The sequence below is a fragment of the Melopsittacus undulatus genome, chromosome 4 (assembly GCF_012275295.1).
Source record: "Melopsittacus undulatus isolate bMelUnd1 chromosome 4, bMelUnd1.mat.Z, whole genome shotgun sequence".
NCBI lineage: Eukaryota > Metazoa > Chordata > Aves > Psittaciformes > Psittaculidae > Melopsittacus > Melopsittacus undulatus.
The window spans coordinates 46,097,884-46,242,062 of NC_047530.1; the positions used below are offsets into that span (position 1 = coordinate 46,097,884).

Here is a 144,179-nt window from a genome sequence, read left to right on the forward strand (position 1 = left end):
CCTGAGTTAGGCTGCAAACAAAAATTTGTTTAAATATCTTAATCATCGCTGCTGCATTATTCCCTGAGGAGAAGCTGCCGCATTCCAGTGCAGCTGGAATTCAAGTGGCGAGCCGATGGAGGGGTTATTGCAGGTCACAACAGTGAGACACTGAAAAAACAAAGAAAAATCCATGAAACCTCCTGGGCTCAACTTTCATTTTACCCTGACATTGCAGATGCTTCAGCAAATATAATATCTCTGTTATTCTGTACCTCATAACAGTAACCATGTTTTACTGTATATATTTATCTATTTCCTACACTTTTGCTTAAAACTGATAATTAAAAGAAGGGTTTGAACTTTTATTTCACCTGCAACACCAAGCAAGAAATAAAATCTTCTCACAGATTCTGTTATTTTATATAATGGAGTAGAAAAGAAGCACAGATATATATTAGACCACTAGTTTTTGACAATCTCTGAGACCTTCTGTGCCTTTGGAATAGTGTTTCATGAGCACTAGGTCCCTGCAGTTTGCAGTGAAGGATGCTCGGCACTTTCCAAGACCTGAAGTGAAGCAACAAGAGTTCCTGTTGGAATATACTGTATGAGTCAATAATGATTCAAACTTACTGCTTATCCCTGAAATGCCAGATGTGAATAAAGGGTTGTATTCATGGCTTCAGGAATGTTATAAGGCTTAGGCAGTGAACGGTGCTAGAAAAATCTTTCTCATAACAGTGAGATATATATATAAAAAATACACCAGGAAAGTAAGAATTAATTAGTATTTCTCTTCATATATGTTGTAGATATTTTACATATAATCTTGAAATAGAACTTAAGTTTTCTTCCAAAACTACCCAAGCACTTGAACACTGTTTTTGAGAAGGACTCTGTAAAACACAAATTCCATATGAAAGGTATTGGACTGTGGAAAGTTCACAGTGGAGCCAGTGGACAGTCCTGCAGGAGTATCACACAGGCACAGAAAATAGTCTCGAAAAAAGTTGTCGGTACTGCTTTGATTATATTTATGGTAAAGAGATTATGACACAGGCTTAAAATGTTTAAGGAAGAAATACATCTAGGTGAGATTTGCAAAGCTCCATGAAATGCGCTTACAGCAATCCTGTGCAGAGCAACAGGACTATGCAGAATGCCCAGTATCCAGGGGTGTGTTATTGATGTTTAGAACAAGTTAAAATATCAGAAAATAGAACAACATATAGCAGTTGCTTGTTACAAATGTAATGTTTCATTTAAGTTTCTTAATTCAAAGAAAATAGGTTAGATTCTGATCTCTGTTACATCCACACAATTACAACTTCCTACAAGAGTGTACATCCACTCAGACTGGCAACTTCGAGAGATTAAAATCTCAAAATGTTAATTAATTTAAACACCCAGATTAATTTAAGTAAACCCAATGCTGTAACTCAGCCATTGTATCATTAATGTTCTATCCGTACATCTTTTCTCATTGAATGTTAAATGGCTAGTATAATATCAGAGAAATAATTTGTCTTTTTAGTTTGTGTCAGATGAGAGCTTGTCAATGGGAAAAATCTATTCAGTTATCTTTGCTAGAATACCTCTTCCACCTCAAAAAACACCAACCAACCAACTTAAAAGAGATCCATTTTTTTTATGTCTTCTTACTCTGACACTACAGTGCATGAAATAAAAAACTAGCCATCAGCTCAGTAAATAAGCAGAAAAATCAGGAGAAACAGTGGCTAAAGAGTACACAAGCAAAAACTTGTATTGCATTTGTATTATTACCTCAAACACAAACCAGCTGTATTACCTTCCCTCCAGCCAGCCATTACTATAAGTTTTCACAATTCAATTACTGCCAGAGTAATCTTCTGAACTCGTTCATGTTTATCCACACCAAACCTTCATAAGGGACTGTGATCTGTCATAGCTCAGTTTTATTTCCTAGAGATTAAGTCTGTTTGCTACATGGTTACACTCTGCAGGATGAAGAATAGGACACAGCTGAGCAAAGGGGTGTTGATGTTGTGGTCCAGCAGAGGACTTGTGCAACCCTTTACCCTGAATCAAGCCAACAACTCAGCAGAAAGCCCCAAGGCAGAAAACTGGGTATATATCCAGGTTCTTCACTGAGTCAGGACTCAGCAGTCAGATAGGTTCTGAGCTCCAGCAAACTACACTAAGATAACAGGCCAGGCTTTGCCTAACTTCATGAAAAAAGTAGATTGTGTGTAAAGGAAGAAAAATGAAATTTCTATATACATTTCACATCCTATCTAACAAAATCCCATCTATAGAAACTGAACTTTGCATGCCTTTGTTCATGAAAAATGTAAAATAAGACATGCATGCTAAACAAATGTGTATGCACATTTATTTGATAGAACACTTTTGAGAAACTTAATGAAATGCAAGAATTTATTTTGAAATGAAACTGCAACAATATATAATAATGATGCAGCAATTATATCTTAAGAATAAGCTCACTGAACAGTTTTCCAAGATGATAATTCATTCATTTCAAGTTGTCTGAAATGATACTGTATCAGGATAATATCACTGATGGAGGCTTAACCACACTCAAAAAAAGTCATGTGAAGAAGTGTACAGTCACTCTTCCCTCAGCTTTCCATCTTCATATCGTCTGTAAAAAAAGAAAAGTACATATTGAACTACTGCAAGCACAATATTATTTGCAAGAGGAAAAAGCAACAACAATTTGTGATACAACTTCTACTTAAAACTTAATATAGCCCCCTCCCCCCCCCCCCCAAAAAAAAAACAAAACAACAAACAAAAAAGAGCTGGAAACTATTGCAATTGGTTCATTCAACTGAGAAATAATAGCCTTTTCATATCTGTATGTGGGTAAGTCTGGCTTCTGTTTATCTAAGTAAACATCACCTATATTGACATGCATATCACCCTGATGTGGATAACTGCTTCTTTCAAGAAACAGGAATTACTTATCTCTGAAGTAATACGAGTTTCTTTCAGATATAGATCCACAGGTATATACATTAATTATATGAATAATTATGCTTGAGTTAAAATATATAATGTATTACAATAAACCTATATGACAGACTACAGTACCATAATGAGTGCAAAACCAAAATTCTGCTAAATAATTTTCACACACAGTTTTGCCTGCTTACACAGCATTACACAGAGTTTAAACCATGCATAGCAGGCCAGAAAATCAAACTATTTACAGATCATGCATACATGTTTAAATGCCCTTTAGAATTAAGGCCATAACAAAACTCAGCTGTGTAAATGTCTCATAACAAAGCTCAACTAAGTAAATGTCTCTTAAAAATTAAAATAAACCTTACACTTCTTACAACTTCATGGGCAGATATATTTGCCTTAAACAGGACTCCACTGGGACCTAACATAATTAGCACATCTAATCATGTCTAAACTAACCACCAGTTTACCTAGAGAATATACAAGGCAGCTTTACAAATTTGATAAATTAATCCCATGGAAAGGTGTTAGCTTTTCTGGTTTATGCTATACATTTTGTTGTAAGCACTACACTGACAAAAATTGTAAGAATGGGCTGCTGTCTATTTAAATGCTGATTTTAACGTATGCTTCAGTATTAGAGCAATATTAATGGATTACAATAAATATGAATATAATTAATTTAAATTTAAACTTAAACTTAGCAATAACTTCAAAATATTTAGCACTAATGTAACAAACACAAGCCTCTGAAGTGGGTTTTATTTTGCACTTGTTTCTAAAGATTACCTGTTCATACCATTTTTGAAAAATCAGATACTGACACAGACTCAAAGACTGATGAGATGATGGTATCTGAAATTATACCCTTAGTTTTGGTTTTAGGCTTTTAGTAAAAATGAAAAGATTTAGAGACTTGAAAATTCAGAACACTTATAGCCTCACCCCTAAAAAAGTATTTTTGGTAAGCAAAACAACCATAAACCTAAGATGCTTATTAACCATACAGATCTGAGGTGTGTACGGTTGAACATTATTCAGCATCTACTGAGAATAGCTAATTGAAATACCCCATTGCATTGCTGTGACACAACATATGATTATGACTCAAAGATATTTAAATTATTGCATGATTCTCATTAACACAATTACTTTAAAGACTTTTACCATGAGATGTTGTCATGGTTTCCCACATGGAAATTTACTTAATAATTGAAATCTCCTTTCTCCCTTGTACAATAAAATTCCCCATAGCTATAAACAGTTACGTAATCCCTTCACTACATAGTGGCTACAGTGCATGGTGTTTTGCTTGATTTAATACATCCCATCTTAAAATGTATTAATAAACAGCAATGGTAGCTAGGTCTGAGTCACACTTGACTCTGACTGTGACCTGACTACATCTGCTCAGACTAAACTCATAAACTACTTTAACTCATGTGAAACCAGCAAGTTAAACTTGAGTTTTGTCAGGGCAAGAATTTTATTAAATATTCTGTTATTTTTTGTGCATTACTTTTGGCACAGCCTTATGTTTTATAAAAGTACATCCTTGCCCCACCATAATAATCAGTGTGTATTGGTGCATACCTTTGGTGAGAACCTGCTTGGGTTTTTCCATCATAATCAAAAGCCTATTCTAAAGGGTTGTTAAGAGTCTCACCTCCTTTGGTTTGCAGTGGTATGCAGGGAATGTCAGCCTCTGTGGATGGCTCATTGTTCGTGCTGATGCAATATAATGGTTCATCCAAGAAAGAAGGTTTCTTCAACCTTTTTGTGTTGAATGCTCTTGACATAAAGTAACCTTTAGTAATGCTCTTATCTTCCATCTTCTGTAAACCTTCTAGGTCAGCAGGTTCCTCTGTTTGGGCCAGTGAATCCTTTGATAAGTGTCTATCAACCAATGCTTTGCTGATATAGCAGCCAGGGATTTCACTCTCTGCATTAACACATAAGCTTTTGTCTTCCAGTCCAGTCTTTTCCTGAGCTGTTAACATCTCTACAATATGGTCTTCAACTAACATTTTGGAAAGAGTAGATGTGGAGTGAAGAGTGGAGTTTTGACTTGTGTAACAAGGGGGACTTAATCCAAAAGAAAGAGATTCCTGAGACTTTGGCATGGTAACGTTGCTTATTGTTCTCTGACTCTGTATACATTCTTCCAGAAGGGTCTTAAGCTGCTCTTCAGAGAGGCCCATTTGTTCTTCAGTCTGAAAAAAAAAAGGGAGCAAGAATTTCTTCTTTCAAAATATAATTAATGAAAAGCAGTGCCATAAAACAGTTTGAAAGATACAAAAGCATTACCAGAACTCTTAAACTGACATAAATATTTTTCATTTCAAACTTAATTTAAATATGTATTTATATAATTATATCATTTATGTAACAACTTCAGTAGGTTCTAGATAGACTAGGTGCTGAATCTTAGGAAAGAAGTTTGATGTCCACAAGACACTGAGAAGGCCTTTGATTTTGCTTAGTCTTCCAGTAGATATCATTTGTTTTAATTACCAAACCAAGTACTTTTTCATATAACTTGGTTTCTAATGTATACAGACACACACACGCTTTAAGATTTTAGATACTGAAACCAAACCAGCACATAGCTAAAAGACTTTCAGCTGTTTGGCAATACAGCTGGGGTCAAAAATGGTTTTGGACAGCACCGGACTATAAGGATTGTCACACAGTGACTGAAGTATGCCCCACCGCCCACTGTAAAAATGCAACAAACCATTGAGCCTTGCTCAGCCGTTGACAGAAAGCCCATCAGTTGTTCAGGACTTACATGTATGTCCTAAGGCATGTGACAGAAGAAAGCCCCATCTTCTGTCCACTAGTTTTACTGCTTTCAAGAAGTTGTAACTGGATAGCTCACAGATGTGTATCTTCCAGTCAATTTCTCATTCAGACAGTGGCACACTCCCATCATTTTTATCACGCAGGTTTACCTCACTGGCCATTTTTTTTAATTTGATATTAAAGATAATGACTAATATTAGCTGGTAGTGGTGAAGAATAGCAAAGGATGCCTTGTCTGGAGAGGTTTACAATGGGCATTACTTCTAGCCTGTACAGTCCTTAATACTCCTTGATAATAGAGAAGCACAATACTCCCTGACAATTTAAAGACTGCAATAAAAAGTACAAGACATATTTTAGGTATTCATAATACATTTGCCTATGAAATATGAGATAAAATATAACTATGTGTATTACAAATGTTACAGATGTATTAAATGGGAAAAGATGCTTTCTACAATCAAAACCTCAGTTTTACCAAACATCCAAGAGACAAAATATCAGCTGACAAGCTGATGAACTCTAAGGCTGCAGTGATTTATGTCAAACAATGATTTATTCACTGTGTAATGACTGTTACACAGACGTGACTTTACATTGTGCTAGAGAATGGAGTTACTATCATCTCAGAAAAAAGATCACTATCAGATCTATTTTTTTTTACCCTTGATCCAACTACATGAGTGATATGACACTGTTTCATGTATATGACATGATGAGATTGCAGCCAATGTAGCATAGCATGTATGATTTATACCTAAAAACTGATTATTCATATCCATGAATAGGGCAGTTCTCAGTGAGGAAAAAAATAGTATTTCTTTGTAAACTTGCTGTGGCTATGAAAAATTACAAGGTGACACTACAAAGTGAACAAGAAAGACTTTTTAGGTTACTTTCAGCCACTATTCTGTACTTACATGCTCAAACATTAAGAATAGCTAATAACTGTTACTATAAACTGATTACAGTTCAGGCACTAGCTGATGTTCTTAAACTCTGTTTTATAGATTTATTGAACCTGCAAGTCCTTTTCTGCACACACTTTTCCTTCCCAAAGACATTCTGAATTCACTTCCTACACATATAAAAGAAGACAACTGCATTAAAGAAAATGAGATGTTAAGGCTTTTAAACAAACAAACAAGCCGAAACAAACCAAAACTATAATCAACAGACTATCATTATATGTAGAGAGCTGTATTTAGATGAAAATTAAATGTGCTAATTATACTGAGATTCAGCTAATATTGGTATCAAGTAATGTACTTTTGGTAAAATAACTGAAATCAAACCAAAACCTTAAGCACTTATCTAAATAACAAAGAAAATAATATGACGTCTTCTAATTTTTCTTTTGTTTTTAAATTTCAATCCTAGTGAGGGGAATACTGATCAAAAATAAGTCAGAGAGGAAAAAACAATTAGTAGCAAAACACATGACAAAGCAAAAATGAAACATGGAATTTTTCAAATTTTCACTCTCAATCCAATTTACGAGACCCTGCCGAGTTTATTACATTTCTTGAAGAAGTATTTTAACTTGCAGGACAATATCTGTCTATAGTCACTCATAGAATGAACTAACTATAAGAAACAAGATACATTCGCTCAGGCAGAGCACCACAGTAACCTAGGTTAGACCACTACTGAAAGCACAGCTGCATCTAGAGCATATCCACAGAGCAGAGTATCATGCTACATAAACATAACTAAATTTGTATCACAGAAGATTTTCACATCTGGAAACCCACATGGATTCACACATGGTTTGAAGTATGTGGTTGTATAATGACATATTTCAAAGCTCTTGGCCAAGATCATTTAGAGCTAAGTTTATGTTAATGACAGGGCAATTCACTCACAGCAGAAAATAATTTTGCATCTGGAGTAAATGAACAAGTACAAAATGAAAACAATGAGAAGATCATCTTTGTCCTGCTTTTCTTTTGTCATTTTATTGTCCCCATCCCCAATTATCTGCAGTCTACTTTATCTTGTCCAAATTCAATTTTTTCTTTTTTTCCTGTCAGGAAAATCATATGGCTCATATTGACAATTAGTCCATATATTTCTTTGATTACTACCAGAGTGCTAAGTAGGGAGATTTAGAGCCTAAGGCATATGGAGAGGGAAAAGAGTATAATATCTATAGAGTGAAAAGTTTCGGTAACTTGTGGGCTTGTTTTCCTTCAGACTTGCAGGCTTGCAGGCAAAGCAGACAGTGTAAAACATTACTTACTTTTCTTCTTTCATTACCTCTGCCTCCTTTGGTTTGTTTTGTAAGACAGGATTGCAAGGATGCAAAGATATAGAAATAGAAATTATTTAACATAGCTCTCAAAACTTACATTTTAAAATACTAAATGATCACTGTTCACAATTTTTTTGTGCCACAGTCATTTTAGGGTTAAGGAAAAATATACAGTAGAGAAGATGATAGCTCTTAAATAGCCATCAGTCATCCACTCAGCAGCAAGAAATCTACATTGAAATGAAAGAAGAAAGACAGCTGTTGAAATCAGAATACTGAATTTAGGGAAACATGTAATACCCTAAGGAGAGACACCTCACACCTAAATGAGCCTTTGAACTCATGGGATTGTATAATGCAGCAACTGTATGAGGAGTTTGCAAAGTACACTTTTGCACACACCAAAATAAATCCTTTTACAGCTAACTGTACTAGTTGAGTCACGAGACTTGGAATCAGTAATACAGTCTTAGGGAGACACTAGATTCTACCTCTCCCAAGCTATCACTGCCCTTACTGTAAATAATTTACAACTCCTATACAGAAAAAAACCCTTCAAGACTGTTCTTTAAAAATACAAGGACATAAAATTAATGTAAATCAAAATGAAAAAACAGCTCACTAGACAAGGGAAAATGAGCTATCAGGTCTTGTTCCCATTAGAAATTGGAAAACCTTTTAATTGCTCTGGCTAATTTTTAATAGGACACTGAGTCCTATTCATTTTCTAGGCTTTTTACCGTTAATGATCCAAAAAACTAATTCCTATCCAGGAGTTTAGGAGCCTGCTAATGACCTTTACTGTTTATGTGTGGCTACTTTTCCACACACTTGTGGCCCTTCTCTGACTGAAGATTTCTTGTTCCTTGCTGAATTCCTCAGTGACATGGGTCTATAGAGAAAACCTTACTGCATGTGGTAGGAATGCAAACTTGTAGTACACTGCAGACAGACCTGCTGTGACTACAGGCTTGCAAGTTCAAAGCTTTAGCCTTCTTTTCCACATCTACACAGTAACAGAAATAGACTTAACACTGAAAGGCCTTATCAGATTTTAGCATGGGGAGAAAGCTAATATGTCAGGATTATTTCTAATTATAGTAAATAATCATAAAATGACACACAGAAAATGAATAAGCACTAGAAAGCCAAACTGAGGACTCATGTAGCTGGCATGTCTATAAACACCTAGATTTTGTTCCTTAATCTGAAAGTATTACAATCAACACTTCTCAAGATACTTTATTTGCTTGAAACAATTTACGTTGATACTCAAATTTACTTAATTTTTTACTGATGTGTAGGACTACAACAGTCAATTCTAAAGTAAATTATCTCTTCCTGGTTAAAAGACTCTATTTTAAGCATATGCTAATTTACTGAGACAACATGAGATTTTTTACATATCATCACAGGGAGATTTCATAAGTTTTTTTTTTTTCATGACTTATTAATAGTTTCTCAAACAGCTTTATTCTGCTTTGAAAAGGCAATCCTTGCCTTGTATTTCCACACTACTCAACATGCACTATCAGTTCCAAGGTCTCACCTTTATGCATCACACCAAAGCAACATGAACTTCTCTATGAGCAGTACTCATCAGTGTTATTATGGAATATTATTAATACGCTGCATACAAAAACAGTCACATCATGTTGTTGTGGAAGAGCTTTTTACAATTTCCATAAGTGCTAGCAGCCCAAAGCTCTTTTGTACCACAGAAGTCAGGACTTCTGTTATGGCGCCCATAACATTTAAATTGTGGCAATATACCCTTAGGATACTGTTGTGATACAGTAGACAGCTAAGCACCACACAGCTGCTTGCTCACTGCCTACCACCCCTGCCCCAGTGGGACAGGGGAAGCGAACAGGAAGACTAAAAGCAGTAAAACTTGTGTAGCTAGACCAAAATTGTTTAATAAGCAAAGGAGAAGGGAAAGAAAATAGAACAAATGATGCAAAGGCAACCACTCACCATCTCCCCTAAGTAGACCAATGCCCAGCCAATTCCTCAGCAAAAGATGGGAACTTTATAGAACCCCTTCTTTTCCCTTTTTATTGCTGTGCACAGTGCTATATGACATGGAATATCTCTTTCGTTAGTTTGGGTCACCTGCCTCATTGTGCCCCCTCCCAGCCTATTCCTCACCCCTGATCTGTTCACTGGGAGGGCAGAGTGAAAAACAGAGAAGGCCCTGACACTGCAAATGCTGTTTAGCAACAGCTAAAACATGGGTGTGTTATCAGTGTTGCTCTGGTCACAAATACAAAACCATACCAGCTGCTAGGAAGAAAATTAATTCCATCCCAGCCAGACCCAGTACAGAGAACCACACATCCACTTTTACAAGGAAATTTTTTAGTGTCCAGCACATCATGTTATGGATTTCAGTGCTTGCTTGTTTGTTTTAAAAACACCATGTTACGAGAAAGGGCTTAACAAATCTAGAAGAAAAAAGTTAATCTTTCCGCTGTAAGGTTATTTCAGCATGTAATGAGAGGAAATGTAACTAGACTAAATCAAAAACATGCTTACCACTCAAAGAGCATGTTTCTGGATAGGGCAATAACATGTATCAATTTGATGGTGTTAAAAATTTAGACTGGAAGCTGAATAATGGATTCCAAAATTAAGAACTCCTTGTGCTATAATCAAGATTCACCATTTGATGGTCCTGTGCTTATACCTAGCTTGGGTATGTTTGGGGACTTCAGTACTGTTTCAGGAAAGATAGATCTTTAACAAGAATGGGATTCTTGAACGGTAGGAGAAAATCTCCTGCCATTGCTCTTTTCCTCCTTCTATTCTACTTTTCTATTTCTTTCCCTCTGTTGGTGACATTTTCCCTTTTCTCATTTGTTTCCTCTGTTTCTGCCTCTGTAAGGGCAGAATAAAAAGGTCTGGTAGGCAATTTTCTCTAGCTGCTGCTGCTAGAGCCAGAAAGCAGAAACGACAGAAAAAGAGAGATTTGTGGGTGTCTGGCAGAATCACAGCATCAAAGACATTATCAGCCTCATGGAATCATAAAAACTCCATTGAAAAAAAGAAAATGTAAAAACTGTATACGATTTCAGAAGATAAAATGCACTTCATTAATAAATTGGAAATAAAAACCCTAAAGTTTTATTTCCCCTTACTCTGAGAAAGAGAAATTTTAGACAGAAATCAAAAGGGGACATGAGTTTACAAAATTTTGCTGTTATTTAGAGGAGCAAAGTAGGTAAAAACTGTGAAGAAGAGACACGGTAATTGCAGTAGCCCATTTCTTTTTTAAGATCGCCTATAGTTTATACAAAAAAAAAAATAATATGACAAGTTTTTGCAGGCAAAATTCATTCAAACACACATATTTTAGTCATTGCAAGCAGGCATAATACTTAATTGCGTGTGGCTTGAACGTGCAAATAAAAAAAATCTGCTTCGTCAGATATGCCACACTGAAGACTTCAGAAAGAGAAAGCAACTGCTTGCCTGAGGTGACAGAAGTAGAGGGGAAAAAAACAAAACCACCACCACCAACAAAATAAAAAATAAAAAAGGAGGAAGCTAAAATATCTTTTGCAATCATTTTCTTCTCATTTGATACAATAGACACTGAGACACTAAGCTGCACTACTCACAGTTGCAAAGACTGCATGGCACTACACTAGGATATAATGAAGAGATTCAGTGACTGTAAATGTGAATTTTTTCTTGGAAGCATATTGAAATAATTTAATAAATTTTAAAGATCCAAACCCCTTTAATTTCTGAATTGCTACAAGTTGTACTTTTTACCCTCCATTTTCTGAAGTCAACTTCAATTTTAGCTTCATTTCATGGTAGCAGCAGGGCACAAATTTCTATTAAGCAGGAATCAACAAAGGGCATATTTAATGGAAAATAATCATATCCTAGTAGTCACTAAACAACAAATCAACCATTCTTTAGAAAAATAATTAACAAGTTTAAGAATTTTAAAAGCTGCATAAATCATGATGTAAACCCCTCTTTATTTAAATACTGAACTGTGATAAAAATCTCTGATTTAAATAACTTTGAATGTAAAAATCCATCTATCCCAAGGTTGTCAACAGATGTTTTGCAAGAATTCAGCTCTCCTGACTTCAGATTAGTTCAATATTTAGCTCATTTAGTGCATTTGTAGCAAGGAAAAAAAAAAAAAAAGCATTTTTCTATATATGAGTCACTACAATTTTTTGTCATTTCTAAAATTTTTCTCAACAAATAGATAGCTCCCTAGTTTTACAGCACTTGATTTCATACACTTTCAAGTATTCTGAGGTTAGAAAGCAAGCTGTTTTCAATTGAACACACTGAATGTGTGAGAAAACATAAGACACAAATTCCTGAGCTGGTATTTACAATCCATCATTCTGAATAAGACTTTCATTTTCAAGCCTCTATTGAAGAAGCAGAACTTCTGCAATCTAGGCTATTTAGCATTCAGAAACATTTTCCTAAACATCCCTTTTTGTGTTTTTAACTGTTTGATATCAAGCACTTAACAGATTTAATCCCATTGGAATCTCTTCCTTGAATATTATTAAGTTGTGGCTTTAATTTTCAGCAAAGCCAGTAGAGTAGACAAAAATGCCTTGATGTGGTTGCAGCTGCTTTCTGTTACAAAAACCCACTTATTTTATCCTTTTTTTTGTCATGTTGGCTTATATTTTTCCAAGAAATAGATACAGTGTACCATGAGGATACATTAAGGGTACATAAGTATCTTCTCACAGCAATTTTAAAACTCTAACTACCTTGAGATTTTAAGAATACTTGCAGGTCTATAATCCATTCAGGGAACAAAAAACGTAAATAGCAATAAAAGTAAGGACATAGACATTTGTTTCTTCATAATGTAAGAAACTTGAAGTGCTAAAACACCAATAAAACTGACAAAATGCCTCCATCAAATAAGAAGGAAAACAGACAAGCTGCAGACACATGATCTACATGACCTATGTAGTTTAGTCTCACTGAAATCAAGGACTGGCCCAAGGAGCAGTAAGACACAAAGACTCAAATGCAACTATGAATGAAGGCTTAAAAAAAGAACAAAATAATAGTTTTATGAATTCTAGGAGTTTAGACCATATTCCTGATATTTTTAGGGATATCTTTTAAAGTGATCCTTCTTGATTGGCCCTGTGCATCAATAGCAACAGGCAGCTCTAACACTGACTTCTACATACCATATATATGTATATGGTAAAACTGACCTGTGATAAATATTTTGGAAACAGAAATATTCTCTCCCAATAGTAGAAGTACCATATGAAATAAGTCCTGCTATATGTAGAATAACAAAATGCAGAAACCCACAGTGTTCTCTAGTGCGGTAACATATGTAGTGTAAAATCTCAGTTATCCAAGGAAAAAAGCATACAGTTTCTTTTAGACATGTGATTTTCTTGGAGTTTTTGATTCTGCATTAAATACAGATTATAGTATTCCTTCATTGTTTCACATTCATGACACCTAAATCAAGAGCTTCAGCTAAGTGCTAATAATGCTGACTGTAGTTCACAAGGTCCTCACAAAGGACCTTGTGGCAAAGACACCAGCACCTCCAACTGTAATTCAACCCAGCTAATATCTAAACACAGAAAATTTAGAATTTTGCTTATAAATTACTGTTTTAAAACTGAAGCCTTTATGGCAATACAATTTGCATTCTAAGCAAAAGAGGATAAATAGGAAGAAGCAGAGAACAATATAACAGAAATTTGGTAAATCACACAGGATTAGAAAAAGGTGTATGACACTAGTTTTCAGAAACTTATTTCCAAGAAATATGTTGAAGTACAGAATTGTAAAGACACCTAGTTTCAAATAACAAGTGTATCACACTGGCTTAACTTTCTTTGTCTTGTTATTGTAGTTTATCCCACAAACTCAATAAAAGGGCATGTACAGTATTGCCCTGTATTGGCAAATGGAAGCACTCAGACATGGAGACCCATGACATCTCTCCAAAAATATGTGGTCTAGTAATCCAAAACTGCAATTTTTTTCTTGTTTTGATCTTTCAATTGTTACAGTTTTAAATAAAGGCTTGGGTTTGTCTCCTTCTTAATAGGAGCAAAGATTCTAGTGGAATTGTGGCACTAAAAAAATCTAGAGCTTTAACAGTACCAAAATTTACACAACTTACAGGAAAAAGAAAGAGACATTGGCAATAATTTTAATTATGTGAATTGCAAATAAGGAGTCCTAACTCACAATGGCAGGACTAATAAGTCTCTTGAAGGAAAAACTCAAGGTCCCATTTATGCTCATGAAATATTTCTGACCCCTTTGATTCATGTCATGAATAATTACGCTTAACTAAGGAACATCCCATCTAAAATCTATGAAATTGTCAAGATTAAGAAAATCTATGAAATTGTCTAGATTGTTAAGAGAAAAATTACCATACATGAGTATAGATAAATGCTTAAGGGTCCCCTACCCTTTTTGCCACATCTCCGTTTCTGCTAATGAGAAGTCAGACACAGAACTGATACAGAATTTTTCTTTTTCAGTTTGGTGGGCTTGTTGCCACAGGGCAAGTGCAAAGTTTTTATAGGGAACATCAAGTTGCAGCTGTGCTTGTCAATGTGGCACCTTTTTACGGAGTGCTAAAAAAAACATTTTTAAAACAGAGAATAATTTTTTCTTTTCTAAAGAATGAAAGGGTATTTTGAAATCAAATACCTGCCTATGGCTCTTCTATTTCCATTCAAAAGGAAACCCAACAGCCTTTAGGAAAAACGTGATGAACAACATGCTCCAAAGAAAACATTTTATTTAGAGTTTAAAGCCTGCCTGCACCCTTTCTTGATTGGGGGGGGGTGGGGGGGGTCGTGGGATCCTTTCAGTAACTACAAGAATAGGAATTAAACCTTGAAACATTCCAATCTACATTACCAGAAAGTTTAAATTTACCACATAACAATAAAAAACCCAAAGACTGAGATAAAACAAGTGCTATCCTATTTTACTTGATGATTTGACAGTGTTGGAGTTTTTTTAAATAGAAATGCAAAACAACAGTAATTTTTTTTTGTCTAACTACAAAGATACCTTCAGAAAGAGTAACTGTTAAAGTAAACCTTAGTTTTGATCACTTATTAAAATCCTTATGGTTTTTCCTCAGGCTTCTTTTACACATACAGTAAATATGCAACATCAATTACCATATTCCTGCTGGCATGGTAATTTTTTATATTATTATAAAAGAAAATCCATGTATTTTATGTCATTGGAAAACTAGAAACTGTATAGACATTGTAAGACCAGGTAGAAGAGCCAATCTCTTTGTTTTTTCTTTCCTGGCATGATGAGGAAAAGCTTCACAGTACTTTCTGCCACTAAGTTTATAATAGTTTTTAGCTCTCTAGGCCTCAGAAATGAAAATCCCTTTTAGCACCTTGTGTTGTTCTTTTTCTGGTCACAGACTCTCATGTCCCAGTCAAAATAATCCTAAAAACTTAGTGTTCTAATTGTTGCAGTTCTTTATTGTTATTATCCTGGTCCATGTGTTCAGAAACACAGGTATCTGCATACAGATAAAAAGTGAGAAAGCTTTTACTCACTTTACAAAGACAGTAGGTTGATTTGACTAGGAAGCTGCAAGCCTATAGGTACATGACACAGTGTTACAGTACATAGATTTCCTTTCCTCCCACTTACTCATTTCCTGGTAAATCCAGGCCTGTTAAATAAGAGATGGCTACATGTTTGTAACTAGAAGCAAAGATGGTATTCAACAGGTCACACTGGGTAAGCTCCTGTACTTACTCCTCACAATCAAAGAGAATGCCACAAGCCAAGAGACAGATATGCAGGAAACCAGGTAGCTCAAATAGCCCAAATACTAAGCATAAGCATACAAGCTTTCCAGCACCAGGGACAAAAAAGAATTATGCTCATGTAGAAATCTACAGGCTTTATAGTAAAGACTCAAAATTTTAAAAAATTATGCCTTGATGATATCAGAATATTTCAGTGCTTGAATTTTTCACCTGTCTTCTGCAGAACATGCTCATCTATAAAATGTATTTTGGAATAATGTCTGTGTGAACACCAATTATAAGAAATTTTGCTTTTAGGGAAATTAATACAATTCTAGAAGCAACAAATGAATTACCAAAATGTAAAAGGTACAGTTGCATATACCTCACAGGAAACTTCATGTTTCGCAATTTGAAACATATAATTGATACAGGAATAGCCAAAATATATTCTTAAGTAAAGTTTGGGACAATCACATTTATACTCAATGATGTACACCACTGCACAAAAAATGAAAAAGTCTAATATTCTTCCTAGTAAAAGACATGAAAGTACCAAAAGACTAATTTTTTTCAAAAGAAAGTTATGTGAATTTATCATGCATTTGGAGTACAGGTGACTACCAGAGCTGGAGTCTGTCTTTTGCCAAGAAAGTCAAAGTTCACATGTCACTCATAAGATCTGAAAGATTAATTTACAAAAAGTCTGTGTGATCACATTACAAGGTCAATAGCTTAAACACAAAGCACTGCGCACCCCAGTTGCTTAGAACTTTCTCTACTGCACATTGGAATGTTTTTTGCCCGGTTGGTTTGGTATAATAAAAAGCACCCAAAGTTCACAGCTGTGTTTCTGACGAATTAATGATGACATTGTTGGTTTTAGAAGACACTAAACTACTCTCAGTTATGTGGAATCACAGCTACTGAATCAGTAGGCAATGACACAGTCAAGTGTTTTGTGTGTTTCTTCCAGGCAGTTAGCAGAAAGCTGCTTACTCATTAGACTAATTCAGACAGAGAGTTCCTGTTGAAATACATTGAGAAAAGATCACATTTTTTTAAATGAAAAGTAGAAGCTATGGGGGGGGGGGGTTGATAAATGTTTAAAAGTCATACATTCTTTAACCAAGGACATTCACTGCTTAGGTTAACATGCTCTCTCATTAAGCTTATTACTATTTCGAATTTTTACAGGAGTTTGAGGACAGATTGGCAGAGTACTCAAATTACTTAAATGTAAGGATCTGATGAAACATAGTTCATTAAGCTAAGACAAGTATAAAAGATGTTCATAGAAAGATACACACCCCTGAAAAGAAACTTTAGCAGCAGTTTCTAGCATTATTGTACTAAGATGCAGTAAGAGCATACTAGAAGAGATGGAAGCTCCAAGTATGTGACTTTTTTAATTTCTAATGGCAATAACAAAAACACACATAAATATCTAAACTGTTGTTGACAGAGACAAAAATCTATATAAATACCAAGACTGGATACAGCTGTAACCTGGAAGGATGATGCTATGTATTAGTACAGCCTCTGCATTGTGATTACATGTGTGTTTTCCAGCCTGGCTGGCACAATTTGAGAGCTATATCTAACTGCTAAAATTAAGTAGTTTTAATTAAGAAAGATGCACCATGGTTCTAAGCCACAAGATGATGTTTAATCCTATTCAGAGACATCAGAAATCCATTCCTTCTGGAATTTTATGACTGAACTGTGGATCCCTCTGGTCTGCCTGGCAGGAAAGACAAGAAGCTTGTTCTTGTCTTGTGGAATCTGTTCATACATGTATCCCCTTAGAGTACTAAGCTCCAGGAATTCTTTTAATGCACCTGATGCAGTCTATGTTTTACTTTATGCATTACTGGAACTGTATTCCTTATATGGGTCATTTGTTTGTAATTTTATGTGAGACAGTTTCATATTGGCTGGTGGGAACAATAGGTTTTAAGTCTCCATATTAAAAAGCCAGATAGAATAACAAGGGGAAGGACATGACACAGTTATTTTTGTATTTTATCCTCAAGTCACTCTTGTGAAAGGAGATTAAGGCACTTCAGGCTCTCTATTCAGAGCTGGATGTGCTAAGCACTAGGTCATAACATCTTGCACCTTTTCAGACATGGTCTCTTTGGCTTGTCTTTCCTCACAGAATAGAGCCCTGTTTCAATGACAGCCACAGATAGTACTGCACTGAATCTATTCTACAGCTTATTGAGGATATATGGTTTTCTTTTAGAAGATAACAGATGTAGTTTGAAGCAGCAGGCTTACAAAGAACTAAATTTAGTTCTACTATTGCTAGACAAATGTTTGAACCATCAGCTATATGGAGTAATTAGAAGAGCTTCTCCTTGTTTGAAACAAAGATGTTTTAAATGTGCCTAGCTTTATGAAGTTCCTCTAGGTTTTAGATCTTAAGAAGACAAAGGCACCTGACTAGACCCCACACAAAATACCTAAGCTCCAGAAAGGGTAGGAGTCCAGACACGTTTGGGTTTTGGTTTGTTTTGGGGGTTTTTCCACTTATAAATTAGCCTTAGGCTGTTCACAGCTCAGTAAACCAGCTGCTCCAAGTATTATTCTAAACCCACATAAGCCTCAGCCAGAACTGCATAGAAAGCCCAGGAATTAGCACACATTCACTCCATACATCTTTAACTGACTTGCCCAAGGTGGGAGGGCAAAGAGTTGGCTGAGCCACTGTACCCACCTTTCTCTCCTGATGTTCTTAGGATCTACTTGGTAGAAATTCACGTCTTGTTTAAAAAATAAACAAACAAAAAGGCTCACTAATACAAAGGAAACAGTGATTTAAGTCTCCCTTGAGCACTTGATTTATATCTAGATTTATATCTTGATTTATGTGGAGTGGGATGAGGGTCTGCAAGTATGTATGCATCTATCCACCACACACCCTAATGAATTAATCATTTACTGGCTACAGAAATAGCAAGGTGGGCACAGGAAGAGGCTGCAAATGAAAACAACAAAGAATAATAAAGTATTAAGAATAAGTTAGTAAGTGAAATGGATGCATATAATGCAAATTCCTATTCTGCAGTGTTAGGTATTCAATTGTATAATTAAAAAAAAAATCACAGTATTTGAATGTAGTACATGCAGAGAAAATCTGGATCACTGTATCTCCCAAAACCACAAAACACACCCATATGTTCATAAAATAAACCATATGAAAAAGAAAAAAAAATCCATCTTTTTTAAAACATCCAGGAATAATAGCAAGACAAAGGATTCTAGTAAGTTCTATCATGAGGAAATTAAGATTCGTTTTTTCATGACACAGGAAAAAAGTTCATGCTGAAAACTTTAAAAGGTTACTCTGGGAGGAAAAAAAAAAGAAAAAACAGGAGTGGTGGATATTTGTTAATACAAGAAATATAATGAGATAAGAAATAAAAGGACAGATTCACTTTTCCAAATGAAGCCTCTGTACTTCCCATGAGCAGTACATGGTTGAGAGCTGTAGCAGGAGGGAATCTTCTCGCTTTTGGACAGCCCAAGGGCCAAGTACTCTAACTGCCTATGCTAAAAGGGGGACACTGTAACAAAGAGGTGAGAATATGTCTTGCCCTACTCCGGGAATTTACATCTACAGTATAAACCCATGCCTGTCTGAAGCTAGAGCACTGTATGAAAGGTGTCAATAGATCTTGTGACAAGAACAGTTTGAGAGTCAGAGAACTAATGAACCATCTTATTCAATCTCTTCTCCTAACACAAAAGTGAAGCTGATCCTAAATTTGAAAAACATCTGTGCATATACTGAAGTTGCTGCAAATTAAACATGAGGCATTTAACCTGCTAAATTTCAATTGCTGCTAAAAGTTCTATATATAGTTTTTATCATGTATGCAGTAAAGACCAAAGATAATGTATGCATAAATGGGTAAATTATTTACCATCCAGTTTCTATTCCTGCCTTTCCTGTTCAGCCATTTATTGTACTTCAGTTTATTTATCTGAAAAAAAATACAATTTTAGTGACAATTTAAAAAATTGTCCTAAATTATGTTGTTATTATGTCCTCTAAAATGCTGCTATTAAAAAAGTAACAATCGTTCAAAAAGCTTGACTGAAGAGATGTGAGTCTTCTTTCTTGCTATCACATAATAACATGGACAAGCTATGCAAAATTACACATGCCCAGAATAAGAATTCAGACCCAGAAATCACAAAATGTTATGTTTGTATATATACAAGTGATTACAAAATTGAGATTACAGGAAAAAAATAATAGTTTGACAAAAGTAAGCACAAAAGTCAAACAAGAGAAAATTTCATTCTGCATTTCTTCCGAAAACAGAAATTAGAATCAGTAGGACAATACAAGTGATTAAATTTTACATTATTTGAACATTGAAGCAAATATTTTATGAAAGCCATATAATGTTAAGGTCAGCAAAAAATAACAGAAAGAGGAAAACATACTGATGAGCAACAGCTAAAAATAAGAGGTCACATACATCATAAAAATGAAAGAATGTTTAATTCAACTTCCTTATTTATTACTGCTTTCATAAAATATTTCCTATAATTTAGGACCATATACCTATACTATTATTTTATCTTCACTTACATCACACACAGAAAAATAACGTAAGTGAATGGACTACAGCCTATTCACCAGCACACATATTCTAAACTCTGCATATGCATTGACACAGACTGTAATCACATCTGATTTGTTAGTGCAGTTCAGTGAATCCTTTATTGCTATTTAATCCTGACTGCTATATATCCTGTGATTGCCAACTATCTACATAGTCCCTACTGCATGAATGTCTGTTATCATAAAAGTACAGAACTGTAGTTAAAATTACAGCATTACAAAAGACACTAAAACCATTCCTCAAGATGAGTGTCAAAGGTAGCTTTCTGAATGTAATTAGCTTGCATATTTCACAGTACTATCTGAAAAGAAAATTACATTTTGAACATATGAACAATTCATGTGATAGAAAATACCATGAGGTAATGCCATGGCATACTGATATGCTCTTTACACCTGCATATTTCAGTATTCCTGTTATATAACTACAAGGAGCTTGACTAGAGCTACAGACAATATCCAGATGTGAGATTGGCTATCGTAGTTTGATCCACTCATCACGTCTCTTAACACCTACATATAAAAGAAATTCTTGTAAAGCAGTATTAAATACCTACTTATATTTCTCTGCTGGAGAAGATTTTTTCCTTGTAAAACACAAACCCTTAGGGTTCATACATATACATATATACACACACACATATATATATCCTTTAGCACTTTCACCTAAGGTATTTAAAAAAAAAAAAAGAAAAGATAAACATATTTAGACAAAATTCCACTCTTACAATTTTCTGACATGCATCTTATCCCAGGCTTGCCATAAGTCAACAATTATTGTCATTAGACATTACCATGACATAACCGTAGGAACAAGATAAGAAGGATGCTGTTCATATGCATAGCAATCAAAAGCCTCATATTCATGCTTTTAAAACATTTTCTCCCTTTTAATAAACATTAATACTGGGCTTTTCTGGTTTTATTCAGCGTGAAAAAGCCAAATAATATATTATGCCAAATAAAATAATTCAAAAGTATAAAAACCAGAGAAATGCAAAAGTCATTTGTTTCAAAGAAGCTAATATAAGTAGGTATCAAATATTTAGTCAGATTTCTTCAATGATATGAACACATTTTATCAAATGTATTACAGAATCACAGAATCGTATCATAGCCGAGGTTGGAAAGGAGCTCTGGAGATTGTCTAGTCCAAACAGCCTTCTCATAGCAGAGTCAGCTACAGTAGGTTGCTCATGGCTGTGTCCAGACAGGTTCTGACTCTGAGGATGGAGATTCCACAGCCTCTTGGCAACATGTTCTAGTGTTCAATCGCTTCTTAGAGTGGCCCAGGCACAGCTACAGGTTGGGCAGAGATTCAGAGCAGCCCTGCAGAGAACGAACTGGGGGTGTTGGTTGATGAGCCAGCTTCAGTGTGTGCTTACAGCCCAGAAAGCCAACTGTATCCTGGGCTGCATCAAAAGGAGCCTGACCAGCAGGTCAAAGGAGGTGATCCTGCCCCTCTACTCTGCTCTCGTGAGACCTCACTTAGAGTATTGTGTGCAGTTCTGGTGTCCTCAACATAAAAAGGACATGGAAATGTTGGAACAAGTCCAGAGAAGGACCACGAGGATGATCAGGGGACTGGAGCACCTCCTGTATGAAGACAGGCCAAGAAAATTGGGGCTGTTCAGCCTGGAGAAGAGAAGGCTGCGTGGAGACCTCATAGCAGCCTTCCAGTATCTGAAGGGGGCCTATATGGATGCTGGGGAGGGACTCTTCATTAGGGACTGTATTTATAGGACAAGGGGTAATGGGTTAAAATTTAAATAGGGGAGGTTTAGACTGGATATAAGGAAGAAGTTCTTTACTGTAAGGGTGGTGAGGCACTGGAATGGGTTGCCCAGGGAGGTTGTGAATGCTTCATCCCTGGTGGTGTTCAAGGCCAGGCTGGACAGAGCCTTGGGTAACATGGTTTAGTGTGAGGTGTCCCTGCCCATGGCAGGGGGTTTGGAACCTGATGATCTTCAGGTCCTTTCCAACCCTAACTATTCTATGATCTCTTCTATTCTGCATGAAAAGATCTGAAAATAATGTTTCTGAAGCATGATTTGTGAGCTACTTTCCACCAATTGCATCCTGATTCTAGTTAAACTACAATAAACTTGAAATACTTACAAAGGAGTGTCTGAAAAAAATTCACACAATGCCAGGAATTTAACATTCTTAACCAACACAAGATTTTAGAGCTCTTTCTTAAAAAAAAAAAACACCCACAAACAATATGTGCCACCATCAGTAAGAACAAGGAAGACTTTCCAGCTCAAATTTCATCTTCTAACACCAAGTTAATGAATATCCCTTTAACAGTCTTGGTAAATCATCATAACAGTTTAACAACACATTGTTCATTTACATCCACTTCTGGGCTTGCTAAAGTTATTATTTGCTTGACTACTCTAGAAAAAACAAAAAACAACCCAAAAAAACCCCAACAAAATTACCAGCCAATTGTTGGCTTACAGAAGATAGCTACCAAAACAATGCTATAAAAATGCAGACAGACAAATTCTAAGTACATGAAAGAATGGATGAAATTAATCTGAGTTTTACACTGTAATTTGCTGTCGAGTCAAGCATTTACTAAAAACTTTTTCATACAAAATTGCTCTATGTCAAATATACCAAATGCATATGCAAGTCTAAAATTGTGTCTAGACTGACATTCAGCGGGGTGGCTGCTGTTTGTCAAGCCATACAAAAACTATCTTGAAAACAACTGTTAGTAGGAAAATCACAGCAAAAGAGAATTCAACCTGGGCCAGCTTTCACAGAATTTACTCAGGATCTCCTGAACAGCATTTGCATCCCACAGTGAATCCATTCTAATGACAACTCCATTATAAGTACTAGTATCACTGCTGCAGTCATACTTATGGAGTAGTCTAGAGTTAGATATAGCACAGAAGAATACAATACTCATATTCTTAATGAATAATCCATACAGAAATTGTTCACTTCTGCTTTACCTCCAGCCCTCTCAGAACAGTAAGCCCTCTCCACCAGTCTGATTGCTACCCTCAAATACGCTGGTTTTTTCCCCCTCCATATGGTTTTAAGGGCAACTGATTTACCAAGCACTTACTGGATTTGTGCTAAATATCATGTCTGTACCCACAGTGTACGGACAAGTGACTTAAGAGCCGCAACCTCCTCCAGTTCAGCATTTCTTTCTTCAACCACAAAGAACAAGCCCCAGATTGCAAGTTAGGAAAAACTTCAGAGATTTCTAGTATAAGAGTCTAGACATATGACATCTGTGCAATAAAACTAAATTGATGCTTGTTATATCACATCATGAAATTGAAGTGAATCATATAGCACAAAGATTACTTTAAGCCTCTTAGCCTTGGCTGGAAGCTCTTATTTTATTCACAAAACTATAAATTTATACTTGCAGTCGACCAACTTCTTCAAAGTCATTGTCCCTGCTGCTTTCCTCCCTATCTCCTTTTTTAAAAATAATGCAAAATGAGAGGTTTGACTCACTGATTCTGAGTTTCTCTGACAATGAGAAATTTACTAGATGTGTCTTAGTAGACCAATAATTCTACTTAATGAGTCAGGAAATACGGTTCTGTACCAGGGTGCGGAAATACTGTTATGTAGCAGGGTTAAATTTTTTTTCCTAAGTGATTCATTATACTACAATAAGGCATTCACATTATGAAACCAGGTCTTGGTTTAAGTTAATATTGCCAATCCAGAGATTCAAAGCATTTTTAACTTTTATTGAGGCTTTATGACTGCTCAAAGAATCAAATCTATACATAATGCATTCAAATGCAACAGAATTAGAAGTGGAATTAATGATAAAATACATGAAAGGAAACATTTACTTGGCAGTGGTATATAGACTGTTAAAATACCATGAAAACTAAATTGTATTACACAGTATATGTTGGTGATCTTTTAGTGAAATAATGCTTAATTCTCTTCTTTACTACCTGAGGCTGTCTTACATGTACTTCACAGATGACTGCTATTAGATTGCCTTTAGATAATACAATAGTTTGCATTCAGCATTTCACAGGTACAGACGTACTGACAATCTAAGGAAACTAGCCTTTCCATAATGCAGCATATCCACTCCAGATTTTACAAAAGCTAATTCCTCTGAGGACCGCAGTTCCTCTATTACTACTGTCTACCATGACGTGCATACATCTAGGCTTTCAGAAATATTTAATTATCCTCATGCCATTTCCAATGCAATTTTTGACTAATCTCTTTTCAAGCCTGTAGTAGATGGAGGTTACATAAAAATGCTAGCTATTTATTGTTTTCTTAATATCTAATCTGGATGTTTTCTTCCTCAAGTCAAGCACAATTGCTCTTTTGTCTTTTCAGTATGGAAAAAATTTCTTTCCTTCCACATTGCTGAAATACACACTTGAAGACTGTTAGCACATCCTCCCAAGAGTTCTCTCATTCATCTGTCTCACCCCAATTCTTCCCATACTGATTTCAATATTTTCTAGGTCTGTGATCTAGGAATCTAGCCATTGTTTGAGGCTCTCCTTTACACTCTTGCCAAACAGTCCACAGATCTTTTAACAAGGTTTGCATAGCAAATGTGGATTCCAAGACTTAACAAACCTGCATAGAGCAAAAATATATCTTAAAGTTTATGCACCGCAGTATGACTTTTAACATTTTTATAACATGATATTACTCATGCAGCTCATGATTTGTGGTAAACCTGAGAAACTTTCCACCTAAACAGTTGTTCTCCTTTGTATTTCTGCTGTTATTTCTAATCAGAGCACCTTGCTGAACTGCATCTTAACTTCTTGTAGACCCTTTCTATAGAATTCCCATTTTTGAAAGATATGGACATGACTGTCAACTTCATGCCCCCAGAAATTAATAAACATATTGCTCATTTCAATTTCCAGGTCATAAATGAAAATTCAGAATAAAACTGAGACAATGACAAGTCCCTCCAGAGCCACATTTCACTGACATTTTGACAGTGAACCACTAACATTTCTAGCCTGCTTGTGTAAATACATTTGAACCCAACTTCAATCTGTTGTTTCTATCTAAATGGCTTCTGTCTGCTACCCTGTCACAAGAAGTCTTTTCCCTTGATCCTATTCTTCTTGACAAATCTGTTTGCTGTTGCACCTTTGTCAGTTTTTCCTTATTTTTAAAAAATAAGCATTACTTTCACCATTCCCAGTATCTCAGTAATCACTCTTATGGGCATCTTTAATTGTGAGTGCTAGTATTTCTGAGGTTTCCTCATGCAAAAATTTAAGTTTGATGAAGTCCATCAAACAGAATTTTAAACCACCAAGATATGTACAGAACCTACACCCTATCATTTAGTTATGGATAGAGATGCTAGTCCACTGATACTAGACATAGCAAGGTAAGCACTTGTAGGCAATAATTCTTAAGTATTACAAACTTTTAAGTACAAATGCCTAAAAGAGAACGTTAGTGAATGGTGGAGTTTAGCCCTCCTTTTAGTACAAGGAATTTCTAACATACATGTTGCTTCCCTTGATATATCTTGCTTATTTAGCTCACATTAGCCTTAGTCTTTTTGAAATTATCTCTCTAAAATGATGTTTTTCCTCTATATTCACCCTTATTACCTTATTAAGGCAACACTATTAGCCCTTTTTATATGCCATCTTAATGTGTTCAAAATCAACAACTGAGTCCCAATCCTCCCTTTGCAATTGGATTACCTTCACTTGTGACCTTTCCATTTTCAAATGAATTTGAATGTTCGGGGGGGGGGGTGAGAGGGTGGTTGTTTTATAAAAAGCTTTCCTTTCAATCCTTATTCCCTTGAGATCTTTAGTTCTATTGGTTCTCAAAGTCTGCTTCTTGACATTCACTGTTTCTATTTTGTTTTCTTTGCTAAACATTGTGAGTACCAGCATTTCATTGTCACATCAATCAAGTTGCCTTTCACTTACCCATTCCTAGTTGGTTTCTCACTATTTAAAATTATGTCTATAGAAACTTTCCAGCAAGTTGTTTTCTTTATCCTTATTTAAAAAAAAAAGGAGCCAAAAAGCACTTCTATATTATTATTAAAAAAATAATAAGAAGAAAACAAGCCCACACCAAAACTCACCAGTGAATGCTTGTTAAACTTTAACATCTATTATACCTTTCTCAACGAATAGCTGGGTAATTAAAAATTTATTCATACCACCAAATTCTAGATTGTTTTGCTGGGTGCTAACAAAACAGTGCATCCATTTATTAATTTTTTGTGGTGGTCTGCTCATTTTATTTTAGCTTCAGGCTTTACTAAATCATTCACTAACTAGGCTCTTCTAAATTTTCATTAGATGTGCTTTTTCCTTCTGATTCTTTGACCTGTTTTTGAAAAGGCCATACCCTATTATGGTATAATTCCACTCACATGAGTTTTCACTAAATTACATCAATTGTGTCTATATTAGGACTTCCAATTGCATGCTTTATTCAGCATAATTCTTGCAACAGTACATTTATTTAGCATCACGTACCCATGTATTGTTCCTGCACCCCTCTACTCCAATTCTCAAGACACATATCCACTCTGGTTTCTACACCAATCCTCAGGTTGCTATTTCCGTTTATCTCCAGACTTCCATCACTCTTTCTGCTCCTTATTATTTTATGTATAGCATGTGAAACCTCATCCTATGGTCAAAAATTAAAAACACTCTTAGCAATAATGAACTATAGAATATGCACAGAGCAAGGAGCATCTGATGGCTCTCAAAAGCCTTTCAGCAATACCTCACATTAAGAATACCAGAAAGAAGCAGTTCATTTAATCATGGCAGTCAGGTGAAGTTCACGATGACTGGAAAAAGGGAACTATAACCCCCATTTTCAAGAAGGGGAAAATGGATGATCCAGGGAACTACAGACCAGTCAGTCTCACCTCTGTGCCCGGCAAAATCTGGGAGCAGATTCTCTTGGAAGGCATGCTAGGGCACATGAAAAACAACAAGGTGCTTGGTGACAGCCAGCATGGCTTTACTAAGGGGAAATCCTGCCTGACCAATTTGGTGGCCTTCTATGATGGGGCTATGGAACTGATGGACAGGGGTGGAGCAGTTGATGTCATCTACCTGGACTTGTGCAAAGTGTTTGACACTGTCCCACACAACATCCTTGTCTCTAAATTGGAGAGACATCAATTTGATAGGTGGAGCACTCAGTGGATAAAAAACTGGCTGGCTGGGCGCATGCAAAGAGTTGTGGTCAATGGCTCAATGTCCAGCTGGAGATCAGTAACGAGTGGTGTCCCTCAGGGATCGGTGTTGGGACCAGTCTTGTTTAACATCTTTGTCAGTGACATGGACAGTGGGATTGAGTACACCCTCAGCAAGTCTGTCAATGACACCAAGCTGTGTGGTTCAGTTGATATGCTGGAGGGAAGGAATGCCATCCAGAGGGACCCTGACACACTTGTGAGGTGGGCTGATGCCAACTTTATGAAGTTTAACCATGCCAAGTGCAAGGTCCTACACCTGGGTCGGAGCAATCCCAGGCACAGCTACAGGTCAGGCAAAGAAGAAATTCAGAGCAGCCCTGCGGAGAAGGACTTGGGGGTGTTGGTGGATGAGAAAATGAACATGAGCCAGCTTCAGTGTGCGCTCGCAGGCCAGAAAGCCAACTGTATCCTGGGCTGCATCAAAAGGAGCCTGACCAGCAGGTCAAAGGAGGTGATCCTGCCCCTCTACTCTGCTCTCGTGAGACCTCACTTAGAGTATTGTGTGCAGTTCTGGTGTCCTCAACATAAAAAGGACATGGAACTGTTGGAACAAGTCCAGAGGAGGACCACGAGGATGATCAGGGGACTGGAGCACCTCCTGTATGAAGACAGGCCAAGAAAATTGGGGCTGTTCAGCCTGGAGAAGAGAAGGCTGCGTGGAGATCTCATAGCAGCTTTTCAGTATCTAAAGGGGGCCTATAAGGATGCTGGGGAGGGACTCTTCATTAGGGACTGTAGTGATAGGACAAGGGGTAACAGGTTGAAACTCAAACAGCAGAGTTTTAGACTGGATATAAGGGAGAAATTCTTTACTGTAAGGGTGGTGAGGCACTGGAATGGGTTGCCCAGGGAAGTTGTGAATGCTTCATCCCTGGTGGTGTTCAAGTCCAGGCAAGACAGAGCCTTGGGTGACATGGTTTAGTGTGAGGTGTTCCTGCCCCTGGCAGGGGGTTTGGAACTTGATGATCTTAAATTCCTTTCCAACCCTAATTATTGTATGATTCTGTAATTTGCCAAAGAATTACTTTAGGCTGGTGAGTCTCCTAACTGCCTACAGGATGGAACCATGAACCACTATGGTAGTGCAGATCCAGCATTCTCACAGTGTTTACCAAGGTGTAACCCCCCTTTCTCAAATGCTGGGAGTTCATCTTCATTTCCTGCCTGGACAGTATACCTATTCTTACTCTCAACAGATGATTAATTAGAGATGGAATATCATCTGTCTCCTGATTACATCAGAAATTGCAGTGGCTAGCTTCTCCTGTTAATGCTGGTATTATATACTTTTCCAGTCAGCTGGAATCTTTGTTCTTTGAGCGTACTGAACCAGTGAATGTAGTCACAGAATCACAGAATCCCAAGGGTTGGAAGGGACCTCAAAAGATCATCTAGTCCAACCCCCCTGCAAGAGCAGGTTAACCTAGAGTACATCACACAGGAACTTGTCCAGGCGGGCCTTGAATATCTCCAATGTAGTCATGAATATATTGTAACCTGCTTAACCCTCCTTGCAACTCTCTCACCAATTAGTAGGAATACAGAAGAATAAGTCAGAGTTAATATTTTAACAAATGTACCACTTTGTCATGGCTTAAATTTTGTCTTTTTTTAAAACTTTTCTTCAAAACATCAGCCATACCTAGGCTTCTTCTGCTCCAACACTGACATTCACTTCACATGAATGAGAAAGATACCTAAATGGTCAGAAAGATTAACAGTTTTAGTGATACTAAATTATACTGGATTTTTTTTCCTAAAGGAAGTTAAAGAAGGATATCACAAACCTGAGGATACAATCAGAGGGAGCATTCAAATTCAAAGATTTAATATCATTTGACATAAATACCTCAGAGACGAAACCTTCCGTGTGATCTTGCATGTCATAAGCAGAATTAGCACCAGCTCAGAATGTGTACAAGAGAGATCTGATTAACTCCTAGTTCATGACTCAGCTGACTTACTGAATAAATAAAAGATCTTTGTGCTACAGAGACATATGTAGGTTCTATAATATGACCAGCCTTCTCCAGAATGAGTTTCAAAATTCGGGGGTGGGGGGGTTAGCAACTGTGCTAGAGAGATCCATTGGTACTTTAAGCATACAGCTTTCAGATTTATCATCTAGAAAACCAAATTCTAGTTTTCGTAATATTCTTTCTACTTAAATTCTTCCCATAGTTTCCACTGGAGGAGATATTTGCCCTCATTTCCTGCAACAAAGCTGTTGCTGTGCTCTATTAAAACAACTGTGCTGTAACCCTGCTAACATCTGTGAAGGGTTATGTTCAGTGGCTCGTTTGGTTTTTTGTTAAGCGTTGTAAGAGGCAGTAAAAGTGACTTAAAAGTGCCAAGCTTTATGCGTAAGCAAAACAGAGTCAGTAAGGCTTAAAAGTATTATAAATTGGAGGGAGGGGGCAAATCTTTATATATAAAACATGTTGATAAACATGTGAATGCAGCAATGTGAGGAAAGCCACTCCTGTCCAACTTGGCTCTCATGCTAGGCATGTTTTTTCCTTTATAAAGCCTTAGGCTGACAGTTATTAGCAAGGCAACTTGCAAGTTTGAATTTAAATAAGGCAATAGTTGATTATAATTGGAGAATACATAATACAGGATTTAAATACCTGTACAATATTTTATTTTTTGAAAAAGCACCTGCAATGCCTTGCAGCATTCCTCAACAACTACTTATGGACAGACAAAAAGACAAACATTCAAACATGATGCTTTTTTTTTTTTGCAAAACACAAAACAAAGTACCATGGTGGACTGACACCTTGTAAATCCATGTTACCATAATTTCCTATGTAGAAATTTACAATGCTAGGAATTATTTCTGGGAGAAAGGCAATTATCTCATGTGAACTTTCCCATCTTCCAGTGAACATGCTGAAATGCAGCAATGTATTTCATACATATAAAAGTTTGCCCTCAAACAGGAAGGAAATTTGCCAAAAACTGGAGAAGTAAAACATCTGTAAAGTGGACTAACATGGTAGAGACAATGTTCTCAGTGTTTAAAAATACAAAAACAAGACAGAAAATAAGAAAAATATTTTTAAACAGGGAAATATTAAGTAATCTTATGTAGAAAATGTAACAATTATTGTAAATTAACCTGATGTTGAAATTATTTTCATATCAAACCTCCAAATTAGTAGATAAAGAAACTAACTTTCATTTCAGAAATAAGTTGAAGAACATCCAATGTTTAGCTATTCAATGAATTTTAAGACTACCCATTAAATAATATTTAGATGATGTGAACACATGGAGAACTGAATACTCCAAAAGACAAATCCAAGACAATTATGGAGGTGGTTGTTCAATTCCTCAGTTGTTATTTAACATATACTCAGAGTCCTAATCTCTTACTTCTGATTTTAGCTTTGTTATATTAGAGGAGAACTCAGTTTGACTTCACCCAGCTAGGAGAGGTGGTCTGTTAGCCCCTAGTTACTGATCAGGATATCCAGAAGCATTTTTCTTCTTCACTCTTCTTAAAATTAAAATTATTACCAGGTTACTCAGGGTTTTATCCAGTTGGGTCCTGAAAATCTCCATGTATGGAGATGGAACAACCCCTCTGGGCACGCTGTTCCATTGCCTGACTGATCTCATTATTAAAACCCACCTTCTTTCATCCTGTCCAAATCTCTTGTTTCACATTACGCCCATGGTCTCTTGTCCTACCACCACGAAAAGAGTCTGGATTCTCATAGCTGTTGGAAGATTGCTATCAGTAGCTACCTCTCCACCAGGCTAAACAAGGACAGTTACCTCAGCCTTTCCTTACAAACCAAGTACTCTAAACCCTGAATTTCTCACTGTTGGAGCTTAGTGATGTCCTTCAGGAACTGAGGCATTCAGAACTGTATAGATAATCTAGATGTGGTCTAACACTAAGAAGCCCAGAACTAAGTAAAATCTAGATTTTCAAGAAAGTGTCCATTACCCCCTCCCACCTCCAATTAGAAGCTAAATCATATTTAATTTTCTAAAGTGGTAGAATTTTATGCACTAACCAGAGCTTTATATTCAGCTTAAACCAACTCTATTACAACAAAAGAACCTGAAGCTACACGCCTGCTCTGACTGGCTGAATTTCTGCCATTCATGCTTACTATACAACACAATAGTATTAATTGATGTCACAGTAGAGGAATTTTCCTCCCCTGGAGTCACATATTCTAGAGAGGCAAACACTCAGGACAAATACCAAATGTAGTACCCAGTTGCAGATTCACGCCATTAAAGACTGAAGAGAAGCAAGAAAAAATACAGCTATATTAATAATCACAGTAGTTGTCCAAATTAAAAAGAATATCTCTGTAGTTAATACTCACAATACTTCCTCACAATATGAAGTTAGAAGTGACAATGGACCAAGCCCTTCTCATTGAAGGGAACTTGGGCAGAAATAACAATGTGTGGTGCATTGAGAGCAATAATGCAAGAAACAACAGGGGTTGAAGGATTAAAAACATTGGATTTAAACAACAAAAGAATCAGACAAAGATATCAAAATAATAACTTCACATATTTTTTTTAATATTTCTTAAAGCATTATTCAGTGATCCACTGCGCACAATTTAATTCTTATTTCAGTATGAAGAAAAGAATCTCATCAGGGTAGGTATTGTGATGTGGAATTCAACAAAGCAGTGTTCACAGACATTGTCTATTCATCTCTGCCACCTGGTTTTGAATCCAGTCTCACTAATGGCAACTAAAAGCTTCTTGAATTTAAAAGCTTTACAGACTACAAGCCTCAGTGGAGCTTTAACCAACCAGGGATTTGTGCTGCATTTTAAAGACGCATGATAAATGGCATGCTTGGATTATCTGAAGTGAGGATTTTAAATTTCAAGAATTGTACGAAGAGTATTCTACTATTCTCAGATATCTAATAGCAAACAAATTATATAAAATACATTTGTAATAGACAATTGCTCTGATATGAATGCTTTTATACTTTGAAGAATTCACTAATTATAACTTCTATTTTTAAATATTTCTTTTATTTCAAGCCTTCAGTTAACTCTCTTCCCCTTTTACCACACCCACAAATATGTTGTCAGCTATAATTTCAAATAAATTTAAAGTTCTCCAATGTAAATGGCAATTAATAAACTTATCCAATTGAATGGCAGTAAGAAATTTTGGGAGCAGTATTTATAAAAATCATAGTATAAAACAAGTATTTTCATAAAATAGACTATGATCTTTCATTCCTGACTTACAAGTAACCTGGATGCTGATTTGAAGATCAAGTCTGAAAAAGAATTATATTTTTTTCTTTTTAAAAGGTTTGGAAAAGATATTCAGGCCTGCACATTTTTCTGGATACAGTTTATCAATCTGTTTCCCTACTAGGGAAAGAGTACTTCTAAGAATGTACTGAGAGATGGGATTTACCATTCTGATTCAAGCTAAATCTCTGCAACAAGAGGAAAAAAGGAGTGCAAAGGAGTTTCTATACTTTGCTCACGTATTCTTACACTCCCCTCTCTATCTTCTCTATAAAGACTAGTTTCTACAATGACTAAAAATCAGAAATTTCTTTCAGGAGACATGGAAGAGGAGCATCCGGGGATCAAGAAAGGAAGCTGCATAAAACAAAGGAGAAAACACAAAACATGAGACAGTGCTGTTGATGGAAATATATTGTAAGAAATGAAGGGATGAGTGTGTTGCAGCCATCGTAACAGTCTGGTAACAACTCAAAAGAGACTGTAACTATTGTGGGGGGACTTTCTCTGTTTCTCCCACAAAGGGATGTCAAAAGAATATGACATCAGAACAGGCAAAAAAAAGTTGATGTGGGAAATACTGAGAATTATAAAACAACTTAAATTTGAGAAAGAAAGAGAGAAAAAAAACAGTGAACCAAAAAAAAAAACCCAAACAAACCACAAATTATTTTCCACTTCATCAAAACAGTTGATTTCCCTCAGAATTGTATCAAGTGTCATGAATCAGAAGTCACAGCCTTGCTACTTTACCACCTGAAAACATCACCTGCAGGGAAAAAAAAAAAAAAGGACAAAACACAAGAGGCAACCCTGCATTAAAAAAAAAAAAAAAATCTTGCAAAAAACAAGCAGCAAAACCCCAGACATTCAGAAAACAGTAATATTGCTGAATGTTCCCTGTAACAGTATCGTCTACACCAAATGAATGCTTTGAGTCTCTTGTTACTGGTGTGATCTACCTAAGAAAAATCATATATGACAAATGGATAGAGAGCTGTTTGCATCCCCTTTCACTTTAGAAACATTACAATGCTTTTAACATGACAATGTTATATTTAATAATCAGAGTCAGCAGTATGACTTAAATGACTTCCAATCACAAACTTCTCATAGACATTTCATACCTAGAATGCACCTATTCAGTACTCCTCCTGGACTTAACTACATTAATTTATTGAGCATGATTTACTGACATGGTAATATACACACGATATAAAGACAGAAATAAAGTAGTAAACCAAACTTATTTCCCTGAAATAATCTAAAAAGAAAAATCCAAAAATCAAAGGAGAATAAATCAAAAGACAAAAAGGAGGCAAACTGGTAACCAATTAAGTACTCATGTTCTGTCCTGAGTATAGGGGTCTAGATGGCTGAGTCAGTCCTCATGGAATCATTGTTATCAATTACACAAAGAAACAGGTTTAGTAACCAAGTATTTTAACCCTCTATAATGAGATTTATAAAAATAAATTAGGCAACCAAATTTCAATTACTTCGGTGTGAGCTGTGTGGTTTAATTCTCAAAAAAATCTCTAGCCCCAGAAATCATATTTCTCTGATTTTAAACAGTGCATACATCTCATTGCTGCTTCTTTGGAGTCATGAAGTGCTTGACTTTAGACATGTAATTGGCACTAGTTAAACACTGTTCTCCCACACTTTTACTCCTGATGTTAGTGATAATTCCAGATATTTTTAAAAGAATTCCCAAAATTATAAACAATAATAGAAGACAGAGTTTTCATGAATTCAAGTGTTCTGAGAAATTTGATACAACACGCATTGCAGTCTATCAGGATCCTGTACTAGTACTTTGCACCCAGAGTTTGCAAGTAAAAAGACTGTAAATTTGAAAAGTTCTCTCAACATGAAAAAAATGTATTTGCTAACGCTGTTTCCTGGATAGATGTCATTAACAGATTAGCACTGCGATTTCTACAACCAGACAGCTGTAGAAAAAAAATGTGTGTATTTTGTGCTTATCCAAAACCTAAATGACTTCTGAAGATTCCCTTCTAGATTTAAAAAATATCTTAACAGACTATGTATTTATATGGTGTACTTCTGAGCAGTAATCAATATCTCAATTTGTCTGTCTTATTTTTTGTCTCTATTTGTCATTAATATTAAAAATAAAAACCCCAAACCAAGCAAGTGCTCAAAAGTTTTTTTGCATAGGACATCAAATTTTAAATCGGGAATCTGCCAACTTAAAAATTGTACTCAATTAAATATTTTTAATGTTAGTAATATTAAACCTGGTCACATTTCTGCACCTGCCAACCCAAGTATTTTATTTAAAATTAAGAGGTAAATGCATTATAAAAATAATAATGATTTGCTAAAATTTTCAAATCCAGGGGATGCAGTCATAGAATTCATATTAATTTTGTTTAAAATCCACTGACTTTGAAAACATGAGCAAGTATTAACCACAGGGTAATTGCTGTTTCCCTACAGCATATCTGCTTTACACTGAGTGATGGCTTTAAGTTCTTTTAATGCATTACATAATAAAGAAGGCTATAAACTAGGAAATAATGCCAAAAAATGCTATCAATGAGCAAGATATTGTGGACTTTTCCTGGTGAATATAAACTATCATCTCCTTAAAATAATTCATTAGAAGAGGTTATATAAGCACTGCTTATTTATATTACAGTTAGTGATGCACATGGACCTACGTTTTTGGCTTATTGCTGTTTTCATATATACCAGATAATTAAGTCTTGTATTTAAATTTCTTAATAGCATCATAAATCTACATCTTTCAACAAGTTTCATAGCATCTCCAGTTTCTGCTGTCATCATCAAAGACATACAGCAATTTGTTGCAATTTTATTTCCACTATGCACCTAAACTTGGTAAAGTCATAGGAAGTACATATGCATGTAACAGACATAAAAACAACAAGTATAAAAAGCATATAAACAAGTATATAAAAGCAACAAGTATAAAAAAATCAAGAATACTAATAATATGAGCAATTGAAAGATTTCAGTTTATTACTTTTATTTCTTCTTTTTAGAAGTAGCTCTCTCTAACAGAAGATTAAGCTACATATCTTGAAATTAATCTTCCATCCAGACATACTCCTTATAGCTATGCAGTTTAAGAAATAATATTAAATCTTAGCAGTAAATCACCTTCAATATTTTGCATGCCTTTGGTATTGAATTTTACATCTGTAGTTAGGGAGGGGAAAGAAAAAAAAAGACAACCGTCTTGCTATTACTCAGCAGGATACAGATTCCTTTTTGTAAGTGGAATTCCAGACATTCCATCTGTTTCCCATAAAGTAGAAAAGTAGAAAACAGTCGGTCTTAGAGTAGATCAGTAATAGCACATGTAGAAAGTGTAGGTAAAAAACACATCCAGCCAAACAGTACACCTACACTGAAAAAAGTTCTTATTCCTTTACACAAGATTCATGCAAATGAACCATTGATTCAGCAGTGATACAATTTACATATCAGAAGGCTGATATTTCTTGACCAGTAAAGAAATGAGACTTTTTAAAGTCAGATTTACAAAATGGCTGAATACGACAACTACCAAAACAGAAACAAAGGAATATCTGTCCCTGTTTTCACAGTCTTTTTCACTGTTTTCACTGGCAGTTTTCACAGCCAGCCATCTCAATGGGCTATAGCTACCTTACAATGTCTCATCTGATCATGCAAAGAACTCTTTTCACATGATTAGAGTTACACATCTGATTTCTCATGTATATAGAATGGACACTTTCCTTTTGTGAAAGCAAATCTCCGCATTACTACATTAAAAGCAGTAACTACATATGCAAACACTAATTTGCATAAGAAAATCAGTCTCCACACAGCATATGTGCACTATGCACAGTTTAGTGATATGATAATGTTTTGAAAGTTTAGCCCTAGTTTCTATTGCCTGACTAGGCATGGCAGTATTGTAAGTAAGCAGACATCTAAATACACAGGAATATGTAGAAAGTTCATCTTATGACAATCTACAAATCACACAAAACTCAATCTTCACACATAGGACCATTAAAATAGTTCTCTCCAGGTTTTAGTGTAACAGGAGCAATCTCATAATTAAGTTACTGTCATAAAGAAAATGCAAAAATCAAAGTATTCCACTTACAATATGCAACCAGAAAAATTGTACTTTTCTCCTAGAAGTACATATTTTTGCTATGTTAAGAAATATCTAAAATGGTCTAAACTTTTTATTGAATTGTTTTTTTCATTTTCTTCTAGGCATAGGCCACAATAATGAATTATGTTATTTTTCTGTCATTTTCATGATTTTTAGTAATGCAAATAACAGGCTTAATCCTAAAGACACACAGGAAAAATATTCAATCAGAGATATTTCTTTGAATTCATGCTACAAGCATGGACCTGCAACATCAGGCTTTATAATATCAACTGAAGTAGTGAAGACAGTGACAAACCCTTAAAATATGAAATAAATAAAGCTTTCTTAATGTACTTGAACAACCTTAAACACGTGCACATAATTATGACAAACAATACCATTCATTTTACAGCTTCACAGTAAATGCAAATGTAGCATGGAAACACCTATGAAACACAATCTACGCCACAGAATCATCAAATACACAAATACTGGACACATATTTTAAACAGAGTTATTATGTTTGTTCTGGAGAAGGCAAACAATTGACCACAAAAGTGAGAACAATGTCTAGAAATATTATTGTATCTTATTATATGTCTTTCATATACGATATGAAAGGGAACTCAATAACATTTCTCTGTAGTAAACCACTTTGAAATCAAATATGAACTCCTAACACTTAATCACCTTCACTGTTTAGTCTACTTGTCACACTAACAAAACCACACTTATAGCAAGGTCTTCCATTTTATTAGACTGTTGTGCAGATATATGTCAACAAAACATAGTCTTAATTACAGAATTCCAAAAGCTAGGGGTGAACTATTGACATTTCAGACACTCTGAGCCAAACTATCATCCTGCTTTCATAAGCCATAACATAAGAGTAACACCTCTGTGACTTGTGCACTTTGTTCTCCATTCCACAGAAGATAAGCCTAGGACATTTCCTTTTACTTTATTTTTTTTTATATAAATGGCCTTAATTCATCTGTCAGAATGAAAAGAGAATCATGATAACTCAAGAGGAAAATTATTTCTAACATCTCCTATATGATAATAGCTTAAATAATTTTGTGACCAAAACTTCCTTTTTTCAAGAAAAGCAGTAACCCAAGTATTAACTTTGAAAAAGGTACAAAACAGATTTTGTATTGAGCTAAATATACCTCATTCATTGTGCTCTGTACTGTAGCACTGTTTCAGCCTAAGTATTATATTTTTGCTAGCACTTTTTCCTTATTGCCTTGCACAATTGAAGTACTACCTATATTCAAACACTACGTATGCCTTTTGACTTGTCACAGTATTTTATTTTATTGATTACTTATTAAGAGAAGCTATTCAGAGTCAAAGAAGGGCAATGAAGCTGGTGAAGGGTGTGGAGCACAAGTCTTATGAGGAGCAGCTGACGGAACTGGGGTTGTTTAGCACTGAGAAAAGGAGGCGCAGGGGAGACCTTATCCCTCACTACAGCTACCTGAAAGGAGGCTGTAGCAAGGTGGGTGTCAGTCTCTTCTCCCAGATAGATAGCATGTGATAGAAAAGGTAACAGCCTCAAGTTGCATCAGGGGAGGTTCAGAATGGATATTAGGGAAAAAAAATTCTGTGAAAGTGTTGTCAGCCATTAGAACAGCCTGGCCAAGGAAGTGGTTGAGTCACCATCCCTAGCAGCTCACTAGGGAAGTCCCAAGATACAACACCTCTATTATTTATTTTCTATTATTTCTATTATCACTAGTTTTTTTATTCCAGAATTGATTGTGAAGACTACTGCACTCAAACATAAAATATATTCAAAAAGGAAGATGATAAATGTTTTCAAGAAAATTAATTTTGTTTGTAATTTTCTTTTTCAGAGAGATATTCTCCTTTTCCTCTGTCAGAATAACAAAAACATAACAAAGAATAAGGCTCTTAATTCTGCATCTTGAACATTTTGATAAAATCTGTTCCAAAATCATAAAGATTACAGCTCATTAAACAATCAGCTTGTTTTCCTGTAAAAATTATTATACATGTCTGTTTATATCTAAATAAAACTCTTGGTTTTCAGAAGAAGTAGTGACTCAGAATGACTAATTTACAAAGCTTTAAAAAAGCATAAGAAGGCAGCAGAGTATGAGGCCATCTCCCCCCCTGCCCCCAAGAGATATTCAAGAGGATCTTATTTTAAAATCTATGCCACAGGTAATATATTCCATCTGATCCATTCACGATTTAGACAGGCAATAAATGCTGAAGGAAATTACCACATAAATGACATTCCTTAAAACTAGATGGGTTGGAGAATGAAAGAGTTATTTTATCCAAGCAATAATACTTATCCTGTACTCAAAATATAGAATACCAGTGTTCTGCTCAAAATGAAAAGATAGCTCTCTACTTCTCAACTTTCTAGTTATTCAGAAGATAAATTGGTAAATATTAGTCTAACAGACTTTTTAATGTTACCAATGGCAGTCATAAGCATAGATTATGACTATTTTAATCTTATGAACTTTAAAGTGACTCAGATTTTAGCAGGTTCCTTAAGCATTGGAGTACAAACTGTGAAACTGCATGAGGTTGGGTTTTGTGGTTTTTATAACTTTGGGTTAACTTTGTGCCCAAGTACAAACAGATTCACAGAAGGCACATGAATGTACATGCAGGATTATGGATTGCTACATTAAGATAAATGAATTCTACTTTCTTGCATTGTGTACTTGTTTATATAACATAAAGATTTCACTATATTGATCATTCTTGTAATGATTCAAGCACTTATGCAACTTATCTGAAACAGATGTAGTGTTTTAGTAGAATATGAATTACCAGATTATTCAGGAAAAAAAAATCTTCATTACCTCTGGAAAAATGAATCTATGGTTTTATGAACGATCTTATGCAAGGAATCTCCTCCTCTAAACTTATCTGACACCTGCCTAACTCTCTGCATCTACAGTTAAAACCTTTAGAACACAGCAATATGCATAAGCCACTTTGCTTTCTATACATCATCACACTGTATATCAGCCTGGCAGCACAGTGATCTTTGGGCAGACTTCTCCTTCCTTAACAAAAAGAAACTCAAAAGGCTGAGAGAACATCAGCTTTCAAAAGCATGATCTCAGTACTAAAACAAACCTAGTTTGTTCTTGTTTTAATTATTGTTTAATTATTTGCAGACTGCATTTTTCTGTGCCAGTGTAATGCTAGTTCACTGAGTTGAAATATGCATGTTAACTACTTTAAAGCATTTTACACAAGGCGGCTATGCAAGAATTATTCAAAGAACATTCCTGCAATTTCAGACCAAATTAATATTTAAATTTGATTTTAACAATTTTTTCTCTTTTTTTTTCTTGCAATAACAAGTAACCCACAATTTAATATTTTGCAATAAAAGAAGAAACTACCTACAATTTTAAGCTGTGGCTGACACAGGCTGCTGCATAGATGAAGCAAACTCATTGCAGAGGGCATTCATTTTACAGTTATGTTAATGATTAACAAGCCTGAACTTGAAAAGCTGTCCTATAGACAATGCCTAGGTAGCTTAGCCAGAAAAATTGTTAAAATCACTAAATTAAATATTCAGCTTGCAATACAATAAAACCCACAGAACAAGCTTTTTCAATCTTGCATATTATTCTTATATTCTTTTGCTTGCTTCCACCCTCTATTAAAATTTCCATTGAAGACATTAGCAGTTTCATTGTCTTAAAGAGATCAAAGTCATTCCCATTTTCACTCTATAGTTTGTTTCCTTTTGTCTGCACCACATTTGGCCACATTTAGGAGTGTAGGCTTTAAAGCAACAATTTTTCTGTTTTAGCACAAAATGACTTAGTAAGGCCTAAAGACATATGGAGACAACACACAACTTGACTGTTTTCTGTACATACACATAAATAAATTTAATGTATTCCTGTATAAAATTCTGCTACCCCATACAAAAAGTGTATATCAACACAATTTAATTTAACCCTAAAGTTTATAGTTAGTGAATTCACACATCACCTTACAGCTTATAGTTTAAAATAAGTCATTACTAGGTAAACCACAGAAATATTTAAAATTGAGAAGAACAAATTTAGTTAGAACGTGTTTGCTGCACACTGTGTTTAGAAACAAAATGAGGGGAAATAATAATATCCGATTAAAACTGCACATTAAAATCTGTTGTCCTCACAGTGAAATCTGTTTTCAGTTACTTGAATGATCAGTGGAATTTATAAAAGTAAACAATATTACTGCATATTCAAAACTGACTAAACATAAGAAGAACAGCACAGAACCATAGGTGGTAGCATCCTAGATATACAACTAGCAGCTAGATTACTATTGCCCTCTTTAGTATAGTTAGTCCACTTGCACATTACGAAACACAAAGAGAAGCGCTGCAAATAACAATAAACAGAATACAAGCAGCCTGACAGTAGAGACAGGAAAAGAAACATCTAAGCTGTCCAGAGCACTTTCCAAATAATAAAGTCTATGGACTTACGGCAATAGCTACTACAACTGTCTTGGATAGCCACATGAAATAGCGTCACAGAGTCATGTGTAACAAGTATTTTGCTTGTATTTACAAGTATTTGTAGCAAAGGAATGACAAGTAAAATTGTGAATTAATATCATGTAGGAGTAAAGGATGGTGGTGGAATGCAGAATATTGTTTGCAAATACTCAAAACACATTTTTCCCCACACAATATATTATTTCCCATGGGGTTTTTTGTTGTAATTGTTTGAGTTTGGTTTTTTGTTGGGTTTGGGGTGGTTTTTTTCTCATCCATGGGATTACAGAGAGGTCAACTGTGAAAGTACAAGTAAGATTTAGCCTAATAATTTTCTACCTGGCAAAAATCCAGATAATAAGTCAGGCAGTGCAATATAATTAGTAGCTTAGAATTGTTTTGTTTCATGTATTTGCTTGTGAAGCAAGCTCAGTGTATCAGACTTTAACCATAACACATTTCTAATGTTTAACCAAGGTCTTCCCCTATTTACAGCACGAATTCATAGGTTTTATCCACCATTAGCTGTGCTCTCAGGTGATTTCTGCCAAGCACAGAAAATACTTCCATGAAGGTCTTACCACACCAGATATTCCAAGCACAGTTTCTAAACAAAGCATTTACTGAAAGGTTTGAGTATCACTACCAAGTAGTAACTTCAGCATTAAATTTTAAGACTACTCCGTCACAGCAGACCTCTACGACCACTCCTACTCCTCTGTATCCTCTGAATCCTTTAAAGATTCTGTGGGATTACAGCATGTTTTAATTGATTTAACCTCTAAGAAAATGCAAAGACAGAAGAGCTCTAATGAATATAACTATACAGTAAAAAATAATAACAATGCAGATACACATACAGAAAATAATTAAACAGTTTATCTAATTTCTAATTAGATAATTAATCTAATTATCCAATTTCTAATTAGATAATTTTAATTATCTAATACTCAAATAAGAGCTTACGTTTGTGTATCACTTGTGCTTCTGAAGGTCATGGAAGTGTTGCATGAAACTACCTAAATTGTCAGTTAGAAAAATAAGCCAACGGCTGAGCAATGTACATTAGAAAGAAAATAAAAACTAACAAACAAACAAACAATATACAACTGCTACAAAAAGAAATAACTGACACCAAAGAGGAGTTTAAGTAATAACAATAAAATTAGTTGAGCTGAAATTAGTCTCGCATTTATGTTTATTTCTACTACAGTTAAATACAATTCTGACATTTATAGATTATAAATCCTATCACTTCAATGCTGTTTGACTGTTTACATTGCCAGTTCCATGTCAAGAATGTTAAAGGAAATACAAATGCTCTACTTAAAGATAATCACAAAAACAGGGAAAATGGGTTTAATTCCAAAAAATATCTTGAAAATTTATATTTTAAACCTAATAACTATGAATAGTATCTTGAAACTTATCCCTAAGAGCTGAAAGGTATCCGGAATCAAGATCCCTAATGTTACTTTCCATCTTATTGAAAGATCGGAAGTTTTCTCAAACAGCAAACAGTTTTGCAAATTCACATTTTATCTACAGAGAAACTAGTCTAGTAAAGCAATTAACTGCAGCCTAGCAATGATGGCACAAGCCTCTGTTCTAGACCTTTCCATTATACTAAATTTTTAAAAATAATTTAAATCAAAATATTGCATTTACATCATCAGCTTTGTCACCAATACATCGAGACACTGGCCATGTCTCTTTGCATCCGCTACACCTTTCAATAACATATCCAGTTCTCCAAAATGCTTTTTATTTCTGTAATGCAATACCAGGAGGGGGTGGGGGTGGGAAGAAACAGAAATAAGGTAATACTCTTCTTCTGAGGCTATTTTCCAATAATTTTTTTTCTGATTCTGAGCATCAGTTGCTAACACCATGTTTATTTTCTTTGCCCACTCTTGCAGTTACTTATCACAAGGAGGAATATGTCTGCTTTGTCACTAAGGAATTTGCATTTGGGGTCTTGATTTTAAATTTTCCAAAGCTTTCAAAAATAGCAGAATTAACAGAATACAGAAAAAATGCAAAGCAAAAGAAAACAAATCCACTCATTTCAGCTTACTTTCCTAGACTTTCCATAATAGTTTAATCCCATAAAATACAAAGTAAAGCCTGTTAGATATAAAAGCAAAGTGCAAAGCTCCCAATTTAAGGACTAGTTACAACTCATTAAAGTAAGGACACATATAATTTGAAGCATTAGGATGTATGCTGAAATATAATTAGTGGCTATGAATCAAACCTGGATGGATTAAACTAATTCCTGGAATGCTATTATGGAGAGTACCTTGCGGAGAAAGAATGATCCTTCTGTTTGCACAGCAACTAAACAGCTTCAATTTACTTTAAAATTTGACTTGAATGGAGATAAAGGCCCAGCATTTCAAAATGTGGCCTTCTAAATATAATCAGCCTGAATTATGCCTGTTTCACACTGTGGTACTTGCAACCTGGTTACAGGCAGCAGGGATAAGGCTGCACTCTGCTTATTTCACTGCTTAATTTATATGGTAATTACCGCACCACAGCCAGAATGGAGAGCATCTGCCAAAACTGAAGGCCCCGGAATAATAAAACTGACATGTGCAGTGATATTGTTGAAGTGCTGACTAAGAAACTTCTTTTATCTCCTCTTGAAGCTATAAAATGGTATTCGTGTTATTACTAGCAGTGAATTTTAACAGCCTTGCATTGACAGCAATTATGTAACACACGCACAAAACAATAGAGTTTCACATCACTTAATAAATCCTTGAGCTCTCTTAGCTCCAGATCTCTCGCTGGCTGGATTTTATGGTCTGGTAGTTCTATCCGACCTTCAGAACACTGAAGTATACAAACCACAAAAGCACTAGAAAATTATTAGAAACAACTGGCTATTCTCCCTGTTAGATCTATTTAATGAAGAAGGCATGATGGATAATCACAGAGGTTAATTAAAAGATTTGCTCACTTACTTTACTCTGTAGCTAAATGCTGATGTGAACCCCAGGTATTAGAACAAGCAAGATGACAGATATTACTTTTGCTTCTAAGGGAAACTTGTGTTAAATAAAAATAAATAAATAAATAAAAAGCAGTTCCTATAGCATGTAAAAATAGAACAAATTTATTTTATCTGCTATTAATTTTTATGAAAATAAAACCATCCACATAAAGAATGTGAATTTGCGGCTTTTTTGTGTGTGTGTGCTGATATTATCAATTCACTTTCCAATACTGTGCATAATTTTTTTAACTTTTTCACAACATATTGCACCTGAAACTCCCACCTTCAGTACCAAAGCTTCCTAAACAAATTAGAAACATTCTGTTATAAGGGTTTAAAAACCAAATTGACAAATAAGGAAATATGGGTAACTGAAAATTAAAGAATACAAAGAAAAGTTAAAAGGTCATTTCTGTAACAGAACTTGTACTAAAAGATTAATTCACATGGCACAAATCCTCCAATCAAACCAAGCAACACTGTTTCACAGAGAATAAATGACACATTAAAATTGTTCATACAATAACTTCAAACACCGAGAATTCAGGTTTTTTACTATTTACAACTGGAAGGATGTTTGAATAATGCTTGTTTGCACAAATCCGTTATGCACCACTTGTTTCTCTTCACAATTTTTATCTATACTCCTGATCTAGTCACACATTACACTCTATGTGCATCATTCATAAAGAGTTTGATTAATATATGCATATTATGTCTAATCTTTCTCCACAAATTCATCCATATTCTCTATATTCTACATAAGACTTATTTTTGTAATTCCTTGAACTTATATAATTCCAGTTTATTTTTATTATATAAGCCCAAGTTAAAGATATGCCTTTGAAAAAATGCTATGAGTCCATTATCACACCATACTTGAAACTACTCTTACAAAAACAGGACACAATGCCTTCCTTTGTATAAATAACAAATAGGTCACTGTTCTTTTACTGTTTTATCACACTAATAGTTGTTAGCTGCTTACTGCTATCATCTTGAAGTCACTTTCCTCACAATTGCTTTCTAGCTTTGTCTCTAAAAATCTGAGTAAGAAAAACATTTGTCATTATGTACATGGGATTCTATTTCCCCAGTTATCTTAAATGAAAAGTTAGCACAAGATATTGCATGAATGACAATTTTAGCAGTAAACAACTCTACTTTTACCATCATACAGGTATGCTTGTTAAATATATGATAAATCAAAAGATTTTTAGTGTGCTATATTTATATGCAAATCTTCTTATCCTAATACAGGAATCTTTGGGTTTGGGTTATTCGTTTTTTTTGTTGTTTGTTGTTTTTTTTTTTAATGGGAAGAGCACTAACTGAAAAAGCCTGCACTGGCAAAAGCTTCTTCAAGAAGAAGATTCTATGGATTTGAGAAGGTGATATACATGACTTCAACAAGAAGGGTGAAGTCCTTTATGCTCCTCCTCACAAACCAAGAGCTTTAAGCTTCCATTACACTTAAGCCAATAGCAGAGGACAGGCACAAAATATTTGTTTCCCGTAGAGTAAAGACTCCCTGCGGTGAGACATGACTTTTCCTTGAGATGTCTTTGAAGGAAAGCTTTGATTTACAGAAAGAAAAGCAGCTAGGAAAAAAAAAGGTCTGCTACAACCACACGTTCATGTTTGTATAAGCAGTTATCCAGTTTCAGTCTTCTCTTCCATGAACATCTCAGAAAGTGAAACTATTCAGATTATTTATTTGAATATATTATTTATTTGAATAGCGACAAATACTGTTTAGTGTTTGATAGATATATATACACCACAGTATTATTACACCACCTTACAAGAAGGCATTAGAGAAGACAAATTCACTCATAAGACCATCAATAGCGAGGCAGAAAAATATATATGACCAAAATTAGGTACAGTGACAAGATCCTACCTGAAAGGGATTGGTGGGGGTCACATCCTGCTAGGATATTTAAGATGTTTTTGGCTTAGGAGCCTGATGTGGATGTCAAAGAGTTTGGTGCAGTTTACAAGACTACCACCACCCTGCACATCTGCTATGTGTTGTTTGTCCTTTGCTTTTAGAGATGCTGTTATTACCCATCCATCCTAGCCTAACAAGTTAAGGTGTCTCAAGAAGAGATTAAAGCTCTACTACACAATCTGTACATGCAGACATATACATATAAATTTACAAAAGATTTCTATGCTGACATGTATCACAGACTCTAAATTACACAGCTGTCAAGCCTAAAAAGGAAAGACACACTTGTATGTTACTTATCAAAAGATCGAGACATTAATACTCACCTTACAAAGGATATAATACACCTAAGAACTTGTTGCAGAAGGCTTCTTCCACAGCAGCCCTGCTGTTTTCCTTCTCCCATTCTGAATGAGGTATCTTAGGGCAAAGTAGAAAAACAGACTTCCACTACAACTCTTGCAGAGAAACCGGCTTTTTTCCTGACTACTTCTCTTTAGTGCATAGAGTGCAAGAAGGCCAACAAAAACAAAGCTTCTTTCCTACAGAGATTAAAGTGCTAACTGGCAGCAAGGAATACGGAGCTCCTAAGTTTGCCAACAGAGATGTGTAACAACAAATAAACACTTTTTCCTTGCTTTGAAAGGACATATATGTTTCTATGATGAAAATATTATGCTGTGGACACCTGTACTAACCAGAGAAATTGATAGTTATTTTAATACCACTGCAGCTATAAATCATAGTCATTGCATTGAAATGTGATGCTAGGTTGTGTACAAACACAGTGAGGGAAAGGAGATAAGAAAATACCAACAAACCTGTAAGCATATCCATACAAAAGCCACATACGTGGAGGTAGTCAAGTATCAAAACACCACTGAAAATCTATTGACCAATATGCTTGACATTCTTAAACTAGAAATATGATCCTCATCAATTCACTAAAAAGTGTTCTGAAAAGGCTTTTAGGCATGAGGGAAGCAGAGCAATATGCAATTTTTTGAAAATGCAACTGGATGATGAAGGGCAGTATCCTGCTTTGAAGGCACATATTTATCTCATCAATGAACTAAAGATGACAGCTTGAAAGCGAGTTAAGAAGGGATGAAAAAGGGCCTTGCAAGTGGATACATGTAACCTAGTTTAGACGTGACTGTGGGAGAGGTCAGGAGGCAAATAAACTGATCAGGTAGTAAAAAATTAACAATATTATATTTGTTGAGGTCCGAGATTTCACAGAATGTGGCAGAGGATATACTGAAGGAATAAAATAAGCATAGAAGCATATTCATTTTCATGAAATCTGTTTAATCTAAGTCAAAATATACTTCTTGTAAGGATCTTTTCAATGGTGTCAAATGTAATTTATGAAAAAAGCCAATTAAGAAAGTGCAGTTACACTTACATTCAAATCATTTTAGAGACACAAAATGGAAGGAAATTGACCAATGACTTGAAATACCACTATATGAATTTAGAGATAGGTGGGTAGTCAAAGATAGTTTATTATTTTAAGATAAACAATCATAATATATAGGAGAAAAAAAGATGAGAACACTCAACTCTACAGAAGAAAATGAGATCATATGCAAGATATTGGGAAAGAGAATGGGAACAACTACTACAGTGGTTAGACACACACGCACACAAATAAAAATAAGAAAAGACAAAAGGTTTTGTTTGTATCATCTGAGACAAGTACAAGAAGGGAGATGCTTCTCAATTTTCTCCTACACATTCTGGGGCAAACAACTAGCAGTCATCAACTTAACTGTAAATTCTACATTCTGGGAGAAGGAGGATAGGTACATTGAATTGTCAGAGAATTCATTATGTTTAAAACAGGTCTCACTGCAGGTATCACATTCTGGGAATGTCTTCTCATACCCAGCATCAATGCACAACTAGTGATGCAAGTTGGCAGTGTTTCTTACCATCATGTGGCTATAGTTCAATTTAACTGACTCCAGCATATGTGTAAATGTCATCTTAATAATTTTTATATAAACTAGAAGCATCATTAAAACTTTAACTGATTAATATTTTAATATAATTTAGCATTAAAAATTTAGCTGTTATATAAAATTTATATTGTCTTACTACAATTTTTAGTTTTCAAGTTATTTATTAAAAATACTTAAAACTGCTATTTCATTCTTGTCCACAGTTCTGTGAAAAACAATCAAGAGAAAATATATTTTAATCATATGAGACCAATATTTAAACTATTAATCTGCTATTTATCTTATTTCTCTCTTTATGTGTGTAGTAGCTTAAAAGATTCTACATAGCTTCTTAAATTAAGAAAATAAGGTTTTCACACTAATATGTTCTCCCAGGTAGAAATGCTATCACATTTCATTCTGAAACACCTTTGTACAATCACATAATGAGAACAAATTCTTGTAGAACTTGAATAAACAAGATCTGTTTGAAGCCTGGCAACAGTTTGGCAAGCGAATTTAGTAACTTGTCAATACCTTCTGAAGGAAAAACACAGCAAGTGGTACACCTCAACCTTATTTAGATGAGTTGTCCTTTTTCGTTCTATTTGGTGCAATTAAATATGGGTTACAAAATGTTTAATTAAACAAGATCTACTGTTATGGACATATAAACATATGCTTATTCAGAAACAGACCACGACATGATATTGTGTGAATTGAGATAAAGATGTTTGCTATTTATATGTTACTACACAGTATATCAGAAGAACCTAGAAAGTCTAACAGTGAACAAAATCAAAAAATATGGCTATGTTCCTGTGTTCAGAAGTATTAGCAATTAATTTCTGCAGACACTGTAATTTAAAACCATGTTAAACTACCAGTTCAAAAATTACCCTCTAAATATATGGTAGGACTTTATTTTGTCCTCCTCTTTAAAGGGAAAAAGAATTGTAGTAGAAGTCAGGAACAAATTATTCTCCTTTTCTGAAAGTTGCTCAATAGAGACTCAGGATCAGGTGCATTAAATTCAGTCAGTTTCAGGGAAAAAGCTGTTAGATTGTTGTTGTATAACAACAAATCCCCTCATTATTCTGATGTAGGGTAAACCATGAAATGGTTGCAAGACTTCCTGCAGCACTATAAAATAATGAATTTAATCCTGATTGGTTTTTCCCCAACAGACAGACATTATTCTGTTTCCAGAAGAACCATGCCTTTTGCTCCTGCAGGTAATCAAAGTTCTTGATAGCATCGATATATTTACTATTTTAGTTCTGCATCATCCACAGCAATAGGTCACCTTCCTGCAAAGTTCAGCTATTCAGACAACAGAATATGTGTATTTTTATATTATTTGATATTTAAAAAGATCTCAATAATTGACAATCACATACTGCATTTGGCAACTAGATTGTGAAAAAAAAATTCCTAGAGATGTATGGACATTGAAGATAAATGTAAGACTAGGCAAAATAGATTTAGCTTGTTTTTTAAAAGTACCTAGCACAAGTAAGCAGTCTTTTTTTTAAAGTAGATATCGGTATCTCAGTTGTGCTAAGAGACAACACTATTTATACATATGTATACACACAATTAAATGTGTACATATTCAATGTGTATTTTAAATATAATTTATATATATATATATATATACATTTAACCAAAACCCCAAAACAGGCACTTGTGACTAGGCAGGAAAAATCAGTTTCCATTGTAAGACTTTTGAAATAAACAAACATATCTAGCAAAGGTGAAACTATCTTCACAGCTTGCTTTGATGTGCTTTTGAACCTACTGTCTGCCACAAAGCAATGCAACACATCATCAAGTATGCAACTGGATTATCACAAATGGTCAACTAGTCGAAGCCACAATTGAAAAATAACTACATTTACTATACTTTCTATATAAAATTCTTTTCATTAATGCTCAGCAACACGCATTTGGCAGCTCGACATTTTTTTTTTGAAGCAGCAGTTAACAATGCAATTCACAAAACAAAGATAAGCTCAATGGTTTCCAGGAAACTGAAAGATGAAAGAATGTGCAGAGAGTTAGCCATGGCTTCAAATGAAGAACAAGTGAACTAAGGTCAAGCTAAAACCTAAAAGAAATTCAGCAAGGGCCCAGAAACCATGGTACAGACACATTTCAGTTGGATTGAAATTTCACAATGTGTTTCAACAATGCATACAATACATTCTTTGGTATATTAATTCACTGGGGACAATTTTTACCCCCCCTAAGCCCCCCTTTTGCCCTCCCCTTCCCCCCCCCCCCAAAAAAAAGGGGGCGGGGGGGGACTCAGATTCTAAAGCCCTTAGGCCCACTACTTCAAGCATAAATATTTAGCAACTTTCTGAGGTTTATATTAATTTTAAGGTATGTTAGAGTCTTATCTTCCAGCCTTGTTTTGTGTGCTTAGTCCCAGACTTAGCTGAAACCATGAAGCCTTACAGCATATATAAAGTGTAGTGACAGAATCCATAAATTTTACAATTTCAGAAGCCAGCACCTACTAAGTAGCCTGCTCCAGAAGTATGATGAATGTATTCCTCCTGCTTAAAGAGAAGGTCAGAGTAAATTACACATTTATACAGAGTAAATTATACATTATACAAATCCATTCCAAAAAAATCATTTTGTACTAGCTGGAGAAATACAAAATTCTATTGTTCAAAAAATAATTATTAATAATGTTACCTTTATACATGCTGCAAGTTACTCCCTAACACACAGAGCTAAATTCTGCTTAGTTACACTATCCATAATTGTCATCTAGGAAACAAAACCAAAAAGCAAAGGAGAAATTTAGATGCGACGTAAATTTTAAAAACCTTCATTTTAAACAGGCAATTTAAGTAACTAAGATAGAAAAATAACTGAACATGAAAAGCTGCAAAACTGGAATCTTGTCAAAAGCAAGAGGCAATCTCTCACAACTTTTATTTTATACCACAGAAATGACATTTTCACCACTAATAACAGCCCCTAGAAGCATGCCAGAGCTTTCCTCCTCTGACATCCAGTAAACAGTGCCACCTATTGAATAACAGACAGTATTTCCAGAAATCATTGCATTGTTCTGGAAACATGGAATATACATTATCCCGCTTCAACCCAAGCATTCAGTTTAAGTTTTTATCACAGTTTCCTGACAGAAAGCAGTTTGCTGCTAACACTGTTACAGAACTGATGGCCAAAATACTACTTTGTTATATAAACAAGACACCCAATCCACAGTTTTTTACACATCCCCACACCAAATAAGAACTTTATTCAAAAGGTAGGTCACATACATATATAAGGAAGGAGATACCACACTGTTTTGTCCGGATTTCTCTAGTAATAACTGTATTTTCCAGAAATAAGATTAGAGAGTATCAAGGACACAAAAAAAAAAAAAAAAAACAAAAAAACCTAGAACCAACCAACCAAAAAAAAAAAACAGTATTTTCTGAAGGCTGTTCCTTGTTCACACAAAAGTTGTGCACATTTTCTGTATATTTTACTCTACTGTTAGAAGGAAAAACCTACTATCATACAGAGTTGAACACTTTATTTACACTGGCAACCAAAGTACCTCACAGAGGACCTAATATACAAATATCTAACCCCCATATGCTGTGATCTCAGAGTCACACTACAGAGCAGCAGCTGCTAAGAAGACACAGTACATCCCCCTGAAGAAGATTTACCAGGTGCTGCATAGCACACAGCAATGCTGGACTGGCTATGAGTTACACACTGGTACAGACAACATACTATAAATTAACATTACAGTGTATTGATTTAGAGTTCTAAATATACACAATCTAGCCAAGGAAAAAATCTGTGTTATGTTGCAAGAGTAATGTAATACCAAACAATACTGCTATAATGCAACCGAGACTTGGAACTGACCCATTTATATACAAAATATTTGAATGAGTCAGCAGTACACTGCATTTCCCAGGCCTGCTACAGACTATCATACAGTTCCCAGACGCACTTCCTCAGATTGTGTTTGCCTCATCGACAAGGTCAGTAGTGACAAAAAGTGATATGAAGGTCAATGACTAGGAAAAGATTACAATATGCAGGCTTATTTTATTTGTTTACCCATTAACCCATTCAATACATTGAAGTCGCACAGAATTCCTATATTTATTTGCCTCCTATGTTTTAACTGTTTAGTATAATAGAGCAGTGTATTAAAATGAAGTTCTAATATTGTTTTGGTACTGCAAACAGATAGGAGCCAAGTATGCCTTATTGTAGTCACACACACACATGAACAGCCTCTAAAGCAAACACTGTCTCCTTGTCTTGGATTTTTGGTCTGGCATAACAAACTCATATTTATGATGACCACTAGATGGACCACTTAGCAGATAAAGAACTGACTGGATGGTCCCACTAAAACAGTTGTGGTCAATGGCTCAATATCCAGCTGGAGACCAGTAATGAGTGGTGTCCCTCAGGGATCAGTGTTGGGACCGGCCTTGTTTAACATCTTTGTCAGTGACACAGACAGTGGGATTGAGTGCGCCCTCAACAAGTTTGCTGATGACACCAAGCTGTGTGGTTCGGTTGACATGCTGGAGGGAAGGAATGCCATCCAGAGGGACCTTGACACACTTGTGATGTGGGCTGATGCCAACCTCATGAAGTTTAACCATGCCAAGTGCAAGGTCCTACACCTGGGTCGGAGCAATCCCAGGCACAGCTACAGGTTGGGCAGAGAAGAAATTCAGAGCAGCCCTGCAGAGAAGGACTTGGGGGTGTTGGTGGATGAGAAAATGAACATGAGCCATCTTCAGTGTGCGCTCGCAGCCCAGAAAGCCAACCATATCCCAGGCTGCATCAAAAGGAGCCTGACCAGCAGGTCAAAGGAAGTGATCCTGCCCCTCTACTCTGCTCTCGTGAAAAGAATACTTGGAGTATTGTGTGCAGTTCTGGTGCCCTCAACATAAAAAGGCCATGGAACTGTTGGAACAAGTCCAGAGGAGGACCACAAGGATGATCAGGGGACTGGAGCACCTTCTGTATGAAGACAGGCTGAGAAAGTTGGGGCTGTTCAGCCTGGAGAAGAGAAGGCTGCGTGGAGACCTCAGAGCAGCCTTCTGAAGGGGGCCTATAAGGATGCTGGGGAGGGACTCTTCATTAGGGACTGTAATGACAGGACAAGGGGTAACGGGTTAAAACTTAAACAGAGGAAGTTTAGATATAAGGAAGAAATTCTTTACTGATAGGGTGGTGAGGTACTGCAAGGGGTTGCCCAGGGAAGTTGTGAATGCTTCATCCCTGGTGGTGTTTAAGGCCACGATGGACAGAGCCTTGGGTGAGATGACTTAGTGTGAGGTATCCCTGCCCATGGCAGGGGGGTTGGAACTAGATGATCTTAAAGTCCTTTCCAACCTTAATATTCTATGATTCTATGATTATGGTTTTAAGACCACATGAAAAACACTAAAATCACCTACACACAAGAAACATATTTCTACAATGCACAGACATGAAAAAAAAAATACTATTTTTCCTTCAATGTAATGATAATAAAGAAATATTATCACCCAAGAAATGTAAAAATTCTTGATCCTTTTCCTTGTAGAATAGAGAAAAAAAAATCATCAAACTGGGAAGGGGGAGTGTCAGGAGGTCTAGAGACCAATCTCTTGTCTAATCAGGGTCTGCTATGAGACCAGATCAAATGTCTTATGGCTTTGTTCAGGCAGATAGGCAAAATTCAAAGGGACAGAGATTTCACAGTCTCTCCATGCAACTTGCTTCCCATTCTTAAATACCCTCAGAGGCATTTTCTTTTTCTTTAAATCCAGTTGGAATCTCCCCCTTTCAATTTATTAATATTGTCTCTTGTTCTCCCACCATGTAACTTACTAAAGATATTACAGCTCTTTCTTCTGCGTAATGCTATTTTTGCTATTGGAAAGCTAAAGTCTGTGTGAGCCATCTTTTCTCTACGTTAAATGAATCAAGACATCTCAGCCTCACAGTTCAAATGCTTTATTGCCAAATCATCGCAGTGGCCATCTGCTAAACTTGCTCAGGTGTGTTAAGACTTTTCTTTACTGGGGAGCCCAAAACTGGATGCAATAATATAAACACCGTCTAATGAGTACCAGGTAAAGGGGACTAATTACTTCCCTTCATCTACTGGCTATGCTTATGTTGATACAGCCAAGTACACTGTTAACCTTTGTCACTGCAGGCTATGCTGCTCATGTGTAGGGCTCATCTGTAGTCTAACGTCCACAATGATGCCAGGTCCTTTTCAGCAGGGGTGCTCTCTGGCCAGCCAGGCTCACCTTGTACTGTTAAAGGGAGTTATTCCTCTCTAATGCACAACTCTGCATTTGTGCTTGACAGATTTCATTCAGTTCTTCTTCAGTCAGCTCCCTCTTCCAGCCTAACACTTAGTGAGTGACAGCCCTGTCCTCCAGCTTTCAGAGCAGACCCAGTCATTTTATCAAAGGTGACCATCAGGTTATTCAAGCATGACTTATCCTTGGTAAATCCATGTTCACTATTCCCAAACACCACCTTCTTCATCTGTACACCTCTTTCATGTCAATTGCCCATACTGATGCCTCATGCTAATGTACAAAAATACTTGGGGTTTCCTAGCAAAAAGCCAATTTCATTGGGTTACCCACACCAGCTGTCATCTCACCTAGGTTTCTTGTACACAACTGTGTGAGTCTGCCTTCTCCACACAGCACATTTTATCAAGAAACAAAAGCTTTCTCATCTCAAAGCAGAAAACACTAAACGAAGATATTAAAATTTTAAAAATGTGCATTTATGTCCAGGTTTTAAACAATGCTGCCAGCTCAGTAATGCAGTAATGTTCTTCTGAGTCTCCAGCAGTTTAATTTAGACTTTAGAAAGAAGGATATTTTGGGTCAGGCAATCAGATCCAATTTTGGGCAGAGAAGTGATTCAGAGCAGCCCTGCGAAGAAGGACTTGGGGGTGTTGGTGGATGAGAAAATGAACATGAGCCAGCTTCAGTGTGTGCTTGCAGGCCAGAAAGCCAACCATATTCTGGGCTGCATCAAAAGGAGCATGACCAGCAGGTTGAAGGAGATGATCCTGCCCCTCTGCTCTGTTCTCGTGAGACCTCACTTGGAGTATTGTGTGTAGTTCTGGTGTCCTCAACATAAAAAGGACATGGATCTGTCAGAACAAGTCCAGAGGAGGGCCACGAGGATGATCAGGGAACTGGAGCACCTCCCGTATGAAGATAGGATGTGAAAGTTGGGGTTGTTCAGCCTGGAAAAGAGAAGGCTGCATGGAGACCTCATAGCAGCCTTCCAGTATCTGAAGGGGGCCTACAAGGGCGCCAGAGAGGAACTCTTCACCAGGAATTATAGCGATAGGAGAAGAGGTAATGGGTTTAAACATAAACAGGGGAAGTTCAGGTTAGATGTAAGGAAGTTCTTTACTGTAAGGGTGGTGAGGCACTGGAACAAGTTGCCCGAAGAAGTGGTAAATGCTCCATCCCTGTCAGTGTTTAAGGCCAGGTTGTACAGAGTCTTGGGTGGTATGGTCTAGTGCAAGGCATCCCTGCCCACGGCAGGGTAGCTGGAAGCAGATGACCTTAAGGTCATTTCCAACCCTAACTATTCTATGATACTATGATTTCTTTCCTGTGCTCTTAAGAGGATCTGCGAGAGATCCAACATAAAAATAAATACCAACATCGGCTTTCAAGCCAATCAAATGACAACTTTATCATCTTAGGACTCTGCTTCTGAATTCGTGTGGGTTTTTTATGTTTTATATATTTTCTCCCTAATTCTCTTCTGTATAGGCTGCTTTGTAGCTCTTTCAGTACAGAACAAACTGCATGCTCACAATGTATATGTAAAAAATAGTGAAAAGTTTTCTGAAGTCCTTGAGGTTCACCTGTCACAAGTTTTTAGTTAAATTTCCTTATCACAACATGAGAGCAATGTAATAAATTATACTCACTGAGAGAGAAAATAATAGAATATATCACTTGAGAGAGGTACATCAGTTTTGTTTTGTCAGTCCTGGCTCTATGACTTAGAAAGGAACATAATTTCTGCCTATTAGGTTAACAGCAGGATGCTCTTGGATTTGAAATTGCCTTTTCCTTACCCACTTTTACTGAAATACTAATAAGGATGAGATGTGATATACTTATTCTAAAATGGTAATGATTTTTACTACCATTTCACTTCCATGCTCCTATTTTAAAGGCTCTTGCATCTATGAAATTCATGTATAAAATTAAATGTAAGTTAGCAAAACTAAATCACACAATAACTTAGTGTATACAAGATTATTCTCAGATCAGCTCCTTCAAAGAACTCTGAATTACATAAGTCATTAAAAAAAAAAAACAACCAACCTTTTAGGATGTATTTATTTATAATTGTTTATGCTATCCCCTTCTGGGGAGAAGAGAGGAGAATCACTTTGAAAAACATTACGTTAATGAGAAACAGGCATTATGACTGAAAAATGTGTTTCCCAGATTGGCAAAAATTGAGACTTTGCTTCCTTGGGGATTCCTCCCCAGGGAAGGTTGCAGAATTCAATTGTATTTTAAGACACATGCAATTATAGACGCCAAAGTTTTCAAACTGAGGGGAAAAAATACAACAAAAATAGAAAACTTACACGATTTCTCTCTAGGGATTTCAGCTGAAGATCTATTTCTTTCAGACGATTTTGTTGATTGCGTTGTTCCTTGTTGTCTCGCAGAACCTTTTCACCTGGAACTGCTTCTAGACTTCTGTTTGCATAAACCAGAGACTCCTGACAAAAAGAAGAATTGGCAGAAATCAAACATATGACTTTATATTCCTTCAAATCTAGATAAGTTTTCTTTTCATTCCTATAAGGAAAACATGCAAATTTTTAGAATAATGTGTCAATTTCAAATTTCACAAATGCATAATGTTATTATGCACGTTTTTAAATGGAATAGCTAAACAGGCTGGACTTATTTAAATAAAAGTATTCTTCCCCTTCACATTTTAAGAGGAACTTCTTGATGCTTAAATTCAGCAACAATAAAAATGCACTGAGAATAAGGGAGACTGAATGAGGGGCTCAAAATTTGCTCCTATTAAACATACAGGGATCAGAATTAGGCCAGAAGGGAAAGGAAGAACTGAAAAGAAGTGCCTGTAGGTTTTGTTTACTAGATATCATGATAAATAAGAAATAATCCTCTCTCTGTGGGTTGGAGTTAGATGCACAACCATTATAAAAGATTTTGGTTACACATTGTCACATCCTTCAGTAGCTTTGGATAGGATCCCGAAGTTTCTCTCAGTCCTGAACACATTCATTATGTGTAATTTAGATTATTAAGAAAGACAAGTATTGGCAAAACAGAAAAGTTATGTTATAATTGAAAAAGCACTAGGGCATTGTCTTGCAAACAAAACATCCTATAGAAGAACCAAAGGAATCCAAATAATGGCAGAGTATTAAAAAAACAATCAAAAAACCACACCAAACTGTTAGTCAATTCAATCCAAAGGAACATGAACAACCATTTAATGAAAACATGCTCTTTCATTCTTATTTTTAGAAGCAGCTCAAGCAATCTTAATTGTCATGGGTTCAGCAGTAGCTCAGGCTCTGCCAGGGAGGAGGGAGAGATAGGGCGCCTGGTCTGGGCTAGTCAGGGAGGTATTCCATACCACAGCACGTCCTGCTCGGGGAGGGGACTGGAAGCTGGCCAGGAGGGAAGGAGTTAACACGCCGGGCTGAGCTCGGGGAGGCAACGGGAAGCTCTCTCTCGGGCTTCCGGCTGCTGGCCTCGTGGCGGTGGGTGGTATCGTATTCTCTCTTTTGCCATTTCTTCCCAGTCAGGCTAATTTCAGCCTCTAGTACAGTCAACTCTTGGGACCCTCCTGTCACTCCAGAAATATAGATGGGTTCCACCCCTTGACAGTTTGATGGCATCAGGGTACACTGTGCACCGGTGTCAACTAGAGCCTTATACTTCTGTACTATAAAAAAAAAAAATATTACACAGCAAGCAACAACGTATAATTAAGTTCATTGGCTGTTTTCCCCTAAAATCAAATCCCCTTGAGGTATGCATCGGACTTCCCCATCTTCCTGCATTACCCACCAAGTATATCCGGGTCCTTGAGCAAAAGCAATCCCACGAGTGGGTTTGCCTTGGCCTGAAACAGGAGTAACCCAGACTGTCTTCCCTAGCAAATTTCTCATGTGCACTACAGGCACCTTGTCCCCCTCTACAATATGTAAAAGTTCTGACTGGCCTGGGCCAGCCCTGTTAGCAGATCCTCTGGTGTTGACCAACCAGGTGGCCTTTGGTAAATGTGTATCCCAATGCTTGAAAGTTCCCCCACCCATTGCTCTTAGTGTAGTTTTTAACAGCCCATTGTACCGTTCAATTTTCCCAGAGGCTGGTGCATGGTAGGGGATGTGATATACCCACTCAATGTTAGAGGAGACAGACAGGGAGAGAGAATACGATACCACCCGGAAGCCCGAGAGAGAGCTTCCCGTTGCCTCCCCGAGCTCAGCCTGGTGTGTTAACTCCTTCCCTCCCGGCCAGCTTCCAGTCCCCTCCCCGAGCAGGACGTGCTGTGGTATGGAATACCTCCCTGACTAGCCCAGACCAGGCGCCCTATCTCTCCCTCCTCCCTGGCAGAGCATGAGCTACTGCTGAACCCATGACATTAATAAACACACACAAGGAAAAGAATTTCAAGGAGAAACAACCCTTGCAATTTTACATTCAACGGAAAATTTTCCAACTACAGTATATAAAACAGCAAGCACCTGTAAACAACTTTTTCTAAATGTCGTGGTTTAAACCAAGTCGACACACAGCTCTTTCACTCACTCCCCCCCTCGCTCCCCCAACTCCCAGAGAGTTAGGAAGGAGAATCCAAAGAATGTAGCCCTCACAGTTTGATATAAGCACAGTTTAATAGCTAAGGTATAACACAAATCACTACTGCTTATAACAAGTGACGAGAATACAACACCTCACCAGCCACCAACCCATAACTCACCCCACCCTGCCCAACCAAGCACCGACCAATACCTCCTCCATCCCCCAGAGCTCCAGCCCTTCTGGGTCTCTCCCAGTTACATCCTGGGCATGACGTGCTATGGTATGGAATACCTCTCTGGCTGGCCTGGGTCAGGTGTCCTGTCTCTCCTTCCTCCCGGCTTCCCCTCCTCCCTGGCAGAGCATGAGCTCAGAAAAAGGCCTTGAACAAACCAAACACCCGAGCAGTAACTCAAAACATACTTGCTATCAGCAACCGTTCCCAGCCTGAACGTCAAAACACAGCACTGCACCAGCTACCAAGAAGGAGAAAAAATGACTGCTACTGCTCAAACCAGGACACTAAACATCAAACCAATCCATGAGTTCTGACATTTAAACCAAACTAGTACTTGCCTGAAAATAGACTTATTTTAACACAGGACAAATCTTTGAATATATACAATCAGCAATAGTTGGCAGTACCACGATGCCAGTAAATTTTCCTGTAACAGAGATATAAACAACACCATCTGTTAATGACTAGAATCTCTCCAAACTGGGCTGTAGTGTGGGACACCTAAAGCCAAATTCTTGATATTGAGTGTCTAAAGCTAGGCTTCTAAATAGAGAGGAGGTTTTAATTAAATATGATGCCCAATGGCAAGAAATCTGCGTGACTGACATCTATACAGAACATAAAAACAAAAGACTTAAACTTGTTTATTAATACATGAAAAAAAGATATGATCTTTATATCTACAATATAGAGTTAGCAAGGCAGCTCAAAGTATAACTGAAGCTCATTCTAATATGAGGAACTGTTTTTATATGGCTTTGTTCTTCCAGCAACTTTAATACAAATGGAATTGTTCATAGAAAGGTGGAAAAGAAGATGATGGCATCATGTTTCTTTTTCTTTCTTTTTTTTTTAAGTTATAGTTATTTCTGCAATTACATTTCTAAATCCACTATTTTGATCTTTGCATATATAGATATATTACCATGTGAGCAGCTGGTGCTCAGCATGGATCAGAGCTGTAGTTTTGATTTGTTTTAAAAAACAATGTTATAAATACAGCTATAAGAATATGCTGCAACTCATGGTACTGAGAAGTCACTAAATGCTATACTACCCAGTATTTTCTTCTGTGGCCTGTATGCATGGACTACTGGTTGGGATTTTCATATGAACTCAGCCTTCAAAGAACAGCTCAAACTCCAAACAGCATCTCTGAAATGATGTTGCTGCAGTACCAGCTGGATTCAAACAGTGTCCGTGAGAGGAGTTAAAATGAGTTACTACTTTTCACATACGTTTTGAAGCAAAGCTGTATGCAGATCTCTTTCAAATATTTTCAGGCATACATATTTCATTTTGCAGAGAGCTCAGCTAGTGCCAGCACTTATGAGCAACACTTATAAACTTTAGGAAAACTGTGTATCCTGACTTAATTTCTTTCATTATAGTACCGTTTTTAACCTGGTTGCTTCTCTGGTAAGATATTATTGTTCTATCAAAGGAAATTCTCAACTGGGATAAACACAATGACTTTATTCTTCATAAACTTCTCCTGAATATTGATTGCTGCCATATCACCTAAAGAATTCCGCAACTGACATAGTTCTAACCAGATGATATGGTAAAAAAAAAAAAAAAAGAAATTATTTATTCCCTCTCCTCTCTCTGCTCAGAATGGTTTTACACACTTCAAATACATTCCCTTTTACTCCTTTTTTCCAAACTCTGTGTAAGTCAGTCTTTGCATAGAGGCCATTCTACACTTCTGAACATTCTCGTAACCAGTTTTCCTTTTTTTTTTTTGTGTACTCCTTATGACATCCAGGGATGACAACTGCACAATGGTCCAGCTATATGGTGCACTACAGATGCATACAGCAGCACACTGATATTTTCTGTTTCACTCTGTATTCCTTTCATAGTTGTTCCTAATTATCTACTTGATATCTGATCACTATAAACCATTAACTTGTTTCTTTCATGGAAGTAGTTTTTACAGTCTCACTTCTCTCAGGCATGAACAGTAACAGATCAGGACTCACAACATATGAGCAAAGTTGAAACTTTTCTCCACTTACTAATTTTTTAATAGTTTTCTCAAGATGTCAGAAATAAACATAGGAAGTATTATATCACAGAAAACATTTTATTCTGAGCATTTCAGATTCTTCAAAACATTTTATGTTTCAGTTATACAGCATATGTACATAGGGGGATTCAGTTTGAGATTAAAGATCTAAGTATCTTAAAGATAAAGTAGAAAATAAAACTGTTACACAAGGGAACACATAAGTACTTAGCCACAGCCAAAGCTGTAACAATCCTGGTGCAAAACAGAAATATCCAGTATCTGAAATGGCTACATTTATTTGTTGCACTCCCTTTTCTCCAAAATTCTGATGTCTATGCAATAGACATTACTAATTCTATAAATTTTATAAAAATCTATAAATTTATCATTCTAGAAAAAAAAAAAAAACCCAGCTAACGAAAGGTACTGGTGTCATACAATCTTCTTGAGCCACAAAAAAAGCCTGATCAGCCTATTAACCTGCTTCTAACCATGCCCTGAAATAGATAGCTATCAAAATCGTCTTTTTGGTGAAGTACTGGCATAGAGTATAGGCCATCAAAGAGTTCATTAGTTGAAACATTAGCTTCCACTATATTCATTCAAATATCGTCAGAAATTTTATTATTTTGAGTATTCATTTAGTTTTAGACTGTCAACTGTAGTCTACTGCTATAACTGAAAAATGAATATTTTTCTGATAAAAGAAATCAAATCAGGTACGAAAGACCTCATAAGGGTAATACACAACATTAATCATCTTTATAGACAATCAAACAGACAGGTATTACTGTTTTTCTAAACACCATCTCTTTTTTATTTTCAGGTATTTTTACAGCTTTTCAAGCTGGTAACTTGACTCATCACACATAATCTTACATTTCATATTCTTCATCCTACTATTTTTCTGTCTCTTCCAGGATTACTTTCAACTTCATATTTTTAGGAAGGAACAAATTAAGCAAGACAGAAGCATTTTTAAATATGTAATTAAGTTGGCACCAGAACAAAGAAATGCTTCAGAGAGAAATGCAGTTCTGATGAGAAACATTTCCATGTAAAAGAGAACATTAATCATGGAAAAGCACTCTAAATACATCTGGGCTCATTATACAAAAAGACAAATCTGTATGCTTCTCTGTAACAGCTCAGTGATGGTACTAGAGGATAATTAAAGCCAGTTGCTAAAGATTTCAGAGTCAGATTTCCTATACCCTGCCAAAGTACGTATCAGTAGCAGAGAGTAGCTCTCCCATTGAGCCAGTAGTGTTTGTGTTTTGAAAGTTGTATCTAACGCAATTCTTGGATTAAAAAAAAAAAAAGTACCACTTTATGACATGCAACTTCAAGCTAATTTTATTTTAATTATGTCTAAAGTTCTAAATTAAAATCCAAGCAAATTATTTACACACTAACAATTGTTCCAAATGCTCATCACTAATACATGATATCCTACTCAGATGAAATCCGTATCGTATGGAAATCAGAAAGAATTTCAGCACTGATTTTTTGAAGAAAGATTAATGTCACTGAAATCAGTCTCTGATTGGAACTGAAAGCCACGTTCCAAATTAGATTGGTGTCCTCCAACAGCTAGACTCATTCAAAATAAATTCTGTATGCTCTGGACTTTGGCGGGTTTTATTGGGTATTTTTGCTGTTTTTTGTTTTTTTTTTTAAAGCTTGGCACCTTAGTTTGAAAAACAAAGCTTAAAAAAAACCAAAAAATAAGCTCCTAAGAAACAAATATTGCAGAGCATTCTAATTTGCATTCATTCCATAGCATCTGTGCCAACATCTTTATCTAGCAATTAAGTTTACAGAACTTACCTCACTTATGGGAGAAGTAGTAGTACAATATAAACTGAAACCCTGAATAAAAGAAATCAACAGAAACTTACCTGAGACTTCAATAATACCAGATTAATGCTCTCGGTTTTGAATACCACAGATTCCCAATCTCACAAGGATTTTTGTCTCGCAGGATTTAGAGAATATGTGCGAGGATGAACAAATAGGGTAATTCCTGCCTATTTAATTTACTCTGTTACTAAATGTGTCCCAATTCTAACTGGTTTTACAGAGAATAACAGCCTTTCAGTGCTGATAGCTAGTTTACTTCCTCATTTAGTTGCTATGGCCAGCTGAAGAAGCAATTGAAAATTTTGTCGTTAAACACTTGAAATCAAACCCAACAAGGGGTAGACAACCAGAACTCTTACTGCTTTTGTATTGCATGTGACATTCACATTAACATATGACAAAGCAAATCTTCTTCTGGCAAAAGTGTCATTCAATTAAATTTCTTCAGATCTATTCTAGGTAGGTATCAGTTGCCTTTGATCAGGTTCCAAAGACATCCAGTACAAAGAAATGTGATATTTCTCTGTGACTCACCTATTATTTGAAATCAGAACTGATGTCTCAAGAATACCAAGATTTTTTAAAAGCAATTCATTAAAACTTCCCATTTATAACAGTATTAAGGAATATTGATAGTGATAAACACAACTGTCCTAAAAAGACCACAAGCAGCAACAAACCGTCATTTTCCATGCCTTTTGACAGGAAGTTCTCTGAACTCAAAGTAGTCACTAATTTTTCAGCTACTGCTGCTTCTTGATTTTTTAAAAAAGTAATTATTAATTTAATTTGAAACTGAAGGTGTGAGGAATAAACTCACATAAATAAATTCAGAACTTGTTATTGCTGTGTATGAAGAGTGATGTTTTACCTACCAAAACAAAAGTAACCATAACCAAGAACATAGGACTAACAGGACTAAAGGCAAGACTTGGCATGAAGCTTCCACAGCAAGCAGTCAAGTTCCTGAACGTTAAGACAATTATTTTCTTCTCCACTTACCATTAAAAAAAAAAAAAAAAGTTAGCAGCTGAAATTCTACATAAACATAAACAAATCCATTCATGTCACAGTGCCAGATGCAGTTTGCTCTGACCAAATCGGGCTTCAGGAAGAAATTAACACTTAGTTGCCCAAAGTATGGATCACAATGAAACTAAGGCAACCCTCTCTGATGAGAAGAGCAGCTCTGGACATGCAGAGAAATGGGAATGAAAGCACCTACAAGATTTTGTAGTCAACTAGGTAGGCACCTGACAACCAAGACACTTCTGGAACTGGATAGCTGCAGAGTCAGAAGGTTGTTTGCTTTTGGATTTTGTTTTGTTGCATTTTTTTAGATTAGTTTTGCATTTACACAATTAGTGTCCTTCTAAACCCAGTTTTAAATAACTAAAGCCTTTTACTCACTTCACCTTATATTTTTTCCTGTTTAATTCTTTCTCTGAATTTATAAAACCATCCTTAAATAGTCCTGTTATTTGGTAGCTTTTATTAAAATGACTCATGCACTTATCTGAACAAAACAAACAAACAAACAAAAAAAAAAGACAAATGGAATCCTGTGTTTTCCAGAACTACATTGTCTGGGAGCCTTTTATATCCTGCAAAACAAAGTTGAAGAGCAGCTGCTTTTCACTAATGAAGGGTAATTTATGCAATTAACTGTCTCTTTTCAGTTTAGTATTATTAAACAAGGTAATGCATTACTCTTCAGTAAACATACACATAAATTCCATTCAGATACTTCTGAGCTTTTACCTGAAAAGGAAGCAATGAACACTTGGGCAAACATTCCCAGAGTATTCATTATCATAGGCAGTCTAACGTAAAGCATAACAGTGAACACAAACAATCATTGGCAAGCTCAGGTCCATGAACCTGAAGTTACTGAGTCACAACGGCATTTGCATAAGTGATCACCAACTCTAAGGAGTCGTTATTTCACACATTAAATCCCAGTTCAGAATGATCAGCATCAAAATGTGACTCCTCTGGAACTGCTAGAGCAACAGAAAACACTGCTATAGGAAAAACAAAACCTGAAGCTCATAAAGAAGTCAATCCAAAAAAATTACATTAAAAAAGTGCCTTTATAAAAAAAATAAAATCATCAGGTATTTTATCCATTCAAAGAGATATATCACTTATACATTTGCAACTGAAAACACAGTTTCAACAACATACACTGTTTACAGAGCCTCTGATATACCTGTTCTGGTTATAAACTGTAAATTTTACAGAAGTAAATGAGATTTGTGCAAATTAGTGCAAAATAGGAATTATGGTATTTTATTATATGCTCCATTATAACAGGGGCAACATTACCAGGGCACAGGATGAATTGAAGTTTTCTATGTACAAAATTCAAACAATTATTTGCCAAGGCTAAGATCCCAAAGGTTGTTACTACTGCTGGTAAGGGAAAAACGCAAAGGCCGTTACAAACAAGGAAAGCACAATTTCAGTATATTTTCTAGTCTTTAATATTTTCAGCAATTGCTTCATCTTTCAGATCGTAAGTTAAGAAGCACATTTGGAACCCTGAGGTATGAAGAAACATAATTCTAATTCCCAAAGATTAATTATCATGGGTAACATGTCATCATGCTGACAAAATCACTGAAGCCCTCATACAGGTAAAACCATCTGAGTTACCAATTCCTGCATTTGAACTATTTTCTTGAAAGTGTGGACTCAGCAAATGTTAAAAACAAGAGAGTCTTTGAATTATATACCAACTAAAAATACTAACACATAATTTTTGGTATGATTTCTATAGATAAACATTTCACTTCATTCTTTCACACTTATTTTGAGAATAGAAGATACTAAAGAAAAATGCAAAAAATATAAATACAGACACATGCTGTATTGACACTTAGATCAGATCTCAACACACACTTCAAACAAGAAATCTGAATTTCTGTAATTTACCTGATAAATCTGGCTTGGAAGTTTTGAGTGAGAGATGGAAATAGCTGAAAAATCCCTATCAGATAATAGTGCTTGAAGCTTAATGTCTATCTCCTTTAGGTGATGAAGTTCCATGGGGTCAGGTATGTACCCTTCTCCTGGTGCTTGCCAGCCAGACACATCCTCCTATCAAAAGATAGAGAAAATATTTAATCATCAGTCCCGAAGACCTGAAAGGCAGGTACATATGAAGTGTATTTATTTTTCAAATCAACCATACTAAGAATAAAACATAAGTATTCATCCATTTTAGTATATAGCTGAAACCTGCCAAATATTCATGTACCTAGCACTCAAAAGCAGATACAGGCAGAACAATTAGAGGCATACATTTTTTCACTTTCAGATATAACCAAGCAGCAAATTAAAATGGACTTAAAAATTAAATATATTTAATATATATTATAATATATTAATATTAATATATTTAATTTTTAGAAAGCATATGCATTTACATGCATTGTTCAAATGTAATAGCAAAACAGACTTCTGCTGTTTAGGTTTACACAACCTTATTTACTTATTTCTGTGAAAGTCCAAAGCCTGTGCCCTCACTAAACAGCCACTCAAAAGCCCTGAAATAAAACTGCTTAAAACCACATGTTTTGCCTCCATGTCAAATGGCCACAAAGCAATCAGACAGCTCCCAGTTTCCCCATCTGTTCTTCTGAAGGTTATGTGACTCCCTTGATCAAGCTCTTGCACAGTCAAGAAAGGCATTTGGATAGTGAACCCCTTTTTCTGAAGGATGCACCTCACTTTATAGCTTCTTAGCCAAGTTAGCTGAACCTTTAAAATAGTCCCACATCATGCCATTCCTATCATAGCTCCCTTCCATGGATGCGAACTCTTCCCTTGTTGCAGTTTTTGTATTTGTTCAATATAGTAGTCTCAGCTTCCCTTTGAAGGAATAATTGCTTGACATGGTCTAACTTGCATATAGATCATGCTGTTCACTGCTGCACAGCAAGCATCACTGTTTGATGCCCACATGAAAATCAATTTAGGAGTGTTGTGCTTCTTTGCAAAATAGTGCACAGGACAATGATGAAGACAAAAGCGTCTGGCAGATGTGGTTCCAACAGTCCTAAGATAGAAAACACAAACATGCTGCTATAAGCCCACATTTTCCAATGCTAATATTGAAGTGGAGAAGCACAGCCCTCAAACTGCACTAGGACTGTCTTCAGCATCATGCTGAATTACTTTTGTTGCACCTTGCATCTCAGCACTCCTTGTCTGCACATTTATTCTGGAGACACCATATTACAGCTTAAATCCAAGGAACTGTACAGAGAGTTGACCATATAGCCAACTTGAGACATCAACTATTTTTTGCTTCTAAAAAAGACAAATCCAAGTCAAAATCAGGCTTGGAATGAAACTGCAGACATTGATACCATGGAAGAAACCACCTGGAGCCAAATCTCAAAATGAGGGTGTGATATCCAGTGCAAAACCTGCAATGCTATCACCATCCTAGCTCGCTAGGCCATGGCAGTTAAACCTCAGGTGTAAAGGGTGGGGCCAGTTCTGCACAAGTTGCACCTCACCTAAAAAATCCACTGTGCAGGCTGGAAGGGCTTGCACTCACTTGTCAGTATGGACAGGCGAGGGTCGAATAGGTAGGTGACAAGGTGCATGGGAAGCTGAAGATCCAACCTTGCATGCAGGCGGACCAGTTCATGGGTAGCTCAAGATTACTCAGGAGGTGACAGTCCTGGTCAGACATTCCCTGCTTGCTTAAGCACCCTTTTCAAAACAGATTTGCATACCCCGCTCGCCCTTGGTCATTGTGCTTGAAGTAAGCATGGTTAAAGCCCTTCCCAAAATCTTCACTCGGGAAGCCAAGCCATCAACCAATCACCAAAGAAGAAAACAGGCCATCCGCAGGAAAGCAAAGGAACTGCTCCAAGGTGAGTAGCTGCCACCTCTCTAGAGTGCCAGGATGTTATCACAAGAAACACGGGGAGAGACAAAAAGAAGAGGGTTCTTTTACTGTTTGTGATTTACATGGCTTTTTCCTCTTGATTGCAGTTAACAGCTGACTAACAAATACGTGTATGTGCTCCTGGTACAGACAATTGCATATTCTGAATAAGCTTGGCCCTCTTAACCTAAACAAATGAGCTCAGGTTCACAAACAGATGCAAGTTCCCCACAGCAACCTGGCACTCCAGTCTCATACTCAGGGAAGCAAGCCTACACAACCATCATTCAGTGGGAAGACATTAGCAGATTATATCTCTGTCCCAAGCACAAAGAAACACCAGGTAAGACCTTAGAAGGGCCAAGCAGGGTTGTGGGACAGTATTGCATGTTTCCTTTCGTTTTCCTAACAGAAGAGGGCTACCTTCCCCCAAGATTTCAAATTCTGTCTTGCAAAGGATTCATGTCCATCACTCCTTTACACCTTCCAGATTAGTCCTCTGGCTATTGATGCAGTAGTGTCCACAGAAAAGGAGGAAATACCAGCTTCGTTATGATACCACTGCTATGAGGTCATCTCTGGTTCATCCCCATAATCATAAAGTATATTAGTTACGAAAAGAAAAAGAGAAAACCCCAACACCTGTCACAAGTTACCTCCATGCCAAGTAGAATTTAAAAAAATAATTAAAAAGACAGTCATCTCTTCTGTGAAACAAAATCAGTTCTTCTAATGCCTTCTCATACAAGTATGACAACACAAATAGTAAGCCTGACTGGACATGACCTGACTCCAGAAGGGCGAAGCAGAAATATCTCTCTAGAAGCTTGCCACCTTTGTGGAAGCATCTGTTCAGGTGAGACAGTGACCATCATAGGTAGCCAATGTGGTACTACACTAATGTCATGTTAACCACCCCTAATCTAACATTGAAAGGCACAGTACAAACACATAGAAATGACTCTACAGGAGTCAGTCAAGCTGCACCTGGGCTCACTAGCTACAGCTCACCATTTGCATCCCATGCCATCATATCCCAGTGCTCCAAGTAACCAAATTACTCTAGTAGTCACTTTACTCCAGAGTTAAAAGGACTCACACATTCTCTTCTGTATTTGCAAGATAGCTTTGCTTGGAAAATAAGCTTCTGTCCTGCCAGTGTTTCCTGTGTATTAATTCAGAACAATACTTTTATAACGGCACAGTCAGTGCTTATTACTGTGGAACATCTGAAACAAATTATACCCCTGCAGCTTTGAAAATGAGATTAGCATGAATATGTACTTCTAAAGTATTTTAAATACTCATAAAACTTTTTTTTTTTAAAGTGAGAAATGCTGCTTGGGTATTTGACATATTTAGTAGTCCAAGTCAAATTAAGTTGATTTAACCTGATCCACATTACACTATACAGAGGAATTCATACAGCATAGCCAGATCTGCCTTGATTGATAACCTCCAAAACACTACTTGAGCCAGTGTGGTTGCACCAGTTTTTCAGAGGTTAGTATGAAATAAGATGAAAGTAGCCATCAGCTGGACAGTTACCTGGACCCACTTAAAGCAGTCTAGATTACTCATTACCTGATAATTTCCTCATGATCTGTGTTACAGAGCAGTCACAGGAAATGCCTCACCCGTAATAAAATTCAAATGTGAGACACAACAAATTCATATCCAGACTGGACACATTTAAGTAACTAAACCTTTCTTTTATTGTACTTTGGTTTTAGATTTAAGAGCTGTTTTCTTTGAAGAAATGATCTAGTACAGACTAGACTAACTCACAAATTACCTTTCCCATTCTTGTTCATTGGTCAAGAACATAGAGCAACACAAATCCTGTGATCTATTTAGTATTCGATATAAATAACAAAATCTCTATAGTTTTATGTCCTCACGCTGAAACACGTCCTTGATCAGGAAAGGACAGCCACAATGCTCTCCCTACGGTTTCTTCATGTTAGACTGGATGAAGTACTGTTACAGCTGAACAGTCTGTCACCCTTACACAGGATTCTAATGTCAATCCTGCTGCAAGCAGATCTAATAGAATGAATACCTTGAATCTTTTCCAAATGCAGACAAAAGATTAACTAAATTATGACCCAGTGAGCTTTAACTTCATTCTTCTAATATGCAACAAATTCAGAAGTACAATAAAAATCAACTCTCCTAACCAGTAGGTCAACATAAGGCCTTCTACTGTATTGTTCTGAGTGCTAAACTATGTCAGCTAAACCAAATACCTGTGCAACATCATTAACTGATGAGTATTTTACACACATAAGTCAATCTGCAACCTCAACATTCATGTCCAAAAATAAATGTTTCCTACGTAAAGTGAGGGAAAAAATGTCAGGCCAACAGGAAGACTGGCATAATTTTACATAAATTTTTAATCTCATGAGCATAAGCACTTAGCATGTCTGATAGTTTTAAATCTTTACATACCAGTGATCAGCAAAAGTTATGTTTCTGTGCTTCTTTCTACATTATCTTACTAACTGTGAATGAAGTTACTGTTAAAATACTGCACATTATATAATCTTAGACGTTTGACCACCAGGTTTTCCTGACTTATACAGACTCCTTAACTTTATTTGACCCACAAAGCTCTGAAAATGACAAAACACAGCATATATTTACTAATTCTCCTAGAGTAAAGGGAAAAGTTTTGGACTACAGAGTGAATGAGTTTCAACCTAGAAATCACACTGAATTTGGAAAATTACAGATTTGTTTAATGTTGTGAACCATGGGTAGGTTTGTTCTGAATTTCCATTCAGATGAAGAAAATCCTGAGCTCACATCCTTACCCCATGTCTGAAACAGTAATTTATGAAGGTGGATTTTAGACACATTTTAAAAAACAGTAATGTAGAGCATCACCTCTTTGATGTCTTCATCACCTTATTAAAAAAATAGCTTAAAATAAAATATAGGAAGAGACAATTTAAAAAAATAAATTGCATTTGCTTTTGTTTCTGTCTTTCACACCTAAGCTGTTATTTAACCTACTGAAAAATAATTTACTCCAGATCACTTTAGCTATATAAATTAAACTGAAACTAGGCTTTGGATATACTTTGTTCATTCTATACAGAGTTCACATCTTTCTTCTTAAGTACTGTGGTTCAGTGTATACTTATAAATGCTGTGGAAAAGCTCATAACATTACTATAGACTTAATGTTCATTTAAATGTAAAGCAAATTAGAAAGGTCACCCAATTTCTTTACACAACAAGCATTTTCCCCAATACTTCTTCTGGTTTATTTAAATGCAAGTTTCTTGAAGAGTTATATCAAGCTTACATAGTTAGAGGGTGTTCATTCTATGAAAACACATAACTTTAGCATATTTAATATTATATATTGTTGAAAGTACTGTAAGTTCCTAGTATGATTCATTTTTCTACCCAAATTTTATCTTCCCATCCTGACAGCCTTATGATCTCTTCTGTGAAATACAGAGCCCCAAACACTCCTTCACTGTGACATTCCCCTCAAAGTAGTATCAGATAAAGGGCATCTCCTAGTAACTAGAAGATCAAAAGACTAGTTGATGTCTTCACATCACTGGGAATCATTTTGAGGCACAGACTCGCCTAGAAGCAGTAAAAATCAAACACTTTTTTACCCTGAAGAGTTTTTCTGAAATAGTTGCTGACCCTTTCACCTGAAACTACAGCACTAGCCACTCAGATTGACAGGCCATAACTTCACATTTTATGCAGAGAAAATAGGTCATCTTTGTCACTAAGTGTCCTTCTGAGGCTCCTTCCACCCATATATAACTTTCAGGTTCTGTTGCTTTTCTGAGGCCAGGCATGTCCAAGTGTTAGTAAAATTAACAAAGATGCCAATGAAAATTCATTCTTGAAGACAAAAGAGCAATTGGATTTGTTCAGCTTTTGTCTCATATCTCAGTGATTTACTTCATGGTAGTACTAAAACCAAGTCAAACTTAGATTTACCATAAAAATAAGCCAAATAAGGCAGGACAGTACAAATTGCCATACCTCATGACCTTGCAATTCAATTCCATCTTCTATATCTTTCAGTAGCTCAATTAGCCTTTTTCTTTCTTCCTCGAGCATGAAATGGTTTCCTGAATCCTTTGCTAGCTGAAATATTAAAAACAAACACCCACCCCAAAAAAAATAACTTTAGAAGTTCACTAGCTCACACAGCACCAAAACAAAGTGTTTAAACTCTGTGAAATTAACATCCAAATCGTGCTTATTCCCATAATAAAAATTATCACTCTGACAGAAAACCTAGATGCCTACATAAAAACTGATAATCTTCTAGTAGTTTTTGATATAGCAATAGGGTGGATATTTTTTTACTAGATGAAAAATTATCACAGCTACTAGATCTTCATAGGAAGAAAAAAAAAAGCATGAAAATCAAGGCATCTATTTTCTGACAGAAAGAAGTCTTCTGTAAATAACAGTCCCATGCAGGCTATACATCAGCAACCTGCATATCTATTCCTTATCTATGCTTACGAACATCCTCCTTTAACTTAATAGCAAATGCACTTAACAAAAGTCTTAGGAAATATTTGCACTCAAAACTAGCTATGTCCAGACAGAAACAGAACAATTCAGTTCCCAATGCTCTTTAGCAAATACATAGAAGTAGTATTATCCCCACCAACGTGAGCATCCAAGATGAGAACTACCTTATAGAAATCTCTGCCATAAACAACACTTTTTAACAGCAAGATTTTTTCATTCATGCCTAATTAGCTTTTAATGTTCCTGACTCAAAATAAAAACAAACAAAAAAACCCTCCACAAGAATGAAAAACTGGTTCCAGAAGTATTTACATAATATTTTTAGTTAACATTTACCAAAATGTTAATGATTTTATGTGTTAATGCTTACCTCTATGTTCTTTTTAATGAAATCCTTATTATTTTTATTTTTGATATGCATTTTTTCTTGTTCATTAAGAAATTCATTTGTTTCTAATTCACTTGGATAATCTGAAGTTTGAGGAAGAAAAGTTGCTGTGTTATAATTCCTTTTCTGATTCAACGAGAGCTGTAATAACAGCAATCCTATTAAATCCTTAATAAACACAGTAGATAGACAAACTTTATATACTGTTTTCATTATTTATATAATATTGCTTACTTAAAACATAATTATTGTCAAAATCTAATCTTATTTTAAGCTTTTATTATATGAGATCACAGACTCATCATTCAATGTTGCCAAGGCTAAAATACTTTGGATTTCAAACCTCAAAAATGTTAAACATGGTGGCTTTAAAAGCCACAGCATTCTTTCAAACCCTATCATTGTTTTAGATTTATCATCCGTATGAAACCAGACAATAATTTTTTTGAAAACCACAGAAATATTTGGAGACATATCAAGTACATTTTTAAAAATAAAACAGCTGAAGAACAGATGATATAGTTGATATTATAATACAGCTTATAAAACAAATTTCGTTTAAAAATAAATGTGTTATGGACCTGTAAAGCTATTATGGCCACGATACTCAGACAACATCATATGTACGGTTCTTTCCAACAACAGGGTTCTATCTGTCACAAAAAAATTGAAATGCATTGTGTTTTTCAGAGATGTACCAGTTTTAAAACAGCAATTCCTTTACAGACAGCAAATATTTATCACATTAAATAACCAGTTTACGCAAATATAACCAACTTCGATGTCTCAAATACTGCTTCAAAAGTAGGCATGATACATTTTGCTTTTCTGGGAAGTAGAGATTTGAGAAAGGGGTGTGCTATTTGCCTACAAAAAACCCAAATTAAGATGTTTGATAACAGAAGATAGGCTATGGAAATCTACATGAAAGTAACTCTTGTTCAGAGTGAATAGATAGCAAGCAAACTCCCAAAGGTATGAAATAAATTCCATGCATCCTTTTTATACACTATGGACACAATGGGTTTCAGAAGCCACTGCTGTTCTGAACACTGGTAATGAAGCCTGTTATTGCTATTCAAGGACACTCCAGCACAATTCAGAAATTGTGAAGGTGGAAGCTAAGAGACAAGCTTAATTTTAAGGAAAGAATAAAGACACGTGGTAGGAAGACAGAGATATCAAAAGCACAGCCCTGCTTCTACCCAGTATGAAAAAAAACATTTAAGAACACAAACATTACATAATAGTAGACTAAGTGATAAAATTGTAAGAAAGCTACAGTCCATATTTAAAAACTGAAACATGCAATCACATTTGAAAAAGTGCAAAGATTCTGCTGCCATCAATGGTTCAACCTTCTGGAAGACATCCTTGTCATCTTAGCCAGTAACCAGGAAGATAGATTCCTTCTGTTTACACAGAATGGTAGATGACAAAGAAATAAACAATTGCAGCTGACAGAATGGCAGCTGAAGCTATTCTTCTTATGTCACAACACATGTGAGAAGTTACTCAACCACACAAATTTAAATTTTAAATAGTGAAAGAACAGAGGCAGAAAAGCACAATTCCATTTTGAAGTGTTGGACACACTACTCTGCTACCAGCATTTGAAAGCTATACAGTGCACTTAAACAAGTGATTCATAGAACTAGCACAGATGTCTGATTTTTGCCAGAAAGTACCTAATCCATAAAACCAATGCAGCCTCTATAATAATCAGTACAATAAAATATAAAATTAGCTTGTTTGAAGATTTAGGTTTGTCACAACATCTAGATAATTTCTCCTGGAAACAAACAAACAAACAAAACCACAGAACAGTTAAAACTGTATACAGCACCACTCTTAATTTGTAGATAGTTTCTTGAATATAAGCCTCTTAGTGAAAGATACTGTACCTTAGAATAACAGCAAAGAAAAGTTTTTAAAGAATTTCCATGAAGAACCAATGATACACTCTATAGTGAATCATAGAATCATACTGCAGAACAGTTAGGGGTGGAAAGGACCTTAAGATCATCTAGTTCCAATCCCCCTGCCATGGGCAGGGACACCTCACACTAAACCATGTCACCCAAGGCTCTGTACAACCTGGCCTTGAACACCACCAAGGATGAAGCATTCACAACTTCCCCAGGCAACCCATTCCAGTGCCTCACCACCTTTACAGTAAATAACTTTCTCCTTATATCCAATTTAAACTTCCCCTGTTCAAGTTTGAACCAGTTACCCCTTGTCTTATCACTACTGTGCCTAACGAAGAGTCCCTCCCCAGCATCCTTATAGGTCCCCTTCAGAAGGCTGCTCTGAGGTCTCCACGCAGCCTTCTCTTCTCCAGGCTGAACATCCCCAACTTTCTCAGCCTGTCTTCATACAGGAGGTGCTCCAATCCCCTGATCGTTCTCCTCGTGACCCTGAAGCTGGCTCATGTAAAGTTTCTCATCAACCAAAACCCCCAAGCTCTTCTCCGCAGGGCTGCTCTGAATCTCTGCTGTGCCTGGGATTGCTCCCACTCAGGTGTAGAACCTTGCACTTAGCATGGTTAAACTTCATAAAGTTGGCATCAGCCCACCTCACAAGCATGCCAAGGTCCCTCTGGGGACCTAATGGTGTCATCAGCAAACTTGCTCAGGGTGTACTCAATCGCATTGTCCATGTCACTGACAAAGATGTTAAACAAGACCGGTCCCAACACCGATCCCTGAGGGACACCACTCATTACTGGTCTCCAGCTGGACACTGAGCCATTGAACACAACTCTTTGCATGCGCCCAGCCAGCCAGCTCTTTATCCACTGCGTGGTCCATCTATCAAATTGATGTCTCTCCAGTATAGAGACAAGGATGTTGTGTGGGACAGTGTCGAATGCTTTGCGCAAGTCCAGGTAGATGACATCAACTGCTCTACCCTTGCCCATCAGTTCCATAGCCCCATCATAGAAGGCCACCAAATTGGTCAGGCAGGATTTCCCCTTAGTGAAGCCATGCTGGGTCTCACCAAGCACCTTGTTGTTTTTCATGTGCCCTAGCATGCCTTCCAGGAGAATCTGCTCCCAGATTTTGCCAGGCACAGAGGTGAGACTGACTGGTCTGTAGTTCCCTGGATCATCCATTTTCCCCTTCTTGAAAATGGGGGTTATATTTCCCTTTTTCCAGTCATCGGGAACTTCACCTGACTGCCATGATTTTTTAAATATGATGGCCAGTGGCTTTGCAACTTCATTTGCCAGCTCCTTCATGACCCATAGATGGATCTCATCAGGTCCCATGGACTTGTGCACATTCAGGTTCTTAAGATGGTCTTGAACCAGATCCTCTCCTACAGTGGGCCCAAGGTCTTCATTCTCACAGTCCTGCGTCTGCCTTCCAAGTCTTGGGTGGTGCGGTCAGAGCATTTGCCAGTGAAAATTAAGGCAAAGAAGTCATTCAGAACCTCAGCCTTCTCCAAATCCAGGGAAGCCAGCTCTCCTGACAGTTTCCAGAGAAGGCCAACATTGTCCCTCCTGTTTTTTATTTGCAATGTAATTGTAGAATCCCTTCTTGTTACCTTTCACATCCCTACCCAAGTTTAATTCTAACTGGGGCTTAGCTTTCCTAACCTGGTCCCTAGCTTCCCAGACAACATTCTTGTATTCTTCCTAGGCCACCTGTCCTTGCTTCCACCAGTTACATACCTCATCATCTTGCAATGAAAGAAAATATTTTATAAACCTGGATTTAAAAATTTTTCTTTGCATGTTGAGCAAAATGTTTTAGATAAAGTCCCAAACAAAATTATTCTATACTTTGGGAAAAAAAATTAAAAAAAAAAGAAAAAAAAAAAAGAACTGTCACCAGTCCACTTAGCAATCGTGTTTTTTCTGATTATATTGGCCTAGTCACAAAGGACAAGTCCTCATCACCCACCCACTGTATATGCTTTTTTGCCACATACAAACTATATAGTTAATGAATTTTACCCTGATTACGTTGGGGTTTATGGCTATCATAACCTTCTGGATTAATTTGTGTGTGAAATACCGAAGTACGTCTTTCTTCTTCCTTGGCACAGGAGGGACCTGCAAGGAATTTTTCCAGTAAAATTTAAATTGTATTTAAAGAAGATCTATTTTGATGTACAGTATAATAGAAGATCTCACATATGAAAGTTGATGAAATTTATTTGTGTAAATTACATAGCCACCATATTTCTCAAGAAATAAAGAAGGGGGGAAAAAAAATCTTAAGGTGTCTCTCATGAATAATTACACTGTTTCCTATGTCTGGTTTCGGGTTTTTTAAACTACTGGACAAAAAAGTACATCCTAGAAAATACAGCCCTAGGCCCTAAAGTTCAAAAGCCACAGCAGACACCATGTGGCAAGTCACCTAGAATTCAGAATAAGAATAAAGTAACCAGGTTTTCACAGCTGATGTGTGCCTGTGCATGAACTGTTAGACTTTAAAGTGGCTGTAGTCAAGGGTATAGTTTAGAAAAAAAAAAAAACCAAACTGTTCAAACATCCTAGCATGCAAGAGTTGTTTCACTTACTCAAAGAAAAAATTCAGTCGTGATATTGACACATATTAACTGGAAGTGTAAAATAGAGCATTAACTTGGAGTCCATACACTTAGCACTTACAGCAAAGGACTTGTATTGCAAAGAAACATACACTTCACATATGGAAAGAACAACCAACATCCTGTAATAACAGTTTAATGGACTCAACTGGAAGTATGATTTTGTTGCACAAAGCACAGGGAAATTAATTTAAGGCTATTTAATTAACTCCTGATTTAATTTTTTGCCATGAGTGTGTCAGAGTGGTTTTTGTGCCTGAGAGGCTGGGACACAAGTTATTAATGATTTTGTACCAGGAACTTGTGTTTGATTTCACAGCCACATTAAAAGCTATAATTAAACAGCTCCCCTGTATAATTTATTTCATAGGGCTCTTTATCAAATTCAGGCTCTGAAAGCCAAAATATATAAATTGCATTCCATTTCAGTATCAGCCAAAGCAGCTATCTGGGCATTCATTTAAATAAATATATAAATAAACAAGACCTGAAAAGTAAGGCACCAGCATGTCATAGGAAATTCAAGATAAAGATCAAGCTGGAGTATAAATATAAATCTGAATTATGCAGAGTTTTCTCAGTAGAGTACACTGGAACCCATACGATGCACATGATCTCTACAGCAAGGAGTTACCTTTGCAATAATAGGGGAATTGGAGCATGGAATTCATTAACTTAGTCTTGCTTGCCTACTGTTTTTTACTATATCCTGACATCTACTGGAGACTTTTTCAATATCTCTTATATCGAATTCTGTGTTCTTCCCCAGTAACCCAAACTTTGGCGTAAAAATAAAAGCAGGTTACGTTATAATGATAAGCTTTGCTGAAGTGCTTTACCCACAAATTGCTACCCTCACAACGCATATATTTACAACATTCAAGCTCAGATTTTTGCTCAGCAATAATCTTTTAGATCTCAAATACTTGTTCTCTCCCCAGAAAGAAAAAAAGACAGGATGCACTGCAATTCTGTTTCCTTTCAGCAAGAAACCTTTCCAACCAAGGTATATAGGTGCAGGACAGGATGTGAAATGTGTGTAGAACTGACACACCTCCAAGAACTGCAGCACCAAGACAGAGTATTCAAACAGCAATTTTTCCTAAATCCACTCTTGAGCAATTTTGATGTGGTATGTTCTTGACAAGTTGAGTCTGATTGTGTTCCCCCTGCCCAACCAAGTCATTGTGAACAGAATGCCTACAGTTTGTTCCAGTTTCTCCCTCAGTAAAAAGTCCAGCCACAGAAAGAAAAAGAACATTTTAAAATACCCAATTATTATTTCTTTTTTTTCAGGTCCCTGTGAGCAGGCACATCCTCTTTGCATTCTTGGAAAAAAAAATACAGATACTTCAGAACATGCTTCAACCACCTGCTTGAGAACTCCAACAGAAGCTGTGTCAGAACTGACTCAGTAGAAAAAAAAACATGCCTAAACAGTTTCTTAACTTTTCTTTCCATATTCTACCTACAGTTTTACATTATTGGTATTCACTGCAATTTTGAGCGTTATCAGTCTTTTTTTTTTGTTATATATCACATTCCACATTTCTGTTTCATTAACTTGTTGGGGGTCGAGCATGGGCGCTTGAACAGGCCTACAGCAAGCTGTGAGAAAGTGAACCTCTGACCCCAGGCTAAAAGAAGAAGCGTCAAGATCAGCAAAACAGGAACGCAATAACAAGATGCCAGAAGCATGATGTAACGCTAAGCTGAAGCGAAGGTGTGAAACCAATCAGGAGAGGCAAAGTGGAGCGTGTACCCCTCGTGGGCAAAGCAAAGCAGCCAATCAAGTAATGCGTGATCGCGTGTAAAACAGTATATTAAGAGCAGCCTTGTAATCAATAAACGGAGCATTTTGTGAACCTACATCGTATCGGTGTTTTCTCCCCTCCACCTGGCCGCGGCATTCTGGTGACCCCGACGTGATACCAGGAGAGAGAGAGACCGCGGACGAGAGAAGGTGGAGATCCCGGCTGCCCGAGAGAGGCAGGCTGTCCGAGAGAGGCAGGAAAAGAGCTCAAATTACGTGGCCACGGCTGACCGGTGAGTCAGGCAGACTGCGGTCTGGTTCGGGATGGGTTTCGCTGTATCAGCGATAGAAAAGGCTACGATAGAAGTGTAGCGAAGAAAACAGGGTACTCGATACCCCGACAGGAACTTGTGGACTTTTTATTTTGGTGCCGACGAAGGGGGTTGTTAGAAAATACGGGACAGTTATTCTCCAAAGATCAATGGCATAAGATAGGGGAAGAATTGTGGGAGTCGGTGAAGCTTTTAATCTCAAGACTTGGGAGAAAATTACTAAGGAAGAAGCCCCTGATTTATGGATGTTTTCAGTCCTTCCTAAGGTGAAGGGAGCAACCCTTAAAGAGACAGACCTAAAGTTAATGTTGAAATGGTCGAAGACACGTTACCCAGAGATTTATGAGTCTACCGGATTTGAGATATCCTTGTGGAATGGGGCAAGAGTTAAGCTGTGGAATGCAGCCACGAAAGGCAATGATGCTGTGAAAAGTTTGTCAGTCATTTGGAGAACTGTTTTAGAGACGTTAAAGTAAAAAAAAAAAAAAAAAAAAAAAAAAAAATGAGATCATGGAGACCAGCGTGCCCCCCCTCCCCCCCCCGCCCTCCCCCCCCAAAACCTCCGCTGGTTGCTGCCATGGCTGTGAAGACTGAAGATGGGGATGAAGATGATCCTTTCGACTTGAGCCCTATTGACCCCGAGAAGGAGCCTGTGCACGTTCATCAGTTTGCTGTTGCTGATCCTGAGATTCTGATGCCTGATAATGCCGATGCTGACCTGGATGGTGCTTTTGACCTGGAGCCTATTCATCTGGAAAAGAAGCCTGATTTATATCCCCCATATCCTCACGATAAATGGGTAGCTGTAAAGGGAGAAGTGAGATGGGTGGGGGATGTGGATGTATTGCATGGTTTCCCGTGGTGTGTGTGCTTCCCACCTGAGATGGGAAGGTCTCTTGTATGCTCTTATCAGGGGTAACGGGCAGAATGTGTCAGACCGTGGAGTTGGGACCCCGTGTACAACTCTTTTGGTGTGGTCTCTCTGTGATACTCATGTACTAGAAGTTGGTAAATATAAGTATGTCCATGTTTCTATCGACCCTTGGAAACCTTTAGAGATATTGCTGGCAAGTTCTTCCGATATAGGCTGGCCACCTGTGTCGGAACGAGTGTGCATTTTGGTCAGTAAAAAAGCCCAGGCCTCAGGCGATGTGAGGGAGGCAGAGCCTCTGCGGGGACGCTCGCTAAGGTTGAGCCTGCCACCTCGCACAGCAATGATGCTTCTCGGAGCTGGTTTCCTGATAGTCTTTACAGGGTCCTTGTGCCACGTCCTGTATGTGGGACTGTGTAGTGGGAACAATGATCGTCTGGATTTTGTGTTTCAAACACTGTAGTTGTGTGCAGTGTGCTTGTGGGATCCCATATGTGTGTGTCTGTGTCTGTGTATGTTTGTAATGAGCGCAGACAGTGTTCTGTATATTTTTTGTTGTCAGGTTCATGTAAAAGTTTTAACAGGTAGCAGTTTAACCTTTCGGGCAAGAAAAGGTTAATGCAAAAGTGCAGTTGCCAATAGGCCGGTGGTTTTAGCTGTGCAAAGCAGGGTGAGTGACTTTAAAAAAAAAAAAAAAAAAAAAAAAAAAAGTAAAAAAAAAAAAAAGAAAAAAAGGGTAATGATAACTCATTCTAGCTGTTATTAGTGATGGTAGTTTTGATGTATATTGCTTAAAGCTTGTTTTCCAGACAATATGTATGTGTAATCCAAAAAAAAAAAAAAAAAAAAAATCACTTGAGGGCAACTGAAAAGTAACAGCTTGAATATGCATGCTTGTAAAGTAGCTATTATTAGAGGTTGTGATTTTGCATATAAAACCACCTGTATTTACTAGCCAGTTGCTAACAAGAAACTATACCTTGTATTGTATGGATTTGTCACTTGTAAAAGGTGTTAAAGAATGCAAATTTGCAGCAGCTGCTAGAAAATGCTAAGGTAAAAGCTAGAAAGATTCTAAGATTATGATAGTGTTATAAAGCAAGTAATGGAACAAATTAAGAGGGTGGGAGAACTCCACTGGTAAGAAGTTTCTTTGGTTAGTCACTCGCTGTCATCAGCATCTTCAACATGCTGATGCACTCTGTAATAGTTACTCTGCTAATGTAAATCTGTGTGTGCTTTGCTGTAGTAGTGACTTGTTACTGGGTTAAGCAGGTGAAACTCTGCATTGACAACAAGGTGCAAGGACTGAGATTGAACACATGCCTGCTACCACAGTCAAGGGCAAGACTGGGTTGGCCTCTGTGTTTGCCACCAAGAAGAACCTTTAGCTCCGCTGCTGGCTGCAACCAGCAGGTGTAGAGTGGTGGGGACACATGCCATGCCAGACCTTGATGTGAGGGATGGCCTCCGCTGTTATCAGAGAGCCATACAGGAGAAAAAGGGTAGGCCCAGCTGTGTACAGCTATCAACAGGACCATACTGACTGCCAGCGAAAAGTATAAAGCCACAGAACAACATAAAGAAACAGCAATGATAGAAATCTGTGTAAAATCTTTGTAATATCTGTTCTATTATGTGTGACCATGGGTAGTGGACAAGTATACTGAGCACATCTGTTAAATCCCAATTATTCCATCCTGTTACATGGTGTGTAGGATTCACTGGTATGCCACATGTTATAAAGGATCAAGTGACTTCAAATCAGACTAATCTTACTGAAATAATGCTGCCTAGAGTAGTGGGTTGTTATGTTACACAAGTCCAGCAGTGATAGAGCAGACATACGAAATTGTAAAAAACTTCTAGTAAAACTAAAAAGGGGGAGATGCGGAGACAGTGTTTTCACAGGAAAATGAATATTTTGTACATGAGCTCTGAATAACTCTGAGGGATACAGCAAGGCTGTGAGAGGCCCGAGGAAGCCTAAGCAAGCAAGATAAGAAGAAGCTGGAATTCACTGAGTCCTGAGAGCTGTGGACTGTTGGCAAGCGTTCGAGGTCAAGTTCTCACACCTGTGCTTAATCAATTATATGTTAGTCACTAAGGGTCTTCAAGACAAGTATCCAACCATGATATGCCAAATTGCTGTAGGTGTGTGTAAGCAATAGTATATAAGGAGTTAATGCTTTGCAATAAATGGCTTTTTGTCTGATCAAAAAAAAAAAAAAAAAAAAAGGGGGAGTGTAACTCCTTGACTGTTAACACTGTACAGTTTACTTCTGCAGCTGTTTCACATCCCCTTTGCATTAGAATGCTTCTGGGCATGTGTTGTATGAATCTTTCTGATCATTCTGAATCTATTCACAAGAAATTGTTTGAACTTAAAGAAAATATGAAAGAACATACTGTAGAAACAAATCCTATAGACTCTTGGTTAAAATCGTTAGGAATAAGTAGTTGGTTAAGGAGTTTAATCATGATGTTTAGCGGACCAATAATGATTATGTTGTTAATTTTGTTTTTTGGACCTTGTTTGTTACAATGTATTATGCAACGCATGCAGCAAATGACGAACGCCTTATTTGAAAAAAGAGGGGGAGATGTTGGGGGTCGAGCATGGGCGCTTGAACAGGCCTACAGCAAGCTGTGAGAAAGTGAACCTCTGACCCCAGGCTAAAAGAAGAAGCGTCAAGATCAGCAAAACAGGAACGCAATAACAAGATGCCAGAAGCATGATGTAACGCTAAGCTGAAGCGAAGGTGTGAAACCAATCAGGAGAGGCAAAGTGGAGCGTGTACCCCTCGTGGGCAAAGCAAAGCAGCCAATCAAGTAATGCGTGATCGCGTGTAAAACAGTATATTAAGAGCAGCCTTGTAATCAATAAACGGAGCATTTTGTGAACCTACATCGTATCGGTGTTTTCTCCCCTCCACCTGGCCGCGGCATTAACTGTTTACTGTTTCTAGTAAAGAACTCAATCCTTCATTAGTCACTTGTCTACTTTTAATGCAGCTACAGAATTTGGCAGTTTAAATGCTACTTGACATGGAAGTGATTTTTACTAAAAAACTAAAATGCAAAAGTTGATTCTTACCAGTGTGTTCACTTCCACTTTGACTATTTTTGTCTTTATTGTCACATCATAATGAAGCTCAGAAATTATCTCAACAAACTTCCTGGTCTTTTCTCCTTGAGAATATTCTCCTAGCATACCTTTAACATAGCTTAGCTTTTTAAAATTGCCATCTATCCTAATTTTTTTCCCCTAGAATTTTCAGAAAAAAGCCAATTAAAACCAAATAAAAATCTAAGATCAAGCTTCATACATAGTTTCCATTAAAAAAACCAACCCTGATGTTAAAGTACAACGTCTACATTTGTGATAATGCAAAAATTATTTAAGTTTTGATATATTCCCTTGATGTACATGCAAATATTATTTTATTGCAAAGGTTTGAAAGCCTTATTTTTATAGTATAAAAAATAAAATAATCAAAATATGGGATAATTATAATAGGGCATTTTCTTCTCCTTTTTACTTACCAGCTGTATCCTGCCATGGCGAGATCAAAGCTAAAAAAAGTTTTGTGTTTTCTGTCTCTTCATGGCTTTCAGTGGTTCTGATAGACTATTCAAAAGAAATAAAGAAATAAAATATAAATTTGCAGATACATGCATATATTTACATTAAAAAATACTTGAAGGCAAAATACATTGTCAGGTCTCACGAACTTCAGACCCTATTAAAAATTCCTTGTTCTATGGCAACATTTACTGACTATTTTATTTGCTTCTTAAGACTATCAGCCTCTCACAGCATCTCATGAAGTTATTATAAAGACATGGTAGAATTTTAAAGCCTCAGATGTTGTCTTTTATATGGAGACACATTTTATAATACAAAAGTTCTGTAATTCATATATGGCTTTGAATCCAAACCCATTGAAATTATGAGATGCAGTCAAACCAACTGCAATTATGTCTTTTTTGCAACTGACGTTTGTATTCATTGAAATTATACAATACATAACCACAGAGGAAACACTAACTCGTATGTTTCAAGACTTAAATTGACATCCATCTGCTAGAGACCAGGATAGGAATAATGTTAAGTAATTGATGCTGTATGGCTCTTACACGTTCTTCAGGGGGCATCTCTTTTTTTTCAGTAACAGACAATACTGAAATAGATGAGCCTAAGAAAAATCATACTAGAGTAGAATAAACACTTTTAAGTCTGCGTTCATAAACATTACACGCTACCATACCTGCAACTAGTGAGCTCAAGCATAAAACTATACTAGTAAACCACACCTAGACAGCTGTATATTTGGCTTCTGGTCATATCAGTTTTACCATAGCCTTCTTTCAAAGCCTGTTGGCTGTATATATTAAAACCTATTCAAAGTTACTTTTTAAGATCTATTTCTTCACTTTACACATACAACCATGAGTTATTTTATAAAACAATGCCTATGAAACATTATTGTTAGACACTACTTTAAGATACAAAACTATCTTACTTTTTATTAAGTGCAAACTATTTACAAAATAAGCAGAACATTCTAACCTGAAGCTCTTCCCAGAGCTTTGCCCTCATTTCTTTGCCTTGTTTTTTAATTGCTCTCTCCTTAAAATGTTTCTCTGCCAATATTGTGTCAAGTTTATTCATTTTCTTTATAGCTGCTTGAATCTGAGGATCTACATCTGTTTCTTCAGAATATTCCAAGTTTGAAGAGTTTGCTGTAAAATGCATTTTAAATTAATTTTAGGGTGAAGCATTTCAACTTGTAAAAAAATGCAGAAAAAAAAGGCAGCACGAGTTGTTTGATATCAGCCACAGACAAGAGTAAAATTACTCTCAAGCACATATGTCATGCTCATTTCTAAATCTGTTCATAGCAGGAAAAAATATAAAAGTCTTTGTAATAGGACACTGAATCGCACTCTGAACTTTAGCAACTAGGTATAGGGGGAAGGGAGAAAGAGCCCCCTGCATTTTGAGCAACGGATTTGATCCAAATTTATAATAGAAGAGTGACATCTCCATAGGAGCAGCAAAACTCACAGAAAAAATAACCTTAAAAATCTAAAATAATTTCCTCAGCCTGACTAGTAGAATACATGATGAACTGTCATTCTTAAAATGAGTAATTCTGGGGTTAAGACAGACTCTGTAATACCTCTACTTTTAAATGCTATAGAAGTTTCAGTCTTGAGTTATATCTCAGCTAAACCAGATTCTGATACTGGTTCTAGAAAACTGTTGTTTTGAAAAAGAGAAATGGTGAAATATTAAGGATAGAAACTGCAATTATTTAATTAAAATAGATTTTTGTACCATCTCATTTTCTCTTAAACATGCAGATTACAATTTCTGATCACTTTTAGCTTTTCCCCTTCCTATAGCAGTCTCATGCTCTGCCCTCTTTCCTGGTTAAACTTAGCTTCCATTGCAAGAAGGAAACAGTTGTAGCGCTGTCCCTATCCCGCTGACTTCCAAGTTTTGGAGTCCTGCAATGTTTTTCAGTTTTCTAATCTTTTGAGGTCAAATGCTTTACACACCCATTCATGCCAAGCATTTACTGATGAGGAGATGAGTGACACAGCAAGGGAGAGCTATAAAAACCTAACTGAGCTCCAGGAAAGCCCCAAGGGCAGAAGCTGAAAAAACAGCATTTATTTCAAGTTGCCTGAACCCAGCAAATGGATTTGAACCTGAAAGTCCTGAGTGAAGCTTTCAAGTTGAGCTCTATCCCATTTCTCTTCTGTAGAAATTAATACTATGTTAGATCACCAGCACTGCTGCACTAGATAGACAGAATCACCACTGGATTCTGCCTTATTAGGTTGACTTAATCTATGTAAAACTCAAATACTACAATATCATTAAAGAAAGTGAATATCCTTCAATAAAATAATCTTTAAATAAAGAATTCATCCAACACCTCTTGAATATCACAAGGTACATACATTTTCAATTTGTCATATTTCTTTATAACTACAGAATATACACACAAATACATCATGGTCCCAAACTCTCAGAAGCATTAACAAGTGGAAGGGGAGCAGAAGTTTTATTGCTCTGTTCACTTTATACACCTGAAAAGTAGTACCTGCTTTTGCATTACTTAATTTTCCTTGGGAAGGTTCACAGAATTTTAATGTCTGTATTTCAGTGCAGTCATCCCCAGAAACTGAGTTAGAGATACATCCTGAAAAACACAGGAAAAAGCCTTTCACCAAAAAATACGTGTGAAACAACGTCTAAAGATACCTTTTGAAATGTTAACAGTAAAGACACCAAAATATATTTTTGCAGTCCACAAAGCCTCTGTATGGATTACTGTTTAAAAAATTATAACTACTAGCGTACTAACACTCATGTTAAACATAGAAGCAGGAATCAAGGAATTTATTTTGACTGCAATTTTGACATGAAATCTTATATAACCTTGAAGAAGGTATCCAAACTTTTGCTTCACATACTAACCTTTTTGTTTCTAAAGAGCCAGAAGCTCTAGAAAGTTCATTTATTACCATTTACAGAATGGTAATAAAGAATGCCATCTGAAGCATTTCTGAAACTGCTTTCATGAAAATTAGATATTGCATATTTGTATGTAAAGTATGTTATTAATATTAGCATTGTTCAGTTATTAAACACTGTAACTCACAACCATAATTTTCAAGTTTTTGGACTGGTGGACCATTATTAGGATACAAAATTTCTAACAAGTTATCATGATCTGTGTGAAAAGTTTGATAAAAACACCTTACTGAAAACATGGTTCCATAGGACACATGCAGATGGGATTTCCTGATCTTTTAGGCCATCACTAAGGTGCATCACAGCTTAGAGGACACAAGACATATGTTGTGGTGGTAATGGCAGTAATAAAACATTTATTTCAAGGATGTATTCAATACAGTGAAGACAAATGAAGGTATGAATTTTCACACCTCCTTCTCTTCTAGAATTTTACCAATTCTCATGCTCTTTTCCCACCACCAATAGAATTTTACCCAAACTATACAAACATTATATTTGGTCTAGCCACAGCACAAGAAAGTGAAAGTCATTCCACACCTGACAGCTCCTTGCGATTCAGTATACATTTCTGAATAAAGACAGTTATACTCTCCACCATGGTTTGCTGATCTGTTCTTAACTCCTTGCCATCAGATTTCTCTCTGTTACCATCTTTGTTTTCTTCTGGACAGCAGTGTTCTAAACTGCCTCTTTGATGACTACCAGGCAAACTGACAGGTGAATCAGCCTATGAAATGCAAACTAATTGTTAACATAAAACTAGAAATATTCTGGGGGAGAAAAATATAATCACAATAATCACGTACTACCACAAAGGCTAACAACACTTCTATATAACACTGCATTGACTACTAGTCAGGCTGAGCAAATTATTTTTTATTTTTAAGCTTTTTTTTTTCTGTGATTTTTGCTGATTCTAAAAGTTCTGCTTTTAAGTACTTCTTAAATGAAACAACCATTTTCAGATACAATACAGAATTCTGTTTCTTAGATATCACATTGATTCTCAAACTCATCATTCCACAAAATGCCAGATTTGGGGTTGCCAACCAATTAACAGCTTGTGTACAATAGCCTTGTTCATTTCCTGACACTGGGTCCACTGCACCAGGTTGTAGCATTCCAAACTTTCCTCATGCTATAGGGGGTTTTTATAGTCTTTGAAGGGCTGAAAAGCTTATGCTTAATTTATCAGACTCAAGAGACAGAAATTTTCATGCAATAGCCTAGGTCTGAATTTGGATTACGAGTTACCTGATGTTAACTTAATACCCAATAATGAGCCTATAAAAATATTTTCATACTTCTGTGAAGCATCCCATTCTACAGAGAGGTGAACAGAGGAGCAATACAATTCGACTAATCTTAACTAAAACAATTCAACGCTGTAATGCCCAAGACCCACTTCTTACATCTCAACCACCATATCACATATCCCATTCCCAAAATTAAGTTAATCCCCAATATTAGGTTTTTTTCAGAGGACAGATGTTAAATCCCTGGAGCTTACATATTTCTTGGAACACTATGAATTTTTTTTTATTTTATTCAAACATATCCTGAGAGCACTTTATAATCAAAAATACAACTTGTGAGGACTGTTCAAATGCTTTCTTTTAATAGTAAATTTAATTTTCCTCCCAGCTTAAATTTAAAAGCACAAATGGGACGAAAGCGAAACACAATTTCATGGCTCACGCATCAACAGCCTACAGCTGTGTATCTATGCATTATTGACAGATTTTTTTTTAAGACAGTATTTAATAATCTGATTCAGCATAAAGAGGGAGACAAGCCAGTTTTCCAGGTTGTAGTGCTGAATAGCCCTTTTTGTGGCAAACATAAAAGTAACACAGATTCTGAAAAACTAAATTAAACATCATTCCATGTATGCACAAAGAGCAGCTCACATTCATGAGCTTTCACATAACCCCTTAGCACACTTGCAGAGCCCAAGGCTTTATATGAAGTGAAAAAAGCAGAATATTAATCCTTTGGCATTCTAGCAAAAATTAGGTATAGGGTTTCTAACTTAATGAAGGCGAAAAAAATTACCTTAGGCAAATGTGGCTCTGTTGTTGATAACTCCATAGATGTATTTAAAGTTCTACAATTAGGATAAGCTCTTGAGCTAGACGCAGGCCTTGGTATTTTATCCAAGCTCCCCCTTTCAATATCCACTGAGACCTAAAACTGGAAAGTAAAAAAACCCACCACCTTCCAAACTCTCAGTTTTATAATAAATTAACACAAACACAGTAATATTTCAGATGTAGGTTATACCTTTCTATCAATTCAATGTTCAGAGTATAGACTATAGTATAGGCTAGCTTGCTACTAAAGTATACACTTATCAATATATATACAAATATATATTTATACTATCAAGCCAACCAAAGTATTCAAATGTGCATACTGTCATAGAACTTTAAATAGCTAAAATCTTACAAGTAGTCTCACAACAAAGGAAACCTCCTGGCTCTTTTTATTATTATTCTTATCTTAAAAACATGGGACTGGAAAAATTTGCATCAACAGAAGAATGAGAATATTTTAAAGACACCTTAGACACCTAAAGACACCTTAAAGACATCAAATAAAGCGATCAAAAGCCTTTCATATTCGGCAGTTCTAAACAGTGTGAGTTCCCAAATCCAAACGATCACTTTCAGTGTTTCAATTAAAATTTGTGTTTAAACAATAAAAAAGCACGGTTCTCTGCAAAAAAAACCTGTGAATTTAAAGGAATTAGGTATCTGAGTATCTGGTACTTTTCAGAAGGCCCAAGTGAATACAACTTCATACTGCAGCACAATAAAAAGTACAAACTGAGTCATGTACACACATCAGATCCATAACAAATAATGGTTTGGATTGTAAGGGACCTTAAAAAACATCTAGTTCCAACCCTCTTGCCATGCACAGGGACACCTCCTACTGGACCATATTGCTCAAAGGCACATCCAACCCAGCCTTGAACACAAGGATGGGGTAGCCACACTTTCTCTGCACACCCTGTGCCAGTGTCTCACCACCTTCACAGGGAAGAACTTCTTTCTTACATCTAACCTAAATCTCCCCTCTGCTTGAAGCCATACCCCCTTGTCCTGCTATTGCAAAACATCCTTCTCCAGCTTTCTCATAAGCCCCTTTTAGGTACTGGAAGGCTTCTTTAAGGTCCCCACACAGCCTTCTCTTCTCCAGGCTGAACAACCCCAACTCTCTCAGCCACTCTTCACAGGAGAGGTGCTCCAGCCCTCATAGTATCTTCGTGGCCTTCCCACGCATGCCGAAGTATAAAGAAGTGGGCAGAGAAGAAGAGTAGTTCGTTTCAACTCATGGATCCCAGGCTTACTCCGTGGGGACAGCCTGATTCCGGAACAAAAACCAAGCAACCAACCAAACCCATATAAACAACCGCACGCAACACATAGTTATCTCAAGGGAGGTTTCCACATACCGGCAGGCAGGTAGGCAGCCCTTTCCTGCGCTTCCAAGAGCAGCCCGGGGCACTGCGCCTTCGGGCGTGCTGCCCTCCAGAGCCGCAGCTGCGGCCACCCCCCCTGAGACAGGTAGCGCTGGTGGAGCCCTCCCCCGCCCGGAGGCCCCGGCACCGCCGTGTCCGTCCCATCTCTACCGCGAGAGGGCGGCAGCGCGGTGCCGGCGGAGCAGGCACAACCGCTGCCTCAGCTGCCGTTCCCATGACAACCAACGCACAGGCCTCTCGCGATAACTACAGTGTTCAGCCTTGGGGCGGTACTATCGTCTGGATGGGGGTCGTGGTGAACGAGTTGGTCAGGTATACAGCTACAATCGAACACTTACTTGCTGACAAAGTCTGAGCCACCAAGATAACCCCACCGAAGCCTCTCCTCTCCGTCCCTGTACGGATAAATGCTACACGGAGAGTCCTTTTCCTCCCTCCTCCGCCACAGACCGTTGGGGCTGTGCCGGGTCTGTTGCCGAGTGTTCGGGTCTGTGCGGCGGGTCAGGGCCGAGCAGCGCCGGGCAGTGGGTGGCTGGGCCATGGGAAAGGGAGAGCCAAGCCCGGGTCCCCGAGCCCGGCTGAGACTGTCACTGGGGCGAAGGGCGGCGGCGGGCACCCTGCCGGCAGGTTTCGGTGTGCTGGGCCCGGGGACGCGAGTAAGGGGAAAGGAGTCTTGAAAGATGGGTCGCGGTTAGTAGGTGCACGCTGTCAGCGGACTAAGTGGCATGGCAGGTACAAAGCTGAAGCCTTGGCTTTTCCTAAACCTCGGTGAAACGGTGGGTCCCTGGCAGCTGGGGAGTTTGTAGCGGGTGGCCTTTGGAGTCCGCGGTAAAACCTGTTAGCCGGGGTATTGTAGATGTGAGTTGCAGCCATTTTAATTGCAGCATAATTCTCCTAGCTTCTGGCATTCCAACTTCAGTATAAGAATTTTGTAAGTGTTTCATCCAACAGAATATTACTGCATCGAGCCTTTTGAACAATGTATCTGTGCTGTGAAATATCACTGTTTCTTTTGATACTGTCTAGTCTCCTGCATAAATTGTGTCATGACTTGTGAACAACGGTAGTTGAATAACTTTTAAATAAAGTCGTTAAAACTTAAACCAAATAATGTTGTAACCATTTTTTACCTGAATACCTTCCTAATCCCATCCCTTTTATTTCTTTTCTACATTTAAATAGGACGTGAAGGGGCTTTGAGCAACCTGGTCTAGTGGGTGGTGTCCCTGCCCATGGCAGCAGGGTTGGGACAAGATGATTTTAAGGTCCTTTCCAACCCAAACCATTCTATAATTCTGTTATTAATTCCTGTGTGTCTGATTTGTAAAAACTGTAGAGATAGTTACTGGCCTCTACAACTTCCTTTGGTACCCGTGTATGTTAAAATCCAGTTTTCACTGGTAGCAGAAATTTACAAGAAACAGTTTGAAGATACAAACCACATCTTGTTCAATCAAGGTTTTGATTGGCATATCTTTCTGCCAAAAACAGATCTTCCTTTGCTGGGGGCATGGTTTTGCTGACTGCATTAGTTTTTATTGATGCTTGCAGTGTATGGAATTTTACTGTAACATTCCTGGAAGTTACAATGGCATTTTACTGTCACATTCTGGGAAGTGCCAGTAGGAAAGTAAGTGTTTTTCCTGGTATTTAGTGTAGTAAGGATGCAATGTGGTTTAAAGTTAAGAGCTGAAGACAAATACAGAAAATATGCTAGTGGACCAGTGTACTTTAGCCTTCTTCCCAAGTATGCCAAGTTGCAGGTATATTAGAATTTTAACCTAACTCCTGTGATTCCTAACACATCATAGCAGTGTTTGGAATGTGTGCTGCTTCCTGGACAGTGCAGATCATGATTTGAAGCTGTCCTGGGTTCAGCAGTAGCAGTCATTTTTCTCCTTCTTAGTAGCTGGTGCAGTGCTGTGTTTTTGACTTTCAGCCTGGGAACAGCACTGATAACACCCATGTTTTTTGTTGTCACTCAGTAATGTTTACTCTGACCAAGGACTTTCTGAGTCTCATGCTCTGCTGGGGAGGAGGGGAAGCCAGGACGAAGCAGACACAGGACACCTGACCCAAACTAGCCAAAGAGGTATTCCATCCCACAGCATGTCACGGCCAGTATAGAAACTGGGGGCAGTTACCTAGAATGGCTAGATCGCTGCTGCGGTCGGGCTGAGCAGGTGATGAGCAGTTGTATTCTCTTCCCCTGTTATTTCCCTTATTATTATTGGTGGTAGCAGCAGTGATTTGTGTTATACCTTAGTTACTGGACTGTTCTTATCCCAACCCGTGGGAGTTACATTCTTTTGATTCTCCTCCCCATCCCTCCAGGAGCTGGGGGAGGAACAGCAGGGAGCAAGCAAGTGGCTGTATGGTTCTGGGCTGCCAGCTGGGCCTAAACCATGACAGTTCTTTGTGGGATACTATATACTCAAAAACACCTTGACCTCAGTGGGCCAAGTAATCCCTGAATCTTTCTCTAGCCATGGCACATTCCATACTGCAGGAAGGTGCATAGTGCTTTGTCCGTGGAGGTGCTGCACAAACAGGAGATAGTTTATGCTACTGTTGAACCCAGGACAGAAGCAAAACCAGAAGACTGAATCTTTACATCCACGCACTGAGCATCCAATGACAATAAGAAAGCAGTAGAATGGACAACACAGAACCAACTAAACTAAAATCTGGCTTTTGATGTATTAGGTATGATATTGGCTATGAATAATGAGGTATGGAAAATAGCTAGGTATAACTACCCCAATATTTATTTCTTTCTAAAGTAGAGTGTATATGCCTAGCAGCTGTCAAGAGTTTGACTTGCTACCCATGTTAGATTGCCTAGCACCTCAGAAGAACCCATGATTGCAGAGGGACCAGCTCTACCATTTGGAAACAAACTGATGTAAAACTCCTTTGGAATAGGCTGCTTACTGCTTCTTGTCCACATGAAATCAGGCAATGTTTTCAATGAGGCTGTCACACCCAAGAGTTAATAACGGCTTTTCAGCAGGGATATTTCAAAACATAGTTGATTTTATGTGCCTTAGAAGACCCAGAGAGACGGTTCGTAGAGTTCATCTCAAATCCTGCAAACTCGGCCAGTAGTCTTTACCTCCAGTAAGAGGACTGAACTTTTTAAACCTTATTAAATATTACAGGATCTCAAATTGTTTACAGGTGTGTTAATGAAGTTTGAAGTAGAAAAGCAGAACAAAGGTTGTGATTTACGTTTTTGCTTTTCTGGGAATAAATCAGTTTTGTTCCAGAAAAAAAATAGATACTTCTCTGAAGTATGATGATTTAAAAAAAAAAAAAAGTGTAATTGAAGAAAACTTTGTCTCTCTGAATGGCACAGCAAGAAGAGCACTCCAAGATGTGCTTTTCATCCCAAAAGGTAGGTTACAACGTGATGAAGACACATTTAGACCAGCTGACTTGATAGTTAGAACACAGTCACCATAGTAACAGAATCCATTTATCCTTCTCTCCCTAATCCAGTGAAGAAACACAAATGAAGCAGGGGGGGGTAGAAATATAGGGAACTTGTTCTGTTACTACTGCTTATCTTCATACCCCTCTGTTGAAGTGTTTGAAAACACAAACAGGTATCCAAAATACTTCCATTGTCTCACACAGGCTGGAGGGCAAATTATGAAGACTGTGTTTAATGCATATTAGTTATTTGTCTTTGATATTTTTGATGCTTTTATATATTCACCTGAAGTAGCTTTTGTTTAGCATAGGCAACGTTTTTAAAGCAGACTGTAACACAGTTCTAATACTTGGGTCAGGACAAGCACAGCTGATTTTCATTATATTAATTCCCCTAAATGTTAGGGGAATAAACAGACCCTATTCTTGCAAAGAACAAATAGATTATGTATTAATATCCTTTGATTGGAGTGTCCCAAGTCAAGGGCAAAAAGACAGGAATTTTGAGCCATATCCCAACTTTTCCAGTTGTTCTCTATCAGTAACAGTAATACAGCATAGTCACCTCCCAGCTGAGGAGAAAAAGTTAAACCAAAATGCTAAATCCAGAGTCAATGGTAAAACTTCCAAGAGGTGTAACTTTTCTTTCTCCAAATTTATTCTCCAGTAGTCAGACTTAACCTGTGCAAATCTATTTGAATAGGCCAAATTACCCCAGGCTTTCATTTCTTCAGTTCCCCCTGTAGCCTTAAATCATAGGTTTAAACTAATAGCGTGTGTGGCTTTAAACTAACATAGTAAAATATAGCAAACTGTTCTAACTTGCTAACATGTAGAGAGAAAGGAACATTCAGCTGACAGGGGAAGGAACATCATGGAACTGATAACAACTTAGGAGACAATAAATAAGACCATGGATGCCAGCCTTCAAGATAGCAGAGTGGTGCCCAATGTGGAGCAAGACTGGAACAGAACAGAACAGAAACAAAGACATACCAGTTGCTAACTCAGCACTAGGACTTTGGGAGCATGAGCAAGCACTGAAGTCATCCAGTAACACAGTGAGGAAGACTATCAGTGACCACCAGTGACCCCCACTCAGCAGGAAAGCGCACATGTGTAATTAGAATGCAAATACTACAATTAGTTCCTGGAAAAGCTATGAATATGCATGAGTATGCTAAATATATAGTTGCTGCCAGCAAGTATCGTGGGCTCACATTTGTGAAACTATTCCCGGGTGAGCCCAGCCCTGCAATAAAGAACTGCTTTTGAAAACTCCAGATTGAGTCTTAGAGAGTTCCTCTGACCAGCTTGTATGGTAACACCACAGCTTTTGCTTTGTACTTTGCTTTCAGCACTAATCCAGAGAGAAAATTATGTTTTACCAGCAGCTGTGGTGATTAAAAACAACCATAATAACAAAAAACCACCCACTTTTGCTTACCTTTAATGTGATTATAAAGAAGAAAACAATTTTGTTTGTTTTCATATTTGATACTGGAGAATATTTTGCAGTAGAAATCATTAGAACAAAAGACAGTAGTAATGCTTCGATTTGCCACTGTCTTGGATGAAGTTAAAAAAAAAAAATCAAACTCTACAAGTCAAATATTCCATCTTGCAGAAAAAGCCTCCTGAATTACTGTCTTCTATGAGAATTTATTATGAGGATTTATTATGAATTTTACACAGCTTTTTTTTTAAGCAAAGATGTGGTTTTGTGGGTTTTTTGGTGTTTTGTTTTTGGTTTTTTTTTCTACTTCCCTTTAACATTCATACGGATAAAATGTTGAAAGAGGGACTAAAAATATTCCCAAATAGTTTTTCAGGTATGGAAAACCACCTCCGTTTATTTCAAAAGGTTTCTATATCTTGAGATACGATTTGCTAAAAATAAAAAAAGAAACCTGCCCAAGAAAACCAACTAACCAAAAAAAAAACCACCAAAAAAAATAATTTTTTATATGTCTTCTTTGAAAGAAAAAGGTATTTCTGGCTCAGCAGTCAAAAACCACCACAAACTCCTTGCTTTATAAATAGGATAAAACTAACTTCTATGCTGTTTCACTCTGAATTTATCACTGGCATTTCTCATTCACCACTGAGAGTTGAAAAGGAGAAAACTAAGTTTGCTTTCTCCAAAGGAGTTCAGATCTGACAACTCCTACTCTACTTTTGAGGTTTTTTGAATGGCATCTGTTCTTTCATTACGCTTTGGCAGAACAAACACTCCATTAAACAACTTTTTAACACTTAAAATATATCTGCTATGGTACTTTCTCTACCTCCGCCACAGCAGGAACACCTTTTCCGTGAATATTTCTACTGCCTGATTTCAGGCAAGCTATGTCTGCCTTCTCATCTCTGTATCTAAGAGGAAGGGCAGCTGGGATGCCCACCACCCATCTGGGCCCACTGAAGACTCCTCCTCACTCCCAAGCTGAGAAGTTCTTTAACTAGCAAGAAGTGAAGTGCACTGAAAACAGAGGAAATAGAAGAAAAACAGCATTTACACAGCAATTTATGATTTTTTTTCTTTAAATACAATTTTATTAAAACATTTACTTTTAATACCTTGTAGAAATCCACCACCCTGGAGACATGAGAAGCTGCTGACTTTCTTCAAACCAAAGGAAGAACAGGTATTTCTCCAAATCCTGCTTCAGCAGAATTTTTTCTCATTTTTAACAATGACAGGCTGGATTTAGTAAGTTACTGTGAACTTGGCAAGATTTTTCACTTTGTCCTTTTAAAAATACGCTTTAAAGAAAACTACTTTCATAAACAGACACTACAGATAAAGGGTCAGCATGCACCAAGGGGCTAAAATACAGGAAAACCACAAGGACGTTACTAGATTGTGCTTTTAAGAAACTACTCGGAGACACAACAGTGAACACAGATAAGAAGGAAAGACTACTCGCAACTGAACAAGGGTTAAAATGCCAGGGATATAACAATTTCAGGTCATCTGTCAGCAGATTGATACAGTTTAAAATTCACATTCAGCATAAACGAGACAATATGCCTGTGATGATATGGGACAAGCTACAGTACAATGCCTGAACTCTCCTAGAAAGCTGGTGTGCTGATGGTGTGACTCTGACTCAGGAATTGGGCACCAGATTTGAAAGTCTCTTTTTAATACACTGGATGATCTACACTGTGAGACAAGTGGGGTTGGTATCTACATCTGTGGAGACAGAAGAAAAACCTCCTAGCCTCTGACAGTGGTGAGAAACGACATTAATAAGCCTTGCCTCTTGGGGTCTGATATCAGCTTCCTTACTCGGCAGTTCAGTATAAGGCTACTAGCACTTCTGACCTGTTTCTTTCATTACTAGCCTTCCTGTAAGAAAACAGCAGAGTGCACCAGCAGATGAGTCTACACAAAGGTTGACAGTTTGGTTACTTACACAATACATATATTACACTGTTGGGACATTCGCATATGTCCTTTATCACAGGATCAAAGTGTTTTATTTATGCCCTTGGCACATGCATATTTGTTTACTGGAGTCAGGATTTTGTCTCGCATGGTCACCAATCCAGTTTTTATTTAAAACTACAAGACCATATGCTTTTCTATTTGGGTATTTTGGGCTGTGTGGAAGGGTTTTTTAGGCAAAAAAAAGAGTGCAAATACTTGGTAACTAATTTGTACAAAAGGTCATGTGAGTTTTATTTTTAACACTGATTTAAGAAATGGGCTTAATAGAAAACAGATGTACTCAATAGTCCATCTTACTTCATTGATGAAATGTGCAAAACCTTGCTTTGTCTATTTACAGCAGGTTAGGACTTACCCATTTTGCATCTGTCTTCTGCTCCCTACAGCCTTTCCTATGAAGCTACTTTGACACAGCCCATTTTAATACAACACGAGGCTTCCCAGCAAACTGCCACTATTTTCATTTTTTGGCCATACAAAGCTTTCCCAAAGCCATATGTACTTTTTGAAAGTTAATCAGGCAGGTATCATTGGAGGGTTTTCACAGACTAAGAACCACCATCTCTCGATATATTATTTTCATGAAAACATTAATAAGGAACACTTGCATGGTTTTTTTCCCTTTGTTTGTTTAAATTATATTTGGCACAAACAAAAAATCAGCCTGTAACAAATTTCAGCATAACAAAGATCCATGGGATCACATATACAACAGAAGGTGACATTCCTCTGTCACTTAAAGCTACTGCTCTTACTAAGAATCCACCTTGGGAAAGATACTGACTTTATTGTTTCTGCTGATTTTTCTTTCTGCTTTACACTTCGGCTGTTTTGTCTGGATTAGCTCTTCAGGGGTATTCCCCAGAGGAGGCAGGAGTCGCTTCTTACTGTTTCGGTTTTCTGAGAGCCACTGGGGAGGCAGCTCAAAGGGTCCAAAACCAAACTGCATGGAATACTTGTCATTTACCGTATCAGCTTCTGTGGCCACAGCCGGCGCCACCTGAGCTGTAGAGTCTGCAATTGTCTGTGGTATAAATCTGTGAACCAAAGTCTCTCCTACCTCTATACTGGTGGTAGGAATTTCCTTCTGTTCCAAGTCACCAGCATCAATAGCTTTGGTCTCATTCTCCTCATCTTCTGTTGGCTTAAATATTTGTTGTTGCCCGATATGAAACATCTCCAGAAGCTGACTTCCTGAACGGACACTGGGCTCCAGATTAGCATCTGCAAAACCACCTGAGCTGACAATATTTCTCCTGCTATACCTTTGGTGCAGTTGTACTAGTGTCCCCACTAAGCACTTTCGTACTGATTTGTTCACAGTTAAAAATAACAAAGGATTGGCCAGCAAAGAGACCTTGGGTAACCAGATGGCAGTGAGAAACAAGAAGACTGAAATATCTGAAACATTGAGTATGGTGCGGTAAATCACCAAAGTTACATAGGGGACACTGCAGAAAATAAATATCATAACCATGGAAAGCAGCATGGCATGAAGCTCAGCTTCTCGCTGGGAGGCATAAGGGATAGAAATTGTATTCTGAGGGGTCCTTAATGCAGCTATGATGACTTTTTTCTTCTGGCTGGCACTCAGTGCCCTGCGAATAAGAATCATAAAGAGAAATACCACAGCCACTGGTACAATCACTGTGGTGATGTTATAGATGATGACATATATCAGGTGGCCAAGGGAGTAACTCCAAGATTCAGAACAGGTGGACATGGCATAAATATCAGACACGTTGGTTACAGCAAATACTGGAATGCTAGCCACTATTGCATGGGCCCAGATATAGATAACCATGTCTCGGGATTTTGCATCAGATATTTTTCTTTCCAGAGGGTATAAAACAGAGTAGTACCTGTCAAAAAACAAAATAAAATAAAATTACAACTGATTCAATGCAAAAGGTGAAATCTGTAATGAGCATAATGCTTAGGGGAAGCTTCTCAGGAGCTGTCTGAGCAAAATACCCCAAAACCCTAACTGGGTTGCCAACTAACTACCTGCTTATGAGTAAAAAATAAAGAACAAAAAGAGAATGCCTTTGCAGGCCTGTTTGTGGAAAAGAAGTGAATAGTCAGACTTCAGGATCACATTATGGTGGCAAACGATTCTTTCAGTAAGTGGAACTGTATCACTTCAGCTGATGCATTTGAACATTATTCTGAAGCTTTCATTATTTACTTGTAAACTGCACAGTATATTGCACACAGCACAAAATCTCAGAAAATGTGATGGAGGCATAGGTATGTTGCATTGAAAGGTCATACTCATGGTTAATTTGAAAGCCTGCTTTATAACAGATTTTTTCCTCTGGTTATTTGGAAAAAGCTGTTGGTCACAAATTACACGTACCCCTCTACTGGAAGTAAAATGGGGTTTTGTTCTGCAGAAGCTCTGTAGGGCAAGGCCCTGAGCAAAAGACCAGTCAAACACTGAACATCCTGTGTGCATTAAAACATGCACTTCAGATTTCAGACGCTGCTTCATTGCTTGCTTACTACTGTAGACTTCTAAGCTCGCAGAATTTTCGTGACAAACCTACCCTTTTACAGTTACCATTAGAAGCAGAAGCAGTTTGTGCTTTTTGTGAGTAAGACTGTAATTTTTACTGGTGAAGGGCAAATGGTACACTATTCCAGTGCCAACACTGGTATGCATTACAGAGAGTGATACTGCATTTATCAAGGCATTAACATTCAAGTAAGAGACATACCACTTTATTAGGTATAGAGTTTAGTCTGGTAGAGCTAATGTATCAGGTGGTGAGACACAGTAACAGACTAACAATAATTTTATCTAACATGTATAAATGCACTGGTTCAGTAATGTAAACTGTATTAAACCAGTACCTACCTTTCCTTAAAAATATCTTACTGTCACTGACAAGATGGTAGAGCTATTCATTTAGGTGTAATAAGTGACTGCTAATAATAATAAGCAAACTGAACTGAATCCAAAAACTTAGACAATCCAAAGGGCCACTTTTGATTTAGACTGATCTTCTACATACAAATCCTCTCAGAATTAATTCTGATTGTATTAATACTGGGGGATTTTTTTAAACAAATCTATATTTGAAATTTGAAATAGATAAGACAATCTACCTCAGGCATTGGTAAATTATTCTAACAGGCAATGGCTTTCAACTTCCACAGTCAAAAACACACCTTATCTGTAGTCTGAAGTTGTTTACTTTCAAGTTCCATTACTGAACAAAAATTATCAACAAGAAAAAAAAAGATAAAAACTTCTCTGAAGACAAATCTATAGACTCAAAGTCCTTTTGAATTGTTCAGAGATATCAGAGTAAACTGAAAAATAAAGGGTTTGATGTTACAGAGAAAAATATGCCAATATGCTCTAGAAAGAAGCTGCACACTGTGAGAAAAGCACTCAAAGATCAATATGAAAGATATAAAAGGGTTTCAAAGGGAGAAATAAGACAGAAAAATCAAGGATCCTGGCAAATTTTCTCTCTTACCTGTCAAGAGCAATGGCTGGAAAACTAAGGATGGTCACTGAGCAGAAGACTTTATGCAGAAACTTGGCAATTCTGCAGAAGAGCATCGTATAGATCCACCAGCAGCAGTGTGGACTGGCACTAAGAGCAATGTCAAAAGGCACACAGACTAGGCTGGCACAGATCCCCGAGCAGGCCAAATTCTTAATGAGTCTGTTTGTTACAGACTTAAGTACTGATGTTCTGCAAGTTGACCACAGCACCATGATGTTACCTGTGAGTAGAGACAGGAAAGATAAAGCAAAAATAAAAATCATAGAATCATAGAATACTTAGACTTGGAAAAGACCTTAAGATCATCTAGTTCCAACTCAAACAAACAAGCAACGAACCAACCCCTTCCACCCCCAAACCCAACAATAATTTTTACAGTTCTGAATGTTCCCTAGTACTGCAAACAAAAATACTTGTTTGGAGTTTGCCAGGAGTCACTGATTTGAACCATCACACTGCTCAGACTAAACAGCCTGTAATGACTAGTGGCTTTATAATTCAGATGACTGAAAACAATTATTCCTCATCTATATCTTCCCATCTTCTAGTGATGAACGAATTAGGGAATTTCAGAGGAAAATGCTTATATAGGATATCCAAAGCACGCTTTTAGGTGCTTATGTTAACTCCAGCATTAAATGAGCCATCCTGAATATTTGAATATATATATTTGCTAAAGTTTTCATATTTTCTAACTAGTGCATAAGTCTTTTTAAAAGATAAAAATACACTGTAAGTAAATGTAAAGGTAACTGAAACATAAATTAGTTTTAATCTGTTTGTCTCTGTGCTCTGTAATTGCATCACAGCAGCTTGCTTTTTCCACTGGCCATTTCAGTGACACAGATGGGCCTGTGTGAAACCACATCCAGAAGAATTTTGTCCTTTTTTATTCCCCCAGGAGTTTTTCTATATACAAAATGATCTGCAATTAAACAAATGGGGCAGGCAAAAAAAAAAGAAAAAAAAAACACTTAATGCACATAACTTCACAAAAATAAACACAGAAGGCAACTCACTTTTGGATATTCAAGCCCTACACATTTGTTTCAAATAGGGTGAACGGCTGACTGTGAAGCAAAAGCACAGAGAAAAGTCAAATATACACAGTGAGAGAAAACAGCATCTTAAGCTGCTGAATGAGATATGAAAAAGCAGCTGCAGTCCCCCCTACTTCTCTCTGACACTACCATTTTTTGGCTTGATTTTTCCTGTAACCAATAAAAACCCCCACGTAAAATGCCAACAAGGTCATATTCTTGTTCACGTGGCTGACATGTATACCAAATGGCAAGTACTAAGAAATACCAGAAAGTCAAGTTCTTGGTAAAACAGTGCACCACTTCAATAGAAGCATGCAGCATTAACTTCAAAATCCACCTCACATACCTGCTATTTCAGTCTGCAGTTCTTGAATTCGGAATTCAACTTTCTATATACTGTGTTGTGTCTTAGGCAAATTTCTTTTTGGTAGCTGACAAAATATTGAGTTATGCATTTAGTATCTGATGTGTGTGAATGGAATCATCATCTGGTTTTGGCAAGTGCTTTGGGCTTGACAATGTATTTCACAGGCAGTATTTAATCAGTTATATTTAAAGCTTCCTAAGTTGCTAGGTGATATTCAGTCAACCAACCACTTGCTTTCAAGAATATCTCTAACTTTCCAGTTATTACAGAAATATTTCTCACATATGTTATTACAATGCCCTGGAATAGGGGAGGAGCTGGGTTGGGTTTTTTTTTTGTTTGTTTGGTTTGGGTTTTAACTTGAATCTTTCATCTGGTTTGAATTACACTGACTTTGTAACCCTACTTCCAAAGGAAGTTTCACCTCCATTAGAATGAATATAAATGAAGAATAGAAAAATAAAAGAAATAATACACTTTTTCATTAATACTTCAGAAGCTGCTAGAGAACTCCTGAGGGTATTCTTCAGGGTCCTACAGAGGAGTTGCATTCAAGACTACAGATTTTCAACTGCTGAATTACTTCTACAAATTACATCATATTATCATTTGTATATCAGAGTCACAAGGAAATGAAATTAGCCCTGGTGCTGACTAATCCTAAATAGAAGTGGAAAGAATGAAGTGTAAAATAGAAATACTAGTTCTAAAATGAGGAAGAATTCCTTAGACACAATAAAGTCAGAGCCTGAAAGGCAAAGAACAGATTAGCAGGGAGAACTGTCCACTTGAAAATTAGTGAGTGAATATCTCTCAGGGAAACATTACTTTTCTATTTGCAACTATGAGTAACTTGATGAACCAGATCAGCTTCAATATAGATTGGTAAATCTTTCTGCTGATGCCTTCAAATCAAATATTTCCCTCCATGCATCTCAAAGCCAACCTACTCAGAGAAAAAAAATTACACCAGAAACTTGCACAGCATTAAAAATATTGAGAAGCTTCAGAACATAACTGCATGCATTTCCCATTTTGTTGCTTCTCACCTCTCCCCAGCAACTCCTTTCCATGGAAAGCGATAATGACATTCCAGGCAACAAGGTAATTCAACAAGCATTATAGCAATTGCACTGTGAATCTCTTCACAATGTCTAGAAGCACTTTTCTGTTCTGTATGTATTAGTCATTCACTATTGATCCTGTGAAAGACACTACTCTAAAACCAGTATCCACCTTGACTTAAAACTGTACTAGAGGCTGCTGCACACTCCTACAGTGGGCAAAACTGCAATTTTCTACTATGAGTTAGTTTCTGAGATATTTCTGCTTGATAACTACTTTAGAGCTACATAACCTTGGATTCAAACTTCATAACGGGATTGTACTGGTTAGCTGGGAGGCATCCAGGCAAAGCTGGAGTGAACAAGCAGCTGGAAAACATACCATCTTGCTGTTTCCTTGAAGTCAATACTGCCCGGGACAGGAGTGTCACTTATAATTGATCACATGTGACAAAGCATATCCCATATTTATTGTACAGAATCCCACAACTAAAAAAGATGGAAGTGTTTTCATTTAGAAAGGAAAAGCATATTTTTGGTCTTCTCAGAGAATGAGCTATGTGTACATAAAATGCTTACTACACCTGATTTTAGTTGACAAACTTACCAGCACACAGACTGAGTGAGCAGGAGGTAAGTATGCACCTTCTCTGTGCAAAATTCTTAGGCTAAAAGAGAGGAGTAACTCTTTCCGTGTTTAAAGCCTGCCAAACAAGTTTAAACAGAGTTCATTTTATCCTCTTCTATTACTGTAACTATCAACATTCAATAAAATCTCCACGTACTATACACCAATTCCACTGTATTCAGATTTGAAATGATGGTTGTTGCCAGTCATGCCCTACTGTTAATTGAAAGGTATCACAGATAAGCGGCCATACAGTACATGAAGTTGCATAGAAGTACACCAAGAAAGTAAACACAAAGGTCCACGCACAAGCATGCTTCTAACATTTGTAGTGTTTCACATTCCCTGTATCTGCAAGGAATAACATTGTCTGAGCATGAAATGTTATTAGAATACATTAGTCTGATTCAAAGCAGCAAAAAATACTTCTGCTTCTCTTTCAAGTTGTACTCTCCTTGGATTTTACTGCCTGACACAAAGTATTGACGCAGGCATCAACAGGTGAGCTAGTTTTGAAATACTAGCTCTTAGCAGTAATTTTAATAACATGAAAGATTCTTAATAACACTTCTAACAAACAGAAGGACAATCCCCATGGAAACCAGAGACAGTTACTTAAAACAAATACATTTGCCATGAAATCATCAGGGACAAAAAAAAAAAAAAAGGAAGAAGAAATAAGCTCTTTGTTGATTAACAAATGGAACCCAATCCATTAGCTGCGTTTGACATACATCTTACATTTTTGTTAACATTAATTGAATGTTAATGTAATTGAATCAAAACAAAGTCCACATTCTAGCAAAATACTCCTTGCAGCTTGCTTTCCTCTGCTGATTCCTCTCCAACCCAGAGTGGGGTTCTCAGGATCCAGCCATCTTCCCAGCAAAGAGCCTCTGCCCACCCAACCCACATTTCATGCAGGGTTACAGGAAGAAAGCGGCAGATCTCTTTCTAACAAAACAACACAGGAAGCAATGAAAAAGGTTAGGAACAGGGCCATTAAAATAAAAAATTAACTGAAAAAGTCACAGCATGATGAACTGGAAAAACTTCCCTTGTTGAAACACCAGGATGATTACATTCCCAACCTTCAAACTTTCTTTCGTATTGTTTTCTGAGGTATTTTAAGGAAGGTTTTTTTCCACTGAATTTACTATGCTAAGAGACAAATCTCACTCAAAAAGTGGTTCACTGGAAATATTTTTGGCAACCCCTGGTAGGTAGCTACCAAATATCCTTCTTATGTTAAAATGTATGTTGTTTACTTATTCATCTCCAGAGGGAACAGGGATCTATCAGGATATATGTTGGCTTACACAGCTGGAAAAGAAGTCTAACTTTATGACAGAATGGTTGAGGGTGGAAGGGACCTCTAAAGATCATCTGGACCAAACCCCTGTTCAAGCAAGACCAAATTCTTGTAATTCTTTATAATTCTTGTATATTTTAGTTTTTTAAAAAAGTATAGTAATCAGACTGTCAGAATTGCTTTTACAGATGAAAATTAGAATGTCCTGAAACCATATCTAGCTTTTTTTTTACATTTGAGCTGCCAGTGTCAAAATTCAGGGATAAAAAGAGAGGGCAATAACTTAATTTGGGATTTTTTAACATATTTATTTCCTTTTCAATTTGTGCACATGTACAACCAGAAGTTTTGCATCCAAGACAAAGTGTCTGATGCAAGAGAACTACGTTGGAACAAGGTCTGCTGTATACCAAACTTTTTTTTTTCCTCTTCATAAAACAGGTGATCTCCTTAATTTTAAAATTATATTTCTAACTGCTATTCTTGGAATTCCGAATCACATGTTCCTACTTCGATTGCAAGTATCAATTTAGAACTGTACTTTGTAAAAGACTTATCAACGTGGCGCTCTGATCACCAGACTTGGCTCTACTGAACTGCATCCAAGCACAAATTTGCTCAGTACAGAGTAGTTAGTTCCAAAGCATTTCAGTACAGATGTAAATTATACTGGATTTTTACAGTGTTTATTTAGTGTGTTTCTGCTCCCAGGTTACACAGTATAGTTACACAGTAGAAGAGATTTGAGGGAAGGAGTTAGTTCATAGCATCTTAGTCCCAAAAAATGAACGTAAGATTTCCTTGTAAAAACAGGCAAGTCACTGACTTTTGTTGCGATATTGCCTAGGATTGCCAAGTTTTCAATACTGCAGTATTGCCAAGGCCAACACCTCCCTAAACAATCCACAGACAGCAGCTACTCTGCCTTGTTGTGAAGATGGCATAAAGTTAGGAAACATATTTGAAGAAATTTAAAATTGTTCTTACAACAAGCATAACTTGTGTGCTAGGGTGGTATTTGTAATGTCAAAATCACTTCAGTAAATAATTATTAATATAATGCCATTTCTGACTCTTTTTTAGTGTTGCCCTTAGTACTTTATATATTTATTGTCTGTGGGCAGATTCTAAATTAATTGCATCATGCTAAAGTCTAGGATAGCCATTTGCATTTCTCTTACATATGCCTACTGAAGGGAGATAAAAAAGTGCTGCACTGGTAATTCTCCACTTCTTCATATCCTCTGCCACATTTTCCCAACTCACTTTTTGTACTTATTGTCCCATTAAACAGACGTGATTTCTGGGCAGCAACAATAATTTCCTCCCTTTTGATAAACTACTGTCCTTCAACAGCCACCATGACCATTTCAGCCAATCAAGAAACAACCCAACCCACTTACTTTGCTCAAGTACAGTCAACCTACCTGAATTCCTTGCCTCTATTTTAAAATGGATATCCTCAAAGAACCTGAAACTCTTTAGGCTCCTCAGAAGGAAAATGTTTAAAGAATATTGTGTCTGCAACTTCATTACCTTGGACTGCTCCCATGTCAGGAAAACATGACAAATGTATAGCATTACCTTTGAAACCTAAGCTAGGAAATTTAAAAAAAAACTGAAAAAAAAAGAATGTCCAGATTTACTGCCCTATCCATCAGAGGAATACAAAACTTTTTAAAGTTATTAACTTTTTGAATCATAGTACCTAAGGGACCAGCTTGTTTCACTTATTGTGAAAATATAACCAAAAAATTTTAAACCCAAGGACTTTACATGACCCTCATGACATGAGGACCAATGTTTTTACCTCCTCTACAGAGGAAGGAAATAGAAATAAAGGAAATACAGAACAGCTAAAAACACTGGATATCATCATCAATGTACATGAAATCATTAGCAGATGTACTAGATCCCACATCATCTTTGCCAAGCAGGTATCACATCTAGTGAATCATCTAGCCTTTCTTACATGAGGCTTTGTGCCAGTCACTCTTAGAGAGCAAATGTGACATTGTTACTAGAACACTACAAGTCTTGAGATGCAAGTGAAAGCAGGTATTTTTTCTGAACAGCCAGTCTGTCACTGTTCATCATCCCTGGTAACAGCTCTTGTCCCTCTGATTTATAAGGAACTCAGAAAAGGGCCATGTTGAACCTGTATGTCATTAAATGATTGAGGTCTTGCAACAGTACCACATCTTACACAAGATGATGCCAAGCAACACAGCAATTAACTTGAGCTCCCCTGTTGTGGTGCTTAACATAACTGTAAACAGCAGTCAACACAGGGAGCAAGCACATTTAAGATTTGTTTTTAAATAACAATGCTCTCTACTGATACATCTTTGTAGCCAGCCTGTAGCCGTGTCTGTTGGTAGCATTCCTAAGTACATCCAGGCACCTCTCTTCAGATGGTCCTTTTTATCTGACTTTGCCCGTATGTGCCTGCAGTCCATATGCAGGCACCCTGGTGCAGCCACCGAGCTGTGACTTTTCATGCTGCAGATGCAGCTCAACCTTGCTTTGTTTACAAGGCCAGCCTCACTCCCTAATAGTTTCTTCCAGCAGAAACCTGCAGGACCTTGAACCTCCCTGCATGACAAGCCAAGGTCAGATCCAGGAGGACAGTGACAGTTTTGCACACCTGAGGCTGTGGAAAAACATCTTTTAAAGCAACTCCAGCATTTGGATAGGGCTGCAAGCTGCTCCAGCACCCACAACACACAGGAACAACCCTCCAGCTTCCCCTCTGGACAAGATGACCCCCTATGCTGTTCAGAGCCTTACTACCCCCTGCCTTCACCCTCCCATCTGTACAAAATGCTACCAGATCAGAACGTAACACAGACACGGCTCAACAACATCGTTCTTATGAAAATTATTTTTTCTGTATCCAATACTTTCCCAGTTGTTTGCTTAAGATATTAAGACAAAACTCAAAAGAAATTAGTTGCTGTAGCATAGTGGATATGTGAGATCTATGCTGTCTAATAGTATATAACCAACTGGACAATTTGATTAAATTACTGGGTAGCTGATTTTCCCTGGTTTATTTATTGAGGAAAAAAGCAGAAATACACTCAATTTTAAATGAATGATACTTAATGGAGGAGCACAAGCCTGTGGTAATTACTAGTACTTGGAAGACAGACTGTATTTTCCTTGGTAACTGAGGCTATCTTGCTGCACTCATGATTAAAAAAATAATTCCTACCCATTAGCACCAATTTTCATCCTCCATTGAAGCCAAAATTACAGAGTTTGTAGCTGAAAGACACCATAGTAACAGCTGTTTCATAGAGCAGAAATTATTTTCTGGCCTACCCCACAGCCTTGTCACTTTCTTTTTTTTGCTTTATACAGCTAAGAAAGATCTGATATAATTTCTGCATCGGTTTGCCTGTGCTTCCCTTTCTCCGAAGTGCAAGGTTATCAGAAACAAAATTACATTCTCCATATAGTTTTGCCTTGCAGTCATTTACCAGGCCACCAGCTGGGTGTACTGGATCTTGATTCTTTACACACAGATGTCTTCAGGCAGAAATTACATATGTTTAATACATCCTGTGCAGAGGGATTAATTACATTATATTTAGAAACAAGCTTTTTTCCCCTCCCTCCACAGCTGACTGTAATGAATGGTTCGCTCCACTCCTCCCAGCCCTGTGAAAGGACTCAAACACTTGCTAGGAAGAAGAATGTACTGGGGACTCTGACACACTTCCGAATCACCATGAGCTCTAAACTGAAAATAAAAATAAAACTCTGGATGACCCTAAATAAAATACTTTTCCTTTTTAACATCACATGAAAAATATTCTATTTACCAGAGTGAGGCATTTCACTGAAGAAATACGTATTTACAGAACAAACTGATTTGTTCCAAATTGCCAAAGGGAACAGATAAATTCCCATGGGATACCTCAGGGCAAGCAAAGTGCTTCACTGTCAAGATCACAGTGAGATTTCTGACCTGACTGAATGTTGGGTTTGTGTTGGGTTTGGGTCTGTGTTTTGGGGTTGTTTTTTTCCTTAAAACACATAGAGCCCTGAAGTAAAATGTGAGATTTTGTTGATCAAGCATTTCATTTACAAAAATTATTTTTGACTGAGATTCTTGTTAAATTTCTTTTTCTCTCATTTTTCTACAGTCCCCATCTACAACAGAACTCCACTGCAGGACTTCTGTAGTCCTACTCTCCAGTCTGCTTTCTTTTACCCTTTTAATAGCCAAGCTTACTTTCCTTGTTCAAAATCCTCCCAGAAAGAGACACTGCTGTTCCCATGTCCATTCTCTGCAAGACAACAGTTAAAACCAGAACAGCATTTGGCTTAGTGAGATGGGCCACAGTCATTCATCTTTCAAGTGCCTCTACAAATATAACTATGAAAAGCTAATATTATTGCTTATGGCTTCTGTTTTATTTAAAAAAAGCCAGAAATTCAGCTTGATTGACATTTTTTATCTCCTCAGCAAGGCCAACGGGTAATAGGTTATCTGATCAGGACTGATGACTCAAAATCCAAAGAGAGACGTAAATGCCTGGGGCTGGCTGAAGAAAAGGGAACCAGATTCAGTTACACACACTGAAGAACTACTGAAATTCCTCTTGACCTTAAGAATAAGAGAAGTTTTATAAATTGTAGCTCTGGACACCCTCTAGCAACAAAACAGTTCTGAGGGTAAGGCATACTGTACAACCACGCAACATTCACCCCAAATACACTTCTGATGTGTGGAAAGAATTTTTAAGTTTTCCTTTAACTTTCCAAGAATCCAGGTGACTGCCCTAACGGAAATAAAGGTACCATGGTTGTTACTGTAAGTCTCCTTTTCATCCCTACTGTTAGAAATATAATTAGCCATCCATATTTGGACTTCATAAGTTGCTGGGCACCACAGAAGATACTCTATACTGAAACCTGCCATAACACTGCCAAAACTTTGCTGTATGTTTCCTTCACTAGCATGGGTTTGTGACCTAGTATGGGCTGATGATGGAGCCCTCCCCAACCATCCATATGCAGTATAAAATTTTCAACTTGTGTTTTGCTGATAGATGCAGCTAAAGACAATCTTTTGGCTGATACATGGATTTTTAGCTGTAGTAGCATATTAAATCAAACTGACTTCAATATGATTTTTCAACATGAAAAATTGCTATGGAGCTGGAACAACATGATCTAAAATTACCTCCTAGTTTTATTTTCCAAAATAAAATAAAAAAAAAATGTCATTGTCTACATATATATAAAATCTGATCAGGTTCTACCATGTATAAGCAATATGCATGTAAAAACTGAATGAGCCCAACACATGTAGCATACAACTTACTCTATAAAAGACAGTACCTGCCATCAGAAACATGAAAGAAAAACAATATATGCATATCCTATCTCTTCCACTGAAGAGGACCACAAATAGACAGTGATTTCTTAGACTGAGGCAAATCAGCAAGTGGATGTATTAAATCATTTACATCTTGCTGTGTTTTCCTATGCACATATACAAATACATGCTCATTAGCAAAGCTTTTCAGGGTTCTTGCATCTGTTCTCTGCAGTCATCTACAAAACAACATTTCTTGTTGTGATACAGACAATAAATTACAAATAACTGAGATGCTAGTTGCTGTGTCTTTGACCTCTGCTTATTACATTCAAACCACCTACTGCTACAAACTAAGGCATGTATTATTTATATGTCAGCAGCTGGCTTTTATATGCCTGTATTTCTCACCCACTTCTACCCTTTTGCTTTCCTAGAAAAACTGCCATGTCACAATGGTGGGAATGACACATTTGTGTAACTGCTCCTCTCTTGTACTGCATCATCCACAGTCAGCAGGTTAAAAAGTTTCAGATCTCTCTACCCCACATGGAAAAAAAAACAGAAAATAAAGACAATCCAGCAATTTCTCTTGGCTTCCACAAGGTAGCAACAAAAAAGTATACCAAAATTCTACGGCAATTTCAGCTTTGGAACTGAAAGGTATCCAGACAAAATCCTTCAGCTTTGTAACTCCATTGCCTGGATGCAAATTTTTTACTTTTAAGTAGAATCAGAGAATCATCAAATCACGTAGGCTGGAAAATGCCTTTAAGATCATCAAGTCCAACCATTACCCAGGACTGCCAAGTCCACCACTAAACCACATCACTGAGGGCCTCATCTACACAGTTCTTGAACACTTCCAGGGGCAGTGATGCTGCCACTTCCCTGAGCAGCCTATTCCAATGCCTGAGCATCCCATCGGTGAAGAAATTTTTCCCGGTATCTAGTCTAAACTTTCCCTGGCACAGCTTGAGGCCATTACCTCTTGTCCTACCATTTATTACTTGGGAGAAGAGACTGACCTCCACCCCACTACAACCTCCTTTCAGGTAGCTGTAGAGAGTGATAATGTCCCCCTGAGCCTTCTCTTCTCCAGGCTAAACAACCCCAGTTTCCTCAGCCGTTCCTCATCAGACTTGTGCTCCAGACTCTTCCCCAGCTTCATTGCCCTTTTCTGAACCCACCCCAGCACCTCAATGCCCTTCTTATATAGTTAGGTGCCCAGAACTGAACACAGTATTCAAGGTGCAGCCTCAACAGTGCCAAATACAGGGGGATGATCACTGGCCCTCCTGGCTATACTATTTCTGATACAGGCTGGGATGCTGTTGGCCTTCTTGGCTGCCAGGGCACAAGCTGGCTCATGTTCAGTCATCAATCAGCACCCTAGGTCCTTTTCCACTGAGCAGCTTTCCAGCCACTCTTCTCACCTCAAATAGCTAATCTTTCCCAGTTACACCACTCAGTCGGACAAAATAGATTATTTCCCTTCAGAAACCTTACCTTGCTTACATCCTTAGATCACAGTAACAATACTGCAGAGGTAGCTTTTATTTCACTGCTTATGTTCATTTGTATCAGCAATGACCAGAAAAGCTACTTAATAAATACATGCACTAATACAAAAGCAAAATCATTCCGCAACTAAAAAAAACACAGTTGTATTGTTTGGATTTGGAACGTACTTGGGTTGTTTTATTAAAGTAAGTACACATAAAACTAACATTGCAAACAAGCAAATCTCATTTAAAAAAATATGATAAATTAATTGCAGAAGAAAAAAACCCAAGAGAATTGTTAAAAAACAAGCAACAATATCGTAAATAGTGCACAAAGTCATGTAACGGAAATACTACAAAGTAGTTACCAACCTGTCAGAAAGTTCCAAGAGCAAACCATCAGTATGCTTATGCTAAGAATAAATAATAAAAGAATCTCAAGTACAAACTAAAGAATATGTACATGAGTTTTTCTCGTGTCAGTTCAATCTGAGTAGAGAATTTTATTAAAAAAACAAACAAACAAAACCCAACAAATTAAGAAAAAGGCATGACAAAAATTCTCTTTTCCTAAGAGACATTGCAATAAGCCATTCAGGTGTTAAAGTGCCAATGCAAGTATAAGTAATGCTTAATGAGGAAGCACTCAAATAACAGAACAATCTACAGTCAGAGGTTACCTCAACTCTCTGATTTTCCAGTCAGAGACAACTCATCAGCAATAACCATTTTAAACAGTTTGCTACCAGATGTGTACTGGGGAAAAAACACATTAGTCACTCTGTGAACTTTAAAGACAAGTTTAACATAAGCAAACAGAGGGCTTCCACACTGATGGTCATTCTGAATCGTTCAACTGTAATAACCTCTCTTTCATATTTTGGAAATTACATAAATACAGCAGGAAATATATCTTCCTATGTTCCAAATGTTCATTAAAATGTCTTAATTTTAGCAAATTAGCACACAGACTTCTTTCAGATTCTGTCCCATTTTCCTTATTCCCCCCTTTTTTCTTTTTTTTTGTTTTGTTTTTTGTTTTTTTTTTTTTTAAATTAAGATAATTATTACTGACAGACTGCAACACTGCAGTGCTCTCCAAGAAAAGGTACAACATTCTGCCCCGTTCTGCCAACCTACTCCTATGTATGGAAAAATCTGTGGATGCTCTGCAGCCATGATCCATTTGGATCTTTGTGCTAACACTGTAGGAGTGCCATGAACTATGACTCTGCTTTAAAAGCTTTAGTTTATGAGAAGTGCCTTCAGAAGAAGTCTCTTTTCTAAAAGAACAGCAGAAGAAGACTTCTTCAGTAAACAATCTTGGAATTAAAACAGTGGATGTTCCAGATTGAAAGTAAAGAAAGAAAAGCCCCAAAAGCCCACAGAATTTTACAGAGAGTCTACAACTGCCTCTGGAGCCTACTCAATAAAAAATTAACTTCAAAAATTAGCACTATAATGACGTAAAAAAAAAATCATTACTCATTTTACCATCGCTTGTGTGAGTAGCTCAACAAATCACAGCAGAACCTGCACACTAACAAGAGCAAGGGTATCCCACTTGTACCCTAAAGCAGAATTGCACAACATAACTCTTTCCCAATTCCTATAAAATTATTTTTACTGGAGATTAGTCAATTTTTTGTTCATGCCTCGGTGTTCCAACAGCAAATAAACAAAACACTCCTGGGATTTCAAGGATGGAAAAGTTAATTTACCACCTCAAGCTTTACCAGTAAAATATGTTAATGGATGTAGCTGACAGCTATTACGGTTAGATAAATATTTCACAGAGCATCTAGTGTATACATATATGTAAAAAACATTAATGCAATATTAATGTTTGAGTTGTACATACATTAATAATTACTGATGGTGAATTGCTGTTTAATGACCTTCTTATAAGTCTTAATCTGGCACTACAGAGCAGGAAATATCACCAGTATATCAATAACCTCCTCCGAATTTCAATGGTTAAACTAAATAATGCATCAGTTATTTCGTATTTAATTTGCAACATGTCTGGGTTTGGTTTTGTTTATTTTAAAGAAAAGCAACTCTCTTCCAGGCCACATATTTGGCCATGATTTCTGCCACATGGCTCATTACAATATTAACAGCAGTCATGTAGCTTTATTTTCTGCAATGTTTTGAAACCACATATCAGAATTGTGGAATAACCCAAAGGACAATTTCCATTCCTTGGAAATTAGAAGACTTAATTGGGAAGCTTCTGGGTTTGGGTGTTGGGTGTTTTTTTGTTTGTTTGTTTGTTTTTGGTTTTTTTTTTCTTTTGTGGGTTTTTTTTTGTCATTCCACTGATGTCAAGCTGCCTAATTCATAGAGATCAGTTGTTAAGTATTTCATAACTTGCTGAGATGACAGAGTTTCTGTAGGACATGCAAGGAGACCTACATTATCAATAAACCTACTTAGAAAAGCTAAAAACAAAACAAAATGCGAAATTGAGACCTGAAGCCATTTTTCATCCTTCAAGCAGGCCACTGTCAATTAATTTGGCTGTTCCAGCACTTACTTAGATGAACATGATCATAACACTACCTTATTGCTTTCTTGACCCTGCTAAAAAAGACAGGGAAAGCAGGACTTGCAGGTCATCTCTAATTCTCCCTGTTGTGAACAACTGAATGAAGGAGATGAGTATTCCTCTATTATTTCAATCCTCTCATCAGGTTAATAAGCAATGTCACCCATAGAAGAGGAAGTTATTTTTATTTCTCTGAAATACAAATGGAAAAAAAAGGAAGAGTACAAGAGACTACTCCCTCTATGCATGTCACATATGCCAAGTTCAAATACTACTGGGGGTATAAAAGTACAGTGTTAACATTTCAGAAGCACAAACTCAGGCATTGATCTGTATTGATCTGATCACTACTTTTAATCCTCTCTGCAACAAAGGACCTAGCCTGGGCTGCCAGCAGACCCTTGGCTGTGTCAACAGGACATTCCTCACATCACCTAACTACACCTTGGTGTGACCCGTGTTAAGATATGCCACTGCTCCTCTCTGCAGCCTGCCAGAGAAAACAGAAGGCATTATCTGGTTAAATTCTTATTTCCTTCATAGATCACATTTGGATGAACATCGAGAATACAATTACCGGATTCATACTGCTCTGAAAATACATAAAAACTGTAATTCAATGCAATTTACAATAAAATTATTCCCTTTCTTCTATTCTCACTTTTGTTTCATTAACTTACTATTTACCAGTTCCATGTTGCTGTGAAACTGAACCAATGTTGATGAAGAAATGCATGTCCACATACATATATTCCTGGGGTAATTTTTTTACTTCTAAGCATTCTTTATCAAATTAAAAAACATGAAGATTTACACAGCCTGTTTTCATGTTGTGTTTGGTGGCTACAGTAGATACTAGTGGCTATTGTTTCCTCTGAATACATCCTCTTCCTGCCAAGTGTTATACTTATAAACCTTATTCATTCAATTACTTACTAATTTTGCATTTTTTATGCTATTCAAATTGTTCAGGGTTTTTAAAAATGTATTGTCAGTACCTATTACTAAAGCTGTACTGGAGTAGCAATGTACCTTTCCTAGAACTGCTCTACAGATGAGGTCTTTGCATTTTTTCATAGGATGAAGCAAAAAACATAAAATCTAATCTCAAATTACCACTTCAGTGCGACAAATACCTACAACAACCACAGCTCTGCAAAGTAATGAGAGGCAAAGATGGTACAGGAGGCAACAGCTTTTACTAAACCAGCTACAAAGTGCAAGGTGGGGAGGAGAGAAAAGAGCAGTTTCAGGCTGAAGCCAGACCTCCCTTGGATATGAGAGTTGCTGATCTATATTATTATTTGTAAGGGCTCATTTTTATCTGGTTTAGCACAAACCTGGTAAGACATTTCTTACATTTACTGAAATGCAAGTAAACAAAATGCAAAATAAGAGTTAATGACAAATGTGAATACTAAGTAATCTTCAAATCTTCAGAGTTTTGTGACACTAATGATGCTGTCACTGTGACAAATGCTGCATTTAACACGGTAGTGTGTGTACAGCTCACCTGCTCATCTGGATGGAATAACAGTACTTAGCTACTTTCACAGGCACTTTCCAGAACATTTACCTAAAACCCCTTATTCACCTGCCTTTAAACTTAATTTTATCTATTTGGATTATCATTGCACTTGCTCCACGCGAAGCCTGCAATCATAGCAGGTGGAGGTAAAACTCCAGTGTAACTGCATTGTTTTGTTGCTTCGTACCAGTGGCAGGATCATCTGGAGCCCTCTGTATTGCTTTTTTGGGGACAAAACTGATTTACACTCTTGTGATCGTTAGCAAAAACTACAGTTTAAAAACAGAGGGGAACATACAACAATCAAGTATATTGGAGAAATCTCTCCTGTACTTCACTCGGCACCTTTCAAAATAAAATCTTGCCATATTTAGTGGGCCAAGAGAGACTTGGCTGAATAAAGGATAAGACACTGAAAATAAGCTAACTTGATTAAAAGCAACTTTTTTTTTCTTTTTACTCCAAAGATGAAAATTCACAAATTTATAGCTTTAATGATGTTTTCTAAAGAACAAAATTTCCTTTCTCATTAAAAACCTATATAAATGCAGACACATGTTATAACAGCACTCAAAATGCAGGCCAAAATTTCTTTTTTTAAATGCTTTAGGCCACTCCGAACTGCATTAATCTGCTGGAACAGATAACCTTACAAAATGAGCCCTCTCAGTATTGCAACACGCCATAAAGTTTGTCTAGCAACCTGATCTAGTGGAAGGTGTCCCTGCCCACAGCAGGGCAGTTGGAACCAGATGATCTTTAAGGTCTCTTCCAACCCAAACCATTCTGTAATTCAAACAGCCATGAGGAGTCTGGATGCTTGTTTCTTAAATTCCATCCATGACTTCAAACCTTTGGATGCAAAGGATGATAAAACACCACCATACTTTTCCACTCTTAAGTCCACACAGATGAGACAGAGCTGTCCCACTGCTACAGGCATGACATGAGTTTCCTAACACCTACTCATTTCATTAGGGACTGTAGTGATAGGACAAGGGATAATGGGTTAAAACTCAAAACGGGAAGTTTAGATTGGATATAAGGAAGAAGTTATTTACTGTTAGGGTGGTGAGGTACTGGAAGGGGTTGCCCAGGGAAGTTGCGAATGCTCCATCCCTGGCAGTGTTCAAGGCCAGGTTGAACAGAGCCTTGGGTGATATGGTTTAGTGGGAGGTGTTCCTGCCCATGGCAGGGGGTTGGAACTAGATGATCTTAAGGTCCTTTCCAACCCTAACTGTTCTATGATTTGTGCAGGGAAAACCAAAGCAAACACAACACTTTGTTACAGTTCTGAAGTCCATGTTGGACCCATAAAGTAAAACTCAGTTCCTGAATTCAGATGTTAAAAAAATATATAATTAAAAAAATCCAAGCTGCTGTCCTTATTACTAGCAGCAAACAAATAACAGGTTAGCCACTTACGAAGTCATATTCATAGATTTTTGAGCACCTTTTCTACTCTATTTGGAAAACACTTTGCTCTGGTGTCCAACTTTCCTATAAATCTTCCTATTAAAACATTCATGAAAAGTAACCAAGTCCTTTAGGATGAACTAGATCGATACATGCAAGAGCATACAACCTGGTATAACATCACATAGAATAGGGAGGCCATCAGATTTATTTACTTAAGATGGTGATTCATCCTAATAGGTGACAGTAAGTAAGGAAAATTTCTCTGTTCCAGACAGAACAAAATAAAGAATCTCCCTCTTTCCTGCTGAAACATTAATACACTGGGACTCGGAGAAACAACCCCATCTGCTTTTCTCCAGCACATACTCCTATGCAGAAAGAGCCTCTCCCAGTCCAAGACCCTTTCTCTCTGCACGTTGCTACAACATTGCTTCTTCTGTGCCACTTGTTATGCGGTGTAAGACTTTGCTTATTAGGTACAGAGCACAGAAGTCTTCCTCAGTCCTCAGCACGACAAGTAGTGATAAAGCAAAGCCCCACAGCAGGCACTGGCTTCCTTGCCCATGTACAGGAGGCTCAGCACCCACATTACCTCTCCAGCCCTGACGTGGTGGTACAGCTTGTGCCAACAGCTCCACAGAGTTGCTTTCTTTCACCAGCTACCAGAAGGTGAAAGATGCTGCAGAGAGCAAGGTATACTTTTCTCCCTGCTGTGCCTAAGTAACCAGAACAGGGAGAGGGAAGCATAGAACACATCTGATCACACTGGATGATGAATTTTCAGCAGGCTACCTACCACGCCTATCCCTTTTCTTAGCTTTTTAAGTGAGGATACAAACTAGGAAAGATTGGGCAAGAAAGGCAGAAAGCAGATCATCCTCTATCTGCCAGAAAGGTCTTCAGCAAAGTACCAACCACTGCCACTAACACTCAAAGGAGGATTACAGAAACACCACCACATAAGCATAATGTTAATCTTGCATGTGTGCTTTATACAATTATATGCTAAAGTAAATTTCACACCAGCTGACTATGAGGGCCTTAATGGTCCCTGCTGGTCATTCCTGGGAGCCCCAGCCCCTGCCCATGGCTCCAGGAGCTGCATTCAAACTATGACCTGGGCACACAGTCCTGGCATCAGTTGTGCTACATGTGCATGTGTCTCAGGTCTCTTAGGTGGATCTCAGACCTTTGTCACTTTACTTTCCAGATTTCCAGATTAAACATTGTGTGCTGCCATTTTCCTCCTCCTTAAAAGAGAGAACATTAAAAACATGCAAGCATCCCACAGAGGATCTACATAACTTGTTTGGGTTTTTTTCAGCTGTGGTAGCTATCTCTGTAGCTGGTTTCCTAACATGAAACAAAGTGTCAAATGCAACAAATCAAAAGCTCTCATTTATACTTTATATCTATATATATAGATCAATATCTATATACTTTATAGTATATAGAGTATATACTATTATACTTTATATCTATATATATAGATCAAGCCAAGGTTCCCCACTGCTTCACTGAAATACGTAACACTTTCTAGCATGTGTTCCTTGGGTAAGTATTGCTGCAACACAGGTTTGTAATTTAATACTCCCCACTGACTATTAACACACTACTAGTGTCTGTGACTGCTATTGCACACTGCTGCTGCAGTAGTTAACCATCCCAAAAAGACAATTCTCAGAAACATCTCTCTGCACTCAGGAGGTTTAGAAGCAGAATAGAGTTAAAAGGTTACAGAAAAAGGAGATGTGAGGAAAATCTTCAGTCTGACTGCTGTCTTCTCCATAGGCCAGAGTAATTTTTTGTAACTCACCTCCATATTCAAAGACAGATTTCAGTCTTCATTACAGTTCTCTACACGTTTTGCAACTCTCAAGAGTTAAAAAAAGCACAGAATATTTTTTCAATTGCATGCTCCTGTGATGGTCTTAGCTCATAATCAATCTTTTGGGAACCCCTGAGCAGCAGCAAATTGTTCAAAAGACTCCCCAAGTACTGGCAGAATTATTCCACACAGTGGTAGCATCCAATTTATCAGATTTCACTGAAAGCACTCAACAGCCAGCAGGGATTTTCTAATTAAGACTCTTCCAATGCAGTGAATCACTTTGGAAATAAAAATTTATTTTAAAAATAATTTTGCTGAAGCAAGATAAAAGTGGGGGATTTTGTGTGTGTGGTTTGTGGTTTTTATATCAGAAGTATACGAAAATTTGATTTCTAGAGCTTCCAAATGTACAGCCTAGCTGGCTACTCTCCAGAACAGAAGACCAGAAATAACAGTACTGAGGTAAGATCACAGGGTTCACTAAATAGCCACATTACCTTTGTAATGGTACTTATGGCCCAATTTTGCAAGAGCAAGTAACGATTCTGCTGGGTGACATCCTAAGCCTGATATTTAGATGGTGAATATCCATCTTTACAGCTTCTTGGACCAGTCAGCCAAAACTCATCCGTAATTTCTGACAATTTCAGCTGCATGTACCTCACAACCATTGTTAATTCTGCTATTACCTTTATATACTCTAGCTTCTTTTACCTTTTCCTTTGCTCTTAAGAAATCTAAATTCTAAGCTGTTCTGACAGCTTCAGACAAAGTGAAGAGTGACTTACACAGACATGTTGAAGACACAATTCCAAAGACTGATCCATAATGCACAACAGAAGCTCATCTCAAGTTTAAAACTTAAATAAAATTATTAAGTCAGGGAAGAAAAAAAGAACAGTAAATTAGTTCAAGACACAGCTAAGCAAACCACTAGAAATTAGAGGCATTACAGCCATGAAGATATTTGTTAGGCAGAAAGCAAAGTTACATAGTCTTGACTAGTCTGAGCCTGGCCACTGCCCAGACTCATAGAATCATAGAATGTTTTGAGCTGGAAAGGACCTTAAAGATCATCTAGTTCCAGCCCCCATGCCATGGGCAGGGATGCCTCCTACTAGACTAAGTTGCTCAAAGCCCCACTCAGCCTGGCCTTCAACACTGCCAGGGATGGAGCATTTACCACTTTTCTAGGTAATCTATCCCAGTGCCTCACCACCCTCACAGTAAAGAACTTTTTCCTTATATCTAACCTGAACTTCCCCTGTTTAAAGCTGAAGCCATTACCCCTTGTCTTATCACTACAGTTGCTGGTGAAGAGTCCATCTCTAGCATCCTTTTAGGCCAGCTTCAGATACTGGAAGGCTGCTCTGAGATCTCCATGAAGCCTCCTCTTCTCCAAGCTGAACAATCCCAACTTTTTCAGCCTGTCCTTGTATGGGAAGCACCTGTGCTATCAGATTAAACTAAGTGGTTAAAGCACCTGTCACCTCCTATGGCCAAGCACCCTGAGCACACTATGCCAGCATGTTTGTCCCCAAGGCGTGGTAGATCAATTCAAACGTAACCCTGGCACAGGATGGGTGGTATTTCACTGCCAGGTGCAAAAGACTGCTTGAACATTAATTTCATTTTAATTTGAATAGAAGTCCTGACACTGCAGGAGAGTAATCATTTAAGACAGGTTTATGTCAATGAATGCCAGTTTGTGTGTAAAACAGCTTACAAATGATAATGTATAAATTAGCTATTATATTGCCTGAATAAGAAGACACCAGATAAAAGCTTTACTCTAAGATGTAAGAGATAATGTTACAGGTAAATAATACCAACTATTACTTAGCAAAGCAAAACTGTGTACACAGATGGATCCTGCCTTGAAAGAAAAGAAAAAAAACCTAACAATAAAGGAAGCCTGGCCTTTTGGGATAATTTGCTATCTCTCCCCCCCAAAAGAAACCCAACCCAAAACAAAACCAAAAAACAAAAAATTTACTTTCTTAAATGCTTAAAATAATCAAAATAAGTCTCTAGAGACTGGTACCACATCACGCAGTGTCAACTGCATGAGTGTTTTAGTATCTCCTTTAACCAGATTCTTTTCTTCTGCTGTGTTCTAAAAACTGAATAAAAGAACAGGACGCCTCGCTGTCCTATTACAGAGGCTTGTTAAAATCAGAAAATTTTGACTGTGGTGGCAATTTATTTCTTGTCTTTTTTTTTCTTCTTTTCTTTTTCTTTTTTTTTTAGTTAAATACAGACATAGAGCACTGAACTTAGCCAAATCTAGCATTAACACTAGAGAACTGCACTGGATGAAAATAAGGATAATAGATCAAAATTTTTATAAGTGAAACAAAAAGCACTTCTGTAATACTCTATTGAGTTCTGCAGTTTTTTCTTTAAGTATTATAATAATTCTGCTGACCTGTACACGATGTTCTTGCAATGTTCCCTTTTTCTATTAATGCATCAATGTTTGTGTGAAGCAGGCAAAAAAAGGACAGCATCTTTCAAAACATGCTCAAAAAATACAGACGTGTTAAAGAGCAATGTAGGTGGCAACATCCCATTATAATTTTCTGATGACTACTAGTCATATACACAGTGTTACTTACTTACTGTACACATACATGTAGTTTCCTAGACTTAACCTACACAAGATACAGACATGATATAACTGCAAAAAATATAGATTTTACATGCAGCCATCAGAGGGTATTTGCGCACTCCAAACAAAACAGTATGAATGTTTACCTCTCTGTGGTGAAATAAAAAAATATAGGTTGAAATATAATCTATTATACGTAAGTAAATTAGTTCTGCTTAGTGATCATCCTTGTATATAATAAATGACTGTAGCTGACGTAGTTCTAGGACCTTGTAACCTTGTACAAAATTTATGGTAAGCAAAACAGAATGTGTAGATGATTATCTGAAACCAGCAGATGTTCAGGATGAGTTGCAGCTAAGCTAACTGATAAGTAGAAAGAAGGGGAGAAATCATCAAATTATGTCAGTGGTGTTACTGAACTGATTAAGATGACATAAGTATTTACCTACTGTGCATGCTTCGAAGACTGCCAGGACGAAAGTTCAAGGAACGGCCAAGTGATGAAGGTTGTTGGAAGAAGTAAACAACCCCCAAAGACCACTACCACATTTTTGTGTTGATACACGGGTAACCAATGTACAGGGGGGTAATACAGAGAAATTGTACAAGGGAGTTAAAGGAATTCCTTTGCTTAAACAAAAGTATTGTCTGTCCTAAGTACCTTCCATTGCCACCTTGCCAAGGCATTGATTACTGCTGGAGGGGAAGAAGCAGATGCTAGTTCTGCTGACAAAAGCAGATGAAAGGTCCTGCTGATAAGCCGGGGAGAAGCAGACTGGGCGATCAAGCCTTAAGATCATGACAAAAACACAGATGTTTGTTCCTACTGATAAGCGGCAGGAGAAGCAGACTGGGCGCCAACTAACCCTAAGTCCATGTCTGAAGATTAAAAGGTGTAAAGGTTAAGAAGAGGAAGACTCATTTACTTCATCTTGAAGACCCCTGCCCACAGGAGGAAGACTCATTTACTTCATCCTGAGACCCCTGCCCATGATCAGAAGGGGCACTGCGCAAGTGCAAAGGACCTTCTGGCTCATTATAATACGAAGTGGGGATAGATAATACATATGTATAGGCGGATTGAGCAACCTCATGTCTATGTATACCTTAAGAGAATAAATGTAAAGGGACAACAACCCTGAGGCGTGCATGCTTTGGAGGAGCTATCCCCATGCACCTCAGCGCTGAATAAAAGCATACCTACTTTACAACTTTAACTAGTTGTGGAGTCTATCCGCGCATCAGTGTGCATGCAGGAGAAACTTCCTAGAAAAATGATGTAATACATAAGTAGCCTCATGAATATGCATGTACGTAATGAATATGTATGATTAGTGACTGTAAGGACAGCTTGCTTAGCACTTAGCGCTGCAATAAAGAACACCTGCTTGTGAGCTTAAACTTTGTTGGCAAGTTCCTGGAGATTTCTCCGAATCAGTGGTGGGAATACATGTGGCAAAAAAAGGCAAACCAAAGAGGCCAGATGACACAGCTGTTTTGCAAAGAAAGAAAGCAAAAGAGTACAAGGTACCATACAGTATAAGTACAAGGCGCTGAGCTTAGGGCTGGCCTGCTTCCTTTGGTGTTTTGGCCACAGGCTTTGGGTACGTGGGAATTTGCTGAGGCTGCTGAGTGTTTGACAAGCAACTGCTGTAAAGGGTGTAAGGGAGCTGCATGCAAAGAGGTCTGCAAGGTGGTCTCTTTATCCTGACAAGGAGGCTGAGCATATCTGGAATAGAGCTGAAAACAGGCCAAAAGGCCTAACAGAAACTAAGTAACCAGGGCAGCATCGTGAACAGGGGCAGCCACCATGCATGAGTGCACTGAAAACCTTCACTGGCAAAGGTACAAATCAGCTTCTATGCACGCTCACTCACACATGCACACACTCACTCCTCAGTTTATCTCATATAGATGACATCTTACTTCACTGATAAGAATCTTATGAAGGCTACAGTACAGAACAAGGACTGTCATCTTAATTCACTGAAGCAAAAGACAAGCTAAACTGGTAAAGCTTTTAAAAAAACTAACAAGCTCAATGTGCCAGTCAAAGTCCAGATACTGCTACAGGCTGCAAGTGTGATTACCTATTCAGGGGCAGGGGTTTTATGTATATGTTTTATGCATATAGATGGGAATGGCTGAAATGGAACAGTGAAGAGAAATGAAAAGGTCCCAGATAGGCCAACAGGAACACTGCTATATAGCCTTGGCTCTACCACACCAGCTCTTGTGCCTGGGACAGGAGTCTCAGGGAAGCACAGTATCCATCTGGGCAAGAGTGCCCAGATATTGGATAATATTAGATGTAACCGAGTAGAAAGGACTCAGACTACAGGAAGCAGCAGCAGGTTGCTTTACTAGGCTCAGAGGTAGCTTTGAGATACTGGAGAGGAAGGACTGAACAGTAACATACCTGTCAAGTGCAAAGGGAGCGGACCTCCTGGGACCTCCTGGTAGCTCACAAGGAAGAACAGGGTCATTGGTCTACCTGTGTCAGTACCAATAACACAGAAAGTGTCAGAGGGATGTCCTGGAATCTCAGTTCTGGTTATAAACCAGGACACTGAAGCACAGGACCTTCATAACCACTGTCATTAAGAGACTTAATAAGAGTTCTACATGCTAGGGGAAGACAGAGATCTGGAGTCTCAGTGCATGAATGAGATGGTGATGCTTAGAAACGGGGTACCTTTTGTGACAAGACAGACTTGTAAAAGGACAGGCTGGCTGTACCTTTAAACTGCAGGAAAACATTTAAATTAAAAGTTCAGGAAAGCCAAAAATTCAGACTGACACAGTCCCAAAGGAGCTGTAGCTAATGCTCCCCTGAAAAGGCTAGGAGAAATACACAGCCTAATACAACAAAACTAATTAAAACTACAGATATTAAATGAAAACAACAAAAAGCACCCTAGTGCAATATTTTCCACATTTTCCAATTAATTCTGGCAATACCAGTAGAAAATGTATTTTAATCCCCTGTATGAGTGACTTTGTTGGCTGTTCTACAGTATCAGAGAAATTATCCAGTTATGCCATAAGAAATACAGATACACAACAAAAGTAAGGCCTGCTGGATTCTGAACGAAAGTGAAGTGACACAAGGTATGTAGAGAAAGATACACAAGGTTACACAAGAAGCAAGATCACTTTATATTTTATCAGTCTTCTGGAGTAAATTGTTTAAGTTCATGCATGGAATTGCTTTGACACACAAGAGAGTAAGTCAAAGGTGGTAGAAAAAAAAAAATGGACTAAAAACAAAGTCTCTGTCCCCCCCCAGAATTACAGGCTGTTTTCTCCAAAGAGAACTGGCAGACCAGAAGGAAGGAACACCATTGTCAGGAAGTAAGCCAGACTATTCATGATGGAGAAGAATGTAAATTACAGTGTTGAATATCGTAACTCATGCAGCATTCAAAAAAGCAGCAGTCCACAGCAATCTTCCAGCAAACCCCAACAGCAAAAGACCATGAGCATAGAATAAGACAATTAGAGCTGTTCCAGCCATCACTATTTCACAGCTTCACTACTGCTTTTGTTACTACCATAATTGCCATTTGCATTGTCTGACTGATTTAATGCCTTACCATGAAAGGTTGTGCAATCTCTTGTCCAGGTAGCCCTCCAATCCAGGATATTCTCCTTATTGCAATGTTTCAAAAAAAGCTGGCTGACACAAGGCACCAGTTCTTGTCCCTGCTTCCAGCTGCTACATCTAATTTAAAAATGCCAAAAATAACAAAGGTTTATACGTAACAGAAAGCAAGAGGCTGTACTTCCTGCAGGGATAGCATTTAACCAAGAGTGAAATGAAAAGGGATACAGTGCAATTCTTCACTGGTATTTCTGCCATTTGCAAACTTTCTAGCAGCACCTAGCCTACTCTCAGAACATTGAACATTTTGAGAACTCCTTCCTATATAAGAACCATAACACAGAGAAGTCTCAAATCTCAAAATGAAACTTCCAGTTCAATTGTTGCCCTAGTGACCACCTATACTGGACACTGAAGAATGCAGTCATTTACAAATTCTGTGATGGGCTGATGGAATACGAGGCAGGGACCCAAGGATGTACAGCAGGAAAACAAAATATTATCTTTAACATTTGTGAATTTTTCCTTAAATATTTACAGGATGTATATAAGACCTACTTTGCTTTTCCTCTGCAAATGACTTCACACTGATATTCCCACTAGTACATATACAATACACTATATAATCTCGGAGCATCATCATACCCAAATTATCTAAAAGAAATGCACTTGTAGCTTATATTAGGAAATATAAGCTTACAGGATTGTCTTCGGGAAGATGAAGGAACAGAGAGACGCAAAAGCACGTGTGAGAACCCCAATAACCTACTGAGAAAATGGAGCCCCTGCCAAAACCCTCCCCTGGTTGTCACAGAGGAGCCTCCACCTCATGGGCCAGGGGTGGCCCCATCTGTGAGTGGGCGGAAGAGGCTCCCGAGGTCTCCTTTCAGCCTGAGGGGGTTTAGCCCAGAGGTAATGGGAGTCATTGTGGGACCCAGGGGATAAGCATTTGGAGATTGTACAAAACTTACCATGGGATGTTTACAGTAGGGAGGAAAAGGTGAGTAAAGGGAAAGTTCCATGTAGTGTGGTACTAATATGGGGGACTAGATGGAGAAGGGGATAAAAGCCATCTATAAACTGGCACTTGGTCAGTATGTTTGTATGGCCATGCCCTGCACCTGATCAGCACAGTCTATCCAAACTTCTCCTTAAACTCCATTTCTTTCTGTGGGTGAGGGGCTCTCTACACCTTGGGTCTGTGTGCATATGGAGGTCCAAGTGCAGTAACTGAAGTCAGACCATGGGACATCAGGGCAGCAACAAGAGAGACAAGAGTGTGCATTTCTGTGAGTCTGTATGTCACTGCAGTCACTACTGAAAATCAAGCCAGACTAGCCAGCAAGTAAGATAAGATGCCTAGAAGACAAGTAACAATGTGGCCATAAGTCTGAGCCAGATAACCAGGGGGGACAAGAGGGGTCTGTAAGTTGGTTAGTGGAGGACCGGAAGATCCAAGCCAGCTTCTGGAGAGACCTTGGGATTTGGAGGTCAGCTACTGGTAAGGTCATAGTTCTGGGCCAGCCACTGGAGAGCCCCATCTACAGCTGTGTGTCTGTGTGTGAGAAGACAAGACCCTGGGCCAACTACTGGCTAGACTGGAAGGCTACGAATAGCTACTACACAGGGATCCATATTGCTTATATATGTATATACTTAGGTATTTTATACTAACAGGCTTTCATCCTGAGCAGCCAGAAAGGGGAAGACAATGAGGCCATTGGCACTTTCTGTGTTTGCATGAGTGCTGAACTTACTTTCTGTGTCAGTCTGCGTGGCTGCTCATGCATATATGTTTATGTATGTGTATTGCACGCTTCTGTGTATGTGTGCCTCTTGGGAATGTGTGCTCAGCCTTGCAGCAGTTGGACCTGAGGACATGGAGCTGCAGCAGGCTCACCTCTATTAGCCTGCGGGATTCAGCAGCACCTAAACACTTATCACCATCTTCTTGGGGATGAGTGATAGAAAAGTACATAATTTGCTAGATCTTGAAAAATGGTCCCAGCAAGCAGCAATCTTACTTTTCCCAACACCACACAAATGAATTAATTATTAAAGACAAACAGAAAAGAATAAAACCCTCATTTAAGCGTTCACGGTGCCTGCTTAAATAGCAAGCCAACAAATGAGATCTGCAACAGACAGAACTAACATGCATTTAGAATTCTTTCTCAGTACTTGCGTTCATTCATGCCCAAAATACTAACTTACTGCCATAATATCCAATTCAAAATCTAGATGCGTCTAAACTTTTACTGAAGTTCAAAAGAGTGATATATACACCATATGGAATTTGGGCAAACGTAACTCAGTGAAAAGCAAAATATAACATCCAGTCACTCAGTTTAACAGCTCTGGTTCATAGCTGTCATTGAAGTGTTCACACGGGAACTACAGACAGTAAAATGATGGCTATCAATCAGTTTCACCCTAAATAGGGATCAGTTTAGCATCATCAACAGACACAATATTTAAAGACATCAGTTAACCCCCCAGCACATGTCTGAGGAAGGCTCTAGCACACAGTATCCCTGAAGTACCAGGCACTTTCAGGTATAAATCACTGTCTTTCATACATTTCCAAGCTGAGTGAATTACTGTTTTCCCAGTGCCTCTCTTCTACACCACGGTGATGCTATCTGAGCAGCCCCTCAGCTGAAGCCAGACAAGGCACTTCTGCTGATGCATAGGAAGAGGAGGAGTCTCCATAGCAACGGGGACCGAACAGGCTCTTGCACCCCTCTTCTTTACTCACTCCCCAGACCCAATTGTTCTTCCTTAGAGAACTGCTTAGCGGCTCGCCTGAAAACACATGAACAGCAAAAACCTAGTACCTATACCAGACAGATTTAGTCAAGGCTGCAACCTGAACTGGGCTTACTGCTGCAGGGTCCTTTATTCTTGAGGCTGGGAATCACCCACACAGACATGTAGGGGTAAATTATTACCATAATGTTATGATATTGTAATATGTTCTTACTATGCAATTATTATTACATGCAAATATTACCACTCATACCATTACATTTACCTGATGCTTATTAGACTTGATTTTCAGTCACTTTTTACTTTGCCAAACTTTAACTATTCCAGCTAACCAGCAACAAAGTTGATCTACGAAAAGTGCCTGGTTTAGAAGACTTCATCTAAAACAATTCAATTTTTCCTAAATGACATCAGTAGAAACAAAACATCATCCTCACCATCCCCACACCTGCAGAACCAGGGCTACAGGTTTTTGCTGGAGCAGTTGTAGATGTGCCCCTCGGTCTTTAGAAATTCTCTCAGTCCAGCCTTTAATCATGTATCTGCAGTATTTTTTACTGCAAGATTCCCTGCTTCCTTCTTTATAGAAGATGCCTGTGGTGAATTTCACTTGCAGCTATCCCAAGATGCAAATATTTATTCTTTACAAACATGTTACCTAGACTGCCAGTTACTTTAGAATTGTATCACAGAAAGGATATAGATCCTTTAGCAATTAAGTGCTGTAACAATTCCATTTTACATCTCTGTGCACGGATGACAGGACAGAAAAACAACAATCAGCTTCTGGGACAGGGTGAGGCTGGAACCAAACAACCCACAGGAAATCTTCAGGAAAAAAGGCAAGCCTGAAGCCTTTCCTCTTCTTGTCCTGCAGGACACTGGGAAGGCACAGGGGTTGACTTGGAAATCTAGTGTCTGTTTCAGAGTACACTGTTTTCTTTCAAAGGACACCTCCCTTTGATATCACCACAGTGCGGTGGAACCAGAAGGCAACCAAACAAACCCACAGCTTCCAAAAAAGTGCTATAACCACTACAATAAGAGTTCAGACTGTATCAGAGAATCCTTAGAGTTTCCAGTAAAATTTATTTTTACACAAGGCAGATTTGGGAAAACAAAAGAGCAAGTAACAAAGAGCCTCATTCCCCAGGCTCCAATTAAGGCACTGATCTACAAGGTCTAGGAAAGTTTCCTCAATATGGAATTATTTGCAATACTTTCTGTGCATTTTCTTACTAACTACAAGATGCATATTCAGTCTGGGGAGTAGATGCTGGCACTGAGCCATTTCTCATAATTTTTATTGTCTTGAGTGTGAGTTTTTTCCTAAATATCTGAAAAGAAGGATTTTTTTTCTTTAAATAAAAAATTCATGCCATTTTCTCTGCATGGCTAACATGAAAATTGTGAACAGACTCAATAACGTCAGGAGCACATGCAGACTCTCAGACCTGGGAAATATGAATAGAATAGAAACTACAAACCGTGACATTGAGCTATAATCTCGCTTAAAACTAACATGACATGAACATTCAGCTATGCCCATGCTACAGCCAATAAAAGCACGACTCATAACTTCCCTGTTTAACTGCACTTAATGGTATGTATATCTGTATGCAAATAAGTGAAAAATCCATGTTAAGAGTGACAGAACCTATACCCTGATCTCCCTCAAAACTGCTATTCCTGGTCTTCATTTCCCTTCTCCTGAGAACGATAGAACATGTTGTTGTACATTGGATTTCACGCATCAGTTTTATCTCCCTTTCAAGCTAAGCTGACTGCACATGCTGGCTACAAGTGCTCTTTGGAGATCTTCTTCATTTTCAAGATCCTCTCCCACTGCCTACACTCAACTGAAAGCAGTTGCAGCCACCTCCAGCGACCTCTCTCTGCCAAAGCTCCAAATGCTCCTTCTTCCTTCTGCCAAAGGTTTGGTTGCTTTGCTAAATTAATATTTAGTCTCTGAAGACTGATTAATGGCAAGAGAAAAATATCCCCTGTAGAGCAATATTGGTGTACCCCTATATTCTGCAAATCTGATCTCAAGAGTCTTTTTTGGTAAAAAGGAAGCTGTTAATAATTTACTCACTTTAAAAAGGAACTCTGTAATTCCAAGCTTCTTTTTTAAAAAAGGCATCCTTGATTAGCCATTCATCAGTTAAGTTGTCAGCTATTTGTCATTGTCCACACATACCCTTTTTCAAACTTGTGACAGCCACAAGAGTAAAAGCAGTAACTCCATATTTTTTCTGAGCCAAATAGCTAGTATTTTTCACAGTTACCATATTCAAATACTCTATTTTCATAAACTGTTTATTCATTTTTGAATAGCAGCCAAAAATATATTGGAGCTTTTTGCTGGCTTTTTTTTCTTTTTTCCATGCTGAAGGAGTGGGTGGAAAGAAGAAATTATCTTAATTAAAAAATGGTACAAATTTAAGATTAGAAATTTAAATTCTTAAATCCAATAAAAAACAATCTATTAATGTTTCTCTATCCCTTTGACCTCAACCTCAAAGATCTGAAGCCTCTATTTATTCTGACATGAGTGTGTGACAAGGAACACCAACAGCACTGGTGATCCCCTTTGCAGCCTTGGCTTCTCTGCTGTGCATTACTGAAACGTATTGCAATGCTAGATGCAGTCCTACCATGCTCATGCTGTAGTTAATCCTCACAGTATGCTTTGTGTATCAGAAGCCCAAACAGCCTGAGATCTGCCCCAAAAAAATGGAAGAGTGGGATCACTGCATGAGCTCCATCTCACATACAGTCTTCATGGTGAAAGATCAAATTAGACAAAATCCAGAATGCAAGCAGTTTACACAGGTCTCGGAAGGGGAAGAATGGAAAACAAAAACCAGGAAACATTTCCCTAAGGTAATATAATGGAATTGCTGCACAGCATGCTTCTCAAATAGTGGCAGTTTCTTTACCTTAGGGTCCTCTTATCTGTAAAGCCAATGCAAATACATCTGCCCAGCCAGATGCAGCTCCCAGTCTGTCAGTCTCTACAGGAAAAGCCAGCACAGTCTCACTTTCATGGCCCATTGAGCTCAGTCACATCATAACCTCCTCTTCACCACAGCAGCAGGCAACAAGAAACTGGTCTCTGTTGGAAGGGCTATGGAACTTCCTAGCTTCTGTACTTGCCCTTTAAGAACAACCATCAATGGCCTGCATTGCTCTGGGACATGCTGACCATTATGATCACAATAAATCGTACAAAAGCTGAAGCTTAACTGTTTTCCAGCAAGAAGAACTAACTACCCATGCACATGGGAACACTACAAATTTTCCTTTTCTACCATTCCAACCGTACTTGTCATTCCTCTTTCAAATAAGTCCCTACACAACCAGCAAAGCTCATCAAATCCCTTTTTTAATTTAAATAAGGAAAAAAAAAACCCAAAACAAGCAGAACTTTACTCCTGCTCAAAGAGGAGCAACTTTAGAAACTGCATGAAAATCTGTGCTTTTGTCATTAATTTTTATCACTGATGGCACTACTACTATGACAATAGGTGGCACAACAACCTTGTGAAGGGAAGGGATCCTGCAACAAGAACCCAAAGAAAGACAGACAGGGTAATATGCCAAGAAAAGCCCACAAAAACAAACAAACACACGAGGATGGAAAACATGGTCTCCATCCTCAAAACCTCAATAGTTTGACAAGGCTGAAGTTCTAAACCTCAATTTTATTTTATCCTTCATCAACTTCACATGAACAATACTATCCCTTTGATATTTGCCATTTGAGTTTGCCACCTAAGGACCCTAGCCAGTATTACTGTGACTGCAAATCATCATTCAATTCCACAAGTAATCCTGACTTCATCATCTTAGCCACATCCATTGGATGGCAGGTAGAGGGAACTAGCCTGAAAAGTAAGTCAGGCAAAACAAAACAGCTCCTACAAGGCAGTGAAAAATAATCTAACCTGAGTCAGGCAGAATATACACAGAACCGCAGAGCAGATGGATCTGTGCAGGATTCGTGGAAATGAAGTAATCAATCTCAAAGCAAACCTCTTCCATTTTTGTTCTTCCATTGATGAATTCTACATCCTTTCAAAACAAGTCAGGACACAATAAGCTTGAATCGCTTGATGCCTTTTACCAGTCAGGATTAAATCAACCGAAGGAAACCAGCACTGACAGCATGTATTGCTTCTCATAGCACACTGCTTCTGTCTGCATCATTCCAGTGGCCAGTAAAATCAGCTAGTTCTGTCAGTGTCTTTCACTTTCCCTCATATTTAAGGTAATGAAAGTTGCTGCCTTACACACAGAAATTCAGCACAATAGCTTTCCTTTTGCTAAGCCAATTAGGTACAATCGAGGAATACAAAATACAGTTATTCATAAGAGAAGCAGCATAATTACTTTGTCTCCTATTCTCCTGTAGTAATTTTTCTTAGGAGCAACAGTTGTAATCACATTGTACCTGTATAGCTATGGCCTAAGCAGACTAATGAGTGCAGCTCACCTAACCCCACGCCAGAAACACACCTCTACACATGCACCTGCCATTCCAGAGTTCCTGAAGCACCTACTCTCTTCATCTCAAGGATTATGAAGTACATGTGTGGATCAGAAAAGCAAAGTGGTAATGAGAAACATAGGTCTTTTTCTTGTTTTTCTGCTGAAGCTCAGCACACTTGTATTTTTTTCTGTAACATGTACCACTTTCCCAGGAACAGTTCAAACAGTGGAACAAGAAACACGAGCATTTTCAGTTTTATTCTAGTCCTGAGTTAACAGCTTACAGGCTAGAAAATGCCATTACTATGAGAACTGCCATTACTATGAGAACTGCCATTACTAGTGTCACGGTTTAACTCCAGCTGGCAAGTAAATACCACACAGCCACTCGCTCACTTCCCAATCCCCTGGCGGAATGGGGAGGAGAATCAGAAAAAATGAACAGGAAGACAGTGTTAACAAGGTCTTCTTGTTTCATACATACTTGGTACCTCACCTTCTGCATTTGGTAAGTAAGGTCCACCAACATGTGCAGAGCATTTAAAGCTCCTCAGCTGTACTCCTCATTTCAGGCACTCAGCTAAGCATCACAGACAGAAATGGCTTTCAAGTCTTGAAGATACTGTTAAATCTTTCCTTCATAGAGGCAAACCAAGCTGCTGATCAGGGTAACTAAATTGACTAAACTCCTCCCTCCAGTGCCTCCTGTCTTTTGCAGAAACCTCGTGGTAGGCTACAACGAAAAGCGTACATAGTGGGTTCAAAGCACAGAGATGCAGATTTACCCCTTCTTATTCCTCAGTCCCTTTATATTAAAATCGTAGTTAGTCTGCTGAGAACTTCCACACAAACAGTGGAAGAGCAACAGTAGGAAGTTTCTGCAGACTCAAAGTCCCATGAACAGCTACTTAAAACTGTAGCATTTAAGCATATTATAGCTTCATAAACTCAGTAAATCATGACCAAGTTATCTGAAGAACTCTCATCTCTAACTGCCCAAAATTATAAGTAACTTTTTGACTAATAATTATGTTTTGTCCATTCCAAACATGAAATAATCTGGTTCTTTACAAAATCAGAAATTTTTAACAATGAAAGCTCTCAGCAAATTAGGACAAAAAAAAAAAAAAGAAAACAAACAAAAAACCACACACAAAAAAAAACAACAAAAACCAAACAAACAAACAAAAACAGGAACAAAAATAAAACAGTCTACTAGTTAGCTAGCCTCTTCTTGGTATTTCTGGTTGGTTCTATCAGTTAAATCCTCTGATACACGTCACATCCAGGTCCAAGCTTTGGCAAGCTTGTGACAACTACATAATCCCTTTTATAGATAAACACAAATTCTAGATTCTAGTATCATTGTTATTGCTACCTAAAATAACTGAAGATGTACTTTTGATGTATTGCAAAGTAAACAAACACATCTCTCTCACAACCATGGCTATCACATCCTTCTGCACAGCAGGACCCAAAATTAAATTCACAACACCAACTGCGATTCTTCCCTCTTGCAGGACCTGGATCTCTTTGTGCTGTAGTCTGCTGCTTATGTCAGACACCAGTGTCCATTATCAAGACTAAGACATAGATGTTTGCTCCCTTTCAAGCTAGAAGTACAAATTATTTCTTCCTTTTAAAAGGGTAGTGATGTTCTATCCAATAGCATAGTGGCTTGGGCACACACTGACATTGCGGGAATCAATAATTTGCACAACCACCCAAACCAGAAAGGATTCAAATCCACCTCATTATTTAGGAGGAAGGATAGTCCTAATTCCCCTTGAAGGGTTTCCCCTTTGCAAAGGCAAACTTGAGACTCATTGGACTATTCTTCAGCTCAGCTGAGGGGCTCATCTGATGGAGAAAAGACCTGGACACTCTAAGGATCACGGCAGAGAGCAAATGAAGAGGAAAACTTAAATAATGGTTTGTACAACCGTAAGTATCAGGTAAATATTAAGTTGCTCTCCCTTGCTGATGCAGGGGAATAGCATGCAGGACACGCACAAGCAAAACTTCTGCCACATATAAGGGTTGAGCATGCAGGCACAGAAACCCTGAGACACGGAGAACAAGTCTTTAGCTTCTTTGTGGCTTTGTTTCCACTCAGTAAAGGTGGAATACGGATGATATGGGAAATCATGTCTAAAGAGTCTTAAATTTTAAGGTGTTACAATAGCACATCTCATAAATATTGTCAAAATAGTGTTTCAGGACAGCAGGGAGACTGGAAAATGAGGCAGTTTGAAAAAAAAAAAAAAAACAGAACTGTTTTTTATCACTGTAAACTCACAAGGCTTGCTGCTAACATTTGTCATTGGACCACTGCATTTTTGTATTTTAAAAATACATCACCTCCTCTCCTGTTTTGCTCTTTCATAGGCCTGGAGAAGCTACTGCAATGGAAGTTTCATCAGCCTCCCAGCCATCCAACCTGCACATAAACCCCATAGGTCCCCATCTTTTCAGAGGGTCCACCTCTGGAAAGCAAACTGCAGGACTGCCAAACCATGACTTACAGTCATCTTGTAACATTTATAGCTATGGTATTTTGTTGATTGGTTGGTTGGCTTTCAAGAACCCCTGCTGCTGAAGGTATGATTACATGACAGTGTCTGTTTTCTTCTTCAAATAAAACTGGAGGATCTATGCTCGTGAAAGTAAGTCTGGACACATGACCCACATATATGTGTTGTTATGGCTCAAACCCCAAAGAATGAAGAATATGAATGAATTCTGTCTTTTTTCATCGAATCTTACTATTTTTTAGGATGCCATCTGCTGGCTGTCATTTTGTGCCAGGCACTACCAGACACACTGAAAGAGAGCTGTTTCCCCACACCATCTATGTGCCAAGTACAAAAAAAAACACGAACCAAGAGGATTACCCACACTGGGCAGAGGAATTGAGGCCAAAAGTCTGTGATTTACAGTAACAAGCAGTAAGCATACCGCTGACTGTGCCCAATGCTGTTCCAAGACTATGCATACCAACTTACTAGGAATTGTGATGTTAAATATTGCCAAGAAGAAATTGATATTATAATTAATTACCATGACCACAGAAATGGCTTTTAGCATTACTCAAGCTCAGAAAAAACAAAACCAAATCTTTGATAAGAGCCAGTGACCATCAGCAAAGTCCTACTGAACTCTCCTAAGAGAACTTGAGACTTTCTCTGTCAAGCCTTGCGTGAAAAGCCTCAAAATTTCCAGTAACCAGCTTTAAATGATTTAGATAGCAGCAGCATTTTACTGAAACCCAGCTTACTGATCTCCTGAGCAGTGCTAACTTGACTCACTAAAGGACTTATTTTGCCTTCTGTAAGAAATGCACATGTATTCCTGATAAAACAACATGCAATAAGCATCTAGAAAGCAAATATACACACATCTGTACAATTATTTAGCAATATATTACTAGTTTACGACCACATATCTAAAGTGTATGATTCCTACTTTAAAGGATAACAGGCAAGATTGCACATGGTTATTCATTTTTACAGCATAAAGTACTTCCAAAGGATGAATTTAAAATCTGCAGGACACAAACACAGAATTTCTGCATTGTGAAACAGAAATTGAGTAAAACTTGTTTAAAATACTCCACACCCTATCTCTTCAGAGAACAGATCCCACTACAGTTGAAACTAAAGGTGTAATCAATGCATTTAATTTTTGCCCATTTAAATTGCGATAGAAAAGTTTACGAAGTAATACATACATCTATTGTACCAGTTCTCAGCTGTGATTAATAGGATTTTATAATAATAGCTTTTACACATAACAAAAGCTCAAAAGAAACATGAAATCATACGCCTGAGGACCTAAAATGCAGAAAGAAGGCTCACTACAGCAGCAAGTTATGCTGGTTACCATTTCGTTTGCAGTCCCTGCCCATAAGGATAAACAAACCACATCAACAAAAAACTCCAGCAATACTCACTCACCTAGCAAAGAGCCTACGAAGATGACGATTTGCACCGTGGTAGTGAAATGTCTGTAGGTCTGCTCCTCACCGTGCTCCTCGCTCTCCGCAGCCCCAGCCTGGCTGCTGTTCCCACCCTGCCACACCATCTGCCCAGCCGAGGCGTTCCTCATCTCCAGGGCTCTGGTGACAGTCTGGTACGGGGGATGCTCGCTTTCATTCCTCGAGATCCAGCTTTTGTTGTACCCCATGGCGAAGTTCCTGCCTTCTTTTTTGACACCTAATACCCACAGGTTACTGAACTCCTGCCTTCAGTGAATTACTGCAGCCCACAAGCAAAAAGGCACTTCTGAGGACAAAGCCCTGTCTCTAACACTTGGAGGCATCTTCACCGTATGTCTGTGTGCCAGAAAGCAGGGTTGGTTTTTCACGTTTTCACCTTGTAAACTACGATAACCGGTAAAGGAAAACAGAAAAAGCAGGCTCCTCCTTGCGATTAGCTGTCCCATATTTCTTGCTTCACAATGCTACAGCGTTTCCTCAGCATGATTTACTGCAATAAACGTGCATGCGAAAATCACACTCCACACTGCAGCTCACCCCGCCGGAAGGTCGTCTCGCACCACAGCGTACACACTCGCAGGCACACGGATTTCCTATACATTGAAATCAGTCAGGAAAAGTTGCTGGACCACAAGCGCTGTCCCCCTCCGCTCTCTGCCCTGGCGCTAGCTTTTCTCACAGCTCTGAGGGAAGGACACGTTTTGCCCAGTGGCACATTTCCTAGCGCTCTCTTCTCTCCTGCCCACTGCTCCCGTGGTGACACACGATTCCGTCCCGCGTTCCTCCTCGCTCTGCACGACACTGGATATCAAGACCTTTATACGGAGTCCAGGGAAGCCAGTGACTGTTCAATGACTCCCACTGCACTCCTGCTGGTTCTCGGGTTAAATTAATTCGGTTTTGAACCCCAAGGAGGGAGGCACTCGAGCCTCCAACAAACCGACAACCCTCCGTACGATGCTGCGCGCCCCACTGTGAGCGCGCCCCACACCAAGCACGGCCGGCGGTAACACCCCTGCCAGTACACACGCCAACATCCCGCCCAGGCCACTCAACTGCACGACCCCACCGCTCCACACTGCCCACAACCGCCAAGCCCCACGGCCGCGGGAGGAGGTGGCCTGGCAAGGCGGAGCCAGGGCGGACCGGCGAGCTCCCACCTCCGCCACGCTCCCAAGGGGCGGGGGTGCCGCCATCACGTGGCCACGGCAGCCAGCGGCGCCGACATTTTGGTGGGCAGCGCCTGAGGTAACCGTGGCGCACGCAGAGCTGGGCAGGGCGGTGCTGCCGATGGAGCTCCTCCTCTTCGGTGGGTAGGCACCGTCCGGAGTCCGGTGGTGTTGTAACACAGAGAAGTGCCTCAGGAAAGAATTTTAAAAGGCAGTGCAGACTTACACGTGTTATTTGTTAAAATAATTTTAAATACATATTTTATCGGCTAAGCTCCTTATAAGCATAGTAAGTTTGGGGTTTAATTGTGCAAGAAGTATACCTGCATCCATATAGTGAGTACATATTTGAAGATTTTAGGTGGATGGTTAGTTAAGAAGCAGCAAAAGGCATTTCAGCCATTGGCTGGCAATGTGGACGTGCCCCCTGAAAGAGCAGCTGCCCGCCAGTATAACCCCTGCCCACCAAGGCTTTCAAGGATCCCACACTGATAAAATGTACTACTGTGATCTATGTGCTGTCTCCTGTGATGTGGACTTGGATGATACAGGAAAGAGCCAAATGCTTTGCTGTAAGTTCAGAGACATGTACTGACTGCAGGGAAATAGAGGCTTCTTAAGACTTCCTAAAATAAATGATTGTGATTTTTTTAATTATAAAGTTACTTGTCTCTGGCTTTCTTATTGGAAACAATGAATCACTGTAGAAGAAATTAAAAGGAAAAAAAATAACCTGGGGTAGACATCTGGTCTAGAACATTTCATCCCAACTGGTTAAAATTTTGCCAATTCACAAAGAACAGGAACAGTGGGGGAGCTTTAAGAATGCGTGTTACCTGACCCACCCACTGTTATGCAAACTAACACGGGGAAGTTTGCTGGGCCGTGTGCCTCACATAACGTGCTTGGAAAGTGTAAACCCATAATTTCTGTTAAAGAAAAATTTACAGAAGTTTCTTAATTATTTACTGCATCATATCTTCAAACTGGCCATTCTTGCCATGCCGTTTGGTAGGAAACAAGATGAATCTGTGGCCTAGAAATTTTTATGTCTAGTCTTCACTACAGAGAGAACACCTAAACAAATTAAACAAATTGATGGATGAGAAATACCCAACTGCATCTGTGGGTCAAATACAGCAGTTACTTCTAAGAAGATGCAAGAAACTTCAGTGGACAATTACAGTGCCCCAGGTCACCTGTGACTGTGCAAAAGGAAATCTCTGTTGTGGTTAGATAAATACTACAGAGCTTTGTTCATGCCATTTCCCACACAAAACAAAAACAAAACCAACAAACCCTCCCCCCCCAAAAAAAACAAACAAACATTACTAAAGGCACATTCCAGGCACTCCCAGACATGGTGAGGAACAGAGAACAGCATCAGAACAGTGACACAGTTCAAGATTCGGTTTTTGTTAGATGCTAATGACATTATGAAACTACCAGTAATTACTTACGTACCCAGCTGGGGACCATAAGAATTTAGTTTATGTGCAAAGATAAATGAAAATATGCATTAACAAGATGTCAATTTCAGAAGGAGAAACTGAGGACTATAGAAACTACTCATTAGAGTAAGTCTCTCCCTAAGTGGTCTATTTAAAACAAGGAGTCTTTACTCCAAAGTCAGGGAGTAAAGATCACTAGAACTCCATTGGGAGAAACCTTGTAATTAAAGAGAAATATCAGAAGATTTTTTTCATGCAATTACAAAAGTAAAGAAAATTTGAGTCTATTATACTGAAACAGATCTAAAATACTGCAAGTATGGCTCTGAAACTTATGTTGTTTTCAATTCAGATGAGGGAATTTGATCTTTAGAAAAAAGATAATATGACTATTAGTGGGAATCCTCCTAAGATGGAAAACAATTCATTCAGTTCCAGTGGACTACACTTGTTTCTTTTATTTCCTAACAAATGTAAGTACTGTGTATGGGTGCATGGTAGCAAATTACAGATTACTATGGCATTTTTCTTTGCCTGGGGATTATACACCTAATCAATAAGCTTGTATGTATAAATTTACTTAGGGGTTTCTCATTAAGATTCTAAAACTAAAGACTACATCTTGTGTCAGTCCTTCTGTACAGTAGTTGCCACATGCATTGGCTGAAGAAGAACACATCTGCTTACCTAGCTTTGTGTTTGCGGTTCAACCAGGAAAAGGCTAAGGCTGCTCACGCTCCACCTCCCAGTAGTTGTTAAATTAATCGTAAGTGAAAAGATGTTCTAGTTTCCACACAAACTTGTATCCTGCCCCAGCTCTATATGAAATCCATTCCTAATTTTGTGGGTTTTTTTTTTCCTTTGTAAATATTTCTCTAGGTGTATTTAGAAAAATCTGCACAGTAACTACTCATATTTGGTGTCTATCTCTGTATTTGCAGATATATCTTGAGGCATATCTTGGGGAAGTTCAGACTGGACATTATGAAAAGGGTCTTCACCAAGAGGGTGGTTGGTCACCAGACTCCCCTGGGGAAGTGGTCACAGCTGCAAGCCTGTCAAGGAGTGTCTGGACAATGCTTTTAGTTACATGGTTTAGTTTTAGATAATTCTGCACAGAGCAGGACTATTGGACTCGATAATCCTTATGGATCTCTTACAACTCAGGATAATTTTACGGTTCTCAGGCACCGCTGCTCCGGGCCTATGCAGCTAAAATGATGCTTTTGAGGGAGGCAGATGGGACCATGAGTGGACACGAGTTACGCAACATGCCGCTGGCCCTCAGCGGGTGGCAGAACCCCAGGAAAGCCGAAGAGTGGTCTTGTCTACAGCCCTGCACAGTCCGGGGCTAACGGCAGAAGGCCGAGGCAGCCGCAACCCCACCACACGGCGGAATACAGTTCCTCTGAACGTCGCGGAACTGGTCCTGGCTTTTTCCCAGTCCCCGCTCCCGGCCGCACCACCAGGCCCCAGCCCCCCCAGCTCCTCCTCCTTCTCCCCCCGTCGCCGCGGAGGCGGTGCCGGGGCGCGGCCGAGGGGGGCCTCTGCTAGGCAGGTTCCACTTCCATGGAGGCAGTGCTTTGAGGCTGTGTACGATGGCTGCCTCCTGCTTACGCCCGGGGAGCTGACATGGCCCGGGCGAGCGGCGCCCAGCCGCTGCCTGTTCAGGTAGCCGCGGAGCCGCCGGAGAGCTACCAGCTGCGGCAAGAGAACGAGCTGCAGGTGTTGGAGTCCATCTACGGACAGGACTTTCAGGATCTGCGGCAGAGGCAGGCCTGGAAGGTAGGGAGCGGGGCTCCCCTCGCCAGGGCACTCCGAGCTCTGCGGCCTTGCCGCTGTGCTCCCTTAGCGCTTCCTGTGCCCATTAATCGTTAGAGCGCCAGGTCTCTGGCCTCTAGCGGCACGGCAAGCGGAGTGGGCTCTCCCTGCGGGTTGCGGGCGGCGGCGCTCCCGCTGGTGCCCGGTCCTCGTGTTTCTTGCCTGGCGCATCTTTCGCTGCCTGCCCCTGTCCCTTCCCCGCTTCGGCAGACAGCCGCGTAACCGACTGCCTTTGCAGTTAATCCTCCAGATTGGTGCCTTCGCGCTATAATTAATGTTGTGCATGTAACTTGCGTTTTAAGTGATATTCTTTAAACATTGCCACGTAATTCATCCTTTAACCGACTAACTGCATACCTGCTTAATTAGTTAATCTCATCTCTATACATGTTGCTGATCATCATTTATTATGCTGTGGTTTACTCAAACTGTGGCTGTTTTAATGAGAGCTTTCATATATTTTTGTTTGTTGTTTTTGGCTTTGTTTGCTTGGTTTATTACAACTAGCTAATTCTCGAGTCTACTACTCACTATTCTTTCACATTCCTCTTCTGTGTCCACAATGTCTAATCGATATTTTTTTTCCAGCTGCATATATGGCACTGTTTTCCTGTACCTCGAGGTACTGGTAATTCTTTTCAGTTCCCCAAGTTCACTGCTACTGTCCTTTCTATTTACATTCTTTTGTCTTCAGTTTCTACAAAATAGTCCCTGCTGTCTTTTTTTTCTGCCATAGAAATGAACTTTAAATTCTTGTAAAACATATACCCCCACCCGCCCCTCCCCGGAGTTTGATACTAACACAGTCATTTGCTGGGTTTTGAGGAGTGTTGCAGACCTCACTCCCTATATAAATTCATATCTGATGTTCTCTTGACTTAACCGATTTTTTTCCCTGATGGAAATGCAAAGGGAAAATAGAGGGTATAGTGACTGTCTTTTAACCTATTTCTGTATTTGTTATTACATGTGGTCTTACTTCCCTGCCTGCCATGTTAGTAAGGTCTGGGTTGTTTCTGCTTTTGAAGTATTTAATACAAAATGAAAAGTTTAGAATGTTCATGTGGACATGTGTTACTTTATTCTGATTTTGAGTAGGCAATTGAACGGCATGGGGAGGGGGGAGGGAAGGCTTGCTGTAATTCTGTTTCATTGTTTCATTCCAAACCCAAAAATATAAATACAAAATATTACTCTGCATTTGTTTGGCCACCCAAGGTGTATGTATATGTGATGTTGCAGTCTATTGACCTGTGAGAAAATAAAATACCGGCTGGTGTTTGCTAGTGATCCAAAACAAACACAAAAGAAACAATGTTGTTTTTATAATGAATGCTTTAATTAGTGATATTCCATAAGTAAACAATTTTTTTTCCCTACTACTAGCCTACAGTAAGCAGAATACAAGGGATTTGTTATAAAATGCTCAGTCTGAATCTTCTAATAATTAATACACTTCTCTGAGAAAGTTCTAAAACCATATTGGATAAAATGTGATAATCAGTTCACTCTCATAGAGTGGTATCAATACATTAATGTATTTTTTTCTCAGTTTGGATGGTCTAACCTGAATTCTGTCAATATAGGTTGTGAGAATTGTGTGCTTTCATTAAAACAAAACCAGAAAACCTCTTTAAAGTTTTGTTTTCCATTTCAGGTGCAACAACCTCCTGAAATTAATTTAGTTCTACGTCCTCAGGGATTGACTGGTGATAATGAAGTATATGCCAAAGTTGATCTGTGGGTCAAGTGTCCACATACTTACCCTGATACGTGAGTGAACATTAAAATCTTAACTTTTTTTTTCTTTTCCTCTGAATATTTTCCTCTGAACATTTTCCTCTGTTTTCCGTAGTGAAATGTAAATTGGAAAAACATGTAGTTCATTCATTGCTCTCCTCCTGGCTTTCCACATGTCGGTATTTATTAGGCCTGTGGTATTTCATAATAGGAAACTATAGAATTTGGCACCTGAATTGGATGTGCTCTTTTGTGCAATGGAAAATTATGCAGGGGCATTTATCAGTGCATGACTGCAGCCCCAGTTTATAGCTTGGAGAGACATAAACAGAGGTGTACACCAGCTAGCATCTTAGTGCCCTTTTTAAACTGTTTCAGCTCATAACCTGCCGAGAGAAGGATTGAATCTTCATTTTAAAGCAGTCTACTGTCTTAGTTGTATGTGCGGTTCCTGTTTTCTGGTGGATTAACCTTTTGGAAGAGTTCTCACTAGAGAATGTAAAAACAATTGCAGGTGATCAGCTTCCTCTCAGCATTTGGGTTGCAAAGTAATTTCTGGGTTAAATGTTGCTCTGTGCCCCATTTCCTTTAGTCCTTATGCCACCAGTTATGTCCAAAGCCTGTCTGTCTCCCTTTAGCCCATCCATTTGTGCTGTGGCATAAGTGGTGCACTAGGGAAATGCTATTCCATACCA

At 37.9% G+C, this 144,179-nt stretch overlaps 3 protein-coding genes across 3 annotated transcripts in view; 1 reads left to right on the forward strand and 2 right to left on the reverse strand.

Annotated features, from left to right (window-relative positions):
• Positions 1-2,447: 2,447 nt before the first annotated feature.
• FSIP1 (fibrous sheath interacting protein 1) lies at positions 2,448-91,051 on the reverse strand. The gene is made up of 12 exons (XM_005149333.4): positions 90,809-91,051; positions 87,886-88,075; positions 86,912-87,010; positions 85,366-85,538; positions 84,339-84,423; positions 77,235-77,333; positions 73,253-73,353; positions 72,379-72,483; positions 66,387-66,551; positions 57,129-57,266; positions 4,622-5,168; positions 2,448-2,626 (listed from the first exon to the last, which is right to left on the reverse strand). Exons 1-12 carry the CDS (start codon positions 91,049-91,051, stop codon positions 2,604-2,606), a joined length of 1,968 nt encoding a protein of 655 aa, XP_005149390.3. The 3' UTR covers positions 2,448-2,603.
• Positions 91,052-96,801: 5,750 nt separating this feature from the next.
• Positions 96,802-138,174, reverse strand: GPR176 (G protein-coupled receptor 176). Its single transcript, XM_005149270.3, has 3 exons — positions 137,263-138,174; positions 101,213-101,465; positions 96,802-99,586 (listed from the first exon to the last, which is right to left on the reverse strand). The coding sequence occupies exons 1-3, from the start codon at positions 137,489-137,491 to the stop codon at positions 98,479-98,481; spliced, it is 1,590 nt and encodes a 529-aa protein (XP_005149327.1). The 5' UTR covers positions 137,492-138,174; the 3' UTR covers positions 96,802-98,478.
• A 3,315-nt stretch (positions 138,175-141,489) lies between these two features.
• The window catches only part of EIF2AK4 (eukaryotic translation initiation factor 2 alpha kinase 4), a 39,624-nt gene continuing 36,934 nt past the window's right edge, over positions 141,490-144,179 (forward strand). The window contains exons 1-2 of the mRNA XM_005149269.3: positions 141,490-141,708; positions 143,402-143,517. Of these exons, the coding sequence (XP_005149326.2) occupies positions 141,556-141,708; positions 143,402-143,517 (269 nt within the window). The 5' untranslated portion in view covers positions 141,490-141,555. The remainder of the gene's footprint in view (positions 141,709-143,401; positions 143,518-144,179) is intronic.

What these genes read in the sequence shown, in the direction of transcription:
- FSIP1 (XM_005149333.4), bottom strand. Translation starts at nt 91,051, where the DNA reads ATGGGAACGGCAGCTGAGGCAGCGGTTGTGCCTGCTCCGCCGGCACCG. An exon ending in GAATCGCAAGGAGCTGTCAG is followed by an intron (nt 87,011 to 87,885) that starts GTGTGGAATGAC and finishes TGTGTTTTTCAG; the next exon opens with GATGTATCTCTAACTCAGTT. An exon ending in TTGAATTGCAAGGTCATGAG is followed by an intron (nt 66,552 to 72,378) that starts GTATGGCAATTT and finishes ATCTTTTGATAG; the next exon opens with GAGGATGTGTCTGGCTGGCA.
- GPR176 (XM_005149270.3), bottom strand. Translation starts at nt 137,491, where the DNA reads ATGGGGTACAACAAAAGCTGGATCTCGAGGAATGAAAGCGAGCATCCC. An exon ending in CTTCGTAGGCTCTTTGCTAG is followed by an intron (nt 101,466 to 137,262) that starts GTGAGTGAGTAT and finishes CTCTACTCACAG; the next exon opens with GTAACATCATGGTGCTGTGG. An exon ending in CCAGCCATTGCTCTTGACAG is followed by an intron (nt 99,587 to 101,212) that starts GTAAGAGAGAAA and finishes GTTTTTTGACAG; the next exon opens with GTACTACTCTGTTTTATACC.